The sequence below is a fragment of the Spea bombifrons genome, chromosome 11 (genome assembly GCF_027358695.1).
Source record: "Spea bombifrons isolate aSpeBom1 chromosome 11, aSpeBom1.2.pri, whole genome shotgun sequence".
Classification (NCBI taxonomy): Eukaryota; Metazoa; Chordata; class Amphibia; order Anura; family Pelobatidae; genus Spea; species Spea bombifrons.
Window position 1 is genome coordinate 28,900,501 of NC_071097.1, and position 116,752 is coordinate 29,017,252.

Consider the following 116,752-nt stretch of genomic DNA (forward strand, 5'->3'; position numbering starts at 1 on the left):
AAAGGGAAGTAAGACAGTAATCAGGAAAAGGAAAGGGAAGTAAGACAGTAATGAGGAATAGGAAAGGGAAGTAAGACGGTAATGAGGAAAGGGAGAATGTGTCAGTGAGAGACGGAGAGGTACGATTTAGATAATAATCAACGATTGCGGAGTAATCGGGGAAGGGGGTGATGAATAAAGGGGTCATATTGAGACAGTAGTAGGGAAGGGTATTCACTCATTCGCTCTTACATTATTGGGATTTTCGGGTTAATATAAAATGATTTGGACCTTATGGAGATCTACTGAAACTTATTAACCATTCTTATGTATATGTACTGTATGTATGTTTGTATGTATATATATATATATATATATACATTTTTATTTATTTATTAAGCGCTTTACAGTTTACAGTAAGAATAAAAGAAGGGGGAGTACAATAATCACTGGCATAAACTCTGACCTAGGCTTAACCTAACACTGCCAACCTTGCTGCTGGGCCTCGGGATATGATGTTTCATTTGATTTTAATTCTGCCGCGGATCAGGACATGTTCCAAAAGCGTAAGAACAGGTTAATTAACAGAAGAGCACTGAGCTGGTCATCACACTTCTTTTTTTTTGGATTATAATGCAAATGAAAGCCAGATTGAAACAATGAGAAAGAAAAACCTTTCACAGCCGCGGCTGAAACGCCCGTGTGATGTAAAAGCCACTTTGTAGTTCAATTATACTAAACCCTTTCAAAAAGATGCTTTTGAGCCACACAAAGCACAGGGCAGCATGCAAACACATGCCGGGTCTCTAAGCCTATCCAGTTACCATTAAGCTAAGTACATTCACCTATTTTTAGCAAAGGTAACTCCTGGCCGACTGGCTCAGTCGCTTTTAATTACACAGAACCTCTTCATGCCTGTTGCACATTCCCGTGGCAACTCTCCAAAAGAGATAATAGATAGATAAAATAGTAGATAACGTACTTAAAGGGACAATTCCACACAAAATAAAACATTATTTTTTTTTTAATATACCGTTCATTGACTATAGGAGTTATACTATATTTTAGCAATGAATCGGGTCTAAAACTGCTCTTTTCGGAAGGACTGATTCTTCTATGCATGCCCATATCTATCAAGTGTCTCTCTTTGAAAGGGACAGTCCCTCTTTTGGCCTCAACTATTCCTTTTTCTGCCACGTATGTCCCTCTTATATCAAAATGTTGGCTGGGTATGATTGTATCAGTGTTCTTCATAAGACTGGCCAAATGGCAAACTGGGGGAATGCCTGGTGGGCAGCTGGCCGACAGAGCCACCTACTCACCGAACCCCGTTGTACAGTGCTACGGAATATGATGGTGCTATATAAAACAATAAATAAATTTGGCCACCGGCAACAGAAACGCTGTAAACGGAATAGCTAAGTGAATCCTTTATAGCATCCTTGCTATTTTTAGAGAACCTTGAGGTACTGAGTAAGACATTATTACCATTTCTTGTAAACCTGTCGCAAATAAAAAAGGTTTTGTTTTTTTTTTATTTCAAAAAAGAAATGATTACTACTTTGCAAACAATGCATGACAGTGTGTCATTTTTCCAATGAAGTTCCAAGTTTACAGGGAAAAATCCTGGGAATTCAGATCTCAATACATGGAAAATATTACAAATTGAAATGGAATTTAGCAAAATAAAATACACACAAAATGCGTGGAATAAATCATGTGCGCAAATATCTTTTTAGTGTGTAGGAAGTTGGTGTATTGCAGGAGTAGATTAATAGCTGCCAACCGTCCTGACAAAAAGGATCATGTCCTGGCCTGTGTCCCAGTTATAAGAACTGATAGGATCTTCAGGTCTGCAATGACTGAATTGGTCATTATGCAAAACAGGGGTGACCTTACAATGCCCCCCCCCCATATTATTGGTCCCTTTAAGTATGGGACAAAATGTATTCATGGTCCCAGGCAGCACAGTGTCCTGGGCCAGCCCCGAGTCTTAATGTTGCTGAAAACTGCTGATAAAAAGACAAAAAATATAACACAAAATACTTTAAAAAATTGTATTTAAAAGCAACTAAATCTTATAATTTGATAATGGCACCCGTCTGCCATTTATATGAATCTGTGTGAATCTATCCCATCTTGGCTTGGAATATTGTTTTAGAAATGTGTTAACTTTGTGCATTTGTGCCAGAAATTCCTGGGCTAGACCACCCTGAGCTCTCCCTCTTCTGGGGAGTGGCTTGATGACAGGGCTGGCTAGCCTCATGTAGGGGTGGGGCTAACCTCAGACAGCCTTTAGCAGGGGGAGGAGTAGGCAGGGCGTGGCCAAACACTACTCCCTGGAGAAAGAAGTAACTGACCTGGAGACTCGGGGAAGCAGGGCTTCTCCTGGAGACCCCAGGTCACACCTGGGGAGATCCCAGTTCAAAACTGGAGAGTTCCCAGGTATGGCCTGGCTTATCTCATGCACTCCCTCGCTGGTCACAATGACTATTATTATCTTTTATTATTATTAACCTTTATTTATATAGCACCAACCTTTACGCAGCACAATGTCTAACATCGGCACTCACTGCCAAGACCCAGCAAGGGGATTGGCCACTGCACTTCAATCCCAATTGGACACTATAAATCACTGCTCGATGTTTGTCAGTTACAACGTCTGGATACCTGTTCTTCGGAAAACCCGTGGTTTTCTCTAATAAAGGTTCTGCGCTGTTATTCCCCTTAACCGTGTCTCAGCTGAGTTTTGGTGGAGTAACATATCTCTAAAAGGACTATAATCCTACTGCATCATTTGGGGATCAGTGGAGCTTAACCGAGCATTAAAAGAGAGACTGATGTGATCTAATATTTAAGTCCATCACATTAATGGCTGATTCATTTATGCTAGAAACAAGGACGTTGCACAGAACAGCTGCATTCGTGTGGCTTTCACATCACACACAGCCTTCTGCATTTAATTAACATCTGTTACAAAAAGGTGATACTTTCCTTTTAACTTTCCGTACGTATTACACCATTTAGGTAAGAATGTTCCTGTGTGAAGAGCTCCACCACTTCACGCCATGGTGTGGTATGTTAACGGTTAGTATCATTACAGGTTAATGTGCTACGCACCTTCCTTGAGTTCATTGTTGCTTGCGGTGTTTCCAAGACAACATTTCCAGATTCCTTGTTTACATTGTTGGTGCAAAGTCTGAAAAGTGTTTTAGACATTTTGTAATAGTGTCACTTTTTAAACACGCATATACTTATATTTATACATACACCTATTTTTCAAAACTTTTGTTTGTGTCGGTATGTTTGGGTGTAACATACTCAATCATAGCGCTTTAATGCAAACATTTACACCATTTGGACACAAACAAAGCAATTTGACGTTTCTTTACATGCAGTATATTATTTGTTTTTGTTTGTAATTGTATGCATTTGTGGTTGCTAGCAATAAAATGTTGGGGTCTCAGACATTCACATTGTATGTAATTGTATGAAAACTGTATTGGAAACAAGAGGGCATTTTTAGAGATTCCCGATGTTTTAGATGTTAATTTTTAAATGTATACATGCAGCATCTCCAGAAATTGAGTGTATGGTCACTCAAAGACTACTCAGAAGTAGGTGGCTGAGAATACCAGTAGCTTGTGAGCCCCCTATTATAAGGCCTGGACTGTCCATCTTGCACACCAGGCAAATGCAGTTTGCTAATAGCACCCCATACTTATTGGAGTAGCAATGTGCAGGGCCACATTAGATGAGGAAAAAAACAGGACCGGACTGGGAATGAAAAGCACCCTTGGAAATATTTGGATACCAGCCCCGTATATTTTATTGCGTGGTAGAGATCAAGGGGTGTAACTTGAACCAAAGGGCCCCAATATGAAAATTGCTACCACAGCCCACAACAGCCTATCTGTGCCACCTTTGCCTGCAACTTGTCAGTGTCCCCAAACAGCCTGCCTGTCATCTGTCACTTATCCAGCCCTTAGCCTGCCTCTGCCCCTAAACAGCCTGCTTGTGCCATCTTTGCCTCCTGTGCACACTGCTTGTGTAATCTCTGCACCTAAACAGCCTGCCTGTGCCATGTCTTCCCCCAAATACATTAATTCACTCAAATTTCTCATTTGCTGGTGACATATTCTATTTCGCTATCCTTAACTTTTGGTGGAAATCTTTTAGAATATAAATCCAACAACTTAATTAACGAAAGCTGTCCAGCTGTCGAGCTTTGTAACATTTGAAAAGTGTCTGCGTTCAATAAAGTTTTTTGTTAAATAGAGAATCACGTGACCACGGTTAACCTCTCACCACGTGACTGTAAAACGCGACGCACACTGCGCGGCGCATGCGCAGTGACTGCCAGCCGTCTGTACGCCGTGCGCCCCAGTAGAATAATGGCTGAGGAGTCCAGTGTGCTGTGGGGTTTGGTGGAGGAGTTTGTGACCGGTCAGCAGGACGGCAAAGCGGAGGAAATTGCGACAGGTATACGGAGTAAAAATAGTACTGCATGTGGTCGCCCTGTGCTGTATAAAGAGGGCGCCACCATATAATGTTATGGTGGTAACGTGATGGGTGCATTATGACCGTATTTCGGTGTCTGGAGGTAAAGCTGCCTGACGCGGGAGTGTTGACATCCTCCATTGTTCATTGTGCCTTATAGCTGACTGTGTATTACCTCTAATTGGCCATACCGTATAAAAAAGCTTTTTATTGTGCTGAAAGGGATTGTCCGTGCCTGTAACTGTAAATAAAGTTGATTAGAGAATCTCGATTATTCAACAGGATGAGCATACATCATTATATATATATATTGTGTGATGTTGTTTTTGTGCGTAAGTGTAGCGGCACAAAGCTCTCTTGACTCCAATATATTCTGTATTTAGCTTCATGGATACTGACTAGATTGTAAGCTCCCGGGGGCAGGGCCCTCTTCTCCCTTTGTTCCATGGATTGTACAGCGCTACAGAAATAAATATAACGTACTTTGTTACATGCCGAGATGCTTATTGGTCATAATATTAAGTGGCCATTAAAATGTACTCTGTCACAGGGAATCTAATTGTTTCCTTGGAATGCTGTAGTCTCCTGTAGTTTGGATACGATTCTTCGGATCAGTTTATATTGGATGGGTGAGCTATGTCGTGGGAAGTTGTCTATGATCCAGTAAGGTGCTCTTCCACCTAGACAGGACACTAGGTGAGCTCTCTAGCGCGTTAAGCAAATCTGTTACTTTAACATAAGAACACAGTAACTTTATGGAGTTTTGTTTTGGTTACCATGGCAGTCGCCTATCTGCACTTGGCCTCCCTGGAAAAAATGACATGATTAACATGATGGCTAGGAAGCCATTGGATATTCAACAGTGTAAGCAAAGCGTTAAACTCATCTGGTAAGAGGGCTTCATCACTTCTTAAATATAACTCTTGTATATAAAAAAAAAGGAATTTCAGTAATTTGCTAAATATTTCTTACAGTAGTAATGTAAAGCTATGTTATGTACATATCATGGGATGCAGTACATATGGTTACTGCATCCTGAGCTGGATGTAAAGGGCAGCCTCACCCCACAAATGGATCTCAATATAAGTGGGACGTGCACCATGCGCAAGGCAGGGAGCAAAGGCTTTATTGGTGATATGATAATGTTTGGCTGAGAGTGATCAGTCTGGTGAAGTCATCAGCGTGAGTTTGCCTCAGTAGGGTGAGAGTGGTCAGTCTCATAAAATGTAGGGGCAAATATCCCCACTTACAAGTATGAATTAACCCTTGCAAAGCATACTAAACATTGGGCCACTAGGTCCAGATGATTTAGCTATGTTTAGTTCAGGGCCCGTTTTTCCTGAAGTTGGTTGTGAATAATGCATTTATATGATTTTTTTTTTCTTGCTTCCAATTAATTAGGAACTAGGCAGGAAAAAATACATTGATGAGCCCTGCAAAATCAGGCACTAATATTTTGGAAACTCTGACCATTTGCTCAAGTGTACAACTCACCCATAGCTTTACTAGGTATGAACTTGGTGACCTAAAACCCATTGAGACCCATAGATTACGCAGCCTTCAGCCTTGACCTTTGTAAAGCCGAAGCTGTGTTTATTTTAATAAGTCAAAGGAGGTTGTTGTAAAAATGGTTTTACCATTTAAAATGTTCATAAATGTCTAACGTGTAGTACCAAGGCGTGTTCAGAGTATGATCAATCTGCACAAGTGAAGAGATCATCGCCGTATGGCTTGTGATACCATTCAGAGGTCCGTGTGTCCAATGGGCCAATACCTTGTCAGTATGCCTAACCACCAACGCCCCCCCCCCCGGTACAGTATATGGCCTTTGGATAAATACATTCCTTTCATACCTGATGGGGGGGATTGATCATACCCATGCTTTATGACTAAAGTTAGTTCATGTTCTGGATGTGGATGTTGTGACATTAACTATAAAGCATTTGTTTACATTATGAAAAATAGTTATACGTTTCGTTACAATTATAAAGGCCAGTTGAAGCCGTGTCGTTTGAAACAAGGTTTCATATTCTATTCTCCGCGTGGTTTCCTGTTCTTAGTTCTCACGATTACAATGCAGCACAAGCGCCCGTGAAAGTACATTAACAGCTCCCACTGAGAGGGTTAAGTAGGCAGCAAATGTAACGGCTGTTGGAAAATAATCCCCTGCCCCCAGTGATTTGTGTATTTGCAAATGTATATGTTAGTCTTAAAAATAATTATTCTGCAACTATTTACTATAGTGTGTGTGTGTGTGTGTGTGTGTATGTATATATATATATATATATATATAATTTGTTTTTCTTTTCACGTTTGTGTCTCCCATATCTGTAGCACTGGTCTAGTTGCCAGTTACACTCTCTGTGGGATTCCACTGCCATAGACTAAAATATGCTAACGTATTTACATTAACCTACAAAAGGTTAAAAGTAGAATTTTTGGAATGTTACTGTTTTGTTGTTAAAAAGTAAAAATATGCATAAGTCGCATTAAGTTCATTCTGAACATCTATGTAGCCTTAATTTACATAATTTCTTCTCCTCCTCATATTTTCTCTGCATCTTTTCCTTATCAGCGGTTTCGCCTTTGTTCTCCCCCCCATCCTTGCCCCCCCTTCTCCATCTTATCGCTAGCTTCTTGTCTTCTTTCTCCTATTCTCCATCTTTTTGTCCCTTTTTTCATTTCATCTGTGCCAGTTGATCATTTACTCTCTTCATTGCTACCGTGTAATTGAATTCTTCAATGGCGTTTGTCTGGGAACATTATTATTGTATTTCATTACCGCTTGGTCTCGGGCTTCCATTATGTACCTCCGGTACCTTTTATGACCCTCATGCATTACCGTTTTAATGTAAGAGCTTTTCTGAAGTAGCGTCTGAGCTGAAAAGGCAATAACCAATGAAACTGACTTTGGGTTTCCAGTGGCTCACAGCCTGAGGTGAATCACATAGAATGTTAATGCTTTTACCACAATGAGCTCATTCTGTATTTTAACACATTAAGCGTTAGGGGCTTTCTGGGAGTTGCAGGGGATTAGATAACGGGGCAAATGCTTTTCATTGTTCTCTGATTAGCGTCAGAGTTGAACTCTTTGCATACAATGCCCCTGCTCATCTCTCTGTCCCCTGGAGGAATAAGACTCCTGCTGACATAGGGTATCCTTAGCCCTGGCAGTAAGACATAAAAGTAGTCACACTGCTGAATCGCACGTGCCTTCTGGCTTCTATTTCACTGAATTAGCAAAAAAAAAAATCAGCTCACGGACAGAACAGCGATTAACGAAGGGGGCTTTATATAAAGAGCAGTTCTGGAGCAAAGTGGTAAAAGTAGAGCACTTACTTTGTCTGGTTGCTATGGTGACTTCACTTCTCAGCGTTATTGTAGCGTCCTCATTCTTCCAAGTAGTTTTGAGTTTTCCATGTTTACCCATCATCTTAAAATACTGTGGGATAACATAGTCTCAAAAAGGATTAAAAACATGACCGTAGTTATTTTGTGATAGTTCTGTGAACTACATATTTGTATGCTAACTACCGTTTATCCCCATCGTTCACGTTGAATTGTTTGCTGATCTCCCCTTATGCGGGACAAATGATTAATTCTATTACACGAGTGACCCAGGCACTCGGAAGACCACTAGCTATTAAATCGGTCATTGATCATAAAAAGCATAATAACTAGAGGGAGCTAAATGGAGCAACGCAACTTAAGTAACCTCACTCTGTAGACAGGACATATACACTTGAACTTGTGTTCTTTCCGATGACTTTAAATGTTACTTATTTGCTAAACCGCAAGGTGAAACATAATTAAACTTTTTGTTTAACACGTCCCCAAAATTGCTTTATTGGGGTCCAAACATTATAGATTCTCCTGTGAGAAGACATCATTTCCTTTTGTCTCATCGGTGTTCCTTTTTATTTTTTATAGCTGTTAAGAATGGGACATTCACAGTCTTACAAGTGGTGGAGTCGCTTGGGTAAGTAACTGGCTCCTTCTCTTTGGTTATCCACATAGGGGAAAGGCATGCAGGGGAGGTTGTCGGTACGGGGCCGGTGGCAGGGTAGATTTAAGTCATTTTGGTCATCCCTGATAAACTCTTCACAGTATTGTGGGCGATGCGTTTTGTATTGTTGCAGTTACGCTTTTTGGGGAACGTTTTTGCGTTCCATGATTTATTTGTCAGCATCTGCTTGGATATCTCGCTGATGTTACTAAAATTATAAAGGGTGTAATGGCCTTTTATAATGTGCATTTTATGTTTAGCTGCAATCTTTAATTAGAGCAAGACCTTTTTACAGGTTACCAAGATGTCCTCATTGCTGTCTTCCTCTTTCTATGATGTGAGAGATGAGTTCTGGTTCCTTTTGAGTAGCATGGTGTCATGAAGATCCCCAGCTAGTAGAGAAACATTAAAGTTTTGAAAAGTCAGAAATATTCTTTAAATATGCTGCACAAGTAATAAGTATTAAATGCTGTATATTTCTTCCTGCACAGGTCATATCTCGCTAACACCGAGCCAAGGACGCGAGGCAGAGGAGTGCAGCTCCTGTCGCACGTCCTTCTGGAGTGCTACTCCAAGCTGAAAGAGAAAGAAGGTACCGGGGCACGTGAATATGTATATTTCCATACTCCATCTGTAGCGCTTCTTTTATAGTCTGAAGGTTCAAGTTCAAAATCACAATCGTGGGATGCACTTTATGTTTGTTCTGGGCTAAGGCAGATGCGCACAAAAGCCTCCCTTACTCTGTAATTGTCTAGAAATGGAATAATCCAGATGTATGCAATCTGTCTGCATTTTTTGCCTATTCAAAGACTTATTATGCATTGTCATCAGCCAAATAACACGCAAACCTTGGAGTAAGCACTCCTCGGATAATATAATGGCAAATTAGAGCAATGAAGCTGTGTGTTAGAAGGCTTTGATGTGTAAATGGGTTGTGAGTCTTCAGTTCATGCTCTTCATTGTCGCTAAACTCCTGCCTTCTAACAGCAGGAATGGGGAGAGGAAACACATTAATACTTTTTACCCAACCTATGCAAGGTTTAACCTTCTGCTTTGATAACTATTGGATAACAATTTTGCATTGTGCTTTAGTCAATAAGATTGCATTATGCAAAGCTATGCATGTGTTGGTTAATAGATAAAATGTTCAAGCATTGTGTTTTTATAACATATGGCTCATAAAACGGGGCTATATAACCTAATACAGAGGGATAAGTACACCCCCAGGGCTGTATAAGGGTGCTACATGGTGTTATGGTTTATAAGACAGGGTACCTGGTCTTGCCATGTTAGTATTGGCTCAACAATGGACAAAGTGCTGCTCCTGGAGAAGTGATTTCATAATTTTCTTTGTAGAGCCAGATACCATGTCTTATAAATTAAAGCTATAGAACTGTTATCCTCTGGGATAAGCTTCTGATCGCCTCTTTTTCCCATGTAGTGGAAGTCCTGGTTGTATTTTATGAAAACAGACTGAAGGATCATCATCTCATAACACCTCATGTACTACAAGGACTGAAGACATTGGTAAGAGTCCATCTCTTCGCAGTGCAGCCCCGTTCTAGCATAATTTAATTTGACAATACCTGCACTGTGTTGGATATATTTGGTTTGAAAGCAAAGGAGTCTATTATCTCCAGGAAACAAAAGGTGACTTAAATACAATTCTCACAATTTGTCAGCAATTGATAAGTTAACAATAGGTGAGATACCTTAATGGTATAATCATTCAGATCCTAGCAGGGACTTATTATAAGCAAAAGCGGGAATTGACTAGAAAACGCATATATATAATATATATGTGTGTATATATATATATATATATATATATAATAGACATCTTATATGTTACACCATTGGAGCAATGAGTATATATAGGTATATCTATGTATATAGAGTGTGTGTTTTTGAGTCTATACACACTATTGCTTTTATATATATTAAGAGTGCTCTTTACGATTCTGTCCATAGTTACAAGGCATGACATTCCCGTCCTGATAGCATTTTATTCTCTTTATAGAGCATGTGTGAAGTCCTTCCTCCCGGTCTGGCGGTATCTGTTCTTAAATCAATATTCCAGGAGGTTCATGTTCAGGTGAGATGTGTAAATTATATATTTTGGGGCGTTATGGCGTTATTGTTGGACAGGGAAGTATACGATAAAAGGGACTTACTGTGTGTTTTTTTTCCTGTAAGTCTTTAACGCAGATGGATCGTCACACCGTCTACATGATCATCACCAATTTTATGAAGATTCGGGAAGAAGGTATTAGAATGACCATTACTCAAACTGGACCTTTATGTGTCAAATGTGGCTGCGGGAACACTTTGATTCCGTGCATGCGCCAATTCCCTTTCTAGTCCTGTTTATATATTTGGGGAATTTCGACTTGCTTTGACGTGTTCAATGTTGAATCCAATTCATTATGTTTTTTTAATTAATCGTAATATTAATGAACTTCCTTGGCAGAGTTAATGAGTCTTGGAGCAGATTTTACATTTGGGTTTATTCAAGTCATGGATGGCGAGAAGGACCCTCGCAACTTGTTGGTAGCCTTCCGTATCGTTCAAGACATCATTTCGAAGAACTATAACCTTGGTAAGACTCATCCTAGAAGCTCAGTTTCAGCAGTTTCTTTTCTGTTGCAGCTGTGACATTGTGTGTTAAAGAAGTCATCTATTTTGTACCCATGTACATTAAAGGAGCTGTTTAGCCCCCAAAATGGTACTAATTTTTAATGGATGCAGAAGTCCATTTTACAAACTCCAGTGAATTTACTGCATACAAATTTGTGCACATATTCCGCTGTTATTAGTGTTAGACTTCTGTTTCATATATATAGTGTGTGTGTAATATATAGATCACATATATATTTTTTTTTAAGGTCCGTTTGTGGAGGAGCTGTTTGAAGTGACCTCCTGCTACTTCCCCATAGATTTCACCCCTGTAAGTGTCTTCTTTGACCCATATTCCTTTACGTTCTGATGTTGAGACATGCGTTCGTCACATGTAAGGTTTGTTTAATGTTCTCCAATGCTCTTCCAGCCACCCACTGATCCACATGGCATAACCAGACAAGACTTAATATTGGGGCTGCGAGCGGTTTTGGCATCTACGCCTCGGTTTGCGGAGGTAAATATTAAATAGTTGTCCTTTCTTCCAAGGAATGTGGCTCAAAATGTGTTTTTATTTATGAAATACTGTAATGCCAGTGGTGTATTTTTAAGCACAATGTATGGCTTACATCTAGTGTGTCATGCCGTTTACCTGTTTTTGACCAATCCCAGTTATAACTTTTGTTTTTTCTATTATCCTTTTAATGTCTTTTAACCTGTTGTATGCTACTTTATACAGTTTCTGCTTCCACTGCTTATTGAGAAGATGGACTCGGATATACAGAGTGCCAAGCTGGATTCCTTCCAGACGCTGGTGAGTGAGAAGTGCACGCATGTGGGGATTCCCGTTATAACCCTTATCTGAACCAGTACTATAGTTGACTAGCCCCGAGTATACCCAGTGTGCCCAGTAGTGCGCAAGTGGAAATCCTTCAGCCAAAAGGATCTCTTACAAGCCAGCAGGTAAACTGTGTATAGAGGGGATTCTGGTGGCTCTGTTTATGCATTTGCACCAAAAAAACCCATTGTAGTAAACCATAGAAGAAAATCATTTTAAGTAATTTTAGTATTGATATTTGAATCACATATGCCAGATTAGTCCACTTTTTACCATAAAATAATTTTTTTTTTAAATTATTTTATTTTTTTAAGATTGCTGCCTGTGCCGTCTATGAGCAAAAAGATCTGAAGGAGTTTCTATCCGGTCTGTGGTCTTCCATTCGCAGAGAGGTATTTGTGGAACCTCGTCACGCTTGTCGCTCGTCGCCCGTACCTGTTAAGTGGGATCCCTTACACTTTTGTCTTCCTCTGGTGCAGGTGTTCCAAACGGCAAGTGAGAAAATTGAAGCTGAGGGCCTGACTGCCCTGAAGGCTCTGTGTGCCTGTCTCTCACGCTCAGTATTGGGCCCCGACTCAGAGGACTGCCTTGACTCCTTTTTGAACAGTATTTTGCAGGGTAATTATTTTGGCCAGTGCTTCACATTACTCCCTCTGCAATTTCTTTTACTAAAACATTCTTCACATTTCAGACTGTAAGCACCACCTGTGTGAGCCAGATATGAAGCTCGTTTGGCCCAGTGCTAAGCTCCTCCAAGCTGCTACAGGCTCATCGTCCAGGGCCTGCCATAAAGTCATGTCCAGTGTCCTCCCTCTGCTGTTGGAGCAGTACACCCAGCATGCTCAGGTAGGTAGTAGGAGCCTGAGTGGGTTCAATGGGATGTCCTTATCTGCAAATGGTGGCTTTTTGGGGCATAAGAGGTAACTTCAGTGTAACAAATAATCCATGGAGGCAGAATTCCCTGCAAAAGTGAGGAATACGTGTCCCCTTTGCCCTACAGTGGATTGTGGATGGGCATGTTGGCTGGCCATTGATGAATGCCTATATGCATAGCGATGTGACACTCCTGATCCCTCACTTTTGTTGACAGGCGCAGCCACTCCAACATTAAACAAGCAGATGTAAATTAATGGTTAACCTACTCATTTCTGTTGGTTTTCAGAGCAGTCACCGAAGAACGATCCTGGAGATGACCCTGGGCTTTCTGAAGCAGCAGAGCAAGTGGCTGGAAGGAGAAGGTAATCCGGACATGTTTGAGTTCAGTATGTTTACCAAAAACGTTAACTGCTGTAGTTACTGCTGAGAATTCTTCTGTTATATTCTGCAGGTGATCTGCAAAGCCTAGTTTTAGGTCGGCATTTAAAATGTTCTTACTTGGGTGTTAATTCTGTGTAACCGAGACCACATTACAGATTTTGAGGCCATGGAGCACTTCTACAAAAAGGACCTCTTTCCTTGAGCCCAACTACCTTTCCCATGTCAACATAAATATTGTGAACTAAAAAAGAGATCCCTCTTCATTCCTCCATTATTTTGTACCCTGTTCATATTAAGTGTTGGCATCACATTATATCCCACCTAATCTAAGACATGGCCACCGTCCAAGTTGCAAACCCCGAAGTGCCAATCTATTGAGACATTAGACAGGACTGCTGGCAAATGGCACATAACCCAAGACTGACTCACTCGTAATTCAGTTAGCAATAAAATGTGGGGCACAACATACTAACATACAACAAAGGGGCGGGAAAAAAAGTTGACAAAATGACCGGGCCTTTTCCAGAAAGCCGTGTAACTCTTAGCCAGCGCAGCCTTGCCTGAAACCCTGCGCCCCCTGTTGTATAGCGTAAAGATATCACCACGAGATACCAGAGATGGCTCCAGCCTTACTGCCAAACAAAGATAACGCAGGCAGGAACTCCATTGTATAAACTAATCCCATTAACAGGATTGCTGCCCGGGGCAGATTCAGGGGGGATTCAGCTAAAGGGGGATTAAAGGTTGCATCTGTTTATCTATGTTCATGCCATTCTGTGGATATATTAGGCTATGTTTCAAAACAATAAAATGTTCAATTTGTTCTTCACAATCTTGGTGGTTGTGACTACTTTTTTGTGATCTAAGCCAAAGATCAATTGGCCTCCTGAGGCTGGAGGCTATCCTGATGGACAGACAAAGGGGTTAATATGGTTTCCATAGCCCTAACTAAGCAACCTATTCAAGTGGACCTAAGCTGAACCTAAGTCAAAATACCCCTGTCTCCTTGATATAAAGAAGTAGCCCATTTCAATATCCAAGTTTAGAAGGTCGTCCTTCCGCAGACACATGGATTTTTCTTACTTTTTTTTGTTCTTTTCAGATGAAAATGGCCTGAGATCTTACAAAGATGCTCTGTGCAATATGGTGTTCTCTGCGGTGACGGATGCAAGCGCCCAGCTGCATGTAGTGGCAGTGAAGACTCTGACTGTCCTGGGCATGCAGACAGGTGAATATAATGAATATGTAATATATAGTATAGCTTATGGGATAAAGGGGGATACATGCCAGCTGCTGAGAGAAGTTCTGGGGCAAGCTTTGCTTTACACTTTATTCTAAGCGTCTGTGTAAACAGTTTTTATAATGTTCACGCTGTGAACCTTAAACCATATTCAGCCCCTGGTCTTATGTTCAGCATAGCCTTATGGCTTTATAGGCACGGATTTAATACTTTTGGTGCGTAAGGTTTTGCTGTTTCTGATTAGTAATAGGGTCTCCATCACTTGGCGTGCAGTTCATTGTACAGTATATCTTTTTCTCTAAGGATTCTTGTCGTCTGCTGACATCGATCTGGTAGTCGACCACCTGACTCGGCTCATCTTACAGGAAACGGATTCGCTCAGCTGGTATAGCATTTTTTGTTCATATGTTGATTTTATTTTTGTTAAATACATGCGTCCTCCAGAATCACCTAATCCAAGCCCATGACATGGTTTATGCATGAAGAGTACTTATATTGTAGTTAGGAGCATCCCGTCGGTTGCTATGGTGATTGCATCACTTTGCAGCAGGATTGCTCTATATATTTGATCGTAATTGTGTTATTGGTTACCTTCTGTTCATCAGAATCTACTAGAAATGGGATTCTCATGGCCGGTTCGTACACCGTAGATTCCATCAGCTACTTTGTTTATATTTTACTAGTTTCTAACCATAAAGTTCTTATTCTTGTAGGTTGTTCCTTAGTTTTATAGCTCTGAACTTCTACGTATTATATTACCTGTGTAGGCGTCCTTCTTAAAATATAAACGTTTTCTCCGGTTTATGGGGATGCACTGTTCATATTCTGCACCACACTCGTTAATCACGGAATGGTTTTCTTCTGCCCCCTGTAGCACGGCGGCCATTGAAGCCTCAGGAACGCTTGCTAAAGTTCACCCGTCGACGTTTATCAGTCGGATGATTCCACAGCTCTGTTCGCAGCTGCAAACTGGTGAGGATCTTCCTAAACCAGTACATCGATTCCAGTCTAGCCTGTCTGTCCTAGCTTGGATTAAAACATTTACAGGTTTTAGGTTTGTCTGCTTGAGACATCCCGTTATGTAAAAGGATCTGATGCTAATATGTACCGTGCTTTTAGAGAGCCGTTCATGCGGTTACCTAGGAATAGTGTAACAAGAACAACGCCGGTTAATGGATCAGACATGATTGGGGAGATTTTATTGGTATTTTACTGAATCCCATAGAAATGTTCCCTTTAACGCTTTTTGGTGTTCTATTCCCCTCTTCCTATTAGAGCCCATGGATGAAAATGTCAATAAAGACTCTGTTACTTCCGACCTTTCAATAAAACAGCGATGTCTGGAGGCGTTAGCGGCAGTGTCAACGCATTACAGTATCGTAAGACAGACCGTTCCCATCCTGCTGGGCTACGTAAGGCAAGCACAGAAAGGCGAGTATACTCAATAATGCGAGTGTTTTATATGAAATCACATCAAATTACTCAAAAAAAGGATACAATCAGCATTTTTAAGTACTAAGTACCCTATAGCCTTGTTGTCGTTTATTGATTTATAGATCTGTTATTCTACAGCATATCCCTGGCAATAATTCCATGATAACAATCGGCTTCCTATTGACGTACCAGGCATTTAAATGTTGCATTTTTACTCGTAGGCCAAGGGACGACTGAGGACGTGGTGTCTGTGTGTAGGAGTCTTCACTGCGTGGCCATACGGTGCCAGCCTTATGCGGAGTCTATCTGGTTCTTCTATCAAACCGTGGTACCGTGTCTTCTCTCTCTCACTGTCCAGGCTGCTACACAAGGTAAAGCACTGCTATGAGAATAATAATAAAAAAGCAATCTGTATAGTGTACAGCATCCCATTCAAATTATAGGGTTATTCTCCCTCTTTAGGCAGTGATAATCCTTTACTCAGTAAGCATGTCGGTGTATATGCAGAAAATTGTACCTTTTTATATAATGGAAGTTGTAGACAAAAGTCATAAATGTTAACGGTGTTGAGGGAGCAACAGATTAAAATCTAGGCCAAAAATTGAATTTGGTGATTTTGGTTACATGATGTAGATACAGGATAAGAATCCAGCCGCTGTGGAGGTGGCTGAAGAATCAGGAAAGCTTTAAGATGTTTATGGCCGATATCTGTAGATCCAAGCTCACGTTTCTTGATTCCAGCCTTGGTAACGAAGAGGCCACCATCCTCCCGCTGCTTTGAATGTGATGATAAACCAGAAGCTTTTCTGAAAGCGTGATTTAATCTGTTTTCTCTCCCAGATGCTGAAACCTCATCCACTCCGAATGTCCTGTTGGAGGAAAGTGTCCTGAGCGCGATGGTGCCGGTAATCAGTGCTGCATGCACGCATCTCAGCCTCGGGTAAGTGAAGCTCTCTTACTGTCGGAGTCAAACATCAGATATAAATAAACGTGTTTTCTTCTTCTTTGCGCTCATCTCTGAAGTGTTTGAGGCAATAAGGATTTCGGTTTCTGACACTATTGTGAATTCCAGGTTTCCCTCCACGAGCGTCTCCCAGATCGTGAATGTCTTTCTTAATGGGGATTCTTCTGGTCAGAATGAAAACCAGACCTCCAAGTTCAATCCGTTTCAGGTAAAAAAAACTAAAAAATAAACCTTGCTTTTTGTATGTATGTGTATATGCTAAAAGAGTTTAGGTCATTGAGGATCATGGGAGCTTCATGAACTTTGGAAGAGCTTAGGTATTGTCTGCCCTGACACTAGAACATATTGGTAAGGGTGCAAGTGGAAGCCACATTTGGGAAATGTTATTTGTTTTTTGTTTTTCTAATTTGCTCTATTTATTCTACCCTCCCCCCGTACTTTACACTTGGCAATGTCATGTCTGCGGATTGTGTAGGCTCTGTTGGGGATAATATCCAAATCTCTCATATTTTGTGTCTGTTTTTTTTGTTGCAGGTGGAAGCTCCTAATGAACCTCAGAGCCGACTAGTTGCGCTTCTCATGGCGTTTGCCTGCTCCTTCCCGAGAAATGTAAGGAAATGAATAATATCGAACGCAGGCTGTATTGGGGAACCTTCCTTACTCCCTGAGTTCATAACAAATGTTGACGTATAGACACAATGGCTTTTCACATCTTCTGGGAATTTCTCCTTTTATTCACCCTCGCCGGTTTTAAGCATGGTACATAACACATTATTTACGGATGTATGATGTTTATTGAATAATTGTGTTAATCAGATAGCCCTGCAACTCAGGATTGCAGTGCATGCATGTTAATAACCTGAATTAAATCATGTGGAGAGCAGTAAAAGTGACAAATCTGTACAATTAATACAAGAAATTGATTAAAAACCATAACCTTAATGCTGAACACAGGAACGGGTAATATGCGCCCAAGACCGAGAACTAAATCAAGTTTCATATCTGTGGTCACGTTTGCTTTTTCTCCTGACCCAAAGGTTTTGTATTCCCTTTCGATACCAGCATATGTATTTTTATAACCAATTAAATAATGTTTGTGGCTTTAATTAACGGTGGGTTAATTCTCATTGTATCTGCAGGTGGAAATCCCACATCTAAACCGCTTACTGCAGCATTTGTTATCGCTGAGTCTGTCTGGGTGCTCAACTTTTGCTTATTCCTCATCGTCAAAGTGCTTTGCTGGTCTAATAAATAAATGCCCTTCAGGTAAGAACAGTTAAACAGCAGCTGTCATTAACAGCCGTATCTTTTTTTTTTTTTTTGGCCTGTACCCATATTCCAAATTAGAGCACTGTGTATAGAGTCTTGGTTGGCAAGGGGTATATCTCCCGTGGGCTACACTCGGCTCTTATGGGAACTTTATATGCAAGTGTAGATTCCCCACTACAACAGGCATGAGTTCAGGATCTGAGCTTCTCTTTATTATTTAAAATGACCCTTCTGTGTGTTCCGTCAGCCTCTTCAACAAAGAATACACATTAAAGTACTTTGTAAGTCATTTCACATGCGTTCTCCAACCTGTAAAAAAAAAATAAAAAAAAATCTCTTGCCTTTAGGACAAGCTGCAGCTCACATCACCCCTCTATAGATCCATTTTTTTCAGGGCCAACTGGAGTACTTTCTGCACGTATGCACACAGGGGTATAACATTTAGACCAGAAACCCTCGCCTGACCGGCAGTAAGTACTCCACACAGGCTTAGGAAACGGGGGATGTATTTGGATAAACACATCCACAGCAAGCCTACGAGCTGGAGGGCAGGCAAAGGGCATATGAGAGGATTCTGCACAGTTCCTCCATTTATTTTTATGGGGAGCACTCTGTGATCATATGCATAAACGTTCATATGACAAGGCTGTTTAACCTGCGTCCCTCCGGCTGCTGCAGGACTACATCTCCCATACTGCTCTGCCAGGCCCTTAGCTGAAAGGGCATTATGGGAGATGTAGTCCTGCAGCAGCTTGGCAGCCACAGGTTGGGTGCCCCTGGAATAATGTCCCTTTTAAGGTAGATGCCATGTCTTGTTGATTAACCCCTACATTTACTTTCCAAGGGGCAGCAGGTAGCATAGTTTACATTATGGTTATTGTCCCTGTGTACATTAATCACATATGTAAAATGCTCCTGTGGCTTTCCAGTTAAATGCACACATGTTCCAAATTTCTAATTTGCCCTCCTACCCCAGGAGATCAACTGGATGACATCCTTCAAAATGCTGCTCGCCAGATAGAGTTGGCTTTGGCAGATGAAAGCCGCAGAACCCAGGCCATTACTCTGCTCGTCTGGGTGAGTGCTGAAGATGAAGCCGTCGCGTAACTTTGCAGTGTTTTCATCAGTTTTATATACAGGATAAGCCCCTAATTTTTGCAGAATTCGTACGGTGGTTTTATCACCTTAGTAGCCTTCAGAGGCTACAAACTATGAGGAAATCTACAGGGTCTCTCAATATGTTTAGCTTGGAGAAGATGCGTTTGGAACGTTTAAGTACATAACGGGAGGGACGTTTTAAAGCAGGAGAAATGTTAGAACGAGAGGCCTTAGTCTAAGACTAGAGAGTCGGAAGCTTCGATTTAACATAAAGCTTTACTTTGTTGAGAGGACAGTAGACAAATGGGGACCCCCTTCCATCAGATGTGTTCCAAACCATTGTCTTCATCTGAGTTTTTTCCCCCCTTTACAGGTGACCAAGGCCTTGATACTGAGATACCACCCCTTGAACGGACAGCTAACTAACAAGGTAGGCGCTCATTAGGTAAACTGTGACCATGTTTCCGACGCGAGCGACTCTCGGATCTGAGGATTTTTTTAGCTGGATGTGATTCGGTGAATAGATCCAGAGGAGAGGAGTCTGTCCGGTTGCCGTGTTATTGTATAAATGTTACTCATTGTATAGATCTTAATATTTACTATAAAACGGGATCTGAGATCTTTCTCTCTGAGTAATTTCTCTATATAACTCTAGTGGGGATTCAGTTAATGTTCCGTCACTGGCGGCTGTATTTTGCTTGGTAGGGCTGTTTGTCTGCTGTACCCCCCCCCGACCCTTTTTTGTCACCTGTAATAACTAGTACTGTATTTCGATGCATATTGTAAACTCAATCTAACCCGTCCTCTTTTTCTGTAGATGATTGATTTACTGCGTGATCGAGAGCTGGGTGACTCCGTGGCCGACAGATTCTCCCTGCTGGTCTCAGACTCCCCGGACATCCTCAGCAAAGCCTGCCATGCGGACATCCGCATCATGTTCCGGCAGAGGTTCTTCACGGAGAACATTCCAAAACTGGTGCAAGGGTTCAATTCTGCCGAAGGAGGTGAATTTATATTGCGGGCAGAATGTTTTTATTTCTATTATGCATTCAAAGCAATTTAGCAGAGAGCATGAGAAAAGACCTGCTTACATAGATATGCGTTTGTCGGTATCCTCCGCCAATGTATTGTCTATGCGGCCAGATATGGATTTTGCGGTTTCTGGACATGAATATAATACATTTTTCTGGCAACGATAGTAGTAATATGAAGAATGGAGCCTATGTGACATGAATCAGTCTGCAATAATAAGGCTAGCCTGGCGGGATCCTATTACCTGCCGTCCGGCACCAAGGCGAGAGAAGGCTCTCCGGTTTGGAGTAGGATACATCATAGTGTGGTCTTAAGCTATTTGTATATATTGTATAACCTTTTTACATTGCATGGGCCTTTAATCAGTGTCCCTTTAGCTTGAAATATTCCCAGTGTAAAGTAAGATATCCGTGTTCTTGTCTTCCCTATAGATCTCAAGCCAAATTACCTGAAAGCTTTATCCTACGTCCTCAACTCTTTGCCAAAGGAAGTTCTCGTGACAGAGCTTCCATCGGTGAGCAAATGACAACATCTATCTTCATTACTGAATCCCTTGTATTTAAAGGGACTCCATTCTGTCTCCATAATTCCCAACAGCTTTGGCTGCCTAAAGCAGCCAATCAGAGGCAGGAAAATGCTCCCATAAAAATCGGCTTAGATGATTGGCTATTCATTGTTAAACTGCCTAGGCACTCCCACATTCTGTGAGAAGGCGGTGCCATGGGCACTCATTCGGCCTATCAAATCGCACGTTTTTCCCAATGTCCGGTCTAAAGATTTGGTCTGGTCTAAAGATTTATAATGGCCATTTATCCCTCATGCATTTTTAAATTCTCTCGCTGTATTAGCTGCTACCACTTTTGCTGGGTGGCTGTTCCACTTTTCTACCATCCTCTCGGTAAAGTAAGATTGATGGATACTTAAAATCCTTTCCACTGGCTTGGCGTAGGCGATGGTGTAGGGCTGTATTGTTAATCATATTCTCTTTTTCTAGTTGCTGTCACTCCTGCTGGAAGCTTTATCCTGCCCTGACCACGTGGTTCAGTTGTCTACACTGACTTGTTTGGAGCCTCTTCTTCTGGATGCAGCTGAGATCCTGAACCCCCATATTGATACCTTGATCACAAAGCTCATCAGCTTGTCTTCCAGCCCAGCTATGGTAGGGAAGGCCCGTTTAACCTTCTGAAATAAACACTTTTTTTATTTGTCCACCTCTGTTCCTAATGGTTAGATGCTACTTGTATAGTACCCGGTACACTTTAATGATCCCTGCCCCGCTATGGGAACCAGAAAAGACCCCCAAATCTGCTCGCAGAGCCAAAGCTTACATAAGGCAGCTGTTACCCAAATATGTGTCGTCGTCCCCCCCCAAGTGTCATACATTTAGAAAACAAAATATTAATAAAGTGGGAAAAACTCTTATTTTGAACATAGTTATATTTATTTTACAATGACAAGAATCCACATTTTTGTATTGTGTTTTATTAATGATGCTCTGTCATTACTACGCTGTATTGTAAGTGCATTTTTCCTCTCCCCAGGCAGTTCGGATTTCAGCTTTAAAGTGTATGCTTGCGCTCACAAAGCTGCCTTTGCACATGGTAAGGATCCTACCTAATCGTACATCTCCAAGAAAATGCGTTTGCTGGCCTAGTGATTTACACTATATATATATATATATATATATATATATATATATATATATATATATATATATATATATATATATATATATATATATAATTTTATATTACACACATGCTTGTTTTGACAGCTCCTGCCTTACAAGCAGCAAGTGATCCGTGCCTTGGGTAAGCCTCTGGACGATAAGAAAAGGCTGGTGAGGAAGGAGGCTGTCGAGGCTCGCTGTCAGTGGTGAGTGACCGTGACACGGGCTCAGTCACACTCAAGCTGCTTTAAATAAATAGGGAACTGTCAGAGCTTTTAGAGAAACGATCAGTCATTTAACAGAAATAATGATGCAGATCATAAGAGGACGGTAAGGCGGCTGCACCCTTGGAATACGTGCTGGATATAAATCTACAGATTTATATATTATATTGTAATTACAGACTTTCTTCTTAGGTTCTTACTTGGAAGTCCAGGCAGCTGAAACCCGACGCCGGCGTTCTTTACACGGAGACAATCTAACCAGGATGTGACTAACTTACTACACCGGATCATTGATGCCGTATACGAAGTGCCATCATGTTTAGAGACCTCTTCCTGCTGAAGGACATCACAACCCGTCATCTCGTTAACCCATTCCATTCTTCATTTCAGTCCTCGGCTGCGTTGGCCAGCTCTGGGTGTTGGCCTGCTGCTTCTGTTGCACTTGAGCAAATAGCGGCACAAGTTTACACTAGGAAATAATCTGACCTGTCAATAAGGACGACTTATAATGTATTTTGTATAGTTGTGTGCTTTAATAGCCATTCCCGGAACTTGATTTTAAGGTAAACTTTTTTTTTTAAGCGTGTATAGAGTGATGTTACGGGGCACACAGCCTACGACTGGTTACTTTTCTATTCAAATAAGACTGTAAACAGATGTGGTGTGTTGCGCCTACTTAACGTGAGCTGATTTGCAAGTGAAGTTTGCACATTTTGGTCATAATTTAGTGATTTCTTTAAAAGGTAATCCTTTTATCTGGAATAGCCAACCACTAGCTCTCCCAAACGACCAGCATAATGGGAGTTGTAGGTTAACAGCTGGGGCTGCTAGGTAGCCACCCCTGGCTGAAAGGCCATGACCTGCTAGTTCCCAATGCATCGTGTTTTAACTTTCAGAAGCTATTTCTTATTTATATAGAATTGAGACTAATTGTTAGATGCAGTATGTTGCGGAGTTGCCTACATGACAACCTATTTTTCCTCCTTGGCTTACCCAATTTCCTTTTGGGCTTTATTGACTAAAGGGGAATTACCAAGATAAGGTTTTTTTCAATGCCCTCACTTCACTATTCAAACAGGCTGAACTGGCCCTGTATAATGTGTAACTCAATCTGTATGGAGACTCACTGATTTGACTATACCCTATACAGGTTCCACCCGAGCTCTTCCTGCAGAGGAAGCTCACTGGTTGGACCTTCATAATGTATCGGGGTCAAGGAGCTGAAACACAATGAATAAAACCATTTGTTTGGTATGGCTTTCGGTACAAGGAGTTTTTTTTGTCCCTTTGGTCTTAGCTCATGGTGAACCGCAAACTCTAGGCTTAGTAAAAATGGCTGACTCAGTTACTGTCCACTACAAAAGAGAAAACTGATGCTCCATGAATATAAGTGTTTACATTAAAACTATGGTCAGTGGCCAATGTATGGGTTTTGTAAAAGGCTTTATTCTGATTTTAATTACACCACATTATCAGTAGCATAACGGTAACAAAAAAAGTAATTTCCTAAAATAACTTAAATCAGATGTCCTACGAAGGCTTCTCTACAGAGGAAAACTTTTTACCGCGTGATGCCATGTTATTTACCAAAACGAAAATAGTTTAATAAATTTGTACAAAGTATGGATGGTGTGAATAGAATATGGACTGCTAATCCGTAGGCGAAGGCAATGTATAGCAGCACACGGTGCGTTACGATTTTGGAACAAGACAGCCTGACTTGTAGTTCTTTAAAAAATGGTGTTTGAGTGGTAGATGTAAAGTTCTTAGGAAAGTGGAGTGCATCTATTAAGGGCACGGCTAACAAATATATTTTGGTTTTCAGTGGCAATGGAGTCTTATCGGCTGCTACGTTACATCCTTAAATTGTCCTTATCCCTTTTTTATTAGTCTTGGCCAAATAAGCAGCTGTGGTGGTCACCAGACCCTAGAGATATATATCTATAGGATGAAGTCTATTTTAAATGATGGTGCCTCCAGCTTTGGCCTTGTTGGAGTCTGGTTACGCAACAGAAGGAATTCTCAATCGTCTATTTCTAAAAGCAATCTGTATTAGACCAAATAATTCTGTCATTAGAGAGAAAACTATAGCAGCAGCGGTCAAGTATATCACCAGACTTTACATTTACAAACACCGGTATCCCAACACTTGTGTATGCAGGCAACGGGCAGTATTTAGTGTCTTCATCAAGTTTGGAGATTTAATGCTCTTCAGAGAAAATTGCAGCTCTTCTGCACGTCAGGCAAAGCTGCGGTAGCTTCTCCATACACAGCACTACCAAGCCTGCCATCCAACGCCAATTCATCTTGTTGGCAGTCATATTGCAAGGAGTGACTTCTGCTTCGTAGATATCCATGATGGAGCATTCCAGGTCAAACCATTCCCATGAGGGGGGTGGGAAGATGGTAGTAGGACTCTGGAGATCCAGTGCCTGAAGGAGGAAAACACACAATACGGTAATTTAATGTGCTGAGTTTCTACACGAAAAGGTACAGGCATGTGGGATTTTCAAGGACACGGAGCAAACGTTATTCGTTACAGGCTTTTATACCAATATATGGGAGATAACACTAGTGAGGAGGGAAGGTGTGTAAGCTTGTTCATGCCTAGATCGGACCCTACTGGTGTATCCCACCCGCTGTAGCACGTCTTCCCTATGCACGCTACATAAAGCCGAATTTAAAACAGGATTACTTAATGGAAGCTAAGGGCAGAAACAAACGTATAAAGACTCTAAACACTGCAAGCCTTTTAAAATAATAATGAGATGACTTACTGTTCGCTTTCTACTCCAAAGAATAGTCTCCAGTTTTGGCACCGGCCATAATTATATGGATTATTAAATACCTATACATGGGATAAAATAAAAATTGCTTTTAAGCTTGGATAACTGCATCCAATCCGCACACATTATTGCTTGTAACATGGAGCGGGTAATAAGATGTGGATAAGATCCAAATGATTTATTTATTTATTAAATTCCTGCAGAAGAAGATTTTTTTTTTTTTTTTTCTGTGTGAATCGGCTCCCATCATAACCCTTTCTCTATCGCTGCAGACGACAGATTGTCTTTAGCAGGGACAGATGCAGCTTTTAATGACAGTTTCTATATTGAAGCAGACTGTCTTCCTCTAGGTGTCTCATCTTCTATGTGGAATCAGCATTTTACAGACCTATGCTGTCTGCCTAAAACCACGCAGAGGTCATCTCAAGACAGAAGATCGCTGTCCTAACATCATATTCTATAGCAGGACAGGACGGGGTGCAGAAATGAATTGTGATGGCCCATGGGAACCAGTTGTCTCTCCCAGTCCGGTCATTCCATGTTTGATATTTTAACCGTTTGATACGGTGAGAAATCAATTAGTTTTTCCCCTTTTTGTGGCTTTCTTTTGGATCAAAAGCAGGGTTACATGTGATGGACACTTTTTTTTTAACCTATATTACTATATTGCACTAACAGCAATTCTATCTATCTTCATATACTTCACAAAACCTATCTCACGATTATAATTACATCATACAAAAGTGCGTCCTTACAGTGCTGTCCCTTATTAACCGTAACGGTTAAACTGAGTTACTTAAATTCCAAAAGCAAAGGTTCAGAGCAGCGGCAGCACAAAGGACACAAACATCATGCTTGGAAAGGTCTAATGTGTCGCGGTATCTGGTTACCTTTCCTTTCTCCTGCAGTCTCTTCCGCTCCTTCTTGTTGATGTGCCTTTCTATACTGGTCTCCCCGCGAGTAATCAGCATGGCGTGCCACAGCGTGAGAGCACCCAGCGCCAATGCCACCGAGCTGAAAACAGAGAGGATTTCACACAATTAGCATTGAGAGATTGCAGTGAATGTAAACTTCACCTGAATTACATGAGAAAGGTGGACTGGACGTGCTCCTTGGTAACCTCTGATTCTGATTTACACCCATCTATTATTCACAGTCTGTGGAAAGCTTATGATCATTGAGTAGGGACATATTTATGCACACAAGCTGTTGATAGTGGACTGGTGGGTGTGCTAATATTGCCTACAAAATAGTTATAAATAATAAATTATGCTTTTCAGGGCTTTAATTTGATTTTATCACGGGCTCACTAATTAAAGGTTCATTAAATAACCCAACATCCATTTAGGCTACGGTTCCAAAACCATACTGGGGTGATGGAGTGCCAAACCGGTTCCGACGTGGTTACCGCCACCAACAATGCTAATCGGCCCAAAGAATTTACAGTAAAACCCTCGGAGACAAGAAGTCTATAAAGCCGCCCGGCGTAGTTTTTACCTGCATAGAACCCAGAGGTATATGATGCATTTGTGAAACATCCGCTCTTTGAAGGAAAAGGTGGGGGGTGGCGTCTGATTGTAGGTCTAAAAGAAATAAATCAGCATTGTTTATACTTTTGCAGAATTTGCTATAATTTTGAAGTCTGGCAAATCATTACAGGGAAGTTCCTGGGGATCCCCAATGAACAAAAGACAAACGTGCCCCTAAAGGCTTTGCTGCCTGATTTGCTTTTGCCATAAAAAGTAGAACGCTAAGTACTCCAGAAAAGGATGCCATCTAAACACATATAACCCCAAAATAGAACCTGCAGGGGTGAGCAGTTTCATGCTTACCCGTACTTCTTGTTTAACCGGAACCAAGCTTCTGTTGGCTACATCTAATCTAAACGTTTAGCTCCATTATATGTACAAATACGTACGTTAAAAGAACAATGCACTAATTATTCCCTATAATAGTCATCAGTGGCCAAAAAATGAGGTCAAGCATTTTAAGTTCCAAAGCACATAAAGAACATCTCAAGCAATGAAACAAATGAATATAGTAGAGTGATCTAGAACCTGGTGACTCCTAAAGAGCAGAGACTAGAACGGTATGTGGCAGGAACAGGTTGGGCTTTGGGTTCTGGAATGACCCGAGTAAGTAAAAAATTATGCAAGGAATTGCAGGGAATCCACACTCTGCACAATAATAAAAAGTTTCAAGTTCCAACATTTTGGGAATTCCTCAGATAAATAACATTTACAAAGCAGCCGTCTTCTTCATAGAACAGGAGCAGTGTAATGTCCTGCAACATATAGAATTCACAGATGTCTTCTTTTAAATGGCCAGTATGGTAACCCTACCATAAAAATGCATACACTTCCAGTCTATCTTTTGTGTTGGCCCCAACATCCTTATTTTACACAACTTCACATATGCCAGACACATTCTCTAACAGAAAGCTAACAAAATGCAACAGCAGCCAGGCAGACAAACGCAGACACGGATAGAAGGTGGGATAACACACACGGAGGATAAGGCTATGCAGAAAAGCGGTGTGTGTAGAACATGAAACGGGAGCCTTGCAAAGCATAGACCGCGTCCCTCCTGCAATTTGTTGGGTAACGACACCAAGCCAGCGTTGGCCGGTTCCCTTTGGAGGTGTAGGGCGGAATTGGATGTCTTAATACGTGGAAGAACCTTGCAGATGCAGTGCAGAGCTCCCTTCATTAATGGAATTACTAAACAACCACTAAAAAGGGAGAACGTTTTAGCGGCGGGTCTTTTCACACACGTGTGTTAGTTCTACTGGTGACAAACTGCTTGGATTTGAAGGCTCCTTTCTATACAGCCCACCTCATTGGCCGCCATCTGGAGGCTCTCCTTGTTCTGGTGTTTCATTTTCTAGTAAGGAGGGAAGAGAGGACGGCAATTATCTTTCACACCTCGCCCGTACAACTGCGCAATAATACCCCCTGATATCCCTGCAGGGCTAAACGCCGTAATAGGATACTGCGTAGCTAAAGGTAAGAAGGGCAGACATCTCATCGCTCACTGCTTGTGAATACAGTTAACTTGAAGCATATCTGAGGTGTCTGTAAACCCACATACAGATAATGATGAGGATACATAAAGCTTCCGAATGCATAGAACCTGGCTGGGGCATTTAGTTGTCAGAGGTAACATTTTTAAGAGCCATGGCTACCTGACTCCCAGGATTTGTCACCTCCTGCTTTCACCGACAATGAATACAGAGTGATTAACCACTGGGTTTCCTTACACTAACGTCACATGAGATGCATACACAGCGCATCAAAAATAATCTGATCGGAAAATAAGGGGATGGATAGCTGGGGAAAACGCACCTCAATAGCTGAATAGGCTTCCCGAAACATTTCCCGGCTGCTGATGCTGCAGTAGATACAGCCCATCGTCATAAAAAGGCAGAAGGAGAAGAAGTAGCGATGGTTATAATGTCCCACGCAGTTGTTCAACCAAGCTTAGCCGAGAGTTAAAGGTTATCTCATATCAATACAAGGGTGGCACGGAATGATCTTTGTGTATATAAAACCATACCAAGCTTTACAACAAGGAACCACTGCCAGTCTGAAAAGGGGACCTCTGAGGTCTTGAAAATTCATGTGATTCTACATCTTAATCTATGCAACATTGGTCCATTAAAAGCTATTGTATATTTATCTAGACTACTGATAGAAAAAAAGAGAACCGCACATTTAAATCTGCTGGAAATTCTGATAGGATTTTTTTTAAATCCCAGCATCCCCACATGAGTAGGAAAAAACTATATTGAATACTTTATGCAGGTTCTGATTCTTACTCCTCTCCGCCTAAATTCGAACAGACAGAATAACAGGATAAATCTTTCCTGCTAAACCGATTCACGCGGAATAATGTTCTGATGTAGAACGTAACATGAGATGCCCAACACACAGCTGTCTAAGGGGGCCATCAAATGATGCATTTCTAAGGTTATTCACTTTCAAAGAGGATACGGCAGTGATGATCCATTCTCAGAACGCACCTGCGGGAAGAAGACGTGTCAGTGTGATGAATAACCATTCCCCGCATAACGGAGTCTATAGCAAGAAACATTTTCTCCTGAAACCAGCTGCAACTCATGCAAGCGACCCAGTTATCTGCATTTTTGCTATTAATATAAGTTAATGTATTTTCTAACATTTTCTGACTGAATGGATGCCTGGGAATGACAAACTTTTTAGGGTTTGTTCTTACAAATAACCCATTAATTGGAGTAAATGATTATATATTTCCGATTTGGTATTTTTATTTTAGAGCACCTACGCTAAGCCAAAACCTTGCAAACCTCAGGTACCTCCTGCTGAGTCTGCGATACAGAGCATCGCCTGTCCCTTTACTATGAACAACAGGCAAGGTCAATCACAACCAAAGAGCGGCCCCAGACTGGCCATCTGGCACACTAGGCAGCCGCCCAGTAGGGCCACATGCTAACCAATACTGCCGAAGCAGCAGCAGACCAGGTCTCCTCAGAAAAACATAATGCAGTCGCACATGTCCAGTCGGCAGCTGCTGGTCACAAAGTGCCACCAAGTCATCTCCAGTCTGGCCCTGCCAATTATTAGCGGTAGTGCTGAGAGAACCTCTGTATTAAATAAGGAGAGCTGTTTCAATAATCACAATTATTCATCCAACTGGATGATCAGTGACTTGCTACAGTAACTAGAAATTAACCAAGTAAATAGAATGCGGACCCTGAGGCTCCATGGCTTACCGGCTGCAGATGCTGCAGTGATGCGTCCGCGCAGGTTTTGGTGCAATGCATTTCCTGCAGATGGACACCGAAGGTATATCTATTTTATTCTGCGAAAAAATAAAACAAAAAGAGAAATCAGCAAGTCCTGGTTGCACCGGGGTTCCTGGGGCCTGAGGGGCACAATATCTGCGGGTACCTGGGGTGGGTATCCAGGAGGAGTAGTAATCGCCTTGTAATAGTGAAAGACGATCATTACGAGGTTCCAGTGTCCGTAGCCGACATGCCACCATATCCATGCTGTAGAATAAGTCTGCAGAATGAGAGGCAGGACGCAGATGTATACAATCAAGACGATGGAGCTCGTCAGCAGAATCACCAGAGCCACAAACACCTAGAAAAGGTAAATTGGAATTGTGTCCATTAAAATAACATGATACGGAAATCCAGCACATTTAATGTTGTAAACGACTATTATAGCTGGAATCGACTGATTTTTAAAGGAATATCTTCATACAGAGACCCTTTATCACTCCTGTGTTCCAATGGCCCTTTATCACTCCCATCACTCCTGTGTTCCAATGGCCCTTTATCACTCCCATCACTCCTGTGTTCCAATGGCCCTTTATCACTCCCATCACTCCTGTGTTCCAATGCCACGTTGTGTTCGCTAATCACAGTTTGAAGACTAATCGTTAGGAAACCCTTTATATATTTTATAAGTAATGTGATTTTCTATATTTTTTTCTTGCGTGCGTGGGACTTTTTTTTTGGGTTTTGGGGACTTTAAGGTCTTTAACACCACAGTCTTTGAATAATTATATTTTTAGTGTGCACAGTTCTATCTTTTTCTGTTTTAAGGGGAAAATAAAGTGCAGATTGTACTTACTATGCCAAACCACCGGGTCAGGTGATCCACCAACCAATAAATAGGCTCAAAGAGGGAGTCGATGACAACATCGCTGTTGGTGAAGGAGTTGTAGGACAGGGAGACAACACAAAGGCGTCCATAACGTAGGTAATCGAAGATCCGGCTTAGGAACCTACACTTCCGCCGGTGCCCAAGGCGCAAGCACCTTAAAAACATGCGCCGACAGCTTCTCATTCCCGCAGCTCATTACCTGGACATAAGAATAAGAAATAAGAACACGGCGTGCACACATCACATGACGCCTCGCCCTCTTCAACATACCTACAGCTTTGTGTGGAACATAGAATAACACAATAAAAATCTATTAATCTTCCTCTGAATCTCCGTAGCACAGGTAGCCGTTATATGAATGCGTGCATGTTGTCAAAATAAAGACGTCGTGCATTCTTACCCCGAACGAGGACAAAGGGCCAAGCGAGGTTTGGGATCTTAGAGCGGTAGTCTTGTTGAACCTCCTCTATTTACTTGAATATGTGATACAAATCTGTATGGATGTTCCAAGTTCTGTGCCTAGAATGTTTTAGCGTGCTCTGATACGACCTTAATGTGTCGAATGGGTAGAAATGAATAGAAGACTTAATGAGCCAAAGAGCTCTTATCTGCTATCAAGATAGTTTACAGAGAATTGGTTGGATCCTGTGTCAGCGTCACGTGACTACATATGGAAACTTCACCTACATCTGGAAATGTCACCTTCAGGACTTTTTTAAACCCCAAAAGACCTGAAAAACCTCATGGACATTCTTTACGGGCCACGCAATTTAAGTGGAGCGCCCCATTCATGAGCCACATGAGGAATTAAAGGTGTCCCCAATCGGTGTAAACAAACCCACAATATCCTCACCAATGGATACGGACCACCAGGAAGTCTCTACATCCCATCAGAAAATTATTTCATGTCTTTTAAGGGCCATTACACTCATAACAGATAATGTTTAATTTCTGGACAAAGTATCACCCAGACATTGTTTCTGTTTAATATTGTTTGGTGCTACAGTCTCCAGTTGGGTTCATTTACATCCCAGCAGCCTTCATGTTTAGGGAGTCAAATTCCATTGCTGTGATTGTCACATTTCTGAGACTAATCACAGCCAAGTTACGGTATTTCAAATATCTGGGAGTCTGGATAACACCCAACTATGCATAAAGAAGACTTCCCTGCCACGGCGCATGTTAATCAACCAATAAGCCAACAATACACCAATAGTCCAACCCATAAGTACAAGCCTAAATCCCAGAGAATTCTCTGTAAAGACCTAACGCGTTTCGCGCTTCCTAGCACTTAATCGTAGGAATAAAGAGATGAGACACATCATGAATGACAAGGAGCGACAGGGAACCCGCACCTTAGTGAATAGACAACCCCATAATCAAATTACCCGTGCTGTCCTCATATATCAAAGTACACGCCGTTTATAAACATTATATAGAATAGATATTCCCTACCCCCGAACTGGTGGGGACAGCAGATGTCTGCACCGTGAGCCGATACACCGGACAGACCTCTCGTACACCTCAGGACAGGTACGCTGCCGCAAGCAGAGCATTGTATATATTATACGTATACACTCTCTCTAGATTGTAAGCTTGCGAGCCGGGCTCTCTCCACCAAATGTATCGGTTTGTCTTAGTCTGTCAATTCTTGTCTTGTCATATCCCTTGAATTTATGTATTGTATTAAGCGCTGCGTAAACTGTTGGCGCTATAAAAATAAAGGATAATAATAATAATAATAATATACATACACTATATATATATATATATATATATATATATATATATATATATATATATATATATATATATATATATATATATATATATATATATAAACAAAGTATGAGATGTGTGGGTTTAAGTCTTACATTAATTATTGTATCATTGAAAATGAAGGTATTTTGTCACCGGTTTATTTATTTTAATATAATGATTAAATGGATAGAATTAGTCACAAGCTGCAGTATCACCTTTACCTGAACGCTACTAAAAGGAAATTAAGAATAGCCGCTTCCTCCGCGATATTACACACTTTTATCTCACATTCCCATCAGCGTTAACAGCTCCGGTACCGGGAGTAAATGGATTAATGAGAAATTAAAAAGCATAAAGACAGGTGGATGAGAGCTTGGAGCCCCGCGGAGCCTGTGAGGAGTACTTTACCTGCCCTTGTGCGATATCCCGTCCGAGCAGCTGTACCCCCTGCCCAAAACCATCCTACTGACCGGGGAGCCGGATATCACTCAACCCAAGCCAACAAGCGTAACCGTACAACATTTCCGCATGCGCACTGGAGGCAGACAGCGACCGGAATATACTTAGAGAAACGCGCATGCGCAGTACCCACGGAAAGGGGGCCAAACAGCGTACGCCACGGGAAACGCGCACGCGCAGCAAACAGAAGACACTAGCGGGCCGAACAAAGCATTCAGAGAATACAAAGCAGCGGGCTGAACGGTCATACCCGTGGGAAAGTCTGCTTATGGTACACGACAATACTGCCGCCATGCGGTACTCTTACATCATCAGGGGCCATTATTACTTTTTGCAGGATGAGCGACTTCACATTGTGGTCGCCGACGTGCTGTGTCCGGGTCAAGCAGTTATTGTACCCGATGCCTGCAGATCACTAAAGGGATAGGTGGCAGGAGACTCTCCGTTTAGTAAATACACCCCTGTTTCTTCTCATAGTATTGGCTTCTGCAGTACTTGATTTACCTTTAGCGACGGTGAAAATGCCCCACTGTCCAGCACTGCTGTATATAAAGGACTTATATAAATCATCTTTGTGGTTTTAAATGATTTTATTCTCTCATGTAATGTTTTTAGGTGTAGGAACAGAACAGGATTAATCTTCCATAGTCTGTACAGTCAATAGCATTCACACGGTGTTAGCAAGAGCTAAATTAAATGGACTGTTTTCTGGCAACAGGTAAAAAAAAAATACAATACTTTCTTACACATAAAACTGCACAGATGTTGAACTCTAATTAGGGCTTCAGTTTTCAGAAGCCACCACGTTAGCATGAATCAGTCTTAACTACAATATACATGCTAGATGCTGAACTTTAACAATGGATAAAATAGTGATTGATTTGAACATAGAAATGTTTTAAAAGAGAAAAAATAAACGTAAAAAACATTTTTACATCGTAACGTCGCAGGTAGGTAAGTAAAATCACTATTACATCAGTATATTAAAATAGGTTTGAACGTTTCCAAATTTTGCAGCAGTTCACAGAATATTCTGCACACCAGAGAACTTTGTTACAAAAATAGCTATCCGTCCTGTAAGGAAGAAAAAAAAATGGTAGGATTGGCGACATCATCTGAAAAAGGTTTAAAAATGTAAGCAAGACTTGGAAAGAGAAGCCACACAGTGGCTGCCGAACACTCGAATGACCCCTGGGTCAAAGCACTGCTCCTCGATGGCACGGACGCAGCTCACATTATGTCTGAAGAAACTCGGGCTGCACTCTTGCCACTTTCCGTGGCTCTTTAATGTGGGTCTTTGGGCACTGCATCTCACACCAGCTGATTGGCACCATGCTCGCGCCTGTGGAAAAATATTCAGTCATTAAAATGCACGTCAATATAAATACTGTATTTGCTTGATTAGAAGACGATCCCCCAAAATTTGAGTATTTAGGGGGAAAAGAAAGCCTGAATACAAGACTCTTATGGGAAAAATGTTTTACTAGTGAACTATTTTTCATATTTAAAAAAAGCTGATTGAGACAAATGATTTTTTTGTTTTTATTTCCTTTATTTGCCAACCTGCCCCTGTTAAGCACATCTGCCCCAAGGCTTGCCACTCTGCTCCCCAGATATGCCTTTTAACCCCCACATACCACCCTGCCCCCCTACCAATGCTTCCCCAGGCTCGTCCCCCGTACTTCAGACTCCCTGGTGTCTAGTGGGGGCAGCCAGTGGATGTCTGAGCGATGCACAGAGATAACCTCTGCTGCACGTTAGTTCTGCCAGGGCTCCTATGACTGAGCACCAGAAGGTCACGCCGGCTGCCAGGGAGGAGGGATTCACATCCTCTGCAGCGCTGCGAGGGATCCTCCTCTGTGGGTATGCACGCAGACAACCTCCGCAGCTGCTTGCACTTACGCTGGGGTTTCTATGATGGAGCACCGGAAGGTCATGTGCCGCCAGCAGCGGAGGTTCCCAAAGAGGAAGATCCAGGTCCCCTGCAGAGCTGCGGGGGATCTGGATCTTAGTCTTATAGTCAGACCACTATTTGAGGTTTGATTATAAGATGGCTCTGGAAAAACCTCCTCTTACAAATGAGGTTCATGAGCATGAATTTTTACTTCAAGAGATCCGGGATACTGTCACGTTGTGGTTTGCGATGCACAAACCACAACGTGACAGTATCCTGGATCTCTTGAAGTAAAAATTCATGCTCATGAACCTATGAGCACGTTTCCCGTAACGCATATACATACAAACACTGAAACGCACCTGCTTCACTGTGAGCGACCACCACTCCTAGCTCATTCTCTGCTGTAGTTAAAAGATAGTTGGACTGGGCATCTCCTAGAGATATCTAGTACATGTTAATTCAGTAAAACAACATACATTGTCACTTTAATAGAAAGAGGAGCGATCAGCTGTTATAAAACGTATCGTAATTCTATTACGTTTTCCTCCAGTGAAGTATTTTATTTTATTTAGAAATGGTGCCTATTCAGTCAGCCGGCAGCAAGACAGCAGCGCTTCTACTTTCAGAGACAAAAGGATACGACTTTAGCCATAATAATGTCTCCTGGCCGAAAACTTTTGTATACCTCCACCTGCAAGGAAGAATTGTACTTTGTTTAATTGTTGTAATACAAAAAACATAAGGATTTGGCATGTATTTAGATATGGATTGGCATGTAAATCACAGTAAAAAAGCAGTGAAACATTAAAGAAGCAGGTTCTCTCATTTTAAAGACTTCATTAAAAGTGCCGTCCAATTAACTGCAGCCATCTGAGGTTTTTGTAAATTATTTCATTTAACCAAAGCATGTGGAAATATGAGGCCAAAACGGCAAACTGAAGGTTTTTTCCCCAGGACTGGCGATCCCAACCTTTTACACTGTAAATGTTCCACTTGTCGTACTATAATATACTCATAACACTGCTGCTTTAATGAACTAGTAATGACCACTTAAGAAGCTGTAAAAGAAAACAAAAAAAGCAAGTGATCAGATAGCGTTTTTAAGGGTTACCTTGTCTTTTTCTGTTGCTCTTATGTCCTCTCTCCTGCAACACAAAACCGTCAACAGCACATTAAATATACATACATCTCATTTACACCATGAAGTACGGCAACACCCTTTACTGGCAGGGTGTAACCCCCCCCGAACACTACAGCATGAGCAACTGAACCTACACAACCGCATCCACACTCAATCTCCCTGCACTCCTGGGTCTGTTTTAGGTAAGACCTTATCAGAAGATTATGCAAATATGACAAAAGTCACTTGTGGTTTCTTTTATTGACGAGCGAGGAAATATTCACTGGTTAATCCAAAATGATGGCAGCATATTAAGGAAACATTAATTCAATTACTGAGTGAACACATTTTAGCCAAGGAAATATAGCAATTAACTCTATGGAGCATGGACTTACCTTATAATGCCTCTAAAGGTATTTTTCAATGGTGTTGACCCAATATACATGATCTGGACTTTAACAAACCTTGAATTTATGCTCATAACCTAATGGAACCAAAAAAAACAAATATTTACTAAAATGCATTGAAACTGGAAATCCAATATCATTAGCACCAATTGATAATCCTTCGTATGGGTTAGGCCTGATTTTATTCCCCTTGAATCAATGCAGCAAAGTTTGCTCCGCTGTCCCTGTTATGAGGGTTTGACAGTCACAGAATTTTTTTATACAACATTTCTGCTTATAAAAGTTCAGTTTATCCTACAGTAAAGTGCCCCATATTTAAACACTACAGTAATCACTTAAGCACCATGGAATGTGGAGCAAACTCTTTAAATACAAAAATGCATCAGATCGCACTATTTTGGACCATGCATTATACAGTCTTACGATTAATGATTGTTGATGAGCTCATAATAACATACGGCTGTTACACTCATCTAGCAAGATATGCAAAGAAAAACAGCTGCGACACTCGACGCGAATAGAAACTAAAGCGAACCCTGACAGATCCCTTCAGAATATCACTCCCTGGAAATATTATTATAACTTTTATTATTAAATTAGTTTTGCAGAAATGAGCCCCAACACTCTAAAGTTTATTCACTTAACAGTGAGTGAAACATTTCATAGTAAGCTCCATAAAATTTTAGCATGCCTTGCATATGCTAAATCACTAAATGTCATTAACTATGCCTTATGTAGCTACAGCTCAGCTATTCTCCCAGAAGGAGCTCGCCCAGGCTGGCTTTTCATAAGCATTAGTGACATTGATGAGTTATGCTGGAAAGCAATTTACTTCTCACCTTGCAGGTGACAATGCAGCCCACATCTGGCAGGAGGTGAGAGTCAGTGTCTCGCACCACAGAAATAACCGGCATCTGGAGAAAAAAAAAAAACGCAAGAAATTTACAAACATCCTAATAATAAATACAGGCTCCCAGCGGAGAGAATAAAATTAAGTCAAACAGCAATAGTAAAAGCAATTTCCCCACAACTGCAATTAAAGCGTCGATGGTAACATTTTCTACGTTAATTTGCTCTTAAAAAAGTTGGATATATGAAAACATAATATGAATAAACACCAAGTAAATGTTGAAAATTAGGAAGTGTTCCTCCATCTTCGTAAGCATGCTGTTTAGATCCCCCACCACCAATAAAATATACGAGAATAAGCCTCTTCTTACCAAGCCATTGTCGTTTTTTTTGACCACGTATCCGCAGAGGGAAGAGAATACATAGCCGTGTTTGCAGTACGTTCCATAGCCAGGAGCACAATCCTCAAGACTACATAGCCTTTCACCTGTTCATAAATACAAAATATAACATGTTTTCTTCTCATTGCTCCATTTCACTAATATCTGGGACTTAAAAACATTCATACAAGATAAATGTGTGACATTACACACACATCACTATTTAAAAGTTTGGGGTCGTTTAGCTGTTATCATAGAAAACAAGCATATTTCTGGCAGTAACATAATTGCAAAAGGGTTTTCTAACGATCAATTAGCCTTTTAAACTTAAACTTGGATCAGCGAACCCAACGTGCCATTGGAACACAGGAGTGATGGGAGTGATAAAAGGCCATTGAAACAGGAGTGACGGGAGTGATAAAGGGCCTCTGTACACCTATGAAAACACCTATAAAATCTGCCGTTTCCAGCTACAATAGTCATTTACAACATTAACTCCATCTGTGCTGGGTTTCGCATCAATCTCATGTGATTTTAATGGACATAAATGTGCTTTTCTTTCAAAAACAAGGACATATCTAAAGGGACCTCAAACTTTTACTGGTGGACATTACTGGTATTCTCACTTGAAATCGTATTTTTATTATTATTGAAATTTATTTTTTGTAAGCAGGGTTAGACACAAATGAAGTAGCTTCAAAGTAATTTCATATGTTTCATATGTTAGGACTCGGCTGCTTGAAATATAAATATGGATACAAAAATACAGCAATCAGTTCTAATAGAAGTCATGACAGGCTTCACAATGGTCTTTGTGAAAAAGGAATTTCTGGTCCATAAATGGTTAATTGGAAAGGGGATCTCATTAACGTTTCAAAAAGTTAAGATACACAAAAAAAGGCTTCACATAACGCACTCAAATCCTTGGAGATGGGGGAAGACATTTCATGTTACACAGCACACTTGGCGAGTATGGAGTGCCGTGAGGTCGGTATCCTCTGCATTCCCGCGACTAGCCGTTATCTCTCGTATAGCTTTATGTTTATATAAACGCCTCTTCGAATAACCCTCACAAGCGACAATAAAACCACAACACTGTCTTACTTACCGGGCACACAGCACTTCACGGGAGCCATGCCACTCGCTTAAGACTGAAGAACCAGCAAGCCCCAGTCTGATTGGCTATTGCCTAGTGACGTCCCTAAACGTCTCGCAAAGGACGCAGCGTCGAGGATTTAGCCAATCATAAAAAAGAAGCAAGCACCGGCCATATTTGTTTTGGGAATACCATCTCGCTATTAATAAAGTTTTTTTTTAGTCAATAGTTAAGTAGCAAAGTGCCAGCTCTCGTGGTAAAGGGGCTGTCAGGGCAGGATTGATGTTCTGTACTGACTGGTGCAGCATAAGAGCGCCACCATATTCCGTAGCGCATTACAAACATCATCCCTCTTGTCACACATTGTTAACACATTGTTTCTTTTGGACAGCTGTTTACTCAATGTGTAAATCCAGCCCTTATAAAATGAATTAAAGGAACACTCCAGCCATCATATGTACATTAATATATATAACAGCTGAGGTCCTTTTAAATTCACGTGATTTCCTTCTTGCAGGTGGAATTATGCAGAATCTCCGTATATGCTCTTTGCTCATTTCCGCATCAAGCCTTGCATAGGATGTGTTCAGCAGTAGAAGCGATTCTCCTAGAATGTCAGTGGTCTTCAGCTCTAATTTCAATGGGAGCGATTTCCTGCCTCTGATTGGCTGCTTCAAGCAGATCCCCAAGGTGAGAATCCTCAGAAGGGTCGGGAAGCTGCAGATCCAGCTTTTCCTTAAGACGAGTATTTTTTTTATTAACTTTGAAAAAATTTTACTATACACTTTTTGTTTAGGGTGTTCCCCCGGAGTGCCCCGTAAAATCATTAGTGGCATCGCCAGTATCATAGTTACCCCTGAGCAGCCCCTATTACCCCACATACCAATGCATTCAATTGATGATACCGTCTGCACCAGACACATTTTCCTTGATAACAAGCATTTGTTAAGTACCATTGGATGGATATATTAGATTTCAAAGCATCAGTTGAACAAAGAGGGAGCAGCCGGTCAGAACAGGGCCCCAAGGCTTCTTAGCATATTAAAGGAGCCCTTTCATATTGTCCCTAATCTCATGTTAATGACACCTGTAATTTTTATTGACTGTACGTGTGGTATTAGAACTCAAGCCTTCACAATACCCAAGATGCTCTAAGGTGCAACTAGCTAATTTTTGCAATCGAATATTTAGATCCAAAACATGATACATACATGGACAGGAGCCCCGGAACCCAGCTTGCAGGGGGGGCCCTAGGATTTTGTGTTATGTCACTGGTGAGCAGCTTCCAAACTTGATCTTCCTTGGATCTTTCCCAATGGAGCTCAGTGAGGAGTCATGTCAAAAACCAAGGGAAGCCCATTATACATTTTCTACTAAACAACTAGCTATAGAAGAGATAAAATATTTCATATCCCAATCCTGGCGATACATTACACAGGAGAAACGAGCCAGGGTTGGATAAAACGCTCACTCGAACCTGCTCCTGATTGCTTGATGGATAGATCACCTTTTGTTTCCCTGCTTGGGTTTCTAGAATCGAACTATTCAGAACCGCCACAGGGTTCCAATTGCCATGGTTAGACCCGCAAAGGCTTAATGGGTTCTGTCAATGCAATACATTTCACATCTTTACCCAATAAACCTCCACATATTGTTTCCTTCATAATATTTATAGACACTTGTTGCGTATTTTATAGTTACATAACTTACTTTCCTGTTGGAGTACAGAATTGCGCACACAACCACGTTTATTGCACATCACTCCTTTATTGAAATGATTTGAAAAAAATGACATCTCTATGGTGGAAATACTACAGTAAACATGTGCAAAGACCCCGCTGTGTCCATGCCGAGGAGCACCGATGCCATCGCCACAAGACACAAGGAGAGGAAATCTGCATCCAAAACGGATCCAACATATCGGACTGGAAAAGGATATCATGCTTGGTAGGAATTCTAAAATACAGATTGTGTAGCAACAGTAATCATCCCAATATCAATATATTGACCATCGCCCATCAGGTTTTTAGGAACGTTATTGGGAGAACGGTGACAAGCTAGCACAAGGTTAGAAATCCTGAAGATTTAAAACAGCGCTGATCAAAAAATAAGCTGCCATCAAGAGAGCATGAAACTATATAGATTGTGTGGTTTTTTTTGTTTTTTTAAATATGGCTTTTTGAAAAGTATTTGGAATAAAACAATTTGCGTTTACATTTTCTGTATCCCAGCAATATGCCATTTCCAAACAGTTGCTCATTTTTGCCAGCCTTGTTAACGTGACACAATGTAGAATTGTTGGGAAGGCAGGGATGGTGAAGTTTATATACATGCTCGCACCATCCAACGTAAAAAGTACAAAAGTTATTCTAATCTCAAAAAAAACAAACAAAAAAAAAACCTTAAAAACGGCCGTTCTGTTAACATCATAACACAATATATATGGGTTTGTTACGCTCTCTTGATTCATATCAATTTTGTTTTTTGTAACCAAGCCACTACAGTAGGCTTTAAAGCTCAGATCACCCAAAGAATAATCGGTTCATACAAGTGAAAACATGGACTACGTAGAACACAATTTTGCAGATATAAGCATGATGTGACTTGCACATCACGCGGATAACATAGGGTTCTGACGTGCATTTTCAGTGGAAAAAAAATTACAGTACCATGAAAAACCAAAATTATAAAATGTAAAAACCAAACAAAAATGTGCCCTTTATTAACATCAAACCAATACAATTAACCGTTGTAAATTTGGTCCACGCACAGGATAGGAAAAACCCTCATCGGCGGTATACTGCACTTAAATCTAATTGAGTGACAATGATATACATATCAAGATACTAGACTTCAAATCTACCGCGTCCCACAATGCAGTGAACAGAAAAAGGGTTAAAACATTAAATGGATGGCGTGTTCCCTGGGTGAGCTCTCACGTGCAGCTGTATTTCAGAATCCCTAAATGTGAAGTATCTGGGGACAGTAAACTAAGGGATGGCGGCTGCCTCCATTCTATGAATGAAGATTTATTTCTTGGCTTTGCCTTGGGCAGCGACAGCTTCCATGGCCTTCCGCACCGTCTCCTCGTCCCCCAGGAACTGCATTGGTTTGATGGGCTTCAGGTTCTTGTCCAACTCGTAAACGATAGGGATACCAGTAGGCAAGTTCAGCTCCATGATCGCTTCTTCCGACATACCTGCGTAAAGTTTCACAAAGAGGTTTACATTGTATGCATCCCCTCTAACATGTGGCTGAAATAAACCCTCTACGTGTCAGAGTGGTTTCATGTCTCATCCCTTATGTAGTTAAATATTTATATAGTGTATTTTGCATTTACCAGTCTCATTACCAATATCTGATTCTTCCTATTAAGCCTTTTTAACAGAAATGAAGTAACAGAACGCATTTATTGTGCCCAACTCATTTCATCTCTTGACTTAGGGTCTTTAGATTGGCTGCAAAATTAACACCTGTACTATAAGCAAATAATTATATAATGCCAGAAAAGGACAAAATCTTCTTAAATCAATATACTTTGCAGTAATGCCCTAAAGTTTTGTTCCGTACTTCACTTAAGTGGCCTTTATGAATGATGTCATTTCGTCCCATGAATGTCCCCAAAATGTCCCATGAACTAACTATACATTGTATGTAAGATGGTCAGAAACACACAGACAACATTCTTCCATATAGCATGTGAGCCAGCTTCGGATCCAGGTCTTTCACCGTATTCGTTGTACGTGGGAAGCATACATTGCAGTTTGTATGTGTGCATAAAGCTGAAGAAATCTTAGATAAACATCTCTCTCCAGTATGACTTACTCAGCCGTATGTTACAGGACTAGACGCTTCAGAAAAAACAGCCAAGCATTTTATGGATTTGGATAAAACAACTATCCCAAATACTCTCAACAAGGGGTTTTTAAACAATACGGTACATTTAATAGAATTGGCACACAGGGTTCTTCTCTGCATGGCCGCTGTAATCACATACCTTCAAGGTGCTTAACAATTCCTCTAAGACTGTTGCCATGCGCTGCGATGAGAACCCTCTTCCCCTGCTTGATCTGTGGGACAATTTCATCATTCCAGAAGGGCAGAGCTCTGGCAATGGTGTCCTTCAGGCTCTCACAGCTTGGGAGCTGGTCTTCGGTCAAATCGCCATAGCGACGGTCCTGGGGAAAATAACATAGAAAACACAATTTGACAGCAGATAATAACCATTTGGCCCATCTACTCTGGTCTTAGGAGCCACTTAGGAGCCATTTGGCTATGCCATGCATCTTTAAATGTCCTTACTGTATTAACCTCTACCACGTCTACTGGGAGAATCCACTTATCTACTAACTCCCCACCAACTTCTAGGTCCCCAGAACCTAGCAGCAACATGAACACACCAGGAGTCATATTTTATTGGTTCAAAGAAACCTTTCAAATCTGTTGGAATAGCCAAAAGATATAAAACAAGAACGTCAAGAGTAGAGCTGAAACAACGAATCGATAAAATCGATAATAATCGATAACGGAAATCATCGATAACGATTTCCGTTATCGATTAATCGAGTGATCAATTCGTTGTTGGAGCACTCGGCTCCTTTTACTTACCTCCGCGAGCGTTCCCCGCTTCTGCTACATGCTCTGCCGTCTCCGCCTTCTAGCTACGTGACGGATGTGACGCGTTCCGGAGGTAAGTATTCTGCACAGATCGCACAGAGCGAATCGCTCTGTGCGAATGGAGCCACTCGCACAGAGCGATTCGCACAGAGCGGTTCGCTCTGGGCGAGTGGCTCCATTCGCACAGAGCGATTCGCTCTGTGCGAGTGGCTCCATTCGCACAGAGCGGTTCGCTCTGTGCGAGTGGCTCCATTCGCACAGAGCGGTTCGCTCTGTGCGAGTGGCTCCATTCGCACAGAGCGGTTCGCTCTGTGCGAGTGGCTCCATTCGCACAGAGCGGTTCGCTCTGTGCGAGTGGCTCCATTCGCACAGAGCGGTTCGCTCTGTGCGAGTGGCTCCATTCGCACAGAGCGGTTCGCTCTGTGCGAGTGGCTCCATTCGCACAGAGCGGTTCGCTCTGTGCGAGTGGCTCCATTCGCACAGAGCGGTTCGCTCTGTGCGAGTGGCTCCATTCGCACAGAGCGGTTCGTGAGTGTGGGTGCAGGGCAGAGTGGGGGTGGGGGTGCAGGGCAGAGTGGGGGTGGGGGGTGCAGGGCAGGAGACTGGGTGCAGGGCAGAGTGGGGGTGGGGATGCAGGGTGTGAGTGTGGGTGCAGAGCAGAGTGGGAGACTGGGTGCAGGGCAGAGTGGGGGTGGGGATGCAGGGCAGGGTGTGAGTGTGGGTGCAGGGCAGAGTGGGTGCAGGGCAGAGTGTGAGTGTGGGGGCAGGGCAGAATGTGGGGGCAGGGCTGGGTGCAGGGCAGAGTTAGAGACTGGGTGCAGGGGCACAGTGCAAAGTGCTGGGTGCAAAGTGCCAGTGCTGGGTGCAAAGTGCCAGGGCTGGGTGCAAAGTGCAAAGTGCTGGTGCAAAGTGCTGAATGCTGGGTGCAAAGTGCTGGATGCAAAGTGCCAGGGCTGGGGCAAAGTGCTGGGTGCAAAGTGCTGGGTGCAAAGTGCCAGGGCTGGGTGCAAAGTGCTGGGTGCAAAGTGCTGGGTGCAAAGTGCTGGGTGCAAAGTGCAAAGTGCTGGGGCAAAGTTTCTTGAACAGTAATAGTCCACCTCTTTTCAGAATGTTTGGGGTTATTTTGTTTCATAAATATTGTGTTTGGGTTCTTGTACTTTGAAAATATTGTTTTTTATTACATCATAACAAAATAAGAATGTTAATGTAAATTTTAAGTTGTTTTTTAACATCCAGTTCATTAAATTCTTTTAAATAAACGAAAAATTTGCATATTGTTTTTTTTATCCGATTAATCGATTAATCGAAAAAATAATCGGCCGATTAATCGATTATTAAAATAATCGTTAGTTGCAGCCCTAGTCAAGAGTCAGATGTACCTTGCTGATGATGCTGTAATAAGGATGATCTGGATCCATGGAAGGAGGAGGAATGTCAAAGGATCGTCTCCAGATCTTGACCTGCTCCTCTCCATGTTTAGCCGCCGTCTCTGCTTTGTTGAGACCCGTCAGGCCACCATAATGCCTCTCGTTCAGACGCCATGTCCTTACAACAGGCAGCCACATCTGGTCAATGCCCTCTAAAGCCAGCCATAAAGTGCGGATTGCCCTCTTGAGCACGGATGTATAGCATATATCAAATTCATAGCCAGCCTCTGGAAAACAGTGAAAGTGATAATTCGTAAGACATTGTACAGACTGACTTTGGGATACCGCAGACGTCCACATTATCTCCACGGCCCTGCTGTGTTCAAGAAACAAGTGCGGCCACCACGAGGAACTGCCTAGCGCTTAAGACTTTTTATCATAATTTCCTCTACTGACGGAATTTCAAACAGAAAAAAAAACACGATAAATATTGTGAAACCGAGTAAAGAAAAAAACAAAAGGAAATAGCATCTATAGTGTATGTCTTCGGCCTGGATATATATTGCATTAGATTCCTTTGTTGGTCAAAGGGCTGAAAACAAGCCAAGGTTCAAATGTCTCCAGCTACATTTCACAATCGCATGCCGGTCTCTCTAACAAGAGGACAAAACTGTGGCTCATCAGCCAACGGAGTCAGCATAGGGCCAGCCGAGCGAGCCTAACAAATCCTGGATCGCTTGGGACTGCCGTAGAAGAGCGTCTACGAAGCTACTACCTTTAACACAGAATGCAGACCCATCACAGAACAAGTCGGGTCCCTTTTTCAAGGACAACTTCAATGAAATGTCCATTTCTGCCTTGAAGCAATACTGCTGTATAAGTCAAGGGAGCGAAACAAGGATAGGCGGATTGTGGCAAGCACAGAAACTACTAGGAAGCCATCAAATATTTTACTGACTATAAACCTCTGACTATAAAGATCCACTCACACCCACACAGATCCCAGAATGACAGAAGGGAACTCTGATTTACAGAAGGCCTTCGCAGGCGTCCACGTCCTACAACAAAATCAATACTTTTACAGATCTACCCTCCTGTGAAATCAAACGCCACAAACTAAGGTACTTGGTTAATATACCGATACCTTTTTAGTCACGGGGTTCCGAGTCATATAACCCACATATTCACATTTTAATACGGCCCACATCCGGGACGATAGTCCCTGCCGGTTACTTGGTTGTAGCCGATCAGCAGTTGCCAATATTGAAGCTTTAGGTTTGGTTTAATAGAGAGTTCACATTTTATCGCGTTGCCCAACGGCCGTTACTCCATGGAGGATGGGTCTTCTCACCGCGTGTGAGTAACGCAAGGGTTTGAGATGCTGTAACTGAATGAAACGTGTTACAGAGAGTGATTCATTCCTCACGCAGACGGCTCACCAACTAGAATGATCAACGCGGAGGAGAAGCTGCCTGAATCATTTCCTCCACGAGAACTCAGAAGAACGACATTCGCTCTGACAACTGGCCCCCTATATCTTCTAGTTATAGTCCTCTCCATTCTCCTTTATGGCAGATCAGAATAAATACTAGTTAATATAATTCTAACCGATTCCAGGGCTACGCATTACTGAAAATTCAATAAACGGCAGCAATTTTGAGTTATGATTTTTACACCTAGGTGGGCGAGCTGGTAGGTCGACGCGAATCAGTCCCACATCTTACACTCTAGACGAAGGTTAAATTTATTTAATGGCTACATGTAGAAGCTTCTATAAACAGCTTGCCCACCGCAGACATCTTACACAATAAAAGCCTCTTTGTATAAAAGATGCTTTTTAAAAGGGACATCGGAATGCGACAGACACGCCGCTTAATTTTATTAAAAAAAAGTCTTATATCACCAAGAAATCCATGATTTACTGGAATTATTATAGCTTGTTGAATATAAGGCTTGCTTAATTCAGTATGAGCACATAACACCCCCCCATCTCCTATATATACACACACACACACACACACACACACACCTATATAGCACTACCATTACTGCATTGCAGCTCCACCCATTACAGAGCGCTGCTGATTTATATATTAATTATACTTCCTTACAAATCATAAGAGTGTGTGAGGCTACAACAACTGATAGTCTCTGCCACTCCTATCAAACTCAGCTGCTCAAGCTGCTAAAGGCATATTAACGACAGCTTCAGATTACTGAGAACTACAACGCTCATCGTGGTTGAGCATGATGTGCATTTCAATCCACTGGAAGTGGAGGGGTTAATTCCCTCCCAGATGACACCCAAGGTCAGCTCACCTCGGGGGGCCCCGGGGCCCAGATATTTGACGCAGGAAGGTGCTGCCCAAGTTACACCCAGTATTCGCCCTTGAATGTTACCTTTCAGCGCCTGCCCTCCTCGCTCTGCCTCTTGCTGACCGGTGGGGCTGAGATCTGCGTCAAACCAGCCGCAGAAGCGATTCTCTTGGTTCCAGGTGCTCTCTCCGTGACGGATAAGGACTAGCTTGTAAGCGGCCATAACTTCTCTTCTCACCGGCTGTCACCTGCAGAATGGGTATGAAGAGCTGGCGCATGCGCCACTCAACCTACTGAGGAGGGTGGGACATGGTGGGTTAGATGCTATTGCGCATGCGCCTTTCTTAGGACTGCATTGGATCTGACCCGATTACCTCATTGCAGGAGAATCGCTTTCAGCCATAACTAAAGCGGGAAGGTGTTTCAGTGAATCTCTCCACCAGTACAGATTAGGGAATGCTGCGGGTTATGTACAAAAAGTGATTCTGGTGCAAAATTCTCAAAGTGGTCTCACCATAGGGGATAATGGAGTGGCGCTGCAAAGTGGGCCAGTCATTTGGTTGCTATGGTGATGGAAATCTCACCTTACACGAATAATTTTGTAAAATTGCGAGCAGCGCCCTCTTTTCTTAATGTATTGGTTTGTCTTAGTCCAGTTTTGTCTGACTCCTTGAATGTATGGACTGTAAAAAGGGTTTCGTAGATTGTTGGCACTATATAAATAAAAGTTAATAATAATAGGAATAATAATAATTTTTAAGCTCCATTATGTTCTGCATTACTGTATAACTATCGCCTATGGAGCTCATTTTACTCTTATACGTCAAACATTGTTGTATTCTGTGAAGGAAATGAAGACAGATTAGGATCTGAAAGGGGAAATGTCCCACCAAATGAAGGTGACTAGGAATGTATGTGTTTAAGAAGCATTACCCTTTTTAAAGATGGTGGTACTGGGATTCCCCAGTAACCCCCCCTCACCCTCCCTTCGCTCCCTATGGGCACGTGCAGCACGTAGCAGGACGAGGGCGACGTGACCTTCAGCTCCGGATCCTGAAATGATGCACAAGGCTGTCACCAGAAACACTTGGCATCTTCTCCCGCTGCTGCTTTTTACAGCTGTTTTGGAAAGCATTTGGCAATGCCGGGCAAATTACAATTTCTGAAAAATTGTAGCCTTTTTTGGGGTACAGTGATGGCCAATTGTAGGAGTGTGCCCATCGCAACACATTTTTTTTAAATTTACAATTGTTTATTCACTAATAAAGCTCCGGAAACAATACATACAAATAATTATACTCAATTTATTATATGAGTTATTGTTTACCATTACAGTTACTGTATAAAAAAATAAGTTAAAAACATAAATAAGATATAAAACAAATATCTAAGAAAATATGTTCATTTTCATTGGCAATTCCCGTGGTTTGGTGCTACTGTTCGTGATGAAGGTGGTTGCATGGCATAGCTTTACTGGTACCAGTTGCTATTGTAATGGGGAGTCAGCAAAAAAGAAAACATTAGAGTTGTGGTCTAAGCAGGGTAGCTAGAGGGCCGCACATCGGACAGTCCTGGTTTTCTGTCATCTTGTCCCGCAGTGAAATCTTTGCCCATCCTAAGGGTCCCATCATCAGTTTCGGATAGAATCTATTTGGGATGTCTGTGTTTTGACCGGATTGCTGATAGTATTAGGCGATAGCGACTTAAAGAGCTCTTTCCGGACCCCGTGCACTACAGGCATTTTTTTCTTTCGCTGATGTTGTCGTAGGTGGTCACGGAAGTCTCTGTGAAGCATATTCACGTAACCTTGTGGTTCACAAAGAGACTGGGGAAAAAAAGAAAAGGAGTTTCACGTTAGCATCAGCACAAGATAAATAAGAATGTAAGTAGTGCCATTAATAACCATACCTGGGAGCTTGGGGGGGGGTACCTAGAGCTCACCCTGTTCTGGCAGAGTGGTCTTGCGTGGTGTGCATGGGGAAGGGCTAGCTATATGTGGGGTGGGGCTAGCCACACATATAAGCAGTTCTAGCCCCAGAGGGTTTCATGTGGGCATGGGCAAATGCTGTTCCCATGCCCAGGAGACACTGGGTCAATCCCAGAGAGTTCCTAAGTATGCCAATAACCATCAGTCCAAACACAGCTAAGATCTGTGTGTGTGCATATATATATATATATATATATATATATATATATATATATATATATGTTTGTGCCTAGGGGCCCATTCCCAACTTTTCTTTCCCACTAACCGTTGCTGCTTTTCTACTTCTCCTGGTTGCAGGAGAGCACTGATGACTTTCAGTCTGATGACAATTTGGTCTCTCCAATCATCCCACTGCCTTTTCAGCTATAATAAAAACATTGGCACATGCTGCATCTGGCTACGTGACATATGTAACCCCTATTGTAAGCAGTTCTAGCATATTAGACAGAAAATCTTTTTTATGTAACTTGTGTTCAAATGACTGCATTAGAAAGCTGGGAACTCTGGTTTGACTTGGAGTCTCAGGGTGAAGACCTGGTTCCCTTGGTGTCCAGGTCAGTTTGTTCTCTATCTGGGTAGGGAAGTGGTGTTTCTGCCTACTTTCCTCCCTCTCCTCACGCACTAAGAGCATTTGGGGGGCTAGCCCTGCCCCTAGGAGCAACTAGCCACACCCTTTCATAAAGCCACTCCCCCAGAAGAGGGAGTACTCCTGGTAGCCCAGGTATGCGCAGTCATGTGACTCCACAGAGACGTTTTGTGTTGTCTCCATTTGGCATTTGTGCATTTGTGTGGCGTGTTGTCTGTAGATGGCATGGCTTGCTGTAAAAGCTTTCTGCTGTCTCTAATTTTCATTTGTGTGTCATCATGCAGAATAAGGATTTTTTTTTCTCCAATTAATATTTCTATGAAATTCTCCAGTAGGCAGGCCCTATCATGCCTCTAATTAGCATTTTCATGACACTGCTCACCAGAGAGGCTTAGCACAGTTGGCATTAGTGTGGCGTTCTTCTGTATACAGGCTTTGTTGGTTGGTTACCAAGTCTTTTGTTCATTCCCATTTAATAGGAATCTTAATAGGGAGTCCTATCAACAACCCACAGAGAACGGCTTCTACAACAACGGGTCTAATAGCAGTCATATTTTCAATTAAGAACCCCCCCCCTGTTTTTTTTGGGGGGGGGGTTCTACAGGAGGTATGACCTGAATGGATAAGCTGCATAGAAGAAAATTGTCTGGCTTCTCAAATAGTCCTTTACTTGATACATACAGTATGTCACTTGTTGATAGGAAGGCTGGCAAAGTCTACAACATAAGTGTATTTCTGTAACAAAATGTGTATTATGATCACTTTCCATCCATGCGTACCTTAAAATTTTCGTAAAATTCCTTATATCCTCCCTTTAAGATATAAAGCTCAGGATAGTATAATTGCGGATACACGTTCGCATTTCTGTCCAGGTTTCGTAATGCTCGACACCTGCAACAAAACAAGTAAAATGGAAAAAGAAATCTGATTATACGGAAGACTTTCAAGTTGTATTATTGTGTTACTTTTTAGGTCAAACTATTTGATTGGTGTGTGAATATTATTATCACTTTATGGCAGCAGTCCAGATATTAAGACAAAGGATGTCTTGGGTGACCTAAATCTAATCCCTACAGAAATCCCGTATTGTAATTGGAGTTTGCAGGAGAGCTGTGGTTTCAACTCCTCAAAGTCACGATGGATTATAAAGAGCCATGCCTGGAAAACTGACATGTAGGAGAGCTGCGCGGACCCGTCATAATGCATAGTTCAATCAGTGACGTGCGTCTCAAGAAACCTGACTTAAATATGCGTTGTATAGGGCCAAACAAGATATTTACAAGCAGAAGCTCTATGGGTTTCGCCCTTTCTAATATAAAGTGAGGTCATTGAGATGAAAGTGCAACTCCCTCCTTAGTGAATATATTAAACCCCTTTAAACTGTCTACTTCAAGTTTTATAGCTTCAAGCTTTTATTTTTATGAGCATCAGTTCCCCTATAAACAGCCAATTATTGTTCTCTGAAATATTACAAAAAATAATGGTCATGATTAAACTCGGGAAACACCCAGTATACATGACATCATCTGGGGGTCTTAATTCATTTCACTCTATGCATATGATAGCAGTGGGGTCCCTTTAAACCATTGTGTGGTCCGTTTTGCAGAATCCCCCCTAAAAGAATGTGCCTACGAAGGAACCTTATAAGATATTCTTTTGTATTTATGACTATGAAACTAATACAAACAGCAAAGTATATTAGTTGGTACGCACAGCTTGGGTGCTCTCTCGGAAGAAAATTCACAGTGAAAGATTAGGAGGTTCCTGCTTTGGGAAAAAGACGAGTTCTTCATAAAATGGTCCGATATCTGCTCTTCTCTGTACAAATTCTTGGAGCCCTTCAACAAAGAGAGAGTTTGCAAAATTAGTATTAGAGGATGAAATAAATACATTTTGTGGGATGTTTTCAGCCCTTGCAGTCTTGTTCAGAGCTAGATCATGCACTAGGAACCCCAGGAGCCTGCCTAGGGCCCAGTGAGCTCGTAGGGGCCAACCGGTGCATATTAAAGAGCGTATGATGGCTGCAGTGTGCCTTTCTCTATTTCAACTCACTGTTACATGAATAAACGCATTTTAGGAAACCTGGGTATTTCTGGCTGCGATATATATATTCCTTCATTGTATTAGCATCTACCTCTTCTGCCGGGAGGCTGTCCCATTTATCCACCACCCTCTCTGTGAAGGTTTTAGATTATGACCTTTTGTTCTAACGTTCCTCTTTCTTTCAAATAAGCTTCACTTCTGTACTTTGTTAAAACCCTTTAAGTATTTTAATGTTTCTATTGCATCTCCTCTCTCTTCTTTCCCTAATATATATATATATTGAGATCCCTAAGTCTTTTTTTATATTTTTCTTCCTGAAAACCCCTTACCGTTTTTGTAGCCCTCGTCATATTGCACATGGTATCATGTAACTAATATACCTTTATGTGTCCTCCAGAGAATTCATAAGGATATCGACAGTCCACCACACAGTACTGCTGCGTCACGTCGTTATATTCCCCTGTGAGCAGCTTTGCTAGCTGGAGATAAAGCAACAGAAGTCAAGTGATGGGAAAAAAAGAATTATTAAAGTGTGAATCTTACAACGAAAACAGAGAACAACTACATTATCTTCCCTGATGCAACCATTTGACTGGAACACATTAATGGGGTATTTCGGTCACTTTTTGGGTATGTTAAGCAACCTGTTCTTTCTGAGAGTCCAACAACGAAATTCCAGTGTGAGAGTTACCGTAATAAATACGTTATTGCTTATTTAAAGAGTTATTGATTCATCTACTAATATGAAATTAAAGAAGGATCTGCACAAATTGGTAAGTGAAAGTCATTCATGGAATCATGATCCTTGTGCCTAGAAGTTGTCATCAGGATGCCAAAAATCTGTACAGTGCAAGAAATCTCTAGCATACAGATCGTATGAGGACAGAAAAGGTGAGGATTTTTTTTCTAATTTACTACGACTGATATTTGTCCATTGTAATGAATTAACTAATGGCCTTTTCCATAGATAAGAGAGCTATAGGTGTGTTAGCCTCCTAAATTAACATTCTCACTTTTGGGATTGCATCTCTAGTAGACATTAGAGCCGTGTCTTCTCCAGGCATTAACTCACGGTGACTGTAGCTGCATATTTATCAGACTTGTGCACATGGACCAAAAACAATTCAAATAAATTATTTTTTTTTTTTCGTGTTTGGTCCATTCAGTTTTCTTGAAACTAAATTCATTGTCACTCATGCACTCTCACACACCTCATTCACTCTCACACACTCACCTCATTCACTCTCACACACTCTTGCTTACTATCTCTCACACTCTCTCGTACTGCGGAGATGTGTAAAAGGATGTGCATGGAGATGTGTAAAAGGACGTGCATGGAAGCAGACTGCAGAGACGGTAGAGAGACATTGAGAGAGCGTGAGGGACAGTAAGAGTGAAAAAAACAATGAAATGCAAACGGAAATTCAAAGCTCTTTGCTTGATTTTTGTTTTTTTTTGCATTGGGGGTCCTTCCTCGTTTTCAGACATTCGTACAAATTGACAAAATAGTCATTATTTATGTTAATTATAATATAGCAGAACTGGGAAAAACCTCATTAACATTTGTTAGAGCGATTTCTGCCAAAGTGGTTTTGTTACACAAGACTTTTCCAATCCTCAATGAAAAAAACAATTTCTATAAAAGCTAAAGGGTTAGGGTAAAATGTCAGATATTACTTACAGTTGCACAGCTTATATACTTAAGGTCCTGGTGTTTCCCTTGTTCAATTGGTAAACAATATTTCTATAAACAAGGGGAAAAAGGTGAATTTAAGGGATTTAGAACAGTTGTGTGAGATCCTAGTATCCTAGTATGCCTAGTATTCAAAGGGGCATTAGATAGAGATAAGACTTCTGGAAGGGCAACCCTTCAACCTTACAGCTGTTTTTCACTACAACCCCAGCCTAATCACAATGGAATGGGGAAAACTAAAATAAAACCGTCTCTATTTAACATATAAAGACAGAGACTTGCTTTTTTTAAGTGCCAGAGAAGCAAGTTACTTTAGTAAAATCTCCGATCAGTTCATCATCTTCACTGTCCGCGATGTTACATTTGGGACTGTTGGCGCTCATCTGCAACAAGGAGAAGCGAGAGATTATTTATTTGTCTTGGGTATGCAATATTTATTCACGTTCAAAGGAACATTTGTGGCTTATGAGAAATCCAACAAGTAGCCCTCCAGCTGAAGAAACTCTCATGATACTCAGCTAGCCATTAGAGCTCTCATTTCCAGATTCTTGATGACAGCAATGAGACTTGTAGTTCCACAATATCTGAAGAACTGTTTATTAGAATCTCCTCTGCTGTATTATGATGGGCTGCAAAGCTTTCAATCTAGTAGGAGCATGAGAGCTAATGGGAGCTACCTGTGGTCAAAGAAACCACTGCAGGGTTGCGCCTGGTAACATCTTAATTAAGCTCTATTATTATTATTATTATTATCTACATATGTTTGTAGAGAAACTTCACATCTCTCCATCCAGCACCCCCCCCACTGAGTACATAACACTTTTACCATTTTGGTCATCTTTTTGTGAGTATAAACATTGACCTTATTTGCGGCTGATGGCTTGACCTGCTTTCTTCTAAAGATATTGGCGCGTACATCGTAATGATCATTATTCAATGCAATTTAATTTCAAAACTAAGCAAACACAGTATTCTCCCGGTGATTATAACAAAGGAAATTGTTACAACCAATGGTTCATTTATACGGATAGATCTTGAGGTGCCCTTGGGACACGTTGGCATTGGTTATGGAGGGGTGATGATAGTCGGTCATCCATAACAAGAAGGGATCTCATACCGTATAGTATTTACTTACAGAAAGCCTGGGCTCTGGGTCAACCCTGTTTCCAGGATGTTCGACTTTAACCTCCTTGGTACCGGACCCGGTATCTCTTTCTGACCACTGGATCTTTGGTCCTGTAACGCAATCCGGACTCTGGAACAGTTCTGCAAGCTTCACGCGAGATTTTTTCTTGAAAATAAAAGAGATATGTAAATAGGGGAGGATTATTTGTCCACCAACAGACTGCTTAAGTTATATCCTTTTTTAACATGGTTTCAAAGTAGAACATGAAATAGTGGGCAGGTTGGATAGTGCTGAAAACATGTTTTAGCCAATGCTGTTTTTGTGAGTTTTTTTTTAATCCCGACGTATGCATCATATATGATGTAGAACTCAGATGTTCATGGATACAATTCTATCTTCCCGATGATCTGTAGGAGGGTAGCATAATGTATAGATCAACCCCCCCACTTAAATACTGTCTTGTGCAAATCGATAGTTGGACATACTTCTTAGGCATGCAGTACAGAAACTCATCACAGTCTTAAACAATCAAAGATTGTCTACGCAAGGAATAGGCAGATCATGAGCAAACCGTTAACCTGGTGCAGCAAATGGTTAATTACGGCAAAAAGTAAGGGGAAAATGGATGAGAAGGAGCTAAGATACCACTATGCCCTGCTTATTTCAGTGCCGGGACTTTGCTCTCATACACGCACAGGGCTGGGTGATCGCAGAGATACCCGGTGACCCTAACTGCTATTTCCCATGTTATTCTTAACCATATTTAATATGTTTTCATGCTCAGATACTGGATTTCAGCGTTTCCTTTTACCTTAGTTGAGTATGGATGAGGGGCATTTTCACTGTCTCTTTCTTTAGCTCTTCTTGCAGGTTTTTTCTTTAAAAACAAATATAACAAACAGTTACGTGCTGGAAAAACAGCCGAAGAATATATATATATATAATTTCAGTTCTGTAGGTTACCTGAGATATACCACGTATGATGTACGTGGCAGGGCTGGCAGGGTGATCAGATGGGGTGATCTTCCTTAGAGTGATTTAATAATCAAATTTGATTTGCAATCCCAATAATATCTCACAATTTAACCTGTACAAATTACGCACATATTATGACTTCTTTTAACCAGAATATGGGCCCTGCAGATAATAATACCAACAGTCACAGATTCATCAGAACAGTCCCTACCACACAGTCCCAGCTGTCTCTGGACTGCTAACAACTGTGAACGTGCAAAAGAGGTGGAACCAGGGACGTGGACGAAATGTGCTGTGTTTTCTTGGCCCGATCTAATAGACATACACCCTGACTCCTTTTAATAGAATGACTTAGTCTTGATCCCTTAGCAGGACATTCTGACTCATAAAAGTCTATGAATGAAATTATATCAGAATTGCCATAAAGCATCAGCTCAGTGTGGTGTTTGAACAGGGAAAGTCACCCAAAATATCACATGACTGACAACAATGATAAATCCTAGATAATTGATATTTATTACTGTAAAATGAAATAAAATTTGTTTTTTTTTTTCCGTGTTAACTACATTAATAGACACCACACTGCGTTTAATGCTGAAAGTAAAATAATCATTTTTCCATGAACTGTATTTTATCTAACAGATATATCTGCCCATGTTTGCATCTAAAAGGCATAAAACAGAAACACTTACTGGCTTCCAGTCCCTTGCTTCAAAAGAAGAGTCCCTACAGGGGAGAAATGTGTGGTTTTGTTAGAATTAGTGAAAAGTAACCCGAAAGAGATACCATATTGTGCAGTACATTACTTTATGTATTACTTTTAGCAGTAATATATTTACTGTTCTACAGAACAACACAATGTAAACCTTATAGAATGTAAATGTGTCTTATTTATTCTTTAGCGTAGACTTGACATACAAATGTATATTATATTTTTTTATAACGCAAGAAAAAAAACAACACAGAAAATTTAAGAAGCTTCTTTTGCGGCTATGGCAACCAAACATTTCAACCAATCAGTGTCCTTGCCATGTATACCAGATAGAATAAATTGTGCCCTTACAAAATAGTAATTGGACAAAGATTTGACGTCAACTGATTTCGCGGCAGGATTTTGTTATTTAGAATCAGTGTAATTATGTTTCTAATGCCAGATTTAATTCCAATATTGTCCCAAAACACTTTGTCCCCAGACAACTTGTCTATGCTGTCTTAGCCCCCAAACAGCTTGCCTGTGCCATCTTAGCCTCCAAACAGCTTGCCTGTGTTTTGATTGGATAATCTCTACAATATCCGTGGCCCTAGCTGCTAGTGTTGGCCATAGCTGGCAGGTTTTAGAAGGGGACGGGACCAGGCGCCACTGCGACACCTGTGACCATGATTGTTATACCCCTGAGCCTGCAATTTATCCCTTTATTATGTGGTGGTTGCCATAGTAAATCCATGTGTATAAGCGTGAATAAATCTGGCGATGGATGCTCTTTTCAGTTGCAGCACGATTTTAGTTAGGCAATAATCTTTAAGTAAATATGAGTGGAGACACTATGTCTGTGAATATATCTATTTTTAACAGTACATATAATATAAGCTTATATATAAGCAGGTTGGACATTGCTTGGCTTCATAACCAGTTTAAAGAATTAGAAAATGATTTGCACTCAGCCTATTCACATTACTGCGACAATAAATGATGTTACAGATTAATGTACCGGATGAAAGAAAACATATTTTTTTCCACGTAGGACTCCCTTTAAATCTACTTTTCAGCAGTAAATCTGAGTAATTCAGCATAAAAAGTACCTTATTCTGGAGATATGAGAATTCAGCTTGGGAGTTTTCTCATTAGGGATACCTGCAATTACACAAATGAAATTATAAGGTTTTTCGTAAATCCTAATTCTACAGTTTCCTGCATTTAAACTGAAGAGTAAACACTTGTCTTGTCTTAGACGTTTACCAGTCCTTGGTGTCATCATATATTCAGGATAGCCATTTGCCTATCCCTTAAGTGTTTAACTTTCCTTACCATTAATGCTGGGAAGCTGTTCCCCTTACCTACCACCCTTTCAATAAGGTAAAGCTCTTTTACATTGTATCTAACCCCCCGACCCTCCGATTTTAGATCATGACTTCTTGTTCTAGCATTTCCCCCTTTGAAATAAGCAGATATTAAATGAGAACGTAGAATCTGTAAATTAATGAATTACTTTACATAGGAAAAAAGGTAACATTTCCATAGCATTTATGTAATAGAAAGTGCTGGTTCAGAACTGTTATAGAACATTGTGAGTCACCCCAATATGTTGCTCGTAACAATAATTACTGTTAAATAGACAAATGTTTAAGAAATTTATTAAGCCTTTAACCCTTTAGCAGCAGCAGCGGATATACAGTGCAACCCCGTGACTGCAAACGATCAAAGTTCTTGGGTAAAGTGCCAAAATCTCTTGGCGTCTCTAATATTATCCCAGGAGTATCTGGCTGTGCTGTATTAATGAGAAACCCTGTGTCTGTTGTAATAGAGGTAATGGGCATGCGTCGATTGAACGGGGCTTTGTCCAGACCTGTAAGAGTTGCTGTCTCCATGGTAGTATGAGGCAAATTAGATGATTCCGTGGGGCTTGGACTCTGGGACTCAGGGGACAGCTTCAGCCTTCGTCTTGGAGAGATGCCAGATAACCTGTAACAAAGGGTACCGGATGCTTATTGGGGTAACAGCATGCAAGTTCATTAAACATTCCATAGTAACGATCTACGGTACATGATATACTCACTACAAAGCTTTACAATGAGCGTGTAAAATATTACCATGATGTAACACGTCAGCACGTCATACATTTGTCATCAGTGTTTTTGTCGTGGTGCATTTCAGAGGCAGGCAAGCCATTTAAGCGAGTAGGGTGCATACATCCACCAGAAGAAGACATGTATGTGGAATCAATGTCAGGTTTAGGAAAATAGTGATCTTAAGGCTGTTCTTTGGTCCGCATGTAAACAGCTGCTACAATGAGTGAACTATTAACTATTTGATAAATACAAAAAATTATTTACTACAATGCAATAATTTTCATATATTTCAGCTGATACGTCACCTTTGAACAGAAACATGAAACCGACACCACGTTTAGGATTTAACATTTGGAAGTTCATAAGAATTATTACATTATGTTAAAGTGGGTTCATGGAACACCACACAACTGCGATTCACAAGCATGATATATATATATATATATATGTATATATATATGGGGTGGGATGCAAGATACAAAGGCAAGAGGGTGTGCAGTCACAAATTGTGAGCGTACATCGGAAAGGACTGAGATTATTGTCTGTCAAATGTATTATGGACCACTTAACAAGGCTTGATATCCCCCATCCCACCAAGCCTCCCCTACACACACTAAAAGTATTATTTATATTAGCTTTACCTGTATGCGCCAGTCTGACGCCCCATTTTACCAGGCAAACAGATGACGGGCGACAATCCCAAATCCGGAGAGAATGTCAGTTCTTCATCCAAGCTGCTGTCTGAGCTGCCCGGTTCAATTCTACAGCTAAGCAAATCTAAGAGATTCACTTCATCGGGCTTCACGTCGTCTGGAACATGAGACATCGCAATAACAATTCCCTTTCTGCATATATATATATAAATTAAAAAGTAAACATAGTGTATTTCCAACTATGCCGGGCGCTCGTGTTAAGACGTGCTCTCTAATAAACAAGACTTTGATCTGCGGCTGCCTACTTATTCAAAGCTCCCTCTCTGACAGCCCCTGATCTCTGTCCCTTGGTAATGGTTTCTACAACAAGCTGAGCTGGGAACAGATGATTAGTTGTCGGGATCCATGCAAAGCAGCTTCTGATGCCAAGGTTTCCTGTTGATCCTGTTTGGGGGGAGGTGTACTCAGCTGAGTAAGCGATAACGGTACACTCAGCTACGTGTGATCACTACCATGTATACCGTATTGTTCTTTTTCAGGGTATTTGTGTTACGTATAAAGGTATCGCTCTAATAAAAGTCTGGACAAAAGGACCAAGTGATTTTATTTTTATTGGTAAAATATATTTATTGGCTAACTGAAGGGTAATAGATTGCAAGCTTTTGAGACCACCAAGGTCTATCTTTCAGGCATCTTCTACCCGTAGAAAAGAAAGAGATAGTCTTAAAAGCTTGCAATCTATTATATTTCAGTTAATAATAAAGGAATTGTCTTTTACCAAAATTGCTCTTTTTCTATCTACAGCTAACACGGTACAACTATATATATTTGTTAAAAGAAAATGTGACGCAGACTTGTTCTTATGTGTAACTCCCATCCAGGCAACTTTTTAAATAACATTTTTTGAATAAACTATTGTATTAATAATAAGCAGGGAAACAATAAGACTAAATAGACTTCAAGATTGCAAGCAGGTCCCCCCTCACCTACATCTATAAATCGATAAAAAAAATAATAATAATAAAAACATTATCAGATAAAATAACATTATCAGCACCATCAGATAAAGTGCTTACATTGAAAAGGAGGTCAAAGAAAGCAAATAAAAAACAAACAGAGGAAGGGATAAGGAGAGAATAGGATGAAAGAAGCGGAGGGGAGGAGAAATGAGTCCGTGAGGTCAGAGGTGTAATGTTTATTCAGATGACATCAACTTTAACAGTAACATTTGTCCACCTCTACAGCACATGCTAGTGCACAGAAAACAAGTGAATATTATCATTAATAATTCAATATATTCAGATATATTTTAAACTGTTTTTAGTAAATCCAGCATAGGAAATCTATTTTCTGAGCAGTTTGGCAGTAACATTATGCATATTGCACAGCGCTGAGGAATATGATGGCGCAATATGAATCAATAAATAATAATAACGGATGAAGTTGGGATCAAGGCATTGATATCAATGTATTCTTATTTTTTAAGATATTACTGATCTGGGCCCCTGCTTGAGTGCAGCCCTTCCCATTCCTTCTCAGCAGAGTATATGGGTCTGTCTGTAACACACAATGCAGGCTGGCTGATATCAAAGTAATTATTCGATTTTTGAGAGCCAGAGGTCATGTTCTGTCTTCTACTACCATCTAATAAGTGAAGAAGGTGATCGGTGATCCAAAACTGTGGAAGCCACAGTGGAACCGAGTCCCCAATCTTCGTCTTCTGGGGCTGCACTCCCCAAAGGGATATGCAGCCCCTTCCTTCCCACCTAGGCAGAAGGCTTTGGGCGGCTGGATCTTCTAGGATCTCCCTGAGGGAAGATCCACTTTAGTCTTCACGTCCTCCCATACGAAAAGTCTTTAAAGTAATTACTGGTATGATGGTAAGGTCTTCCATTGGTCAGAAAATCCAAACAAACATTTTGGTTGTAGATGACCCTGCATTGAAAAGAAAAGCCTGTTTTGGTGACTGGGTTCTTCCTATAAGACTTTTAGTCCTTCATTATAGTTAAATTGCCGCTTCTTACTACACAAGTGAGGGATAGCGTGAGGTAGAGTATGACTATGAGGTCTACCTGCCGCAGAGGCCCCTCAAATTCTTCTTGCTCTGGGCTCCGCAAGGATACATGGGCTTCCTTAGCTGTCTGTCTAGAGATGTTTATAGGAAGTAAAACCCAGATAAAACCTGTGAAGGTTTGCACTCGGTCCTCACTATTCACAGCGATTAGGCTTCTTGAAGACCCCCTGATTACAGAAATCATGAATAAGGAACCATTGATCCTTTTGAGAAATAGGGGTTAGGTTCCCGCAGGACACTGTTCACCATACACTTATCCAGTCCATACAGTGTCACTGCTCAATTACACATCCGCACGCAAACACACACACAATTTCAGGACTTAGAAATTGCTTAGAAATTGCTGGCTTTGCCACAGGCTGCTTCTATGAGGTGACCGTCTAAACTCAGTATCTGTGAAATAATTATACTAATTGACAAACTATAGGCAGTTTTAATTAATTCATTTACTTATGTAAGTAAAAGCTGTGATGGGGTGCATGCATTAAAATTTTAATTGTGATCAATTAAATGTCACATGTCTAAAATTAGCCAATGACAAGACTCTCAGACTAGGTTGCACCATTTAGAAGAAATCTTTGGCTTCTTTTTACCATCTTATTGCTCTTGACTAATGGGAACTTTTTGAAGTAGGAAGGGTTGGATATCGGCTTGCCATAGAAATAATTGAGAAAATATATTTTTCTCCACAGATTACATTGTTTTTATTGCAAGAAAGGAAGAATAAATTCCATGAATTATACTGTCCAGGAATGATACCAGTATTACATTTCACCAAATTATACATCGGAGGTCTCAAAATACTCTTCTTATGCCCTAAAAGCTTTAAAATCAGAACACTTGTGTTGGGAAGCATGGTTGGAAGGGGGACATCTAGGGCCGGCCATTACATGGAGCCCGGTGGCACTTTGTGTGTGTTAATGTGTCTGATTGTGATTGTGTGAGTGTCTGGGTGGGTATGTGTTAGCGTGAGTGTCTGGGTAGGTTAATGTGTGTGCATGTTAGTGTGAGTGTCTGGCTGTGTTGGCATGAGTGTCTGAGTGGGTGTATTAATATGAGTTTCTGTGTGTGTTATTGTTACATAGTCAATGTGTTTGTGTTTTTGTGTATGTGCGTGTGTGGTACAGTGTGTCATTTTTGGGTCAGTCCTGGGGTTATGACATAAACTTAAAGGTACTTCTTTTAGCATATACATTAAAGTTAAAATGTTAACGATACATCACAGTTTTAATCCAAGCCTGAATACAGTAGTGGTTTTCATGACAATGGGATATTTGTGATGGGGTGTTCAGGGGTTATTATTTGACGTCTCGGTCCCTCCTGCCTTTCCGTATATATAATAGAATAAAATTATATTAGGACCGATATGTCCGATAACACCAGGGGGCAGTGTGATCTTTGGAGGAGCCCCGGAGACCAAAACCATAGAGTCGTCGTTCACCGGTTGGCGGCGGAAATAGCGTCAGTGTGTTTGAGGCCACACGTGGGTGCAGCGTGTCTGAACAGGGGCTCCGGTCATGGGGAAAGTGGGGAAACTTCGTTCCGGCGTTGCCGGTAAAGTGAAACGGTGGAAAAAGGGGCATAGCAGCGACTCCAATCCCGAGGTCCGCCGACACAGGGAGGCAGCTCGGAGCCGTTTCTTCAGTCGCCCCTCGGGTCAGTATTAAGGGACGGGGCAGGTATAGGACGAATTTGGATTATTGTGAAGGAGAGGTGGCCAGTGGCAATCGGGGAAACTGACAGGGTGGATGATGATTGACAACTTTTGTTATCGATAACGTGGGATATATAACTCCTATCATGCTTAGAGTGCACCCTCATTATACAGGTCTAAAACTTTGCTAATAAGAAACTTACTCTGTGCATAGATAAGTTTAACATTCTGACAAAATACAAATCTACCTCCATGGAAAAATCATATTTTAGCATGAATCATATCTGTGATATGTTAGAAAGATGTGGAAGTATAATACATATTGAGCTGCACACTGAGAAAGAAACTACACCAAATCTAATTCAACTAATTTTAATGTTAAATTAATCCAAAAGACAAAAAAGTTTATACAATCTGCATGTCCCCAAAAACATAAATCAACGTATACAAAAAAGATACAGAAGTGAAAATACCAGTCCACCGCATCCCGTGTACGTAGTTCCAGTGGAAATATATAAAGGCGATCAGCGCTAAACTGCGTCGGGTACGGGGGTTACAGAGCATTATAGTGTGATTAACTAGCCAGGGCTTCTAATACATACATTACAATACAATACAATCCTGTATCCAGCAATTCTAAATCGTTGCTTGGCTGCCAGCACTGATTGGCCTTAATATTTCACGTGCAGGGTGATGTGTTCCGCTGAACACGTCTCTTGCACGGAAAATAACTGGGGGTCGGGCAAAGGCGAAAATCTATATGAGAAATTCTTCAGAATCCCCACGTGCGTTTGCTAGGGGGACTCCACAAATTATTCAGCTATGATATACATCAAAGTTTATATTACGGCTGGAGTGTCCTTTTAGATATATTGTCGGCCATTTATAATAGTTATAATTAAAACCAAATCTATTTGTTGCTTTCTGGGATATATGCAGATAAAACAAGCTCATTGTCTTCATACTGAAAGTTATTCTCTTTTGTTTTGATTTATTGAATGGCAGTCACTGTTTATGTGGGGATGTGTCTTTTATTTATTTATATATACACACACACTTAATACAGCTTTTTTTTTATTTTAGGCAAAAGTGACTTGACGGTAGATGCTCTCAAACTTCACAATGATCTGCAGTCGGGCTCACTGTCCTTATCAAACAAAGCTGAGAACACCCAAGAATACATGGAAGATGGGAATGAGATGGCGATGACAGTGAAATCTGGTGTTTCTTTCCTGAGTGGCTTGTCTGATTGCACTAATGTTACGTTTGGGAAAGTGCAGAGATACTGGGAATCTAACTCTGCTGCTCATAAAGAGGTACATCATATCTTCATTAAAAATCATCAGCTTAGGTTCATGCTAGTGACCTCTGATTTTGTAGATGTGAAGGCATAATGTCTTGTGCGACAAGGAGAGAATTTCTCTGATGATACAGGCTGGGTCTAGGTGTAGGATTAGATAAATGGCAAAATATGGCAATGAATAAGTGGTGGTGTAAGACAGTAGTAATAGTATAGTACAGATGGCCAGCAATGAACCTTTGAGATCATATGTGAAATGCTCCCAAATATGACACAAGCTGAATTTACTCACATATCTCAATGTCAAGGGGTCTGTGACACTAAATGATTTATACGGTAATTCAGTATATTTTTATTTACCAAAAAGGAAACCACTGATATTAAATATTCTTGTATTTTTCCCCCCATATACCACCTTCACGGTGTAAAAATAATTGAAACTATATTGCTCTCGGTATTCACATGTTAAGGTACTCTTCAGCCATTAAATGCACTTTAATGTATATGATAGCTGTGTGGTCCCTTTACATTTTTGACACCCTTCCATATGCATTTGCCACTGTCTCCATCCAGCAGCATCAGTGGCATGAAACTTTGGGCTTGGAGGAGACATTCTGCTAAAGCTCTGTAGTAATACCTTAACACTGTATTAATTGCCGTTGAGTGCCCCTTTCATTGGAAATGATTCATCTTTAATCATTTTTTTAATGTTCTTACTAGTCTTGAGTCTCAAGTATTGGGTTTGTTGGTTTTCTTCAGATCTGTGCTGTGCTGGCTGCCGTCACTGAAGTGATCCGTTCGCAGGGAGGCAGCGAGACAGAAACTGAATATTTTGCTGCCCTGGTGAGTGAATTTGCCTATGATCTTTGTTTTTATGGGGATTATATAACTTAGTGAAAGACCCTACTGATGTGGGGTCTTGTCTTCTAAATATGGTCAGTAATAGGAATTATGTAGGGTATTGAAGATACAGCGAACTGTTTCCGTGACAATACATTTTGATGCATGCAGGTAATTACCGTACATACTGGCAGAATGGATTGTGAATTTGTATTTGTCGTGTAATACATTGTATGCATACTGATGTATTTTAGACTTGTCAGTGGTGTTAAAATCACTCATTCTATGTAAAAGAAAGAAAAAAAAAAAATATATATATATATAATCTTTGTGTGGTGAAATGGCTGTGGGTTTTAACTTCTCAATGCCCTTTTCAATGTAGATGACGACACTGGAAGCAGTTGAATCTTCAGAGTCTTTGGCGGCAGTTGCCTACCTGCTTAACCTGGTCCTCAAGAGGTCAGTCTTGTGTTAAAAAACAGTTGTATGATGCACACCCTAATCACGATTAGACGTCAGTATCATTTTTCAGATTAACATTTGGCAACCTTGGTCATTCGAGCTGCCGTTGGTATTTCTCTATCTGTCTCCACCGACTCTGTAGATTATTTGTAATCTGCTGATTCTGAAGAATAACCAACTTGTTGACATCCAATTATGAAATATCTTTGCATTGGGTTTTTAGTTGGTTCCTCTTTATTCCAGAACTGCTGCTCACTGGAGTATTATGATGTTTAATACAGCAAAATGTAGGAAGGAATGATTTGCTAAGAATGCATTTGGATACTAATACTGATTGAATTGACTCTTTTTAAATGTATTTTCTATGTTGCCATTGGCAACCAACCCCCCTTTTTTTTGTTAGCTACTGCTTTCACTATTGACCGTGTCTTTTATCTGCCAGAGTTCCAGGTCCAGTGCTGATCAAGAAATTTTCAGACACCTCTAAGGCTTTCATGGATATCTTGGCCTCACAGGCAAACTGTGGAGGCACCTCCGCTGTCCGTTGGGTATGTTCTAGTGTTACCTAGAAAATAACTGTTACTAGTGAATTACACTTAATAGTGCCTACGGTTTCTCTGGAATGTCCGTTGCAGTTAATGATGAGCCTTGGCAACCTGCTTATTGATACACGTTGTCAAATTGATTACATATTCCTTAAATGGGTATTTGACCATGGTTGGCACCGCTTGCGGGTTTTCCATTTTCTATTTACTTTTTGTTTTGTCAGATTGTCTCTTGCCTGGCTGTACTACTACGGAAACAGGACCTGTCTGCTTGGAGCTACCCATCAACTCTACAAGTGTATCATGGATTGCTTAGCTTCACAGTTCATGCAAAACCTAAAGTGAGTTAGCTTTAATGCGACACCTGCTTTCAAGTCACATGACAGTTGGACATCCCCTGAGAAAAATGAATGGGATTTAGACATTCAGTAAAAATTAGGAATAGTTTTCCTAATGCTAACTTTAGTTTGATAAGATTACTAATTTTGTGAGATCACCTACATTGGCCCAATTAACTTTTGAGTGCTGTCGGCAATGTTTTGTTTGAAGTTTTTCTGAGCCGGTGAGCGTATTCAGCTGTAATTTTTGTGTTCAGATCCGAAAGGCTGCCCAGCTTGGCGTGTGCTCCATCTTGAAAGGCAGTGAGTTCATGTTTGCAGATTCCGCACCCAGTCATCACCCAGCCGCACCATCCACTGCCAAATTCTGCATCCAAGAAATTGAGAAATCTGGAGGTAGGAGTTGTCAATAATTGGACAGGGAATTTTATCTCCTTTAGCTTTGATAGCCTCCTAAAGGCTTTTAAAACGGATGTCCACCATCGAGATGTTCCGGCAACTCTGTTATGGTGAAGAAAGCGATTGTAGATAGCTCTCTACACCCATTTAAAGTCATGACGTTTCTGGCACGTCAATTGTCATCAAGGGGTTAAAACCCATGTTCCTACTTTAGCGATTTCTCCATAAAATCTTCCTCCCAGATTGTTGTAATCTGTAGGTCCTCTTTGCATATAACGGTCTATAATTCCTGTGGGTTTCTTATACACAATACATGTGAAACAAAAAAAAACTATACATAGTAATTTGTTAACTCACTTATTCTCTGGTGGTGCTGAAATTAAGTTGCTGGTGGAATTTTGAAAAAAAATGGTACATTTATCATCACTATACAAATAAGGCATATATGTGTGTGGTCCTCTCTCCCTTCTACCAGGTAATAAAGAAGCCACAACAACCTTACACATGTTAACCCTACTGAAGGACTTGCTGCCTTGTTTCCCTGTTAATATTGCAAAGTCTTGTTGTGAGACATTGCTGAAGGTTATGACGTTGAGCCACGTGGTAAGTACTTGTGTCAAGTCTCATATCAATATGAAGGATTGAATCTCCCCATGTTATGAAATTTCCCTTCCTATTCAGTATTGGAGTCAGAAGATTTATGTCATCCCGTCTCTAATACGAGTAATGCGCATAGTAATTATACATTATAGTGACAACACTTAATGACTTAAGACTTTTCGCAGTGCTGGATGGATTTCTCCACCACTGCATCTGGACTCTCCCCGGTCAGCAGCGGCTAGCATCTGACATCTCCACTGTAATGGCTCAAGCGCCAATGCACCTTCGCTTTTTGTTTTAGACAAATATATCTTTAGAGGTTTAATAGAATCATGATCGTTGAAATTACTAAGCTTATGCTTCCAAACCAAGGGGAATTGCTTTAGATGTTTCCGAGACGCTCTATGCCATTTAATTGTTTAATCTGTATCTCCCCCTCTCTATTTTTGTAGTTAATCACAGCATGTGCAATGCAGGCATTTCACGGCCTCTTCAGTTCACTTTCCAGCCCCTCGACGTTGACCCCTGAGCTCAACGCCCAGATCATTACAGTGAGTATGAAGCCTTTACAGCAGGACTAATAAAATAAGCCAATAAATATGAATATTTTTACCCTCCTATTTCATCCATATCTTTCTCAAATGTTTAAGGTGAGGGGCTGTATTGTCCAGGTCTTGTGCCAAATTCTCTTCTGTAATTCTTTCTCCAGGCTCTGTATGACTACCTGCCCAATGAGAATGATCTGCAGCCGTTGCTGGCTTGGCTAGCTGTCATGGAAAAAGCCCATATTAATCTGTCTAGGTAAGATGCTAATAGAGTCCTTAAATTAATGAGATGGATTTTAAGAACTCTACTACTTTAACTGTATAATGGAAGGTCAACTCAGTCCTTCCTGCAAGAGAAGCTCACTAACCCTTAATACTGCAGAGTGATATTGGGTTAAAATCCTTAACACTTCTCTTAACTCCCTGTTTAATTAATATACCTCTAAGAAAGATTGCTGCAGTGCTAGATCAAAAATGCCTGGTATTTCATGGGCGTAAAGGAAAGGCGAATATAGAGACAAGTACATTAGGTTGTGTTGAGCCTTTCCACGAGCGTAAATTCTAGAGGTGGCCATCGTGCGTGAAAAGGTTACAATGCGGAATAGAATTAGCAGAGTTAACGATGTGAAAGCTGTTTTTCAGTCGTTTTGGGTTTTTTTGCATTAAGAATGCTAATGCTGTTCTGTTTGAAAAGATATAAAGGACATTTTATTCCCTGAACCTCATTTTTAACAAAACCTTTTGAATGCGATAGGAAATGCCTTGCTTTACTTACTGAACTATTTATGTAGATGAGTTGTCCCCGTTCTGACAGTTTTGTTTCATCTTAGGTTGCACGGTGAACTCTGCCTTGGTCACCTTCCACGACTCTTCACCGTGTCCATGAACTGCTTCTTGTCTCCTCATGTGCAGGTTGTGTCTGCAGCCGCTAAAACATTGAAGGTTTGTGTTAACATTTTATTATCATAAAGTGACAGTCCAAAGATGTGAGATGTAAATGGCACAGCCGAATGAAAATCCTTTTTAACAAATACTGATAAGGTGAGAAATGTTGTGACTTTTCCCCTCTTTTTTTATAGTCTCTCCTTACAGAGTGTGTCGCAGCTAATGTTGGCAGCATCGGCACAGTCTCTCCTTCACCTTCATCTGGACCGGCGTTGCTCGTTTTTAAAATGTTCAAGTGAGTGCGTTTGGAGAAATATACTAAAACTATACAGAGAGAGAAATATTTAATACGGGCAAACTCGCAGCCGAGAGTATTGATAAAAATCACAGGTATGGTGGGCAGGATCTAGGTTCTATTACAGAACCTTTCTCACCATATTTGCACAATACATTGTGACACCGCTGTAATACTAGTGTCCTACTACTTTTATGTTTAGTTTGCCACTTAAGACAAGAATCCGCACACTTAACCTTGTCCTTCAGCACACCTGCATTGAGACACGATCGTAGCTGGGGTTAGACAAAGGGCCTTTGGAAAACATGCAATTTTAAAGGGGGCTGATGTTAACGAGGATTTTCGGTCCCTAAGGCTCGTTGATGAATAAGGAATGCTGCATAGATTATTGCATTAGTAATAAGTGGGTAATATTGGCATGGAAAATTGTAAGCCTATATTTCACATGATTGGATTTTTTTTTCTTTTAATTATTAAGTTGGTGTCCTAATCCAACACCAGTTTATTGTTCTTTAAAATCTAATATTCATTATTTTTTGGTAATCTAAGTTGTGCTTCTTCCAGGATTGTTGAAGAGGGTCTAACGTACAAGTTCCATGCTTCCTGGCCCTACATCCTACAGGTGTTGCAGACTTTCTTTGAGGTTGCTGGAAAGCAGTGCCATCCATTTATGAAAAAAGTAAGAACTGGCCTTTTGCAGTGGAAGTCTCCATCATTGCCTTTGCCGTGCTTTTGTTCAGCATTGACTGAATCTCCTTTTTTTTTTTTTGCAGTGTTTGCAGTCTCTAGCTGACCTGCGCGTTTCGACACATTTCCCATATGCTGCGGATCTAGATCAGGCCATAGGGGCAGCTGTGGAGAGTATGGGACCTGAAATTGTCTTGAATGCTGTTCCCCTACAGATTGATGGCACAGAGTAAGCCTGTCTTTTGGGGTCTAATACCTTTGGCAGATGTAACTTATCTCACTAGATGATTAACTCAGGGAAGGCGAATCAATACTTAAGCAGGAATAGCCACACAAGGCAAGGGTAACTAGTCGCTTCCTGGTATCTTTATTATTATTTCTTTTATTTACCGTATTTGCTCGATTATAAGACGAGGTTTTTTTCAGAGCAAATGCTCTGAAAAATACCCCTCGTCTTCTAATCGGGGTCGTCTTCTAATCAGACCTCAAATAGAGGTCTGATTAGGAGACTAAGATCCAGATCCCCCGCACCGCTGCAGGGGACCTGGATCCTCCTGTCTCACCCCCCCCCATCATACACACACTTACCGGTGCTTCCTGCTGTGTTGCCGGGGCAGCGGGTTGACGTCTACGCGATCCGCGTAGACAACGTCCGCTGCAGCCGGAAGGAGGTGTGGCTAGCAGCGGGGGTTGTCTGCGTCCGTCGCATAGACCTTCCCCGACTGTCAGAGATCAGAGTTCCCCGCACCGGTGCGGGGAACTCTGATCTCTGACAGCCGGGGAAAGTATGCGCGATGGACGCATACAAACCCCCGCTGCTAGCCACACCTCCTTCCGGCTGCAGCAGAAGGCGACGTCAACCCGCTGCCCCGGCTGGAAGCACCGGTAAGAGAGGGGGGGAGAGCGGGGGAAGGGGGGGGAGAGAGAGAGTGTGTGTGTGTTAGTTAGTTAAATGGGGGTATAGGGTGTGTGTGTGTGTTAAATGGGGGCATAGGGCATTTCTGGAGTGGCGTTAGGGGGGCATTTAATAGAGCACTCTGCCTCCTGAAATGCCTTATACCTCCCTATATGCCACTCTGCCCCATAATATGCCTTTTAACCCCCTAAATGGCAGAGTGGCATATAGTGGTATAAGGCATTTCTGGAGGCAGAGTGCTCTATACAATGCCTTTTAACTCCCTTAATGCCACTCTGCCTCCTGAAATGCCTTATACCTCCCTATATGCCACTCTGCCCCATAGTATGCATTTTAACCCCCTAAATGCCAGAATGGGATATAGGGGTATAAGGCATTTCTGGAGGCAGAGTGGCACATAGGGGGTCAAAAGGCATACCATGGGGCACAGTGGCATATAGAGGGTTAAAAGGCATATCATGGGCCACAGTGCCATATTGGAGTGGCAAGCCTGGGGGCAGATGTGCGTAACTGGGGGACAGGTTGGAAAATACAAGAAATAAAAACAAAAAAAATATGTTTCTCAATCATAGCTTTTATTTAAAAAAAATAGTTTACATGAATTAACATTTACTGGTAAAACTTTTTTCCTTTGGGGTCGTCTTATATTCAGGCTTTTTCTTTTTTTCCTAAGTTAATATTCAGATTTTGGGGGGTCGTCTTATAATCAGGGTCGTCTTATAATCGAGCAAATACGGTATATAGGGCCGACAATTTACAATTTTAGTATCTTCGAAAATCTTTACACTGTAAAGAAAAGGAATATAAACATGGGAGTTGGGCTTTATTGTGAGGGGAGTATTATTATTGATTATTTTATATAGCATATTCTGTAGCGCTGTACAGTATGTAGACAGGACATTACAAGTAACATAACAATTTGACTAACAGAAACAGCAGATGAGGGAACCTGCTCAAAGAGCTTACAATCTAGAGTAACGGGTGACTTTTACAGACCTTTGTTTTATTATTAACAACAAATATTGTTGCGCTGCAAGACTTAGTTTTATCTGTTGGAATGTGATGTGACCGGACGACTGAAGGTTTGAGGAAAATCGGGTTAAATGCTTCCATACTAATGTCCAGTTCTCTTGTCAGGGAGCAGTGCGACTTCCCTCGCAGCTGGCTCGTACCAGTCATTCGAGACCACGTGAAGAACACGGAGCTTGGGTTTTTTACGAGGTACTTCTTGCCTCTGGCCACCAGAGTGAAAAGTCGAGGTAATTTACAAAGATTGCTTTGAACGTACTGGGGTGCAGTACATAAGAGCATGAGCTGATTTCACGCATGTGGTATACGTACATTGAATAGATAATATGTAGATATTGAAGTATTGTGGAGTTATGAATGTACCAAATCCCATTCAAGCCACGGTCATCATATGGTGTTTGTGTAGCTCTTACGGTACTTTCGATGGGTTCTGGGGTCTTCAATAGTTGCTTAATTGCCAATGTTAATGGTACAACAAGACAAAGTACTTATTTAAGCAAAGTGTGTACATTGAGTTGGCTTTTGTTGGGCAAGTCAGGAGTTTAGGGGTACTGTTCTACTATCCCAATGTAAGTGTCTAGTGGAAACGAGAGTCGGCTAGCACACTAACTGATTCTTTTTTTGTTTTTTCAGCTGGTGAACTGGCACAGGCGGGGAGAAATCTCGAAGCCAAAATTTATGACACTCTGCAGTGGCAAGTAAGCAAAGACCACCAATAATTTGGATTGCCTTCACTCATCTGCATCTTCTTTCATGTGGTTGCGGAATGATTGGCTTTGTAAATCTCCATCTGCATTGTATTTTACCATTTAAAATTTTTAACCCCTTGGGGTGTCATCAGTATTGTCTGTTATTTCCCAAATCCTACGTGTTGCTGTCTATTATTATTAATAATCCTGTTGGTCACACATTAATGTTCTGTAAATCCTCTTTTAGTTATAGGCATGTTATTATTATGTTATGGATCATTCGTTTCTCCTGAAGGAACAACTTTGGTGTCTTATACTCAAGATGTAAAGCCCACAGTTCCAGGGTCTACAAAGAATGCCATATGTGTACGGATTAATCAGTTATGTGCATGTGTGTAATATATATACATTTTTTTTCCCCCATCATATGTAGATGTGGACGATGCTCCCTGGATTCTGCACCAAACCAGTCGATGTTGCTACCTCTTTTAAAAACATTGCTCGCCACCTAGGAATGGCAATCAGCGATCGACCTGACCTCCGTCTCACCGTCTGCCAGGCTCTCCGCACCCTCATTAGCAAGGGCTGTGAAGCAGGTAAACTGACCCAAAAATATGTCTTGGTAAATTGGTGGATGAGCATTGCTCAGAGCATATTAGAGAGTGTTTATTTCTGTATATTATCGATTATCTTTGAGTGAATCTTTGAACTAAGAGCTTTTGAGTGCCATGGCTTATATTGGTAATGGTTAGACATAGAAGACATCTTATGGATTCTGGCTTTTTACCTCTTTGTTGTCTTTGAAATCCTAAGGGATTAATGTTGGTAAAATAAAATAAGCGAAAAAATGCTAATTTTATCTTGGTCCATTCTCCCCCTTTCCACACACACAGAGGCCGACAGAGCCGAGGTGGCACGGTTTGCCAAGAACTTTCTCCCCATTCTGTTCAATGTGTACAGCCAGCAGCCGGGACCGGGAGAAGGAGCCGCAAACAGACTTCCGGTACTCGATACAGTCAAAGCTTACCTCACCATCACAGACAATCAGGTACTGTCATGTATTGAAGTTCTTCACTGAAAGTGTGGTAGATAAGTGGAACAACAGAAGTGGTGGGGCTAATAACGTGAGGGAATTTAAACGTACCTGCAACATACATAAAGCTGTTCTGACAAGACATAAGAACAAATAAAAATTGAGCTTTTAAAAGAGCAAGAATGGCACACTAGATAGATTTTCTATAACATCAGAGTAATATTTCTGAAACATTTTACATTGTGTGTTTACAGTAAACTAGTTAAAGGTTTGAAGGCTACTAGCATCTATATGAATGTTGTCAGATATTTTATCACAGAAAACATGTATTCTATATATACATTTCATGAGCACAAAATGGAGTCAGAGCCATTTTATTTTACTTAATCATATAGTGATTATTTCTTTTTTTGTCTTTGTTCCCTCTATAATTGAGAACAAAGAAGTATTCATGTATATAGATGTTTCACTATGTACGATACAATTAATGTTATCTTCCATGAGAAAGTTAAGGAGTAGACGCTGTATATCCTTGGGAATGTAAATTCGTATGGGGGATACATGGGAAGACTACCAAGACCTGAGTTACTATCTAGGAAGTAACATTTGGCGATTAGGGTGACCAAGGATAAATTCCAAACACATATGTTAGGGTTTTAAGTTAATTCTTAGACCAGAGCGTCTCTCACAGGTAAATTAAGAAACTACAACGGTGTAAATATGAGTAGAAATTCTAATTATAATGGGTAAAACCCACCGTTATGATTGGAGAATTCCAATCAAAAGGTGGAGGCTATGATAATAAGCCCTGTCTTTAAAAGCTTATGTCTTTAATAATAAGAAAAAAAATCGCACCCTGAAATAGACAGACCCTGACGGATTTATTCACCAGATTTACCCCAGAGAATTGGAATCTTAAGATCCTGGGACCATATCTCACTCTTAGAGTTACTTTGAGTTCTAACCTATATAACTTGTAGAAAGTTATATTCTTTCCCACTTAATTTCTTGCCACTGAACCTGGATTAACTTCTACAAGGACCAGTTGGACAACAGCAACAAGTGGTGGTAATTACAATTGTTTTATTATTCTGAATAGAGGTGAATTTTGTCTTCTTCGTATAGAATTCCCTGTTTCTGGGAAATAGTATATTGCATTATTGTATATGACGGCTTGTGAGACTGCAGCTTATAACCCGTGATAATAACAATAATGAAAAGGTATTTTTACCTATAGATGAAGTTTGACATTATTTGCATCTATTAGGAACTTCACTAATACTCTTAGACACAATTAAATTATTGTTAATTTGTTATTAGTTGAACTAATATTAGAGAGGTAGTGATATCTTTATTACTGCCCTGTTTATTATCAATTTTTGGTTGCTGAGTGGACTGGAAATTAATTGTGTGTTAAACTCATAAAATACCAATTCATATTGATAACTATCGATAATATACTGTATTTGAATTGATTCATTTTTGACATGTTTTAAGAATTTTGTGTTTTATATTATGCACTATGTGACTCATATATATATTTTATAAATTGTATTCACAATAAATATTTTTGATTGACTATCGTGGCGATATATATCTAATTTGAATTATAATTTTCGGCGATCTGAAAGAATTTAGGATCAGAGATAAAATATAGGGTATCTCCTTAAATTAATATTGTGGATGTGGTACTACAATATTTGGTAGCGTCGGTATTTTGCGTGTGTGAGAAAATATTGGTTTTGCCTACTTTGTCTCATTAATATCCCTAACAATGTGGAATACTGAATTATTTTAAATATTTGCAGATGGTCAGCAATTTCTTGGAAAAAGCAAGCAGCAAATTGACTGAAGCAGATGATTCAGAAACCACAAGGTAAAATCAAAGTCTGCTTTGGATATTTATTTTTAGTACTGAGACAGAAATAAGTGGGATTTAGGGCATCTTGAATGCATATCCGTTCTTTCTGTCTAGGTTGTACGTGCTGGATCTCATTGTGGCCATGGTCCCCTATGCTGATCAAGTTTCCATGACCAAGGTGTACCAGACCATTCTGCCATACTTGGAGGTAAGTATACTCCAATAAAATGTATCTATCAACTGTATGCTTGGCTATTTTGATGACGGATTGTGGTCCATTGGCAGGATAAAAACAACAGCATGCAGAAGAAAGCATACAGGGTCCTGGAAGAGATCTGTGGAGGGGAAAGACCTCCCTGTAAAGAGTTTGTGAATATCAACCTTGAAGATCTTAAGAAGACTCTGCTGGGTTCGCTGAAAAGTGCTTCATCGCCAGCGAAAAGGGTAAAACCAGATAATGTTATAGGTTATTTTTTTTGGCGGCCCCCAAATATATTTTGCTGGGAGACCATTGTTCACATCCACAGCTCTTCTTTTCAAAAAAAACTTTAAATGTGATCTGGCTATAGCAAGATTATAAATTCAAGTGAGCTGGTGCCCAAATTGTTTTGTAATGCGGAACACATAAAAATAATTGAAGTGTTCACAGGTTTCACAAATCAACAGAAAGTTCCTTTTTTTTCCCCCCTGTTTCTAATTCTTCCATTTTCAATCATCCGTGAATGTTGTTGGTCTGTCTTACCCTTTGTCTTTTAATTGTCCCCGCTGGCAGCCGCGTCTGAAATGCCTGATCCACATTGTGAAGCAGCTTGGAGCCGATCATGAAGAATTCATAGCCTCAATTATCCCAGAGGTGAGGGTCCACATCACGTTAAGGAATTGGTGTAAATATACCCCATAAAGCCTTTTACTTCTCAGCTAGCCTTTTATTTATGAATACAGCCTAATCCCAATTTTAAACCAAACTCTGCCATAAAAGTGCCTGCACTGCTTCTAACAAGTCCTTGTGTGCTTTACATATAAATGTTAAAAGGAAAACGAGGGAAAATACCAATACCTCTGTTTTTGGCACTGTATATTTTTATTCTGTATCCTGGAATGAATAGCACTTTTTGTTAATTTACATATTGTGATTTTGGCACGTGAGAAATATATATTTAGATAGCCTTTAGAGTTTTTATTTTATCCATATGATTCAGATTGCAGAAGCATCTAAGCTAGGATATCCTTTTAGCTGGAATAAGAGAGCGCATGTAACCACCGTTTTGCCTTTGGAAGTCACCAGTTCGTTGATTATTTGGTTATCTGAGGGTTGAGGGAGATATAGTTCACTACAAAAAGGTGAACGTAGATAACCTTCAGATCGTGCTGTGGTTGGCCTCAAAATGTTTTCTCATCGCACTTTTACACTGAGGATCTTTGACAAACGGAAATTTATTTTGACAATATTCGACAGGTAATGATCTGTACCAAAGAAGTGTCGGTAGGAGCTCGGAAGAACGCGTATACTCTGCTGGCAGAGATAGGACACGCTTTCTTGCGCTTCAGGGAAGACCAGAAAGGTGACCTGTAGTGTCTAGTGAACGTCTGTTTTCTGTTAAGCAGTTGTTACTTACGCAATGAAATGTGTGTCTAGAATAATTAGTTTTATCTAAATACACTACTTTGTATCTTCAATTTCAGGTTGTATTTGTTTTGTTGTGTACGTGTATGAAGGTTATGTTACACTCTTCTGTTTAATGTTCCTTTGGCAGAGGCTATGGAGTGCTACCTGGCCGTCGTCTATGCTGGATTGACCGGCTCAGTCACGATGATCAGTTGTGCTGTGCTTACACTTACAAGACTGCTGTTTGAGTTCAAAGGTGAGATATTAATGGTGAACGATCACCCTCGTTCTCTGCTACACAAAAGGTGTTTATTTCTTTAGGGAGGACTGCTTATATGATGGTGCTGTAGAGTTGAATAGTAACACATTTATGAGTAAGTCATGCATTTATTAATCAAACACAAGGTTAGTCGGTGGGTTTGTGCGGGCAACCCAATTTCCATAAATTTCAATTATTATTGAAAGATGACTAGACGGAAGTGTTAGGGGCGAATCGCTGGTGCTAATTCTCGGGAACCCGTCTGCAGCGACGATCTGAGCCGTGATGCACACACAATAGAGTGACGTCTCTTACAGCAGAACCTCTGCAGTTTATTGTGTATTCTTTAGAATCGTATGTTACGTTTGCAAGAATGTGTGCGAATAAGACTTTACGTTTCTGGTTTGTATAACCCATAATGCGATGGCTTGTGAAATTGTATTTATTTGCACCTTTAACTGTTTGTTGCCACTAGTGTGGTTAGAGCACTTATGTTCTATGGTCTCTCTGGGCTTAATGGGGATGCTAGGTGTCCTCTTCCTGGGAACCGGTGGCAGGATACAAAGTTATTGGCTTACATTTTTCACCCTTGGTTTTGTCCCCTTTTCCCCCCCTACGATGCTCCAGTTATCTTTTCTGGCAAATGTCTATATTTTCTTAATTCTTCTCTTAACAGATCAGATGGGAGTGGGGGTTATTGAGCACTTGCTGGAGAATGTGTGCCTGCTCCTCATCTCAAAGACACGTGAAGTGGTGAAAGCGGCTCTGGGTTTCATTAAGGTTGTTATCTTCATGATGGATATGACCGTTCTCTCCAAGCATGTGCAGATGATGGTGGGTACTTCCACTTTTTTTGCTCCCTCCTTTTTTTGTCCTTTTAAATCTTCTATTATAGAAATAGATTAGGATGCACCACAGAGAGAATTTTTCTATAGAGTTTAACTGTTCTGGTCTCATCAAATTCCATCAACAGCTCAATGATATTTGGATCATGTTTTAGTTTGCCTTAAAACCTATTGGAGCTTTGGTTTCTTAAAGTGTCCTCTTGGGCAGAGATCAGCACATGGTATGTTAGTATTTAGGGAATTGCTAATCTTCATTGCAAGTGCCAGACGATGGAGAATCTACAATGGTGAAAGGGACCCCTGGTCTGCATCAGTTGCTTGGAACAGTAATAACCTGAATTATCTCCTTCAGTAATATTCTGTGACTATATTAGCCTCTACCACTTTCACTGTGACACTGTTCCATTTATCTACCACCTTCTCAGTAAAGTAAAATTCCCTTACATTTCATCTAAGCCTCGGATCCTCTAGTTTTAGATTAAAGTTTCTTTATCATAACTTTAGGGCAGAACTGACCTTTATTTATTAAAGAATACACATTGAATTGTACTCAATCCTAAAGATAAATTATACGGAAAAATGGTTGTTTTTCTAAAAAGTTTGACATTGCATTTTTCTAATTTGCAGTTGGAGGCGATTGGAAATATAAACAGTGACATGAGGCGTCATTTCCGCGTAAAACTCCGGAACATGTTCACCAAATTTATCCGGAAGTTTGGGTAAGAAGTCCTAAAATGACTACAGAACAAGGATTACTTAGACAATAGAAAATAATGACAAATGGGCAGCAGTATATTCTGGTCTAGATTGATTAGGCCTAGAGCATCAGGAGCAGGGTGGGGAGGCAGCCCCGATGCCCACATTGCCTTGGGCAGATATTCTTGTTGGGCTATCGGGGGTGGGGTGCTGCTCATTATCTATCTTGTAGCCTGACCATTTAGGCTACGGAGACGCCATAGTATGTCTTCCTGTTTGCTGTGACATCATGTCCTAGCGCCAAGCGCAGAGGATGCATAGTGAGAAGAGGTAGCTCCTTGGAGGGATGGCTGAGCGCGGTGGGTCACGCCGTGTCCTGCTTCTGGTTTTGTCCTCAATGCATGTTTCATTATTTGTGAACGTCTGTAGGTTTGAGCTGGTGAAAAGCATGCTCCCAGAGGAGTATCACAAAGTCTTGGTGAACATACGCAAGGCGGAGGCAAAGAACAAGAAACAAAAAGCCATCAAAGAGGCGGCATCACAGGACGAAGATGACGACGACAACAAGGCTGCAAAACCCAAAGGAGATGGGTAAGTCTATTTCTGCTCCCTACCATAGGGGTGTCATAGGGAAATCTGCTTCGCCTGTGCTTATGTTCTCATGTCACTAAAACCTGTGCATATCTGAGTATATGCCAAAAGCGGAAACCTGAGGGATTTATCAGTTAAATATTTGATTTCACAGGACACGTGACAATCTAGAGTCATTGAGCTCTTCGGAATGTACTCTCTGTATTATGTCTGGTTACTTTCTTGCCTTTCTTCTGTTGATAAATAGATGTTTTTACCTTAATGTAGCCCTTTTCAGTTGCTTGGAATGTTGGTAACTGCAACTGTAGCATATGCTTATTCGTTTATTTTTAATACAGTATAGAAGACCTCTTGGCAGATACAGATGATGAAGATGATGAGGATGAGAAGCCAACAAAGAAACAGAAGAAGCAGGTCAGGCAGAAGACAAGTGCTTGGTTAAAGGAGGGAGAGGAAGATGAGCCTCTTAACTTCCTTGATCCAAACGCAGCACAGAGAGTCTTGGGTAAGCAATAGTGATTAATCTGAGAATATAAATGTAGAACATTGACAGATAAGGTCTTGTCGCAATCTCCGCAAGCTAATTGTAATGCAGTCATTATTTTTTTCTGCGCCATATTGGACACAAGTATTGCTTTTATAATAGCGCAGTCCAAAAAGGTTTACTGTTTGCAGTGACAAATACATTCTATATAGCCCCTAGCACAGGCAGCTGTAAAATATTAGAGGTATTTTGAAACAGACTTGAAACACAAATTGAGATACAAAAATATGCCTTTTTTTAAATTAATCGGGTACAAGATTGAGACACTCCTCGTGGACTATGAATAAGAGGACTAGAGTGCCAAGGCAGACCCTGTCCTGACTGCAAAGGAAGCCAGGATCAAGGCTGGACAATAATCCTCCGGATCGAAACCTTATCTTTGTTCTCGATCAATACATCTTCACTAAGGCCACGTTTGTTGCAAACTTATTTCCTTGGGGTTTTTCTGTTTGCATCTCTTATATGTTGGTTGCGCGGTAATACATGAATATGGACTTTTTCTAACAATATGAGAATAACTGAGACTCTCAATCTCAACAATCTGAAATATAGTGTGCGATAAACCTTGTTGTCTTTGACTTACAGCCACAAAACCAGAATTTAAGTCCAGCAAATTACAGCATGACTTTAAAACCAGCGCAGACGGACGTCTTATAATCCCAGATGACGAAGCAGAGGAAGAGAAATCAAAAGGTGTGTAGTTGATAGTTCAGGTACTTGAAGAGTTGGGTGCTTTTTTTTATATAGATATGGAAACTCATAATGTGTCTGTGCAGGTCCATCCGACCAGCTTAAGTTTAAATTCTGCCTGTAGCTCTGGATTATACCATAAAGTCCCATTTATCCAACAATATACTCGGGGTTTATTTCACTGTATAAAGCTGTCTTGCATGTCTACAAACTGTATTCCCCCACTCTATCTATACTGTATCTACACTCCTCATCCCAAGCGCAGAACCCGCATGAAACAATGTTAACACAGTATTGTCCTTTTATTTTGTCTTATAAAATGACAACTCAAAACTACCTCATGGTGAATATAAGTCATTATTAATATTTATTTTTATAGCGCCAACACTACAGTGCTTTCCAATTGGAGTTATACATAAAAATGTCATTTGGATGAACACTGATGAATGAACACTCTCTAAGACTGTCATTTAGTAATTCACTCGCTTTACTTTTTAGAAGGAGTGGATGAAGAGATGGCGGATCTTATGCAGGAAGTTGGAATCCGGACTGTAAGTTCTGCTTCAGGGTTACTATATATCTTAACTTGGTTGATTGACAACTTTGTGATCAAATAAAGGCACTGTTGCTTTAACCCTCTTAATTCCCTGACCCCCGTCTTTTTATTGACCCTGGGTTAAGTTACCCATCCAGTCTTTTGTTGAATTTTCTTAGGGGAAAAATTGTTTTGTTTTCGCAGAAAAAAGCACAAAAGAAGCGCTTTAGAGAAGATAATGATGATGATGAGGCTGTGGAAAAATCATCACAATACAAAGGTAATAAGGATATTTAGACATTGAGCTTCAGGCTAATAAACATGCATTTGTTCAACAAAACCCATTTTAAAAAATATACATTTAATGCTTGGTGTTTGTCTGATATAATGATGTAGACATGTTGAATTATAGTTTAAATTATACGTTTTTGTATGGGATGTGTTTTCTTTACAGCCATCTAGTGATGGCCGGCATTAAACATGTGCATTTGGCTCCATTAAGAGGATTGTGTAGGAGAGGGAATGAGCCGGCAGTGACAGGTGCCTGGCGGTTTATAGCACATTCTTTGTTACATTCCTTTAATGTATTCCTTTATGTATTAGGAGAGGTTTGTAAAATCAATCCATGTGCTTCTACTTCCTACTACTGTTTAACCATTGACAAGCAATTAATATTTTGCCATTTTCCCAAACTTATGTGCTTTTATTCCAGCTGGAGGTGCCGGGATACACAGGCCGCTGTCCAAAAAGACTGACGTAGGAACAAATTACAAATCTAAGGTACCGTTGGCAGTCTGCCTGCATATTTATAGTTATCTTGTTAAAACAAGATTGACAGCACTCAATGTTAAATGGATGTATATTTTTGGATCATGGGGACTGAGATGAACCCTGTTCCTTTAAAAAGGGATTCTTTCTCGAATAGCAAGCAGATTTATTTTGTATGTCTCGGAGCAAGGAAGGTATTACCGTATTTGCTCGATTATAAGAAGGGGTTTTTTCAGAGCAAATGCTCTGAAAAATAACCATCGTCTTATATTCAAGGTTGTCTTCTAATCAGACCTCAAATAGAGGTCTGACTACAAGACTGAGATCCAGATCCCCCCGCAGGGGACCTGGATCCTCCTCTCGGACAGCCAGTGGAGGTCTGTGCAATGCACGCAGACATCCTCTGCTACTTCCGACACTTCCTCTATGACTGAGCGCCGGCGTCACGTCACCTTCCGGTGCTCCGCCATAGAAGCCCCCGCGGAAGTGCCGGTAGCAGCAGGTGTTGTATGTGCGCATCCCGCAGCCGGTGAACGTTTGCGGGTTGCGCACAGACAACATTTTACAGCGCGTGAAACGGAAGCCCCTGAAAGTATTTATGTAAAGTGCCACGCGTTATAGGATTAATTCAGAATTAGTAATGGACTCTAGGAAAGACAGGAGCATTATAAATAGTAATGCCCCAGCTGCAGCTTCAAGCTGGAGGTAAACAAACCCCTTGTCCAAATCATTATTGGCTTTCTGTTTTCCGATTCCTGAGAAGTAATGCAGGATGAACACTCTGTGCTCCCAGCTTATTAAAAGCTTATCAAACACATTAACATTCCTGCAAGCTCATCTGCATGCCAATTTTTTTAGATCACCCGTGGAATGATGTATAAGAGTATTTGCTCGTCTCAGACTTTGTTTTTCTCTTTCCAGAAAGGAAAAGGGGATGTAAAGCAGAAAGGCAGGCACGACCCATATGCCTATATCCCCCTAAACAAAGCCAAGCTGAACAGAAGGTAAATATGTACATTTCTTATATCGAGTGCCAGGTATCAACCAATGCCACACGTTTATTTTAAACCCTTTTTTTGGTGACACATGGAAGTTTGGTTACAACATGACCTTAGCAATCCCCGTAGTTTTAAAAGCCCCTGTTCTTATAGCCAGCAGGGATATTTTGACCTTTGAGTCATTTCATTCAGCAACGCATACTATCCCTACCAAGACAAAAGTTGGCAATGAAGCCTAGATTTGTCTGTTTTTGGAGGCCCTCTACCACCATTTGTGAGGCATGCTTCAGGTATTCTTGTTGGAGTGGCTATATAAGACTTTATTAAGAACACCAACGGTAATTAAATTATGTGTGAAATGTATAGAGATTAGATTTAGACATTTTGAGTCTTAGAAACCTAAAATTTGGTTAAAAAAAATACAAATGACAGCAGGTAGGGACCATTGTCTGCCCTTTCTCCCCGATGTAAAGACTCAAACCTTAATCCATTCTCAGACTCGCCTTAGATTCAGGAGCCATATGCCAATGCCATGCATGTTTAAATCCCCTCACTGTATTAGCCTCAACCACTTCTGATGGGAGGCTGTTCCATGTACCACCCTCTTAGTAAAGTAAAACTTAAATCTAGGTTTCTGACCCTTTAGGACTAGATTATGATCTCTTGTTCTGTTTTCTTTCTTATTTGACATAAACCTCTCCTGTGCTTTATGTATTGATCTGGTGTCTCTTCTGTTTTCAGGAAACAGGCAAAGATGCAAGGCCAGTTCAAAGGCTTGGTGAAGGCGGCACAGAAAGGCGCCCAGGCTGGCCGAAGGAAGAGGAAAGAGAAAAAGGCTTAAGATGCTCTGATTTTTGGGGACTTATCACTTGGCATTTCTTGTGCTGCTCTGTGGACTGATATAACTGAGGAAGCGTGTGCAATGCATAAGATACAAGAAAACTTAGTGTTACCAAATGGTTTTATCTTTGCAAAAATTGTGTGTGTGTGAAGGGTTAACTAATTTACACCCCTTTATAATCCATTACAGTGATCCATGGTCTACTTGTAAGGAGCTCCTCCGACCTCACTCTGGTTTGGTATATTAGCTTTTTTTCTTCAGATAAGTCCTAAAGCAGTTACAGCAGCTAGAAAAGTGAGAGTCCAATGCAGTCCTATTAAAAGATGGCTAAACGTGACCTTAACTGCATCGTGACCTTCACAGTATTGGCCCCCCGGAGACATATATTGGGTTTTAGCCCAGTTTATTTCCTTTTACAGTGGAGTTTTACGTTGTATTTAAGACCAAAACTGTAATGCTTATCATCAAACTAATTTCCAAAATCTGAATCCAAACCTTTTGCTGCCAGATAAGAGACAGGTTTAACTTTTTCTAGTGTTTGAGGTGTGATTAAGTTAGCACAGATTTCCCTTGTGGCATTACAGCTGCGCTGGTCTGTTCTGACACTTTGCACAGTGAACATTGAAGACATCGTACATATGTTACTGTTTAAAAGATATGTTAGAATGAATAAAACCTTTAACAACATGTACCTCTTTATATATACTGTATACCCTCTTGTGATCAGTGGTGGTGCAGAGCTGGTTATACGAGGGACGGTCAAAAAGTTTGCACACTTTTTTTTTTTTTTTTAAACTACCGTATTGGCTCGGATATAGGCCGCCCCCGTATATAGGCCGCACCCTAAAAGTTTGGTGCTTTTTTAAAGAAAAAGTTTTTTTTCTTTAAAAAAGCACCAAAAAAAACATGCTGCCACTGTCCTCCCCCCCGAGATATGCTGCCACTGTCCTCCCTCCCCGAGATATGCTACCACTGTCCTCCCCCCCGAGATACGCTGCCACTGTCCTCCCTCCCCGAGATATGCTGCCACTGTCCTCCCTCCCCGCGATACGCTGCCGCTGTCCTCCCTCCCCGCGATACGCTGCCGCTGTCCTCCCTCCCCGAGATCCGCTGCCCTCCCTCCACGAGATCCGCTGCCCTCCCTCCCCGAGATCCGCTGCCCTCCCTCCCCGAGATCCGCTGCCCTCCCTCCCCGAGATCCGCTGCCCTCCCTCCCCGAGATCCGCTGCCGCTGTCCTCCCTCCCCGCGATACGCTGCCGCTGTCCTCCTCTGCCCCCCCTCCTCGACTTACCGGAGCAGACTCCCGGGTGTCTTCAGGGCCGGCGAGGGACATCTACGCAATACGCGTATGCAACTTCCGGTACCGTTACCGGAAGTTGCATTTGCGTATTGCGTAAATGTCTCCCGCCGGCCCCGCAAGACACCCGGGAGTCTGCTCCGGTAAGTCGGGGGTGGGCAGAGGTAAAACGCTTAGATAACCTCCCGTGCCGGCACCCCCCCCCCCGTGGGAAGTGCTGGCAGGGGAGGCTGTCTGAGCGTATCGGGGAGAAGGATGCAGGTCCCCTGCACCGCTGCGGGGGATCTGTATCTTAACCCCGCTGCCTGCCCGGCGCCCGGGACTGCATGTCCCGGGCGTCGGGCGCTAGACCCCGAATATAGGCCGCACCCCCACTTTAAAAACTTAAAGTGGGGGAAAAAAGTGCGGCCTATATTCGAGCCAATACGGTATTTATTAAGTATACCAGATTAAGTATACCTCGACAGCCCCACCCCCATAAAATTATATATAAATGCTTATCATGCTTTCCAAAAGAGTTGAATCTGCAGGATAAGGTCCATCTTTGGTTCTTTACTGTTCCTGTAGTACCAAGATGACGACGCACACTTTTTAAACTTAAAATACAAAAAAGTGAAGCGCAATATTCTAATTAAATATAAATATGACACCTTCTGGTGAAGTGGTGCTGCAAAAACACAGGAACAAACTCCCCAAAATGTTCCAAATTAAATACAATCAAAACCACACAAGTGTCTGCGCACCCAATTAATAAGTGAGTAAATTATATGTGCAACACAAAAATAATATGTACAAAAATACCCTTCCAGCGAGAGTTCCCACACACAGTATCCAAAAGGTTCATATATAAAAGGAAGAGAAAAAAGAAAGAAAAAAAAAATTATGGTGTAGTATATCAAAGTACGTTTTTAAAAAAACGCTATTAAGCAGATCGCACCCATACAATTTAAAGGGCATAAATATGCCCATACATAGAGTGTAATAGTCTCCTTCGGAGTTTCTTTATCCCACACTGGTACTTGTAGATGAAGAAGGTAGGCAGCGGAGTGGAGTAGGTAAAAACAATAATTTTAATGTATAAAAGAAAGGCAAACTTGTTGTCCTCCGTTTCGGATGTTACAGAGTCCAGGCTTCAAACTTCGTAGCAGCGCTACCACAAAGAGACGCCGTCTTAGTCCTCTGATCCACTTCCGTAATGCTGCTACTCCTCCCAATGTCAACACGCACTACGCGTTTCGCTTATCGCTTCATCTGGTGCATGCACTTGACGCTCTGCCTACTGGTTTATAAAGCAGCCGGTCTATCCGAATTGGTGTAGGGCCGCTGAGGAAATCAAACAGCTGATGCCAATAATTTGTTTCAGGTGAGTATTCACTATGATTCGTTTAATTTAACCCCTATGTATATGTCCTGTATGCATATACAAATTCTCTTAAAAATATATATAAAAATGACATACAATAAATGCATATAAAACCCCCACATAGGTTAATCCATATAGTTATATATACAGGGTTCTCAGGAATCATAAAATAAATATAAAATAGATACAAGTATACTTATGTTTATAAAATATTTAAAAATGCATATAGAAATCCGACTATCGATATTCAAAAATTCCACCTCTCAACTCCACAATGTTCTGAATAAATATAAATAAATAGATAAGAATACATATTACAAAAAAATTACACAATTCAAAATCACTGTTTAACCCATTAGGAGTCAAGGTCTTAAGTCTAAACATCCATTCCATCTCCTGTTGTCCCAACTTCTTAATAAAATCCTCCCCTCTCCAAAATTTACCAACCTGTGTTATGCCAATAAATTCAAGATCTTTTGGATCTTGGTTATGGTGGGTTAAAAAGTGACTAGGAACACTGTTTATCGTATCCATTTCTGATGTTTCTCTGATGTTCTTCTACTCTAGTGTGTAGGGCTCTCGTCGTGCGCCCCACATATTGAAGCCCACAGGGACAACTCAGAAAATATATCACGTTTTTAGAGTGACAAGTAATTTGTTTTTTAATATTATATTTATAGTTTGTGCTATTTGATTTAAACTCGGTTATCTTATTGTTGCCCTTCTTTGCAGTTCTGCAGGCCAAACAAAGTCCACATTTGAAAAAACCATTAGTGCTAGTTAAAAAATTATCTTTATTAACTATTTGTTTTTTTCTCCTTAAAGTAACTCTTCACCAATTTATCCTTTATTTTAGGTGCTCCCCTGAATACTATATTAGGGTGTTCCTCTAATATACCTCTTAAATCATGATTTTTTTGTAGCAGGTTCCAATGTCGTTTGATGATTTTCTTTAATTTCCCTCCTGCTCCGTTATAATCCAAAATAAGAGGCACCTTATTTGACATTTGTTGGCTTTTCCTTTTATATGTGGGGTATAGGATATCTTTTTGTTCTCTTATGGCCACCTCATTCATTACATGATTCAGATATTGTGGATCATATTTCTTCTCAATAAAAGAATCCCTAACTATTGTAGCTTGTGTAATGTATTGTTCTTGATCTGTACAGTTCCTTCTTATTCTTGTAAATTGACTTTTAGGGATATTCTTAAGCCAAGGGGTGTAGTGACAGCTATCTGAAAAAATGTAGCTATTAACATCTAAATGTTTAAAAAAATGTTCTAATTTTCAATCTAAAATTCTGTACATAAATGCTCAAATCTGAAAAGTCCACCTTCTCTTCGCTATATGTAGAGGACAATTGAACCCCATATTGGTTGTCATTTAGTCTGGCCAAAAAATTATTTAATTCGTCAATCGTCCCACTCCAAATAAAAAACAGGTCATCAATATAGCGCTTATAGGTCACCAAATTTGCCCCAAGCTCATTACCCGCATACATATAGGTCTCTTCCAAAGCATAAATAAATTGGCATAGCTCGGGGGAAATTTGGTACCCATAGCCGTCCCTCTAATTTGGAGATAAAAATCATTCTGGAACCAAAAATAAATTTTAAACTTATACAAGGTGCTGTCAGGGGGAAACAGAAAAACAAAATATATAAAAGTCTAAATACATACATACATACAAGGGAGCATTAAATACATTTTAATGCCAATCACACCCTGCATGGCTAACACATGAACAGCGTGTCCTATTAAAAGATGGGTAAACGTGACCTTAACTGCATCGTGACCATCACAGTATTGGCCCCCCGGAGACATATATTGGGTTTTAGCCCAGTTTATTTCCTTTTACAGTGGAGTTTTACGTTGTATTTAAGACCAAAACTGTAATGCTTATCATCAAACTAATTTCCAATATCTGAATCCAAACCTTTTGCTGCCAGATAAGAGACAGGTTTAACTTTTCCTAGTGTTTGAGGTGTGATTAAGTTAGCACAGATTTCCCTTGTGGCATTACAGCTGCGCTGGTCTGTTCTGACACTTTGCACAGTGAACATTGAAGACATCGTACATATGTTACTGTTTAAAAGATATGTTAGAATGAATAAAACCTTTAACAACATGTACCTCTTTAAATATACTGTATACCCTCTTGTGATCAGTGGTGGTGCAGAGCTGGTTATACGAGGGACGGTCAAAAAGTTTCCACACTTTTTTTTTTTTAAACTATTTATTAAGTATACCAGATTAAGTATACCTCGACAGCCCCACCCCCATAAAATTATATATATACATTTTAATGCCAATCACACCCTGCATGGCTAACACAAGAACACAGTGGAAGTGAGGGTAAGTTGTCCCAGTTGGGGAGATCAAGGATCTCCCTTTAACTGGCTTAAAGACAATAAAGGGAGCGGGAGGTCTGTTAATGCAGACCTCCGATCCCGCTCCCTTGCGATGCACACGGCAACTGTTGCTGTGCGTCGGGATTTGATGTCATATCCTGGCGCACAACACTGAAGCCACGCCCGCCGCCTACCGCACTCACTGAACCTGAAGGACAGGACACAGAAGAAGAAAACATTCATTGAGAGTGGATTAATAAGTTTGTGAGAGCGATAAATACTTTGTCAGAAACTTTCAGAACGTCAACTGGGCCGTTCCTATAGCTGCTCAGGTGGGTTTAAACACGGAGAAGCATGAGCCAGAGCTAAGTTGAATCAAACACCCTCACCCTTTAGTATAGGCTCCATATGTGCCAACCAAATGTGGATCAGCTCTGGCATGACTTGACTAGTTGAGTTTGTGGTCTGTTTGAAAATGTCGGTTGGCCGACGAAAGATGCGCGACAGTTGCTACATGCGTGGTGAGCGTTCAGCGCATGCTTGGGCCATTACAGACCGGGACGTGCATTTTCTGTCCGACCGATATTTTGTGCGATATGGATGTGCCCGGCATGCTATATGGGGAGTGAGGGAGCCTTAAAAAAAGTATTTCCCATATCTTGTCATTACAGTTTTACTGCAATTACGTTATTAGTGTAAGAAATATTTTATTTCTTGCTACAGTTGTCTTTTAATTTATTATTTTAAAATTGAACCAGAAATAAAGATGGAGTTCCGACCCCTAGGGTTAATCCACTGAAATAGATTAATTAGGCAGAACACCTTACTAATTAAGATTCTATACAGCCAAATTCAGTGTTTAACTAAAATAATCTTCCTAGGGCCACTGCTGCTATTTTTAAAATGCATTTGCCCTTTAGGAAATTGATGGTTTATCTTTGGAAAGTAATGACACCGATCTACAGCTTTAGGACAGGCTGTTCTGAACTCATTATCATTCAGCAATTAATGTGAATTAGATCGAGGGCATGTTAAGTCCCTACCAAAATAATTCTTTTTCATATCGCTATTTGCCATAGGAGAATATATCTAGGAAACGTAGCTGCTGTCTCATTTATTTCCCTATTTATTTAATTTTTATTTTATTTATCTCCCATTGTTTATTAAGCACTACAATACAAAAAATCAAAGAAAACATACTGTATAGTTGGATTACTTTTATAATGAACAACTCGACTTTCACAGTTTGTTCATATAGTTAATTCCCAATGTTGAGATATTGTGATTGGATTCCAGGACTCATGCAGAGCTTCAATCATGACTGGTGGGTCGATCAATATGTTTGTATTTACGACTGAGATCAATGTCGTTCAGTGGATGTTGTAATGGTTTTAGCTCGGATCTGGATGACAGGAGCCCCTCGACTAAACAGAAAGTGGCTTAGACGCTAAACTTTTTTTTTATTTTTAAAGGACACTCCAGCCATCATCTACAGTTTAACACATATAATAACTGAGAGGTCCTTCTAAATTAATGTATTGTACCCCTTACATTCTGCATAATCCCTGCATTTGCCATTTTCGTCATAAATTGAGAAGCATCTCATGACAAAGGGTTTTATTATTGCCAATCAGCTCCAGCACTGACTCTGCAAATGTCATGGGTGGGGGGTCTTCTGCAGCTCTGGAGCTGCAGCTTCTCCATAAAATAAACAATAATATGCTCTCTTCTTTAGTGAGATTGTCTATGAAAATAACTGTCCCTTTGACCTTATTCTGTAAAGCACAGATCAGTATACTGCATTCTATAATAGCCTCTGCTGGGTTTCAGAGAACATCAAGGTAATATCCCAGTACACTGCATTACTTAGTCCAGCAGAGACCATAAATATTTTTTTAATCTATGTCAGTTTAGGATTCTACATTTATTTTTATAAATAATATATATATATATATATATAATTATAAATAATATAATAATATTTTTCCAGTAGTGCAAATTTCTATAAAAAAAAAACATTGGAGTTATTTGATGTTGGAAAGTCCTAGTCTAAAGAATTACTTTGATACACACTAATTGCATGAAAGCTAAAATCATTTAGCGTAATGTATGTTATGTACGAGTAATGTAAAAAATGTAAATGTGTGCAGTAAGATCAGCAAGTCATTTAAAAGTGCAGTATATATGAAAAAGCGAGAGCTGTGTTAATAGTAATACCTCTTCCTGATGTTATGTGCTGTATTGGAGTTATTGTCCTATTTAATATACGTTATTTGGAGGGCACTGTCCATTAAAGAACAAACTTTCCTCGACTCTAAACCATCTGTGTTCAACTATTCCACTGAGTATTGCTAAGTAATTAAAAGTAATAGTGTGCAATGCCATCTTTAAAGAAAGGAGCCCTCGCTCCCTCGTTGTAAGAGTTGGGTTCAATTTGCATTAAAATTGCCCCGCTCCTATATTCGCTGCCACCGGGGATGAGTTTAATGCCCCAAGGCTTCAAGGCTTCTTATGACAGCCAATTCTATAGAAGTTAGAAGCATTATCATCTAAGGCTTCAGGGCACTTGATGGGCATGTCAAAGAATGCACTGTGGCACTGGGGCCTTTATAATCGTAAAGATCCCCCCTTCCATATGATGAAACACAAATCTATATTAACATACTAAAGTAACAGACACCTTAAGTTATATACAGAACCACATTTACATTCCATGTACCTCTAGGCGCACAGATTTCTGTGGGTAGAACAGAGGCAAAAATGGAAGGTTATCATGGAAAATTGGTAGCGTTTGATAAATAGTGGATGCAAATTTAACTGCCCTTAAATTAGTCACATTGTGTCCATGGGACCCAGACGGCACTTTGACAGGGGCCTCAATTTGCCACCTCAAATGTTCAGAATAGATTTGTGGAGAATTCACAGAATGCTTCTCTATCTTCTCTATTCTGGCCTCTCTCCGCACTTCCGGGTGAAGCCACGGGGACAGCCTCTCCACCACTCCTCCAATCGCAGAATATCAATTATATATATTTAAATGCCTATCCATAATTTTCCAATGCGCAAAAAGCTCTTTATGAAGAACTATGATTTTGACCCATTACATGAGCATCTTGACTCATCCAGCTTTTCATGGTAACCAGAAGCAATCAGTACCTTTTATTGAAATAAAAACTATGAATGGAGATAAACACCACAGGAAGCGTTTAAGTGCATTTAATAAACACGCTCATGAACAAGATATGATTGCTTATAACTGTGCTACTGTGGTATTAAGGGACTTATATATTAATATATGTATATGTTAATAAAGTACTGTGAACAACTATTTGCCCCTTTCACGATTTCTTCTTTTGCATATTAATCAGACTCAAGGGTTTCAGATCATCAAACTAATGTTAATATTAGACAAAGATAACCCAAGTTATTTAAACTATTTCATGTATGGAAGGAAAAAAGCTATCCAATCCTACCTGGCCCTATGTGAAAAAATAATTACCTCTTTAGTTACCAAATCAAACACTTAACCAAATGTTTTTAATAATTGGGCTCAATTTCATTCCACTCAGGCATTATTACTGCCAGCCATCTTAAATCTAAACATCAATTAAATAGAACCCGTCTTGAAGTGAACTGGGCTAAAAGGTTTCAAAAAGCAGCAGGTGAGAAACGTATGAATTGACTTCTATCTGTCTAGAAAGGGTTGAAAAGCCATTTCTACAGCTCTAGGACTACAGAGAAATCACGATGAGAGCCGTTCTCTACAAATGGAGAGAATTTGGAACAGCAGTGAAACTTCCCAGGAGCGCGCCGCTGACAAAATTCCTCCAAGAGCGCATCGCCGACTCATCCAGGAGGTCACTAAAGAACCCGACAAACATGTAAAGAACTGCAGGTCTCACTTGCCTCAGTTAGGTCATCAGTGTTTCTGATTCCACAATATGAAAGAGAATGTGCAAAAATGGGAGAGCAAAAAACACTGCTGACTGAAAACAGCACAAAGGCCAAAAAACATCTCGATGGCAAAAAATTCAGTGAACTGATGAGTTAAAGCAAAAAAAAAAAAAAAAGAATGTCCGGCCATCAGCATCAGGGAATTTGAGACCGACTTTACGCACTTGCCTAACATTTGCAAATTGAGTATAATGGCATACTTACCTACAACCCGAATTTAACGGTACAGGACTGAATGACAAGCGGGACTGTCCCGTGAGATTTGGAATTATATTATAAAAGTTATTTAATTTATTATATTTCTTGTACCTATATTTGCATACCTACTTTACCCAAATGTGACGGGACAGGACTGAAAAAAACAGAAAATTCGGGACTTTTCTCAGGTAGGTCATCATACAGAGAAAGCTGGAAACAGCCCATGGGCTAGTTGGCTTATCTGACATTCAAAAGATAAATAAAGTGCAGCGCTCTGTTTATAATAACTCTATATAAGTAGTGCCATGCAGTTTTGTATTATATAACAATTGAATATATCCCTTCTTACAAAGTAACACCCATCGTGTATAAAGAGAAAAAAAAGGATACTTGGATTCAGATCACAGATTATATTGTCTATGAGACCCTCAGCAGGTTTTGTTTGTTTCACATAGGGGTTATGTGTTAAGTGCTGGCAGCAATTTTTTAAATTCACTTAATATACTTTATTTATCCGAATATCTATTAGAAGCACCATTATTCACTTTGTTTTTGTACGGCTTATCTAACATTTACTACAAGAATTTATCTACATCCCTGGTCCCACATCTCTGTTCCCTATTCATGGCTTTAAAGAAAAAAGAGCAATCCTAAAGGAGAACCTTCAAGCCCTCATAGTGACAATTCCCAACCAGCGATAGATTTGGACAACTGCTCTACCTCCAGGCCAATTTCCCTGCTGAATGGGGTTGTTAAATTGTATGCCAAAGTGTTTGAGAATAGACTTACTCCCTTTGTGTTGTCCATTCTGCATCTGGATAAGTTAGGGTTCGTTTTAGGTAGCCAACCCCATGACAATACCGCAACTTCTTGAATGTCATACGGAAATCACAGAGGCCCACACCTATCTTGTCAAATTGTACTTCAGGTATAAATGTATAGCTCCAGGTATACGTCACTATCAAACAACAACACAATATGTGTTCAGCAACCTCTCCTGAGTGCATGGGTTTGTCTGGTGTTTGGGGGCTAAAAGGCCACATTTGTGAAGTGCGCTTTTGTTCCCCATTTTGATCAGTCCTATCTTTGAACCCGACCACTCCAATTTACCCCATAAAACCATTCTTTTTTTTTTATTAGACACCCCTTGCGTATTTGAAATGCTTTTACCTTTAACTCTTTCCATATCAAGATGTTTATGATTTTAGTGGATTGTAGATATTTTTTTATTAAGTCTCATTTATGTCTATTATCTGGAAGATTATATAGATCCACATAAAATCAGATGTCCACGAATGGCGCTTTTAAATGCGCACCAAGTATTTATGTATGTTGTATCACAAGGTTTATTTTCTTCAAAAATTGTTAAGTAATTATTTCTAATTCCTCTGTGTCCGGGTCAGCTATACAGTTAGAATCTCCTGCCATAATTAAAATACCCTGGATATATACTTGAATTTTCTTCATAAGCCCATTAAAAAAAAATGTTTTTTTTAGGGGCATATTTGTTGTTGGACTTTTTTACATTTTGGTAGAACCGGATGGTTCTATTTTTTTAGCTTTTTTTTCATATTTTTTTTTTATTATTTATTAAATGTTTTACTAATCACATTGTGATTAAAAAGCTGGGCTCCATTGACTTGCATGGTTACTCAACCTGTAAGTGGACTACTCACAGGAGACCCTCTAGCGAACTTTTCCAACTTTGTTATTCTTTTCAAGGTATGCCCTCCAGAGGCTGCGAACTTTTACCCATAGCCACCAGGAATACAAGACTTCAATCGTGAGGTGGAGCTAGCGCCGAAGACAGCAGGAAACACCACTCCTCATGAACCTTAGTGGCACTGGAGCATAGCAATATAGTTTTTTACTGTCCTTGCAAAGACAGCACCGAGGCTTACCCCAATAACACGACAGAACTCATATTGAGGTAAAACAGGAACTGACTTTATTGAGAACATTAAAGATATGTATATCTATAGACAACATATTTGGATCAGGAGTATAATCCCATCAGCTACCACACAGCCCAGTGCCTCCATACAGTTATATGGCCAGCAATGCCCACACGACAAAAAGTCTCTATTTCGGGGTGATCCCAAGGGAGCGGCATCAATCCCGGTATACCAACGGAGAGCTCATGGTCCGAGGATGTTGCGTTCCAAAAAGCGGCTTGATCCGACACGGTGATCCCTCTTTTCTCAATACGTCTGATCGGTTCAACAAAGAACTCTATGCAACAGACAAAAAGATGAGGTGAAAGAGGGCTGTGATGAGTGACTCCTGAGCAAACTGGAAATACATTGTACATATAGAGCATATACATATACAATGAGGGTGTGTTTCATTTCATTCATACATACATAATATATATTAGATTTTTCCAACCAAAGCAAACTCAATACCTTATAACACTTTATTCAAGTGAAAATGTTTTTATCGACTCCTAGACTTGAAAAGTGCATATTGTATGCATGTTCGAACACTGTGTCTTTTAAGTCTGTAGCAACAACTATTGTCTCCAGTTTATGTTTTATATACTGTTCCATCAGAAGTTGGTGCAGTTTCCGGATTTCAATGTTCACTGTTTATATGGTATCTTCTCGCTTGCCTTAATAATGTTTTCTGAAGGCCTCAGCCATGTTTAAGAGGATAAGACTGTGACAATTTATTTCTGTAGAGCTTTAAAGTATTTCTAATAATACTAGTCTGCATTTTATCAGACTTCTGTCAATATGTTAAGCCTTCACAGGACTGGATGTTTTGCCAGTGAATGGCACAGAAGAATAAGAGTTTTGGTTTTACTTTTCATGATCATTAAGAAGGAATATATATCCTACCTTCTAGGCTAATTGTCTTGCCCTGTACAATGAAATGCTACCACGCATAGCTTTTCTTTTCCCTGTAAACCTATAACATAAGTACATACACTTGTCCTCATACACACATGAGAAATGCACTCATTTTGTTTCCAGAATAAAGTGTATATGTTTTTGGACTATTAAATTACTTTATATAACACACGCAGGTTTCGCAGCTCAGTTAATGACTTAAACGTCTTAAGAGGAAAACTATTCACACTGTTCTGTAGAAGACACACACACACAACCTTAAACAAAAAGATAACACTGCCATTGGCCTTAACCTACTTTATTCAAACTACAACTTACAACTTATAATTAACAATACTATTACTAATACTAATCCTATGAGTCCAACTTGAGAACCAATACGTCTTGGTTATCTCTAAATCCACTAGGCTTCGCGTATTAGGACAGCATGCTGATTCCCTGGCTCATTGACTCCTGGAGCATGCACATACTTTCTATTGCCTTAAGTAAGCGGAGCCGTCCTATTTTTACACTATCCTGACAAAAATTGTAAAAGAAGAAATAAAAATAGTTTGTCAGTGGTCTGTAACATAGTTTTGTTATCAGCTCATTGTCACTCTGAAATCTAACTTACTGCGAGTTGAGTTTACAAAGTGTGAAGATGCTGAGAAACGATAGAATGATTCATTTGGTGGAACCAACTCTACAATGTAAAGTTGTAAAGTTCTCTGGACAGTATTAATTCAATCACTCAGTGGGACAAAAAAAACAGGAGGTCTATGTGGGTTTCTCCTCTGAGCAGGACAGAGCGTGTGCTCCATAACATGCACTTACTATGTCAAAATGGCACATCTTGCTTTGACTTTGTCACGTCAGTATTTTGTGTCGCTGGACACAAAGGCTTTTCTTACATTTACCATTATCCAAAAAACATTACAAAGGGGTTTCATATGCAATACATGAATATAAGAGAGGGAGAGAGATAACACGTACCCATCATCTGAATCGCTGTCTGCATATTCTTATATGAGGGAAAGCAGAGCGGCATCGCGGCATATTTTCCTCAGATCACTTCCTGAGAATCCATCGGTGTAGTAGGCAATTTCATTCAGGTCTACATCATCATTCACCTAAACATATTAGGACACATAAGTACAATTAAGGGTTTCCTGGTGATTTTCCCCAGTGTAATTTAAATAACTATCAAGAGACCAAAGCCGGATGATATAGATTCATAAGGAGTAAATAAGAGTGTGTTTTTCTAAACATTTAGGGAAAGTAAAAGAGTCAAGCAAGACTGAGAAGCAGCAAAAAGAATCAAGTCCAACTGAAAATGCATTGGGTAAAAAGATCCCAATTGCTTTGGTGGCTTTATGATTTTTGACAGTATGTTGTGGAAAGGAGGGACTATCTGAGGCAGTTCCAGCTGAGCAGGACAGTTCTTGGGCCATTGGAGGAATAGTCAACCATTACATAAAAATCACATATAATCAAAGTATAAGTTGCCCTAGTGAACGTATGACGTACCCTTTCCAGAGCCTTTAATTCTGGCCTCTGTAGCCACAGAAGACGTGGAATGATCTCAGACCAAACCAACAATACATCCTGAAAGCATTCTTTTAAACATAAAATTAAACTTTTACAAAACATTAAATCTAACGATTTTATTTTACCCATGTCATTACCCCCACAATGTATTATTATTGCATTAGGCCATGGTAAACCACTTATACATTCGTCTAAGCAATCTTTTAAATGATCTACCCTTGAACCTCTTACTCTTATCCAATATATAGCAATTTCATTCTTATTAAATTCTCTCCATAACTTCTCGCTGCTGCTCTTCTTTGTGACCAAAATACGAAAAAGAATGCCCCACAATCCAAACTATAAAAGCCGGACGACCTGTAAAAAATGCAAAGTTAGCATCAACTAAATACACATAACAGTAGTATAGCAAATTAGGCCTAATATAGATTTTAAAACAATCAGATTGTCATCTACCCAACCTCTTGATCACTGATTCATCTAAACCTAATAAGCAGCCTCTGTTGCAGCTCCAATTCTGAAAGAATGGGTCGTATACTTTTCGTTAACTAAACCCAATTCCTTTAACCGCAAATTCAAAACCCTCCTGAATTGAAACCTAGTTAACGGTAACCCTGATGCACTAACCAATTTCCTTTAATCTCAGGCCGGACCGCATTGAACGTCTCTGCAGCTCCAACTGGACAAATATCTGAACCCTCCAGCCTATTCAATAAAACCCAGCAACCTCTGGTGTCCTTGTCTGTCTTTGAAGTTCTTACGAACAATTTCAAATTTACATTACCTATCACATCACTATCCATCAAACCAGAACCACCATTCTTATTATTCGCTACTAGCTCACTAATTCTGAATGCTCCGAAAAAAGCTACCACAAAAGCAGCCCTAAATAATTTGCATTCAAAACCCTCCCAACAAATTCTGTGCAGCATTCTTATTAAACCTCTTAAGACCTCTGATGACAGAGGTTTCCTATCATCTGGCATCCTAGTCTTATTACTATATCCTTTGAGCACTTGTTTAATCAAGAAATCCCTAAATGAATGCTGCTTACCAGCCAGCTTAAAAAAGAAAGCGATACCAAATAAATACCTATCTATACTAGACCTTGCAATACCTTTATTAATTAAACTAACCACAAAAGATAAAGCTCCATCAACACTTTCTTCAAAAATATCCAAATTTCTTTGTTGAACAAAAACAGTCCAAGCCTTGGAGTAACCATCCCATGTACTTCTTGATACAGATTTCACCAACAGATCGCTTAGCTGGGTGAAGTCAAATCCCAAACTGATTCGGGAATTACAAGACCTTCCTTGTCCGTTTGTGGCGCCAATGACCTGAAAAGCTTGAAATTGAAACGAGACAATGCAGCAGCCAAAACATTTCTATTTCCTGGAATATGTTTAGCCTTAAGCCAAATGTTACCTTTTAAACATAAAAATACTAATCTTCTCAATAGATTGATTACAGGAATGGATTTAGCCCATATAGTATTAATCACCCAGACCACTCCCATATTATTGCTGTTAAGCAGAATCCTTCTATTAACCCATTGGCTAGACCACAATTCAAATGCAACTACAACTGGAAATAGTTCTAATAAAACCATATTCTTAATCCAACCAGCTTCAATCCATGTAACCGGCCACTCCGCTACAGCCCATTTCCAAAATATTCCAAAACCCGTAGCTCCAGCGGCGTCAGTAAAAAAATCCATAGCATCACTATCCACAAATTCTTCTTGCCAAATAGCACTCAAAAACAAATCCCATACTTTAAGATACTCCTTTATTTGTTTTGTTAGACGAACCCTATGATGAGGCATCTTTTTCCCTGAAATGGCCGTCGCTATATGCCTAGAAAAAACCCTACCCATAGACATTACCCTTGATGCAAAATTAAACATTCCTAGCAGCGACTGAAATTCCTTAACCGTTAACTTATTACTACTTAAAAGCCTGAAACATCTTTTAAAACCCATTCCAAAAATGACGCAAACGGTTCAAAATAAAAACAAGACACTGCATAACCCATTGGTAAACATTTATCGAAATAGAATAAGTTGTCAAATTGAAAACCCAGCAATTGAAAACAATCCGGATGTATAGGAAGCAATCTAAAAGCCGCTTCAATATCAACTTTAGCTAACAACGCATTTTTTCCCATCGTTTTAACCCATTTGAGCGTATCATCAAATGATGCATAATGCACAGAAAAGTCCTCTTTTATTATTTCATCATTTAAGGAGCCACCATGCGGAAATGACAAATGGTGTATTAACATAAATATACATATAACCAGGTTCTTTTTTGGGTACTAAACCAAGTGGGGAGAAACGAAAACAAGAGAATGGAGGCTTAGTGAACGGACCCTCTATCCTACCTAAACTTATTTCTTTACTTATTTTAGCTCTCACCACATCCTCATTATCCTTGACAGACTTTAAGTTATCCACCCAGACAGTACCTTCCTTGTCATAGATAGAATTTTAAAACCCTCATTAAAGCCATCATAAATTAATTTAGCCATCTGTCTGTTTGGGTATCTGTCTAAAAAGGGGAGCAGACTTGCTACTCTCACCGGTGTCACTGCCTTTTGGAAGCTCTTTTCCCGCATTGAACAAATTCTTACGAAAACAACGGAAGGCTGGATGATTCCCAGACCATACCAAACATTCATGCTTAAACTTACAGGTGTTGGGCCATTTGCATTGATTTTCATTAAAAGACCCTTTCTGTCTATTAGGTTGTGACACATTTCCCATCGACCTGAAACTATTAACGTTTTTCTGTGGTAACATAATGCTTACCCACAAGCCTACATCCTTCATCCCCCATTTAAAATTCTTATGTACCGCCATTTTTTGTCTAAACGCTTCATCATAATGAAACCATGCTAAGCCTCCAAAGTTTTTATATGCCTCTAATACCGCATCAAGATGCTGGAAAAGACCTGCAGTACTATTTTAATGTCTCTCGCAATAGACACTTGAAAATATACAAAAAGCCTACAACCAGTTATTAAACGATCTCACTATCGGCCTACGTCTCTCCTCATCCTTATAATTCTTCATCAAAAACTCCTTTGAAGCAGGCAATAATGATAAAATATCCAAATATTCATCATTCCAAATTTTTTCTTTGACAGCTTTACTTAAATGAAATCCAAGCGGTGGATGACATGACTTCTTTCATACACGCTTCATTAACTACACTGCTCCTCAGACCAGAATTTTCATTCACCCAAACCTGAAACCGCTTCATTAAAATTGTTAATAAATAAACCAGCCGACTCAGCCCCATCTTCACCAACTCTGTCGTGCAGCATCTAGAACAGCCTGTGTCAGACGCCTGCCCAGGCTGCTCAGGTGTTTGCTGCAGCCTTCACCCGGGTCCTGCAGAGCCTTGGACCTCTTAGCCGCCTCCTTCAACCGAGAAGCGGGCCTTTTCTTCCTCTGTGTAGCTTCCGAAACGCTTCTTCTGGGTCTGCTACGTCTATTTGATGTAAACGCGACCCGTTTACCTGATCTGGATGAACCACCGTCATCCTGCGAGAGAGCGCCATCTTGCAGGATTTTAACTGGTATAAAATCTTCCTCCGGCTCCTCCTCCGCCACTTCGTCTTCTGCGCAGCTCGGGTTAACTGGAAGCAGTTCATCTGCAAACGAAGCAGCTTGAAGACATCCGCGAAGCCAGTCTTCTCCTCCTTTCTCCGCAACTCGCACCTGCAGCATTTTCATTAATTCATCCCTGGAGTCTTCGGCTTAGCAACCTCGCCACTGCTCACCAGACTCAAAGGTCAGTGCAGTATAGGCTCAGTGGTTCGCCAGGTAAGTGAACAAGCCCCTCAAAAACGGCTCTATTTATAGGTGATTTTCCCGCCCATAGCGCAAAGCACTCGCGAGGCAGGCACATTGCAGCGCGAGACACCCTAAAAAGCACGGCAAAGCGCTAACGCATGCACAAACGAAAAACAGCTTACATGAGTTCTCTTTTTTTTTTTTTTTAAATAACTACCTGACCTTTCAGTGACTTATCAGCCTATACTTTGCATTAACAACCTGACCTTAATTTGCCCCCACAACCTCATGGCACCCTGCCCTATGGTTGCAGGCTTTATCATACCTTTAGGAGGCTGCAGCAGCCTAGATTTTGGAAACAGGCGTCTCTTTCTTATAGGGAGGATGACGCTGGTTATTAGGGCCTCGATTACATTGTCAAGACCTGCGATGTCATTCCAGGTCACCTACAGGGAACAAACACGATTGTAAAACTGCTTCTACATTACAACCTTAGAAACATTAGACAATACAAAAAGAAATAGCACTATAAAGTAATGGGGTTTAAAAGGACATATAAAGGTTTCTTCACTGTTCCGGTCCTTCCTTCCTCAGTTTACTTCTTTCCATGTAACCTTTTCCCTTAGCTCCATGCTGAGTGGGTTCACTAACTGTGCGGCGATGCACATTTCGTATTGCGTCAGACTGACAGTTTTTCCTCCAATCTGACTCGTCAGTTGTTTAGCCTACAAAATACCAAAAGAATAAAAAATAGGTTTACCATATTTTAAAAATGATTAACTAAGGATCCCACCAAGAATACCACATCTCAGGCAATGCTATTAAAACCCTTTCCCATGAGAGGTCCAACGATACACCATGGCGCTCATAAACATAAGGGGAAAAAATAAAAATAAAATAAATAAATAAATACATTCGGCGCCATGGTGTATCGTTGTCTGTTTAAAACACTTCAAGGAAGAGTGTTGTCGGCAGCTGCTAACATTGGAGAGTATTATTATTATCTTTTAGGGAACATTGTTACCCCTTCTTTCTATAGACTTTACTTGTATTCTCTATTGTTAAAGTTATTAAGAAAAAGTTCCATACCTCTTTCTGAGGTTCATCTTCTGGTTCCTGTTTTCTGGTTGATTTGAAGGCATTTAGCATCCATTTGGCGGTGTAATAACTGGCTGCACCCAATACCGTCAGTTTGTCAATATTGCCGATAACTTGATTCCCAACCAGATAACTAGAAAAGACATCCACAGAAAACATGTTCTAAAGACAAATAAAAATACATTAAAACATAAGAACATTTTTTTGGGCAACTGCTACTTTAGATTTTCAAGTAAATGAAACATCACATTGGTTTACTTTACATATTTTTATATATGGTAATATTGTTGTGGCTGGTGGTACAATGGTCATGTAACATAATTATTATGACATGAAATGTACCTGCTTTGTGTGTTCACAGCTTAGTGATTTTTAAACCACAATCGAGGAGCAGTCTAGTGGGTTTTAAAAAAATGAAATCTTCCAAAACCTTTTTTATTTAAAATTATACATTTATCTTATATTTACTTTCAAATCTAGATTGGAAACGTATACTTCCTCATATAATATCCTTACATTTTCTATCACATTATAGCCTTGTAGCACTTTGCATATTTCCATAAATGATAATATGGGTCTTGGTAACTGTAAGCTGGATGTTGAAATCAAATTGATTCTGAAATAAATTAAACCACATTTGGCCAGAAATAATAGTGCTCTGATCAGAGATATTTCAAACGTTTCGGTTATAGATGGATGTAACACCGGTCCTGAGTGCTTTGCTGGAGAAAGTTCAGCCACCTCTTGTATTGCAGCCATCTATCCATAGAGGAGATGATAACATCTTGTTTTGTTTTGCCATATTTGCTTAGCGCAGAATAATTTCTATGTCATTGTTTTACTTTCTATATTCTACCACGTTCCATGGGGAAGGACACCTCAGTTCAATCATTTTTCAACCACAACAGAGAAGCAAAATTTGAGCAAAACAATAGTATCTAAACCCCTTTATCTTTTTATAATAAAACTATACATTTGTCTTATGTTTTAAGTTAGATTATGTGCATTTATAATTTTATGAGGATTCAGAGGGAAAATGTAAACAAATTAGGTGTTTTTTTTTCATTTTCCCTAGTTTTTACTAAGTTTCTCATTCTAAATTTTCAGCTAAATGTCCAACTATGGTATCAAAAGAAAGCTCTATCTCTCCTTGAAAAAACAATATATAGTTTACATGGGTACACTAATCGCAGGAAAAGAGAATAATCGCTTAACCGACATGGCAAAAATGGCTAAATTGAGGTACCAAAACCCCCTGGGATTGAAGGGGTTAAAAAAGAGATAACACTGCCCTTTGGTCTAATTGTTTTGTTGTTAACGTGGTCACACCACATTTCACTGATACATTGAGAAGCATGGTACCTTGGGTTAAATAAAATAGTTATTTGTTAAGGTGAGAAAGTGGAACGCTCGGCCTCACGAAAAGAATCCAGAGGGAGTATCCCTACAGGTATCCAGATAGAATTGGTCCCATCTGTCCCAGGCCAATTGAAAAATGTGTGAGGTACTCAAAGCCGAATGCACCATGCATTAGTAGGTACGAGTAGTAGAACCTCTTGTAACGAAAGGGGTATAGGGTTTTCCCATCTTCTGGCAATTTAACCCTTCGCCTCCGAAAGGACATAAATCAGAAGTTCACGACAAGGTGAGTCCAGGTCAGGAGGGAGCATATCCAACAGGGCAACAGTAAAGGAGATAGCGATCAGGATTGGGAGCAATTTGTTAATAAACTCAAAAACTTCAATCCAAATCCAGGAGGATTTATCTGTAAATTCAAGCGCCGCAACTTGATCAGTGAGGGTGGAGAGAGATTTCATCCTGTTTTTTTCTGCTGAGAGGCTATCTTGATAAAATGACCTCGAACCACGGCCTTGTGGGCCAACCAGATTGTAGTAGGCTATAGGTCAGGCGTCTTATTTAGCAAAAAATATTGCTTCAAGGAGTCCTATCTCGGCACATAGCAAAACTATGCAAACTGGTCTTGTCTCCCTGGCTGGAAATTTGGCCCAAACCACCAAGGCTCAAAGGGTAAATTATATCAAAATGATTTGTTTCCATAGTTTGCCAAACAAGAATGGATATTCTGTAATTATGAGTTTATGTGGCATACTGGGAATCTTCCTCCCAAGAAACGAGAATTAAGTTGTTGTTAATGTCTGGACATTATCGTTAGTGTTGGAGCTATGGATCAAACATAATGTTGAAGAACAGTAGAGAGGAGAAACATATTGATGTTGTTGTGGGTAATCAGCCCCTCAATGGGTTCATTAGTAATTATATTGCATGCAAGACAGAACATGTAAACACTTGTCTACGATCAGATATGGACAAGAGTGTCTTTTATTATTTAAATCTTTGTCAAGGGGCTGTAATGCATCTGAATTAAGAACCCACTTGTATAGTGTACTCTTAATTCTGGAATATGGCCTCTGAAATCCAGTGTTTTTGAAGAATATGTAGTATATTTGCTATAAAATATATTCTGTAATATTGGATATTTTCCCTATTTAAGGACATTTGAGAACAGGATGTCCAAAAAAAAAACTGCTGTGTATACTTCCTACAACTTGGAACTAAGTTACATAAATATTTATATAAGAGACAGTTTTACCTGAGGTTTTTCAGCTTGTCTATTTTGACATTGTTGTAACAGCAACAGAGGTTTATACATGGCAGTGATATGCTCCAGAATCCAATATCATCAGACAGATTAATTAGCGACACGTCATGATGACACACTACGTGACAGATACAGCTACGGAGTGACAGAATTGTACTGGATTTAAGTTTATGCTTAAACAGATGATAAGCTGCAAAGTGTTAAACAGAATTATATCAGGACGTTTTGTGGAATGGTGAAAGATGAGAGTTCCAGGGGTCTGTGCTTACTTTAATATGTATTCTTCATTAGTGGGTCTGTATGAACCTTCAATGAGATAATCTTGGGCAGACTAGATGGGATGACATTGGGCAGACTAGATGGGAATAATGATTCTTTTCTGCCATCATTTTCTATGTTTCTATAATTCTCAAAAAATATAACAAGCCATGGCAGAAATTCATATGTTGAACTTATATGGGTCCTCCATAACATATTATTAAACAACATTCCTCTGAGATTCTGCTTCAAGCTTCACATGGAGGTTGTTTCAGATTTTGATCAGGAAAATACAGTACTACATCCTTGGGCTTGTTTTTGGTCTTGGTCTAAAATTGTGTCTTCAGACAAGCAGCCAAAGTATTGGCATTTAACTTCCGTGGTTTCACGTTAAAGTGAGATTTTTAAAAGTAAAGCTTAGGTTATTTGACAGAGGTGCAAATATAATTATTTTGCATTATACGACAAACTCAAAGTGCACATGTTTAAAATGCTTTCACGTGTCACTTCATCTCATAGAGCCTTGCTATTTTTACTTTAAGGTGGTTTGTTTTCCTCAAAGAACCAATTCAATGACTTGAGTGATTTAAAAAGTGTATTTAAAAATAAGATCGCAGGAAATGTCTTCCTTGAACTCATGAACTGGATGCTGGTCATTATGAAAAAAAAAGAACCTTCATGTAAATGTTGTGCTCAATGAGTAGAAGCAATTAAAATGGCAAGGAAAAGAAGTGTTTTCATGTAATAATTTAGTTGCACAGTATAGCGGTGCACACCTGCCACACCAGGCTAACAATAGAAGGGCAATAGAGGCATAAGATGTACACTGTTGATGTATTTTATTTTTTATTCTAATGGCTGCTGAGTTGTTCCTTGTTTTTATCTCTTTCAGTGTTAACAATGTAGGACCTTCTTTAGTAAATACAGTGAATTTTGAATAAAATATTCTATTAATATTTGCAGTTCACAAGCAGTGATTAAAATATTCTTTGACCTCAGGACATCGCTTGGACATATGAGGTTTACTCATTAACCCCTTCAATCCCAGGGGTTTTTGGTACCTCAAAGCTCGGAGCAATTTTGCCATTTTTGGGGTATGTTGGTTTAGTGATTATTCTCCTTTCCTGTGAATAGTGTACCCGTGTAAACTATATATTGTTTTTTCAAGGAGAGATAGAGCTTTCGTTTGATACCATAGTTGGATGATTAGCTGAAAACTTAGAATGAGAAATTTAGTAAAAACTAGCGAAGATTAGAAAAAAAAACTAATTTTTTTTTACATTTTCCCTCTGAATCCTCACAAAATTAGGTAAAGTGATGGAAAATCCCCTCCAAGTTTATCAATTCAGGTGTCCTGATTTCAGAAATACCTAATTTATATAGATTTTCCAGACTTTCCCAGCACCAAGGAGCATACTATAAGGTGTACAATTTTGTATACTTTTTATGCCTTTGGCTTAATGGGTTTGGGGGTTGTGAACGGGGGCAGGAGGGTTATACTGGCTAGATGTTATGCTAGGGCAATGGGAAGTAAGGTTTTTTAATATTTTTTTTTATTATTTTTTTTTACATTTTTTTGTATTTTTTATATATTTTTTTAACACAGAAATGGTTAGAGGTCCTCTTAGGGACCTCCTGAACATGCCAGTGATGTCACAATGACATCACAGCTCACATTATTTTTTTTTTAGTATTATTTATATTATTATTTTAATGATTAATGTAATATTATTTTTTTAATGAATTAACTTTTTTTCCCCCAGCTTTTCTGTTACAGGATGGGAGGGGGAGTGAGAGACATGGTTTCTCACTCCCCTCCCCGCGATCCCCCTGCACCGATCACACTGTGATCTCTATGCAGGTCCTCACAGACCTGCATAGAGATCGCAGCGTCTCTGTGCCTCATCGGAGGGCAGGATATCCCTGCACTGACGCAACTCGGAAGGGAATGCCCGATCGGGCAGTTTACAGTGTAACAGCTTACCAGCTTTCATGCCGGAAGCTGTTACAGGAGGTCAGACAGCAGAAAGCTGGCAATGCCGGCTTTTGCTGTCAGTGGGGAGTCCAGCCTGGTCTCCCATACAGCGGCAGGGATGTGTCCCTGACGCTACACGAAGGGCTGGACGTACCGGGATGTCCATAGGGGATTCTTAATAGGCATTTTTTGGACGTCCCGGTACGTCTATAGGGGAATGAAGGGGTTAAATGGTGAGCTGCGCTCAGCAGTTATGTCAAAACGTCAGTTCATGAGAATTTGTCAACAATGCATAAGAATTAACCTTATGGCTTAGCCTTCCACATTTAGAGTAAGGTCTAACTAAGAAATGCATGTCCGAGGTTTACCAATGTTGAGTAAAGACTTCTTTTCTCTGATGTTGGTACAAAGTAATAATAGAACATATGGACAATTTTGTATGTTCAGTGGATTAATTCAAAATAATTTATTTAATTAATTGAGAAGGTAATGTTGGTTTTATCAATGTTTCTAGAAAGAAAGCTGATATAGTCATATTAGCCTAAGAGATGATGGAGTCTTTAGTTAAAATTGATACCGTGTACTCGGCTAGCATGGAAAAAGATGTTTCTATCTGAAGTAGAAATCTCGGAGGTCTCAGAACCTACTAAAGACTCCAACATTTCCAGCAACTAAATGTGGTATTATATCACAATATAATCACCGGATGAGTTAGCATTTCTATTGTGTTTTAGTTAGAATTGAATTGTGCCCATTGACATATCAGCTATAATTGAAAATACAGAAATAAGGGCAGGTTGTCCATTGTTAAAGTGTTACAGAACTGTATGACTGTAAGGTCTTTATATGTTCATGAATTATACCAAAGCTTTTATGTTCAATGGCTTTTGTTAATGAACTGCAATGGGAACACATTTCTGAGAATTTCTGACAGGGAACTGAAAAGCTGAAGCAAATTTCTAGTCATGTCGGACTCCTAATAAATTTTACAGTTTTTTGAGTGTATATTCTGTTGGTTTCTGTGGTTTAACGTAAGAAGGAAATCCTTAATGTGGAGCAGGGACCGTGGATACTCACTGAATGTGCTGGCTGATGTTCCTATATTTAATAGTTTGTCTAGAAATGCTCATAATATGACCCATAGATGCCTCATGTTAGAACTTCTAAATGGTACAATGTTGGTTTCCACCAAGATGGGAGCAACTTTAAACTCCTGATATCTATTTATTACTGTACTATAGTTAAGATCTTAAACAGAAAAGAGACTTGAGATTTTTCAAAGGTTCTTCCCCATTTGGGGAGCTCTGTAGGAGAATGTGGTATTTATTTTGGCGTATTTTGCAAGTTTGCATCCAAAACAGAAGACTAAATACGTAATTTTCTCTTGGACTAATAGGACAATATCTATTTCACTTATTAAGATTCATGAAGGTTGCATTAGATAGATAGATACATAGATAGATAGATAGATAGATTTGCCATAATGTGTTTTGAGCAGATATCCAATGTTATGGGTGTTGTTAGTATTTTTGGTATATATCCTTTAATGCTGCACCAATATTGCTTTATGTGGGCCAAAAGAAAATAATACAAATAGGAGATTAACTGCAAAAAACCCACTGAGATCCATTTGCTGGAAAAATTGTTCACCCACACCTCAAAGCATTATGTTTTATTAAAAGACATGTAAATGTGTAAAGCCTTCTTTCGCCAAACAGCTATATTGTTTTAGGAAAAAAGAAATACATTAATTTTTCCTGCATTAGTGACAATTACTGAAATGCTAGTCTTCCCTTTGATTAGGAGACATAATGAATGTTCCTATAATTAAATGTGAATTCATCGTGCATTAGAAATTTACATAATTATTATTACTTTTTTATTTATTTAAAATAGAATTTATTTTACTATTTGGTGTATCAGTTGCATACAGCAAGACACAAAACACGAATATGCACAGTTATCACCCCCTCTGCCAAGAACCCATACCAGTGGATAAACTCCACCAAGCTGTGGCAAGGATTTGCTTCTTACATAGGAGTATTGCACAGCCACTCACACTCACATTACATGTGAACCATAAAGTGCAACATCCTTCACAGAACAGGCCCTTAGATGGGAGCCAAGGGGCTCTAGAGGACTGCCACGTGTCAAACACTACAGGTGCTTGCTACAGTGCATGACTATGCTGAACATTCATCCAACCTTGAATTTAAACACATTTCTACTATCTAGAATAGTTACCTTCTCAAAGTGTTAGTATCAGTAGAACTAGAAAAGATGCCTGGACAATAAAAGTGAACCATTTAAAAATAAACATTCTGTTAGGAAGATTAGTACACAGCCAAGCACGTAATGCCACTACACTTGTGCTAAAACCGGTCTTTCCTCCCTTCAGGACCAGGCTGCAAGGTGCTCACATTATAAAGGAGATGTTGGGTCTGCTAGTTTACATTTTGCTGCTTGGGTGTCCACGAAGATGCTACTTGTAGGAGGGATGCGGTGGAGGCGTCTTATGCGTCGGTGCCAAGTAGACGGCAGAGATCAGTATGCGTGACTGGCCACAAACAGGGACTGGCTGGGGCCAAAGCTCCGGAAGCATCATGTTCATATTTGCCGCAGGCTATAAGCCATTAATCTTTGCACGTTTCAGGAACTCTTCTGTAGCTGCGTTCTCGTTCTCCTTCTTGCCCCACCAGACGTTGAGTGCAGAGGCCTGCAGCGCACATCCATAGGAGAAAGTAAGGGCCCAAGGCCGAGCCAGAGGACAGTTGCTAATTGCATTAAGGTTAATAGAGGCTTCCTCTTCACTTTGTCCACCAGACAGGAAAGAAACACCTGGTACTGCAGGAGGCACGGTGCGCCGCAGAGCAGTTACAGTAGCCATGGCAATCTCCTGAGAAGTGTACTTGTTAGGACAAACGTGGCCAGCTGTTACCATATTGGGTTTCAGTAGTGTCCCCTCCAGATACACATGATGGTCACTCAGAGCCTTGTATACAGCAGCAAGCACCTTCTCCGTCACATACTGGCAATGTTTCAGGTCATGGTTTCCATCAGGAAGAATATCTGGTTCCACGATGGGGACAATTCCATTCTGTTGGCAAATACTGGCATAACGAGCCAGAACATTTGCATTTTCCATGATTGCAAGGGAAGATGGCATAGTGTAGCTAATTTTCAAAACAGAGCGCCATTTTCCAAAGTCAGCTCCATCTTTCTTGTATTGAGCGCAACGCTCTGCCAATCCATCCAAACCTTTAGTGGTTTCTCCATTGGTGCCAGCAAGAGGAACAACACCTTTGTCTACCTTGATCTCTACAAGGATGCCTTTATCTTTGATCACCTTGACAAAGCCGGTTCCACAATCGCCGTTCTGGTACATCGTCTCGTGGAAGAAGATGACGCCGCCGATGCATTTCTCCATACAATCATCGCACTTAAAGAGGAGCTGGCGGTACAGGCGTCTATTCTCCTCGGTATTCTCTACTCCAATCCCGGTAAAACGTTTAGCCATGCTCCCCACAGATTCATCAGCAGCCAGGATCCCCTTCCCGTCAGCTACAATTTGTTTGGCAATGTCTGCCAACTCCTTCTTCTGCTCAGCAGAGAGCGCTGGATATTGGCGAGTCATTTTCTTTAATCGTGTAACGCAACGTAATTATTTTTATGATCAGGCATAGACTTCTCGTTCACATTACTTTATTTTAATATGTTGTTGAAACAGGAATGTTTTATTTAAGTGAATTGTGTCATCGCCAAGTAGACACATCTGTTTGATAAGAAAACATTATGCATCAGCTAAGAACTATCCAGATGAATAGGAAGACAGGTGAATAATGAGGAATGACAGAAAGAGATTTAGGTGGTCGTTGAGCCATGGAGACTAAGGGCGATGGATTGTTTTGTAAAATATGTATGCTACTTCAAAAATTGTATTAGTTAACCTTGAGATGTAATTCAATTTTAGAGGAAAATATTCCACATGCCTTTCTTTTCAGAGAATTTACTCAATCTGTGCAAAAATTTTCCAGCATGTCAAAGGGCATTTAAAGTTTCTTTTTAGGTGTCTTGAGAGAGGATTGCCTTTTGAATGTCTGCCTAAGGGCATTGAGTCAGATGTAGGCTTGGCTTGTCTCCGTACTTGGCGTACTAAGACAATTTTAAGTATGGCTCCATCTGGCATTAGAGCAAACAGTGTCTTTCATGTTCTGTGACAAGTGTTATGTACCTTGGACCAAATGGATTTCATGAGAAGTCAGTTCTATTAATAGTAAACGATGCTTCAATTTCCATTATTCCATAATCACTTAACAGCTAACGCCGGGGTTGGCAACTTTCAGCACTGGGGACAAACCCAATCAAATGGGCCAGGTAATAGAGTGGCAGACAACAAACACATACATATTATATATACATATATATACATATATATCTAATAGTAGTTATACCCAGGCTCATGACGACCGTCGAGAAAACAGAGTAATATCGAATATCTTTGAAATTTACATATTCGTATTTTATAACACTGTTTTTTGTCTCCATAGAACGTGCGATATCTGAGTGAAGCATACCTCAGAGATGACCTTTGTTCTCCTCTAAAGAAAATGATGAAATGATTTATGCGGTTGTCAGCTATTATCACTCATTCATAGGAAATTAGCAAAGCATCTCTAAAAGCATTATATTAAAAATGCATATTTTCGTCTCTAGTCATTCTAATCTACTAACATACAGACATCAGAGCTTTCTGATGGGTTATATTTGAATTACTTTAATGTTAAATTAATCCTTACAGAATCTGGAAAATTAAAAATTTAAAGTTTCTTTTTTTCCCCACCATTCATTTGTGATAATTCAGAGGTCATTCTAAAGCCACTGTGAGGATAGAGTGCCAGATATTATACTCCATCTGGACCGATGATTTCATGGAGCTACATAGAATTAGTGAATACACCTGCAATTTTGTAAGTATTGTGAATAAACTTTAATTTCCATTAGCTTTTCCAAGAATATATATTTATATTTTATTAGTGATAGAAACAAAGAATTTGGCAACAGGTAAGAACCTCTTGGTCATCTTTATTGACATATTAAAAGTTTTCTATAATATCCATATATATTACGCATAATGTGTATGTGTAAGTGTGCGTTTCTCTGTGCCTTATGTTTGTCCTCACCCCATTCCCTCAAGATTGTAAGCTTGCGAGCCGGGCTCTCCAACTAATATATCGGTTTGTCTTAGTCTGTCCATTCTTGTCTTGTCAGACCCCTTGAATATATGTATTGTATAAAGTGCTGCTTACATTGTTGGCACTATATAAATAAAAGATAATAATACTACTACTAATAATATGCACCAGTGTGTGTATGTTAGTTACCAGGGGAGCAAAGGGCTAATAGGGACAAATGGCTTTACCTGCCCCTAGACCAGAAGCTGCCAGCCCTCCCCTGCATATATGAGAGTCAAAAACCTAACATTCCTGAAAAATTTATGATCTTTTTGAAAGGACAATAGTTACAACTTGTAAAATGATTATAGTCACTGTATAAATTAGCACCAGAAAAACAATATTCTATCGCACTTTCTATTTAACTAGAAATTTAAGAAGTCACCCAAATGTATTCCATAAAATAGAAATTTTATATATGGAGTTAAATTCATATAAACCTACATTCACTAGAACTCAACTGCAAGCGGATATCAGCTTCTTTGTTCTGAGTAACAAAGAAACTGTCAAATATGAGAACTTTTATCATTTGAGTATCAAATGCTAGGTTAACACTTTTTTAGAACTGTTTTTATGAGTGACAGTTTCACTTTAAGTCCCTTTTAACTCCAATGAAGACTCAGTCCTGCTGTGGTCCTTAGGGGCTAATTATTCCTCTCCTGCTCTATTTTTTTATTTATTTTTTATTAATAATGTATAAGCTTCAGTTCCTGATGTGAAGCTAAATCATACTTGTCCCTCTAGGTTAGATGCTTTTCACCACTTCCTTGGGGTATTTGTGGGGCAGCCTTATACATCTACAGATCAAAAAGAGGTAAAAAAAGGCTGCGCTTAAAATAACAGATATAAGATAACCAATAATAGTTAATAAGCTGCTACGGTGAGAAGCTCTTAAAAGTGCATATAAAAACTCCCCCAACTAAATATGCAATAGTACAAATGTAAAACAATAAAAGAGTATTTCTCTAACCAAGCGCTTATGAAATATTAAATCTATAGATTATAAAGTAACCTTAAAATACTTCAAGCGTGCATAGGTCGGTCAGAGGTTTTCAATCAATGTCTCTCAAATGCAGATATCGTATGAAATATAAAAGGCAGAGAGAGACATCATAGTGCAAAAAAATCACTTTATAAATTGAAAGTGTTAAAACCTATACACAGTCTGCTCACCGTATTCAGAGCCAAATTAAAAATTTAGGCTCATAAAAGACACATATGGACACTCTTAAGGCGGTGTCCTAGCCCCTTTCTGAGAATAATCACTCAAGATGTTTTGTATTAATTTAAAAGTTTTTAAACAATTTATTGATACTTCAAGTAATTCAATTTTTAAAAAAATAATAAACACTTAAAATAAATAAGATAAATTGTGATAAAAAGTGCTTAATACGTTCACTGGGACGCGTTTTGTCAGTCCATGACTTCCTCAGCTAGTGTAATGAGCTTCCATCGTAAATATTGCCTTTTTATACTAAAATCCAGTCCAAACTCTTAACCCCTTAACCCCTTAAGGACCGGGCTCATTTTTCGTTTTCTACCCTGTGGGACCGAGGCTGTTTTGACACTTTTGTGGTGCTTGTGTTCAGGTGTAATTTTCTCCTCACCCATTTAGTGTACCCACATAAGTTATATATTGTTTTTTTCAGGACAAGATGGGCTTTCTTCAGATACCATTATTTTGATCGTATCATCTTATTTACTATAAAAAAAATAAAAAAAACATGGTGAAAAATTGAAAAAAAAGACATTTTATGACTTTTATTTGAAAAATCTTTTACTCTCCTAAAAAAGCAAGTAAAAAAACTAGCTAAATAGATTCTACTACTTGTCCTGAGTTTAGAGATACCCAATGTTTTTATGTTTTTTTGCTGTTTTTTGTAAGTTATAGGGCAATAAGTACAAGCAGCGTTTTATGATTTCCAAATCTTTTTTAACAAATCTGGTCATTCTGCCTCCATCTCCTCTTTGGAACATCTTTGAAGCCGGTTAACTCAATTTAACCCATTCAAACCATATATTTTTGAAAACTAGACACCCCAGGGTATTCCAAATGCTGTTATTTTAACCCTTTCCATGCACCAATTATACAACTACACTTTGTCAAACTTTGTAATAGTAATTTTTTTTATTTTTTTTTCCACACAAATTGTACTTTAGTTATAGATATACAGGTTCTGGTATATGTCACTATCAAACAACACCCCAATGTGTGTTCAGGAACATCTCCTGAGTACAGCGATACCCCACATGCATGGGTTTGTCAGATTGTTTGGCTGGTAAAAGGCTACTTTTGGGGCATGCGTAATTCAGGTGGTCATTTGGTCATTCTGCCTCCATCTCCTCTTTGGAATATCTTTGAAGCCGGTTAACTCAATTTAACCCATTCAAACCATATATTTTGGAAAACTAGACACCCCAGGGTATTCCGAATGCTGTTATTTTAACCCTTTCCATGCACCAATTATAGAACTACACTTTGTCAAACTTTGTAATAGTAATTTTTTTCACACAAATTGTACTTTAGTTATAGATATACAGGTTCTGGTATATGTCACTGTCAAACAACCCCCCAATATGTGTTCAGGAACATCTCCTGAGTGCAGTGATACCCGACATGCATGGGTTTGTCGGGTTGTTTCAGATTTAAAATGCCACATTTGGGAAGTGCGCTTTTTTTCTCCATTTTGGTCAGTCTGTACCTATGCCCTATCTGTGAGCTAGGCCACTCCAATTTACCCCATCAGCCATTTTTTTAATATATTAGACACTCCTTGGGTATTTGAAGTGCTTTTATTTTAACTCTTTGAGATTTTTGAGAAATTTTAGCACTTGCTCAAAATAATAAACTTTATTTTTTTATTTTTTTAATACTTTTTTTTATATTTTTTTTACACATTTTGCTGGTACTGGATGGTTCATCTAGTGACATCACTGCATAATTATTTTTAAATGTTAGCACATTTTTTTTTTTTTTCCATTTTTTTATTTTTTTTATTTTTTTTTGAATATTTTACTAATCACATAGTGATTAGAAAGCTGGGCTCCATTGACTTGCATGGTTGAATGCAGTACCTGTATTCAACCAGCAAGTGGAGCCAGTTCTCTAGAGGGTCTGGAGACCATCTAGCAAACTTTTTCTTGTTTCTTTTTTTTACAGAGCGGCGGCCATCTTACTTGATGGCGAAGATCACCGGCAGCTGCGGCTGTGACCGCTCTCCGGAGCGGTCACAGCCCACCTAAAGGTAAGTGTTTGGTGTCGCTGGATGCCTCCTGATCGAGGCATTCCAGCGACACCATTTAAGTTTAGGAGGCGATCGTTGATCGCCTCCTAAACGCTTTTAAAACGGGCGTCCGCCGCCATACAATGTATGGCGGCTGTTGACGCCCCGGGGAGGCGTTGCATCGAGGCATTGCAGCAAGGCCGTTTAAGCGAAGAAAGTGATCATTGATCACTTTCTAAGCTTATTTAACTTTTTGACGGTTCAGGACCGTCAAAGGTCATTTAGTGACCTTCTTGTCATGACGGTCCTGAACCGGCAAAGGTCGCGAAGGGGTTAAAATTCTCAATAGTCCACAGCTGTTGTTTTTGTTTCCTGTGTCCATATATGGGCATACCATTTCCTGTATTACGCAATGTTGTTATATAAAAAAAAAATCTTTTTTTTTCCTCCTCAAACACCTTTCGGTGTTAAAGTTTAAAATCGTTTTTCGGTTTTTAGTATTCGGAACGGTAGCCGATATTCCATAATAACATTTTCGTTAAGAGTAGATCTGGAAATAGTAATTTAAAAAGTATCATACTTCTTAAAAGATATTAAACATATAGTTGAAGTATATATTATAAAATTGAAGTACACTACAATAGAAACATAGTAAATATATAAAGGACCATTTAAATGTACTAGAGGATTTCATAAAAACTAACATTTTCGTTAAAGTTAAATATAATTTTTTTTTAAAACCATACATAACTAAAAATTAAAAAACATTTTTTCATAGAGTACATTATTAGATAAAATGGCACAACTCAAAATCCACGTTTAAACCAGTTGGTTGAAGTGTGTTAAAATTATAAATAAAACGCATTTCTTCTTTTCCAAGGGTTTGATTAAAATCTCCACCTCTTATTTTGTTTGACGTTTTTTAAGGAAACGTATGTTTCGGATATGTTCCTATATCCTTTGGTTAAGCGGTCTTGTTGTTCTACCTATATACTTTAATCCGCATGGGCATTTTAAAAGATAAATTACATTTTTGGTAAAACAGGTTAAAAGATCTTTGATTTTAAAAACTTCTCTTCCCATATCAACATCTGGTATAATCCTCTTTTTGCTACCAGTATTTTTACTCCCTGGAGTTTGAGGGCTATCTGCTCCTTGTAATTCTCTCAAGGTCTTTTCTCTTCTAAATCTTGATGTTTTCTCTCCCTTTCCCCTTCTTTATTATTTTTTTCTTTCCATCCTCTTTCCCTAGGTTTCTTCCCCTTTTGTCCGCCCCTCCCTTTACTGGCCAGGACTTATTTTTATTGGGCTGTACTGGGACATTCCTTCGTTTAGGTTTGTTTTTGTGAGGCTTGCATTAGTCCAATTGCTATTGATATGTTTTGTAAGGGTATGTCATGTAATAGTATATGTTCCTGTCATCTGCCATCACACTGCCAATATCTGGAGTAGAGACTAGTCCAGTATCTATTGTTTTCTTTTCTGGTACAAGTTTGTTATGTCATTGTACATCCTGTAAAATGATATGCTCCTGTCATCTGTCATCACACCGCCACTATCTAGGGCGGTGTGATGTTGTTTATATGTTGTTGTTTATATGTTGTTTATATGTTGTTTTCTTTTCTGGTTTCTGTATAATTTTTTTTATTGTGCAAAATTCAATAAACTACAAGTGATAAAAAAAAATAATGATGATGAATGATTGATTTCCATATTTAATAGCACTAGATTCAAGGCTTCCTGTGAGGATACAACTTAGAATGATTTGAGCCCATAACTTTTACCCAGCGTG

At 40.1% G+C, this 116,752-nt stretch overlaps 6 protein-coding genes and 1 pseudogene across 10 annotated transcripts; 2 read left to right on the top strand and 5 right to left on the bottom strand.

Annotated features, from left to right (window-relative positions):
* Nucleotides 1-4,327: 4,327 nt before the first annotated feature.
* On the top strand, nucleotides 4,328-23,552 carry MMS19 (MMS19 homolog, cytosolic iron-sulfur assembly component). Its single transcript, XM_053451228.1, has 31 exons — nucleotides 4,328-4,461; nucleotides 8,410-8,458; nucleotides 8,977-9,077; nucleotides 9,927-10,012; nucleotides 10,506-10,580; nucleotides 10,682-10,751; nucleotides 10,956-11,084; nucleotides 11,371-11,432; nucleotides 11,532-11,618; nucleotides 11,841-11,915; nucleotides 12,254-12,331; nucleotides 12,419-12,557; nucleotides 12,631-12,785; nucleotides 13,102-13,177; nucleotides 14,299-14,424; nucleotides 14,740-14,821; nucleotides 15,311-15,408; nucleotides 15,712-15,867; nucleotides 16,092-16,241; nucleotides 16,711-16,810; nucleotides 16,943-17,042; nucleotides 17,369-17,443; nucleotides 17,974-18,100; nucleotides 19,080-19,180; nucleotides 19,575-19,631; nucleotides 20,019-20,205; nucleotides 20,665-20,747; nucleotides 21,228-21,392; nucleotides 21,775-21,834; nucleotides 22,008-22,108; nucleotides 22,319-23,552. Exons 1-31 carry the CDS (start codon nucleotides 4,374-4,376, stop codon nucleotides 22,344-22,346), a joined length of 3,066 nt encoding a protein of 1,021 aa, XP_053307203.1. The 5' UTR covers nucleotides 4,328-4,373; the 3' UTR covers nucleotides 22,347-23,552.
* ZDHHC16 (zinc finger DHHC-type palmitoyltransferase 16) lies at nucleotides 23,551-33,191 on the bottom strand. 4 transcript variants are annotated; one of them, XM_053451231.1, is made up of 11 exons: nucleotides 33,091-33,191; nucleotides 30,531-30,762; nucleotides 29,841-30,035; nucleotides 29,663-29,751; nucleotides 28,905-28,933; nucleotides 28,257-28,390; nucleotides 27,748-27,795; nucleotides 26,410-26,495; nucleotides 25,803-25,926; nucleotides 24,904-24,974; nucleotides 23,551-24,558 (listed from the first exon to the last, which is right to left on the bottom strand). In XM_053451231.1, exons 2-11 carry the CDS (start codon nucleotides 30,744-30,746, stop codon nucleotides 24,444-24,446), a joined length of 1,107 nt encoding a protein of 368 aa, XP_053307206.1. In that variant the 5' UTR covers nucleotides 30,747-30,762; nucleotides 33,091-33,191; the 3' UTR covers nucleotides 23,551-24,443. The 4 variants fall into 4 exon arrangements, with proteins under 4 accessions (XP_053307206.1, XP_053307205.1, XP_053307207.1 ...); XM_053451230.1 differs by lacking the exon at nucleotides 33,091-33,191 and adding an exon at nucleotides 32,733-32,865; XM_053451232.1 differs by lacking the exons at nucleotides 27,748-27,795; nucleotides 33,091-33,191 and adding an exon at nucleotides 32,733-32,865.
* Nucleotides 33,192-33,868: 677 nt separating this feature from the next.
* EXOSC1 (exosome component 1) lies at nucleotides 33,869-38,611 on the bottom strand. The gene is made up of 8 exons (XM_053451237.1): nucleotides 38,545-38,611; nucleotides 37,428-37,543; nucleotides 37,047-37,121; nucleotides 36,196-36,284; nucleotides 35,792-35,825; nucleotides 35,321-35,371; nucleotides 35,040-35,124; nucleotides 33,869-34,125 (listed from the first exon to the last, which is right to left on the bottom strand). Exons 1-8 carry the CDS (start codon nucleotides 38,570-38,572, stop codon nucleotides 34,019-34,021), a joined length of 585 nt encoding a protein of 194 aa, XP_053307212.1. The 5' UTR covers nucleotides 38,573-38,611; the 3' UTR covers nucleotides 33,869-34,018.
* A 1,668-nt stretch (nucleotides 38,612-40,279) lies between these two features.
* Nucleotides 40,280-47,106, bottom strand: PGAM1 (phosphoglycerate mutase 1). Its single transcript, XM_053450080.1, has 4 exons — nucleotides 46,917-47,106; nucleotides 44,529-44,803; nucleotides 42,530-42,710; nucleotides 40,280-41,731 (listed from the first exon to the last, which is right to left on the bottom strand). Exons 1-4 carry the CDS (start codon nucleotides 47,053-47,055, stop codon nucleotides 41,562-41,564), a joined length of 765 nt encoding a protein of 254 aa, XP_053306055.1. The 5' UTR covers nucleotides 47,056-47,106; the 3' UTR covers nucleotides 40,280-41,561.
* A 1,286-nt stretch (nucleotides 47,107-48,392) lies between these two features.
* Nucleotides 48,393-58,938, bottom strand: LOC128468384 (M-phase inducer phosphatase 1-like). The gene is made up of 12 exons (XM_053450079.1): nucleotides 58,671-58,938; nucleotides 57,807-57,922; nucleotides 57,043-57,094; nucleotides 55,935-55,968; nucleotides 55,079-55,144; nucleotides 54,277-54,432; nucleotides 53,453-53,524; nucleotides 53,130-53,192; nucleotides 51,829-51,927; nucleotides 51,119-51,243; nucleotides 50,185-50,296; nucleotides 48,393-48,657 (listed from the first exon to the last, which is right to left on the bottom strand). Exons 1-12 carry the CDS (start codon nucleotides 58,853-58,855, stop codon nucleotides 48,463-48,465), a joined length of 1,275 nt encoding a protein of 424 aa, XP_053306054.1. The 5' UTR covers nucleotides 58,856-58,938; the 3' UTR covers nucleotides 48,393-48,462.
* Nucleotides 58,939-62,213: 3,275 nt separating this feature from the next.
* On the top strand, nucleotides 62,214-83,894 carry RRP12 (ribosomal RNA processing 12 homolog). 2 transcript variants are annotated; one of them, XM_053450278.1, is made up of 34 exons: nucleotides 62,214-62,412; nucleotides 63,494-63,726; nucleotides 64,470-64,553; nucleotides 64,933-65,009; nucleotides 65,455-65,560; nucleotides 65,782-65,898; nucleotides 66,153-66,291; nucleotides 66,770-66,897; nucleotides 67,347-67,445; nucleotides 67,604-67,695; nucleotides 68,270-68,381; nucleotides 68,519-68,619; nucleotides 69,184-69,298; nucleotides 69,393-69,535; nucleotides 71,360-71,481; nucleotides 71,885-71,949; nucleotides 72,374-72,536; nucleotides 72,834-72,988; nucleotides 74,782-74,849; nucleotides 74,949-75,042; nucleotides 75,120-75,278; nucleotides 75,607-75,687; nucleotides 76,291-76,396; nucleotides 76,589-76,696; nucleotides 77,376-77,533; nucleotides 78,172-78,263; nucleotides 78,670-78,831; nucleotides 79,170-79,336; nucleotides 79,961-80,068; nucleotides 80,564-80,616; nucleotides 80,805-80,880; nucleotides 81,313-81,380; nucleotides 82,290-82,372; nucleotides 83,108-83,894. In XM_053450278.1, the coding sequence occupies exons 1-34, from the start codon at nucleotides 62,274-62,276 to the stop codon at nucleotides 83,205-83,207; spliced, it is 3,873 nt and encodes a 1,290-aa protein (XP_053306253.1). In that variant the 5' UTR covers nucleotides 62,214-62,273; the 3' UTR covers nucleotides 83,208-83,894. The 2 variants fall into 2 exon arrangements, with proteins under 2 accessions (XP_053306253.1, XP_053306254.1); XM_053450279.1 differs by having other exon boundaries at nucleotides 80,567-80,616.
* Nucleotides 83,895-108,380: 24,486 nt separating this feature from the next.
* Nucleotides 108,381-110,154, bottom strand: LOC128468352 (fructose-bisphosphate aldolase C-like; annotated as a pseudogene).
* Nucleotides 110,155-116,752: the final 6,598 nt, after the last annotated feature.

Coding starts and splice junctions, on each gene's coding strand:
- MMS19 (XM_053451228.1), top strand. CDS start 4,374: ATGGCTGAGGAGTCCAGTGTGCTGTGGGGTTTGGTGGAGGAGTTTGTG. Junction 9,078..9,926: donor CAAGCTGAAAGAGAAAGAAG/GTACCGGGGCAC, acceptor TTTCCCATGTAG/TGGAAGTCCTGGTTGTATTT. Junction 20,206..20,664: donor GTTCAATTCTGCCGAAGGAG/GTGAATTTATAT, acceptor TCTTCCCTATAG/ATCTCAAGCCAAATTACCTG.
- ZDHHC16 (XM_053451231.1), bottom strand. CDS start 30,746: ATGAGAAGCTGTCGGCGCATGTTTTTAAGGTGCTTGCGCCTTGGGCAC. Junction 29,752..29,840: donor CTCCTGGATACCCACCCCAG/GTACCCGCAGAT, acceptor ATTTTTTCGCAG/AATAAAATAGATATACCTTC. Junction 28,391..28,904: donor GAGAATGGATCATCACTGCC/GTATCCTCTTTG, acceptor CTCTCGGCTAAG/CTTGGTTGAACAACTGCGTG.
- EXOSC1 (XM_053451237.1), bottom strand. CDS start 38,572: ATGGCTCCCGTGAAGTGCTGTGTGCCCG. Junction 37,122..37,427: donor AAAAAAACGACAATGGCTTG/GTAAGAAGAGGC, acceptor TTTTTTCTCCAG/ATGCCGGTTATTTCTGTGGT. Junction 35,372..35,791: donor GAGCAACAGAAAAAGACAAG/GTAACCCTTAAA, acceptor TCTTCCTTGCAG/GTGGAGGTATACAAAAGTTT.
- PGAM1 (XM_053450080.1), bottom strand. CDS start 47,055: ATGGCCGCTTACAAGCTAGTCCTTATCCGTCACGGAGAGAGCACCTGG. Junction 42,711..44,528: donor ATTACAGCATCATCAGCAAG/GTACATCTGACT, acceptor TATTTTCCCCAG/GACCGTCGCTATGGCGATTT. Junction 41,732..42,529: donor AATTGTTAAGCACCTTGAAG/GTATGTGATTAC, acceptor AACTTTACGCAG/GTATGTCGGAAGAAGCGATC.
- LOC128468384 (XM_053450079.1), bottom strand. CDS start 58,855: ATGTCTCATGTTCCAGACGACGTGAAGCCCGATGAAGTGAATCTCTTA. Junction 55,145..55,934: donor AAGCAAGGGACTGGAAGCCA/GTAAGTGTTTCT, acceptor TTGTTTTTAAAG/AAAAAACCTGCAAGAAGAGC. Junction 53,193..53,452: donor TGATCGGAGATTTTACTAAA/GTAACTTGCTTC, acceptor CCTTGTTTATAG/AAATATTGTTTACCAATTGA.
- RRP12 (XM_053450278.1), top strand. CDS start 62,274: ATGGGGAAAGTGGGGAAACTTCGTTCCGGCGTTGCCGGTAAAGTGAAA. Junction 69,299..69,392: donor GCCATCCATTTATGAAAAAA/GTAAGAACTGGC, acceptor TTTTTTTTGCAG/TGTTTGCAGTCTCTAGCTGA. Junction 76,697..77,375: donor ACTGCTGTTTGAGTTCAAAG/GTGAGATATTAA, acceptor TTCTCTTAACAG/ATCAGATGGGAGTGGGGGTT.